Consider the following 126,667-nt stretch of genomic DNA (forward strand, 5'->3'; position numbering starts at 1 on the left):
ATGTGAGACAGGCAGAGCATGGCTTTTTACCTCTGAGCTATTTGGGATGCTTAAGAGCTGAATAAAAGCACCTCTCGCTCTCTCCAGGTAACTATGCTTACTCTGCCCTCTCTCAATCAGTGCTTCTTTAAGTTCTGAAACCAGTCCTAGCACTGGACTTTGCTCTAGAGTTGATCCTGATGGGTCTCTGGGAAATGTTAATCTCAGGAAGTCCTTTGTATAGTCACATTATGCCAATTCTTAAGCAATTTCATTGGTTGCCTATTCAATGGCATATTTGTTTAAAAATTCTAATACTAATTTTTAAAATTCTTTATGAACGATCACCACTTTGCCTGGCTAAAAGGTTCATGTGCCAGGATGCCCCCTTCATTCAATTAATCAGGCACTACTTGATATTCCAGATTTTAAGCTAATTAGATTGGGGATGTATGGTTGCATGACCTCTGTTATGGAACTTCCTTCCAAAGGAAGAGAAAGATTGAGTCGTTGAGTTCATTTAGAAAACTTTTAAAAGCACATCTTCTCTCTCAGGCATTTTTATGAATTACAACAGAAATTTCAGACATTGTTCAGGTTTTTGAATATTGTATGTCTTGAAGAGTAGTATGTTTTAATGTTATACCTATTCAGTGTATGTATGTTGTAAATTGTTTAGATCTGTAGATTTGCGGTATATGAGAAATTTTTAAAGAAATAAACTTTAGTAATTCCATCCTGTTTGCCAATTTCTAAGATAAACTGCTTCTACCCACCCCCCTCTCACTTTCCTTACATAATACTGATGAATTTTATACTGGAATGGGCATGGATCTTTGCTGAGAGGAACTTCCCATTTAGATCTTCAATTTTAAATCTTTAAATTCTAAATCAGTTCTGAGGGGTTAGACTTCCAATCTCATTTTCAATTTCTAAATTATTCCCCTTTTCTTTCCCACCATCCCAGCAGAAGACCATGACTGAAGCATGCCAGTCTCCCCGCAGGGTAATTTGGGGCTTCCTGGCTCTCAGCCTCTGTTTCACAATCACTGGAGTTATCATCGCTGCACTTTTAGGGGTCAAAGACAATAAAACAGAGGTAAATAGCTCAATCACCTATCACTACATCTCGGCAGCAGAACTGTTGAAATGAAAGCCGAGGCCTAGGGAACTTCATAGAGGTTGCTGCTGTTTCTGGAGATTTAAGAATCTTGTGCTGTTCTCCGTTTGTATTGCTTGCAAGATGTTGCTGCTAACATAGAAAGATGACATGCTTCACGCAGGCTTGGGCATTCAAATGCCATGCATGCAACTGTGTTTTACTGCTGGATTCTGTAGCACAGAGGTTTAAGAGCTATTTTGGTCACAGGGAACACTATTACCACTGGGAGGCCGAGACCTTGTACTGTACCATGAACACAGGGACGTAACGAAAAACCTCATGAGGATTGACAGCATGGATTACAGAGTCCTGTAATGACTCAGGTCTCCAATGTTCTGGTTCAGTTCTAGACCTGGCATTTGAGGGTAATAATTAAAGTCCAGAATGTGATTGCCTTGATTCTATGACCTTGTAAAGGTTATCCTACCCCCCCCCCCACACTTGTACTTAGACTGGAAACTCTAAGGAAAAGCTATCAGAATGATCTTTTTCAGTATTGTGGACACTGATCATACAGAGAGAAAAAATATTACTAGTACCTATATTAGTCCCATTCTATAGTCTATCTTCATCTGTTCAGCCTGTTTTGCAGATCGTTCAAATTACTTTTAAGAACCACCAGGGTTCCCAAACAAGTCAATCTGCATTTGCTGACAGGACCAGGAATACCGTCACCTACCACATCACCTCTCAAACGAACCGAAGCTTTGTGGTCCTATTTGACAGCACACACGTGAGTACAACCCCAGAGAAGCATCAGGAATGCTTCTTGTGTCTGATCTTTACTAGAAGTAGTTGTTGATTTTGTCTTGGGCAGGGTTTTGTAAGTTATAAGCCTGTGGAAGAGAATGCCTGCTTTCTGAGGAAGATGGAGCCTCGTGATCTAGAAAACATTCAGCTCATCTTGAATGTGTCAGAACACAGGGTAAGATTGATTTATTTAGTTCTCATTTTTCTATTCCACTTAAGAACTAAACGGATTCACATGAGTTAAAACAAACATAATAATTATGACAAACTAAAATCTTAAAATCAACAGAGAACTATCTTTTCTTTTCCAAAAAACAGTAAAGTCATCAGAATGTTAAGTCATAAGAAAGCAGAAGATATCATTGCTTACATCTGCACTGTAATGGAGTCCCCCCTGGTGTCACTCCCACCCCCAGCCCCCCACTCATTAAGGGATCATGTTATCAAAGTGCCCAGACTCAAGAATCACATGCACACCCCCTCTGACTTGAAGGCCATGAGATACAATTGGTCTTCTGTGAAGACTCTTTAATTGGAGCAGGACCTTGACCATTAGAACTAGTTATTTCCATATCAGTGCCTGGCATATGGGGCTCAGGAGATTCTCTATGCAAATCTCAGCACTGTCAGAATGCAGAAAGGTGCCCAAAGAATAACACTTCTTATGAGAATCCATCTTCCACTTCATTATTTGACTGGGAGATCTCTTAGACACAAGAGATGAAAACATCTCTGTGCCTTGGCGGATCAGCCATTCTTCCGAGAGGACGTACAATGCAAGACAAATACTGCCACTTGATATGGAGTAAAACTACCGCATTGTTCAGTAAAGAGTTTTTCAGGCCATACCTTGCTGGAGCTCAGTTTTAGGTGAAGTCACACAGAAAATGAGTTCCTTTGCTAAATGGTTTCTCTTGCAGGAGGAGCAAATGCTACTTCAAAATAATAAGACAAAATATTTCCGTGAGTTTTTGGGTATCCTGGGAGGAAGAAGGGTAAATCCGGAGATGGTGGGGAATGCAGTACAAAGCCTGTGCGACCAGCTTCCCATCTACTGGGTGAAGAGAGTCGATGGTAAGATGCAATAATAGCAGCAAGAATCACTGAATTCTCCTTCTTTTGAAATCCATTTCTTGTGTAGACTAGAGGTTCTGAACCCAGTCTCTGGGACACACCTAACCAGAAAGAATCTATTGCAATGATTTATATTCCATCAACTCCTAATTATGCCCAGAGCAGATAACAATGAGCAAACCAACTGAAGGGTCCTTTTATTAAGCTGTGTTAGGTGCCAACATGTGCCTAAAGCAGCTGAAAATGGAGTACTGTGGGATGCAGTGGAAAGTGCCATTTCAGAGGGTGTGTCAGGTGTTCCTGCACTAATCAGAGAGCGCAGCTACATTACTGCACACTAACTGGTTAACACAGGATTACTGCATGAGTCCTTACTGGGTTTCAACTGGGAGCCAATGATTTGAATTAATAATGCTGTGGATTGAGCATATTTATGAGCTGTCAATATTCACTTAGCAGCAGTATTTTGTACCAGCTGGTTAGAGAAATCCAACTGAACCAATACATGAAAATAAGGTCTTAACAGTCAAAGCTGCTGTAGCTTAAAGATCTAACTACTGAATTGACCTGAGAGTCCAAGGAAAGTCCTGAATCCTTTGATGGATTTTTCAACAAGAGATAAACCAGTATCTCTGCTAATAAACTCTGAGATATTCATCTATAATATTTTGGTTTATCTTTATTTAATTGTAAAGAGCAGGTCAGGCACCAGCTTTGCACTTCCCCTATACATGGAGAGGTCTGTTAAATAACCTCCAAAGTAGGTAGCAACATCAAATATCATCTGCGCCCAGATTCCAGTTCATGTAATCCCTTCCCAAACAAACTCACCTATTTATTTCTCTCCCTCCCAGAAAGCTAAGGGCGGGTAACAGAAGGCCGGTGGGGTTACAGAGGGAACCTAGGTACAATATTAAAGGTTAACAAATTATCATCAAGGAGAAGAGTACAGATTCCGTAGGCAGTGGATCTAAGTAGAAGGTGAGACTAACATGTTATCGTATACAGAGGGAAACCAGGAGGGACCAAGGGCATACATAGTTTAGAGGGAGGGGACTTAGATAACATAAGGAGCATAGCAAGGTACGGGCTGAGAGGCATAGAGAGGGGAAGTCAAGTAGTAGTGTAATCTTGTTCACATGTCTACTCATAGAGCTTGTGGACATCTTTGTCACTGTTCCTCTTAACCCATTTCTAGTCCGAAGCACTTAGCAGAAGAGGAAGGTCTTTACTGCCTTCTGGATTATCATCAGGGAGTCCAGGGATTTGATTTGCATGGGCAGATGATTCCATAGCTTAGGGATGAAGTGGCTGTCGGAGCATTTATGTGCAGTTTCTAGTTGAAGGACTCTTCGTGGGGGAATGCTGAGTCATCTAGAAGCTAAAAGTCTAGGAGAAAGCAGCAGCCCCTGAGGGACACCACAGCGAGGCTTCCATTTAAAGGACAAAAGGTCAATATTCAAAGTGAAACTTAACAGGCCAGTTACTTTGAGGTACCCCTACCCTCCCTGCACAAATCTTATTCTTCCACTAATAGACCCTCAACCTGAAGGGCCCTCTCTGAAGTTTTGATCCCCCATCAGAAGATCCCCTGGGCCACACCTTACAAAATGCCAGGCCACTAGTTGGGCAAGCAGAAGCAATCTCCAGTTGCTTCTGGCCTTGGTGGCACCAAGTTTAAAATATTGCCGGCGATCCCTAGCGGTAGAAGCTCACTAGGGCCTGGAATTTTGGAGGGAAGGCCTGGGGAGGGGGGGGGGGGCGGTATGTGATATCATGATGTAATTTTGCTCATTCCCTTTAATATGTGGCCTGATGTTCCCATGATGGTGAAATAACAGTTGTTTTCCAGCTCTAACATGGCTTGCATGAGATTTCCATAGTAATGAGATATTTTGCATGCTTTTTACATCTGCCTTATTGTAATCTAACATACCTAAGCATGCGCTAAGAGGTCAATAGCACAGGTTAAGAGCCGTAATGCAGCTCGATAGTCTCCCCTAAATGTACATAGCCCACCTGTTTACAAATTTGCCCTTGGTTGGAAGTAAAATGAAGACCTGAGGGATGCAACTCTCATCTCTTCTCTCTGGCAGGTCCTGGAAAACAGCGGCTGATTTACCTCTGCATCGACATTTGCTTCCCTAGCAATATCTGCATGTCTGTCTGCTTTTACTATCTGCCTGAATAAGGGTCGCCTTGCAAGAGCTGTGTCCATCTGATTCTACTGCCATCCCAGAAGAGGGATCGCACCCTCCTTTTACTCTCCGTGTATTTAATGTACAGATTCAAATTATTCCAAAAATCCATCCATTATACTATGGAAATCTGTTTCTCTTGGTTTGGCAGTCAGCAGAATCTGGGTTTTATGTCAGGCCCAGACTCCTGGCTCTGGCCAGCAGAAAAGTGAAGTCCTGCTCAGACAGATGGGACATTGGGACAAGTAATTGTAGAAAACAGGCCAGAGAATGGTTCTGGCAGCAGAGTAACACAGGTCTGTGTATGAGAATGTGAAAGAAGCGGGCAAAACCTCAAAGCAGGTAGAAGGCAAAGATAAGAAGAGCAATGCCTGATCCCCGCCATTATAGACAAAACACGGTTTTCGTTATGTGACAAAAATAAGGCCCATGCTGTAGGCACCTGGTGCTTTGCTCCTTCATTTGACAGTGGCTGCAAGTCCAGCTGTAATCTCTTGTTATCTGGCAGTAACTCTAGACAAATGAAAAGCACAATGTCCCTGTATTCTGGCAGCAGCCACCTCTGTACTGCAGAGAAATGGGAAACCTGTATTCTAGCTCCTGTGCTCAGATTGTAAATAAAACAAGCTTGTTTGCAAATCCAGCCAAAAGTTCCTTTTCCTCCTAAACAAGAAATATTCACAGAATATCCACCAGTTCTGTGTAGAGGTTATGAGATTTGGTTGACAGAATTAGATATAAAACTGTTCCTTAATGCTCAGTAGAACTTAAGACACAAAATCACCTTCTTTCCTTTGAATACGGTGCCATGCAGGAACATCCCAAGAAATGCCTAGATTTCCCTGAAGTTCTTATCCTAGGACACTGTCATTAAACGCAAGGCACACCACTGCTTTCTGATGCCCGCTGTATTCTCGCTTAATCTCCCCTGTCTCCACACACCAGAGGCGAGCCAGATTATCTGAAGAAGCTGAAAGCAAGAAACTAAAAAGAATCAGATTTAAACAGTGGAGACAACTCTGATATGTCAAATAGCAAGACACAGTCCTTTTGTCACAGGCAGAGATCATGTACAGGTCAGAATTGTACAATTATATCCATACTTACACGTGTATTACTGGACTTCAATATATTACAGCCAGCTTGATAGCAGGGTTTCATGCAGGTCGAGTGAGGTCCATGCTGGAAGTGTTAGGGCGTTAATATCTTCCAGACTTACCTGTGACAATGTACTGTGAGTCTCCAGAAAAGGCACAGTCCCACATCCAACCGCGGGATGTCTCCCCAGGATTACTGCTCTTGATACTCAGCTCCGTCATGAGAGAGAAATTTGAGGTCCTCCAAATTTTACATGTCTGATCTGCAGAGCATGTGGCTAAAAGCCTGCAAAAGAAAAGAAGATGGCTATTTTTTTATTCTGATATGTCACTGAACTGACAGCCCATCAAATAAACCTCTGAGCAATTAATACATGGGCTCTATTGCCTCATTGGGATGGCAAGAAAGACACGGGGACAAATTTGTCCTCATAGGAACTCAATTATCCCGTTCCCGCGAGTTTTGTTGCTCTCCCTGTCCCATTCCCAAAAGCTCTGCCTTAACCGCACAAGCCTTGAACACTTAGGATTTTCAAGGGTTTGAGGCTTAGGCATTGGTGGAATGAGGCATTATGACCAGGGCTGTGGAGTCGGTAGATAAATGTTCCGACTCCGACGCCTCAGTTTTTTGTACTTCAGACTCCGACTCCAGGTACCCAAAATTTCCTCCGACTCCGACTCCACAGCACTGGTTAATTTTCAGATCGTTAAAATGGAATGTCAAGTTGAGAGAAATGAGCATTTTCGACACCACCTTCTTTTTGCTTTTAATCAAGGTTCTAAGGCCGCAGAAGCTGCTCACAACATTTGTGCTGTGTATATAGTGGGTGCTATAACTGAAAGAATCGCTCGTGATTGGTATGCCAAGTTCAAAAATGGAGTCGGTAGATAAATGTTCCGACTCCGACTCCGCAGTTTTTTGTACTTCTGACTCCGACTCCAGGTACCCAAAATTTCCTCCGACTCCTCGACTCCACAGCCCTGATTATGACATCACAATCGGAGCTCTAGAATGTCAAAAAGGCAGTCAGAGAGGCCAAGCTCCAAGTAGAAGAGAATCTAGCACAGAACATTAAGAAAGGGGATAAATCCTTCTTTAGGTATATTAGTGACAGGAAAAGAAACAAAGATGGGATAGAACGCCTTAGACAATCGGATGGGAAATATGCAGAATCAGATTCCACTAAGGCAGAACTACTTAATGAATACTTCAGCTCAGTCTTCACCTGTGAGACGCCGGGAGCCAGTCCTCAGCTACGGACAAGGGAAAGCCAGAAAGACCCGTTTCAAGATTTCGAGTTTACGCCCAGTAGCGTCTACTGCGAACTTTCAAGACTCAAAGTGAACAAAGCCATGGGACCAGACAACCTACACCCCAGGGTGCTCAGAGAGTTGAGTGAAGTCCTGGCGAAACCATTATCCGAGCTCTTCAATCTTTCCCTACGCACGGGAAGAGTCCCCTCGGACTGGAAAGCAGCTAACGTTATTCTACTCCACAAAAAGGGCTGCAGGACAGAGACAGCAAATTACAGACCAGTGAGTCTCACATCCATAGTGAGCAAACTCATAGAAAGACTGATCAAACAGAAACTTGACACAATCCTGGACGAGGAAAATCTACGTGATCCCCACCAACACAGATTTACCAAGGGCAGGTCCTGCCAATCAAATCTGATTGGCTTCTTTGACTGGGTAACAAGTCAACTGGATGCCGGGAAGTCCCTAGACGTAGTGTATTTGGACTTCAGCAAGGCTTTTGATAGCGTCCCACACCGCAGGTTATTGAACAAGCTGAAATCGCTGGGATTAGGGGAAACACTAACTGCATGAGTTAAGGATTGGCTAAGCGGTAGACTTCAGAGGATGGTGGTAATCGGTACCCCCTCCAAAACATCAGATGTGACCAGTGGAGTGCCACAAGGCTCGGTCTTGGGCCCGATTCTATTCAACTTATTCATAGGTGATATGACCCAAGGGCTTAGAGGAAAAATATCATTGTTCGCCGACAACCCAAAACTGTGTAACATAGTAGGTAAAAGCACTTTGCCTGACAGTATGAAGCAGGACCTACTACTATTGGAACAATGGTCATCGACTTGGCAGCTAAGCTTCAATGCTAAAAAATGTAAAGTAATGCACCTGGGTAAAAGAAATCCGTGCAGAACTTACTCACTAAATGGTAAGACCTTAGCTAGGACCACGGCAGAACGCGATTTAGGAGTAATCATTAGTGATGACATGAAAACTGCCAATCAAGTGGAAAAGGCTTCCTCCAAGGCAAGGCAAATGATGGGTTGTATCCGTAGAGGTTTTGTCAGCAGGAGGCCAGAAGTCATAATGCCGTTGTACAGATCCATGGTGAGACCTCATTTGGAGTATTGTGTTCAATTCTGGAGTCCATATTACCGGAAAGATGTGCTGAGAATTGAGTCGGTTCAGCGAATGGCCACCAGGATGGTCTCGGGTCTCAAGGATCTCCCGTATGAAGACAGGCTAAATAAATTGCAGCTGTACTCACTTGAGGAACAAAGAGAGAGAGGAGACATGACTGAGACATTTAAATATATCACAGGTCGTATCGAGGTGGAAGATGATATTTTCCGTCTTATAGGCCCCTCGTCTACCAGAGGGCATCCGCTGAAAATCAGGAGAGGTAAATTTCATGGTGATTCCAGAAAGTATTTCTTCACCGAAAGAGTGGTCGATCACTGGAACGAACTCCCTCTGCAGGTGATCGAGGCCAACAGTGTATCAGATTTTAAGAGAAAATGGGATATTCACGTGGGATCTCTAAGGGTGTAAAGCCAGGGGAGTGGGTCATTAGAGTGGGCAGACTCGATGGGCTATGGCCCTTTTCTGCCGTCATTTTCTATGTTTCTAGGATTGTAAAGTGTTTGAGGCTTGTGCAGGTGAGGACGGAGCTTAGGCATTGGTGGAATGAGGCATTATGACATCACAATCTGAGCTCTAGAACAGTGTTCTTCAACCACCGGTCCATGGACCAGTGCCGGGCCACAGAAATTTCCTGCCGGTCCACAGGGCCAGCACGTTCATCAGGCCCAAAACAGTGTTCTTCAACTGCTGGCCTACAGTGTGATCGATGCGGTGTTATCTTCGAGCCAGTTCCCTCTTCCTAACTGATTCAGTGCACAAAGCCACGGGCAGTGGCTCCTACGGGCATCCTGCACCTGAACCGGAAGCCTTTTCTCTTACGTTGCAACGTCAGAGGGAAGGCTTCCAGATGAGACACAGGACATGCAAGGTGCAATTAGTACTATTATGGAGGCGGGGTCTGGGGTGGAGATTGGGTAGAGATGGGCGGGGTCTGGCCCACAACTTAGCCCAGTGTTCTTTAATCGCCGGTCCACGGACCGATGCCGGTCCACAGAATAATTCTTTTATTTCTGCCGGTCCATAGGTGTAAAAAGGTTGAAAAACACTGCTCTAGTATGTTGCTACTTAGGATTGTAAAGTGTTTGAGGCTTGAGCAGATGAGGACAGAGTTTGCAGGAATGGGGCAGAGACAAGAAAATGAGTTCCCACGGGGATGGGGAAAAAATTTGAGCCCATGTCATTCTCTAGCTCAGTCCATTTGCAACAGTGAAATCTTTTCTGCACAAGACTGAAGAGAACAATCTGGCTGTAGAAAAGCAGCTGCGTTTTCTCCCTGGAAGTAGAAATCCAAGTTTATTAAAAGTTTGATATTACTGCCCATCAAACTATCTAAGCAGTTTAAAATTAAATCTTAAAAACAAATAACAAATAAAACAAAATAACACTTTAGAGCAATTTGCTATTGTTTGTCTCTCTTTTGGTCACATAACATACCTGAATTATTTAAGCTCTATTCAATACAAATGCTAATCCAAAAATATGCTGAGACCAATAAAATGCCCGTCTGTTGTGCAGGGGTTTAATTGTGGAACTCCCTTGTCAGCCAATTACAAAAATGTTGTGAAAAGGGAAGTTTTAGAAAATGCCTTTTTCTAGACACTGATCCTTTATGATTGTTGCTTGTTGAAGAATTTTCCTATGATTCTTTGTAGAAATCTTTTTGGCTCTTTTTTTTATAGTTGATTTTCTAAGGATTATTTATGTTTGTCTGATCTTACTTGTTTTACAGAATTATGTATGTAAAATTATGTAAACCGTTTAAGTTTAAACGGCATAGAAATTTTTAAAATAAATAAGTATACATTTGTTTATTGTTCTTGTCAGTCGTTGCTATGTTTTTCCTTAAAAGATTACATGTACTCCCCATTTTTACTGTACATCGCCTAGAAACTATGATAGGCGATTAATCAAAATTTTAATAAACTTGAAACTTGTATTAATTCATATGCATATGACAAAAAAAAAAAAGACAAACCAATACAAAGTTACTTCAAAGGAGTAAAGGGAGCGAGCAAACAAAAAAAGTAATGGTAAAAAAGGAGATGCTTGTCCTGGGAGTGTGGCTTAGAGAGCTGTTTGACAATGGAAAACCAAATATTAAAACTAATCAGGGTGGGATACATGCAACTCCAAATGCCAATATTACCAGCACACGATTTCCGTACTGTGGTTCAGACATTGATCCTGAGTAGGGTGGATTATTGTAAGAGTTGTGAAAGGGAAGTTGAGGGCTTTGCAAATGCTTATCAACTCCGCTGCAAGATTAATCACAGGGGTTCCTAGGAGTCCCCATATAACTCCTGGGTTACCTATGCACCACAGAGTGCAGTTTAAGATTGTTGCAATTATACATCAGACACTGTATCCTGCTTCCCCAAAGATCTTACAAGATTATAAACCGAGAAGAGAGCTTAGGGATGTAAATGGGATGAAATTAACTTTGGAGGGTAGAATGTCGACTAGGCATGCTAGGATCAGAGCATTTGTGGTTGGTGTACAACTATGGAATGCCTTGCCTGGTATTTTGTGGTTTTGTTTGGGGAAGATGAATTTTAAGAAAATGCTGAAAACTCAATTATTTGCCAATGCCTTCTTATGCTAAGATATATTTTAGAACTTTTTCGACATCAATGTATGATTTAAAGCTTGTTTGTACTTCTGAGTTGATTGAATTTGTGCTCTATCCCTTTTATAACAGGGATGAATAATGATGTTATCTTCACATGTCTATGTTATATGTGATAATCAGAGGGAAACAAGATTTTATGTATGTGATATGGAAACTGCATAGTTGTATGCGGTATATAAATTTTTAAATAAATAAACACGAGGAAAGAAAGGGAGAACTCCATTTTTTACAACAGAAAAGAAGGGGCAAGGGAAAAAAAGGGAGTTCCTTCATACGCTGTCTTCAATAGAAAGTGAGCAAGAAGAAACATATAACTAGGAAAAACTCATAGAAAGGAGATGCTGTGCTAAATGCATCTGAAAACAACAAGGGTTCTCGTGAAACTTTAAATCTATCAAGAGAAGTTTCAATTCTAAGATGAATGGGAAGAGCATTCCAAAGTGAGGGGGTGGTCACTGAAAATATTGTTGTCTTGGGCATGGGACAACTAAAAGACTCTGTTGAGTGGAACGTAAGGAATTGGAAGCCGATCAAGAAATGCAGGAGATTTTAAATGTAAGGAAAATGATCTTAGATGCTTTCCTATAGCTAGCAGATAATGGTGTAACTTGATCATATTTCCTTTTGCCAGTAATTAGTTTTACTGATGTGTTTTGGATGATTTCTAAGAGACACAAATCCATTACAATAGTCCAGGATATAACTAATGAACGGATCAGAAAAAGAGATTATGTACTTTTTTAGCTCTTTTCCAGTAAATAGGTGAGACATTCTAGACTTCCATCCAGTCCTTCCTGCGCCTGTCTACTGTTTCATGCTTCTCCAAGATGACTCTTGGATGCCTGTCAACCCTTGTGGACTGGTAAGAATTTGTATATAGAAACATAGAAAAAAGCAGCAGAAAAGGGCTATAGCCCACCAAGTCTGCCCATTCCAAGTATCCCCTCCCCCCTGAATTTACTCCCTTAAAGATCCCACGTGAGTATCCCATTTTCTCTTAAAATCCGTCACGCTGCTGGCCTTTATCACCTGGAGTGGGAGTCTGTTCCAATGATCCACTACTCTTTCGGTGAAGAAGTACTTCCTGGAGTCGCCATGAAACTTCCCTCCCCTGATTTTCAGCGGATGCCCTCTGGTGGTCGAGGGTCCCATGAGCCAGAAGATATCATCTTCTGACTCGATGCGTCCCATGATGTACTTATATGTTTCAATCATATCTCCCCGTTCTCTTCTTTCCTCAAGTGAGTACAGCCGCAATTTTTTAAATCTTTCTTCATACGTGAGATCCTTGAGCCCCAAGACCATCCTGGTGGCCGTTCGCTGAACCGACTCGATCCTCAGCAATTTATTAGGGAGTAGTTTCTCAGCTCCTTTGAAGCCTGTGTTGGCAGTTAACGGAACTGTTTAATTACTTTTGAGCAGAACAATTTGTTTAAGCCTGTTGCCGCAGGTGCCTCTACTCCACATGTATTGGGTAGCTCTCACTGCTTGGGTATTAACTGTAGGTGGAGCTAGAGAACCCAGTGAAGTGGAGTGAAAAATCCGGAGTGGATTCCTTCTGCAGCAGAATGTGGCTATGGGGAAATAACCCATCTATCTAGAATGTCTGACCTATTGCACTGGAAAATGTGAGAGTACATGTATCTGAAAAGGGAAGACTGCTTGTTATCTAGCTGAGCACTTAACAGTCCCCTGATGTGGAACAGAGACGCTTACCCCACTCTTGTAACCTGGCTCTCACCCCACTTGCAAGGCCTCTCACTCTGATTTCTTGCACTATCACATCTCAAACATTCCTTATGTAATAACTGACTGCTGTCACTCATGCTTTTTCTCTTCTAGGCTCACCCTTTATACCATCAATGACCAGAGACATTTGTGGTGGTGGTGGTGGGGGGGTTGTCTTGGTTTACTCACGTGGAGTCTGGGCTGAATTTGCACTGAAGTGCATAGCGTTTGTGAGCTGGAATTTTGGTTTTGGGGATCAGTTGTGTGACTTCCTCTCCAATTCCTCCTGTCAAGTTCCAAACATAGCAATTCCCCTGGAAAACACAAAGACTGGTTTTTGGTGCTGTTTGCTGTTAAGGAAGCTCTGGATATGAAACCAGTGCTTAGCAGGACTGCAAAGGAAGGGGATTCAGCATGAAAAAACTGTGGGAGCTGCCCCCTCTGTGCACTGAACAAGGTTTCAAGAAGCTGTTTGGTGGGGGATGGGCTGGGGAGGGCTTCAGTGGCTGGGAGGGTGTAGATGGGCAGTTGGAACCCAAGCACAGTACCGGGTAGAGCTTTGGATTCTTGCCCAGAAAGAGCTAAGAAAAAAATTTTTTAAACATTTAAATTGAATCAGGTTGGGCAGACTGGATGGACCATTCGGGTCTTTATCTGCTGTCATCTACTATGTTACTATGTCATTTGCTCCTAAATATCTGCTGATTGTATCTCAGAGACAGTTCACCTGTAATGCTGCACAGTCTCTCAAGGGTCTAACTTTCTTGCTGAGTTTAAGAAACGTTGCTACACACCAAGCTATTCACTGCTGCCATGTAACTGGCATCAGGGTCAATGTGAACCGAATTCACAGACACTTCAGGTTCAGGAATCAGCTGTTCATTATGGTCCGTTTTCAGATCCCAGATGTGAATTGCTCCACTTTGATCCCCTACAATAAGCTCTGCCTGTGAAGGAAAAAAAGATTCATTAAATATTTAAACTGTGACAGTGTGAAAACAGCATAATACAGATTTTAAAAATTCTGTATCCTTTGTGCTCTTTGACCTATATTAGGGGAGTCAAATGATTACCTGCAACTAACAGAGCAGGGGAGAATTGTATTACATAAAGCTGGGAGCTTCCAACAAAGAGGTGCCAAAGTCTATAAAAAGACCCCTATGCCAAATCCAGCCCCCCCTCTCCTGGAGCCCCAGTGCCAGGGAAATTCTCACAGTCTCCAGACTTAGCCAGGATGGAGGAAAGGTCAGAAGAAAATCAACCCGAAGAATGTTCAGCAGAGAAACAAAAGGCCCCTGTATGAAATAAGGCAGCTCTCCCTCTGAACAAGCCTCTATTCTTGTCCCAGAGTTATCTGAGCCATGAGGCAAACTTCTGCCTCAATCTCAGCTCAAATCTTGCATTTCCAGCACAGTAGTTAAGAGAAATGGATTGGCATCTGTATCCCATGGGCATCTACCCAGAATGAAAAAAATCCCTGTTTTACCACTCTACTGAGGTATCAAACTGTATCACGGGCCAGGTCGCCTCACTCTCCCCCCAACCCCAGTCTGCAGTTCTGCTCTTTACAGTTTCCCTCCTCCCATTAGTATTTGTGCTTAGACTAGAACATACCAAGTGCTGATCTAGCCCCGCAACCCATGGCTCCTCTTACCTGGTTGGGGTGCAAGCAGACACAGTTAATGGGCGCGTTAACTTGGAAGATCCTCTGGCACTGAAGGTTCCGTGACCTAGCAAAATTTCAGGACATCATTAGTGCAGTCAGGACGGAGCATACTAAGAGGGAGAGGCAGGGAGTGCGGGTGGCTCACCTCAAGTCCCAAATCCTTGCCATGCAATCCTCTCCTCCGGTATACATCCAGCGCCCATCTTCATGGAATCCAACTGATGTGATGTTCTTGCTGACACCATCGTAGTTAATGACAGGATTGGGGTTATTGGAGTTCAGATCATACATGCGAATGTGCTGATAACCTTCAGGAGGTAAAGCATTTACATGATACAGATCAACTACAGAGATTTCACTTCCTGTGTCTCTGTCTAAAGGAACAAAACTTAGCAGACAGGATTGCAAACAGTAACTGTTTCTTAAAGACTGTGGAGAATATATGCAAAAAATAAGAGAACTTTATGAAAATACTAATAACACATGAAAAACAATCTGGAAAAAATCTTTCTGACAGTCAATGACTAATTAAGAAGGGCTTTGTGTCTCCAGGGATAGAGTTGTACAAAGTATATTAACAGTGTTGCAGTGAACGTAATTTACTTCTCCACCTTAACAATACTTTTCTTCTAGGAACTTGTCCAAATGTTTTTTTTAAACTCTGTTAAGCTGTTTTTACCACAATCTTTGGCAACAAATTCCAGAGTTTAATGACACATTGAGCAAAGAAATATTTTCTGTTTTAAATTTACTACTTAGGGGTCCTTTTATCAAGCTGCGGTAGGGGTTTAATGCATTGAGCAGGCGTTGTTTAGCCAACCGCAGAGGTTAGCGCGTGATGAAACGTCTGACACGCTAGCGCGGCTTGATAAAAGGACCCCTTAGTCACTTCATTGCAAACCCCTTAATACTGCATTACTCCTAATCCTAGTATTTTTGGAAAGAGTAAAGGCTCGTGAGTGCTGGGATATTACACGGATTGCACTAGAAAAGTGAATAATGGAGCCCCAAATCTGTACCGAGATCAATGCTTTTTAATATTTATATATTCGTATGATCTGAAAATGGGAATGAAATGACTAAGGCCCTCATTTACAAAGGTGCACTAAGCTTTTTAGCGTGGATTTAGTGCGGGCTAAAAAAATGCATGCACTAACCGCTAACGTGCCCATAGGATAACATGCACGCGTTAGCATTTAGCATGTGCTAAAAAGCTTAACGCACCTTTGTAAAAGAGGGGGCAAATTATTCAAAGTTGTTAAATCACAAGAGGACTTTGCAAGACTTGGCATCTAGATGGCAGATGAAATTTAGGGGGGGGGAACGGGGGAACTTATCAAGCTGCATTTGGGCAATAACCCCTGTTATTAGCCCCTTAATGTGAATTAAAGGGTTCTAATGCCTAATAGGTTACCCCATAGCCATGAGATGCAAAACATGTAAATGCGTGTAAAACAGCTCATTACTATACAAATTCCATAGGGTGCACATAACAAGTTGCTTTAGAATCAGTAAAATAAACCCTATGGTGCTAGCCCCCTGATCAAGGCCTCCACTACCCCGTGCAAATCCCTGCGTACAACCCCTTAACGTGCTCCCTCCCGGTGGTTTAGTGATCGATCTCTCATTGCTCCTGCCCTTCCAGCACAGTCATCTAAAATGGTTCCCCTAGTGGCAGTTTTAAGGTACTGCTGCTAGTGATCATGTTTCTGTATGAGAGACCCATTAAACCAGGGCTGCCCAAGTCCGGTCCTTGAGATCTACTGGCAGGCCAGGTTTTCAGGATATCCATAATGAATGTGCATGAGAGATATTTGCATACCAAGAAGGTAGTGCAGGCAAATCTTTCTCATGCACATTCATTGTGGATATCCTGAAAACCTGGCCTGCCAGTAGATCTTGAGGTTCGGACTTGGGCAGCCCTGCATTAAACCATCAGGGACTGAGGTAGGACCATGGGGGTAGTGGGAGCAGTGCCGCTGCCCCTAAATGATGTGATCCTTGAGGTCACCAGACTAAGGGGCTGTTTCACAATTAGCATGACTGATTTATCAGGGTAGTCAGCAACCTGTAGGAACTTGATGCCACAAGATAGCGATTCCCATGGTCAATCAAGATGCGTCAAACATTAAGTTACTGTATCTTGATAGTAAGGGAGGGGTGCGGTCCACCCCAGGCTCTTCCTCTGATGTCATTTCCTGGACCCGAGCCTAGGAAGTGATGTCAGAGGAAGAGTTGACGTGAGCAGCATGTTGGGGGTTGCTGCTCAAGTCAGAAATGTTAAAAAGGTGCGGGGGAGGGAAGGGGTGCCTCTCATCCTCACTATGCCACTGGCTATCCTTCTTAATGTGGACAACTGCAAAGTGTGCATATAGGGAAGGAGAAGCCGCCGGGTCCCACAGACATCACTAACCAGGAAACGATCGAGTTTGGGACAAGCAACGAGTCGAAGGAATTATTAGGAAAAGAACGGTCATCCCATCTACAGCTCAAAGAATGGAGAGGGATGGGATAAATGCAAACTGGCTCTTTACTTTGTGAAAAAGCACATTGGTAAATAATACATTCAATCAATGTGTAAAAAGCTCTTCATTTCACTGCTGGAGGAAGTAGCAAATACAGAAGAATTTGCGTATTGAGTCAGATCAAAGATCCATCAAACCAAGCGTCAGCCACAAAGCTTATTACAGTAGTTATTGCTGGGGCTTTGTTTTTAGGGGGAGGCTTTGGGATGTACTGCCCTATTGAAAAAGGAGGCCTTTTCTGTTTCTCTTGCACTTGGTTTTGATTGTGTACCACTGGATTTGCCATTTGGTAACAAGGCGGTATATTAACTTTAATAAACCTGTAAACCTACTGTATATTGGAGGAAATATTCATAGGCATTATTAAGCTGCATGCTATCTCTGTACAGTTTGGCATCCTGCCAGATAAATGTAACCTGGATTAGCTATTAAGAACATAAGAATTGCCGCTGCTCGATCAGACCAGTTAGTGCTCTAAATGAGTCCAGCCTCGCATGCGTAGTTTAGCAGGAACTTGTCTAACTTTGTCTTGAATCCCTGGAGGGTGTTTTCCCCTATAACAGACTCCGGAAGAGCGTTCCAGTTTTCTACCACTCTCTGGGTGAAGAACTTCCTTACGTTTGTACGGAATCAATTCCCTTTTAACTTTAGCGAGTGCCCTCTCGTTCTCCCTATCTTGGAGAGGATGAACAACCTGTCTTTATCTACTAAGTCTATTCCCTTCAGTATCTTGAATGTTTTGATCATGTCCCCTCTCAGCCTCCTCTTTTCAAGGGAGAAGAGGCCCAGTTTCTCCAATCTCTCACTGTACGGCAACTCCTCCAGCCCTTTAACCATTTTAGTCGCTCTTCTCTGGACCCTTTTGAGTAGTACCATGTCCTTCTTCATGTATGGCAACCAGTGCTGGATGCAGTACTCCAGGTGAGGGCGCACCATGGCCCGGTACAGCGGCATGATAACCTTCTCCGATCTGTTCGTGATCCCCTTTATCATTCCTAGCGTTCTGTTCGCCCTTTTCGCCGCTACCGCACATTGCGCAGACGGCTTCATCGACTTGTCAATCAGAACTCCCAAGTCTCTTTCCTGGGAGGTCTCTCCAAGTACCACCCCAGTCATCCTGTATTCGTGCATGAGATTTTTGTTCGACATGCATCACTTTCCACTTATCCACGTTGAACCTCATTTGCCATGTTGATGCCCATTTCTTGAGCTTGATTGTCACGTTGAAGATCTTTGCAATCCTCCTGTGTCTTCACTAATCTGAATAACTTCGTATCGTCCGCAAATTTAATCACCTCACTCGTTGTACCAATGTCCAGATCGTTTATAAAGATGTTGAAGAGCACGGGTCCAAGCAACGAGCTCTGCGGCACCCCACTGGTGAAGCTCTTCCAGTCCGAGTATTGTCCATTTACCCTCACTCTCTGTTTATTATGCTTCAGCCAATTTTTAATCCTCGATTCCATGGCTTGCAATTTTTCGAAGTAGTCGTTCATGTGGAATCTTGTCAAATGCCTTCTGAAAATTCAGATATACAATGTCGACCTGGTCGCCCTTGTCTATCTGCTTGTTTACTCCCTCAAAGAAGTGCAGCAAGTTTGTCAAATGCGATCTGCCTTTGCTGAAACCGTGCTGACTGGTCCTCATCAGCCCGTGTCCGTCAAGGTGATCAATGATGCGGTCCTTTATCAGCGCCTCTACCATCTTTCCCGGTACCGAGGTCAGACTCACCGGTCTGTAGTTTCCTGGTTCTCTCCTCGAACCTTTCTTGAAGATCAGCATAACATTCGCCACCTTCCAGTCTTCCGGAATCTTTCCTGATTTGATTGACAGATTGGCTATTAGTTGAAGCAGTCCAGCTATAGTCCCTTTCAGATCCTGGGCTTGATGGATCTTTGGTCTGACCCAGTTCTTTCTAATGATGATATAGGCTTTAATGTCAACACATTAATGCCTCCAGTGCAGAAAACACCTCTTGAAGCTTCAGGACACAAATCCTAGTTTTATAACTTCACAAACTCAGTTATGTCCAGTGAATCCTGTAATCACACAATATTAAGAAGTCAAATGCACTCACCTGCCGCAGCAATCATACTGCGATCTGGAGTAATCTCCAGGGCATTCACCTGCTGCAGTCAGTAGTTGAGGAAGAGCACTTCCCATGTGAGTTCAGGGTGATTTACTGCCTCTTGGTGCTGAGGGAACTCTAGTGAAAGGTCTCACCTACAAAGCTGCCTGCATTGAGGGGAACTTCAAAAGGATTTTTTTTTTAACCTGTAAGCTTTGTGTACGTACAAGGAGATGAATAATAATGCATATAGATTTGAAAATGTCATACATGTATATTATTTCTTAAGCTATACACTCTCTTACAAACACCTCTAGATAATAGAAGTAGCATTGAAGTTTTACAGACTATAATGCAGACAGCAGCGTCTCACTAATGCATCCCAAACCTGCCTTGCCACTCAGTCTCTGCAGATAGCTCTCACGAGGCAGGAAAATTTCTAAGAGGGGGACATGTGAGGGAAGCAGAGTTCCAGTCCCAGGGGAATCCAAAGGATGATAGAGGCATGTGCCACACAGATAAATATACTGGAATGGAAACTGGAAAGGATACAGAGTCTTGGTGCTGCACTGTACGAGTGCAAATTCCACTATGTGCTTGCCAAAATCGCACTGTATGGTCATATCCGGCTGTAGCCAAAATAACAGGGTCACTCCCAACCGTGCCCTGGGATGCATTCATGATTCAAATCTGCAAATAAGAAAAAGCACAGTAATATAGTAAATGATGGCAGAAAAAGGCCCTCCTGTCTGTCCACATTCAATCTGGTGGAAATCATTTCACTAAATGTAAGAGAGGGTAGCTCACCCTAGGGACAGTAATTATGAAAAATGTGCTGCTCCCACCTAAGTCCAACATAGCTGCTGCCACTAATCTTGAAACATTCTGGACTGCTATCTGGCTCTACTGGGATTGGAACCAGTGAAAAGACAGAAAACAGAATATGACTAAATGGTCAGTCTTCTCAACAGATAACGGCAAACAATGGAGTGAGTCATGGAACTGTACTGTGAATAATGCTTTCTAATATTTTATACATGATCTGAAAAAGAATGATGGGAAGCTTATTAAACTTGCAAGTGGATTGTGAGAAAGTGCAGAGCAGCACTTTAGAAATGATATAGCGACAGATAAAATTTAATGTTGACAAGTGAAAAGTGACACACCTAGAAAATATCCACATTTCAAGTTTTATATATATATATATATATATATATATATATATATATATATATATATATATATATACACACACGCTAAAAACTGTGCAGTTTTGTAAAAGGGGGTGGAGGGGGGTTAGTTAGGTAATAACTTATGGGTAAACATCTCTGAATAAGAAGGATTTAGTTTTCATTTCAATTTTTCAAGGGACGTCTGATTCCTAAGTGGAACAGGTAATGCGCTCCCGAGACAAGGTCCCTGAACAGAAAAAATACCACAGCAGATGTGTTTGTGTTTCAGTTCTTGGAAAGAAAGGTGACAAGTTGACTTTAGTTATTAGAACGAAGGGATCAAGAAGGTATGTAGAGTATGAGTAGACACGAGATAGGCTGGTTCACCGGAATTTAGGTGACTTATATGTAACCAATGCACTTCTTTCAGTAAAGGGGTAATAAATATAAGAACTGCCACACTGGGACAGACCGACGGTCCATGATGCCCAATACCTGGCAAGATGCCAAGGAGTAAAACATTTTATGCTGCTCATCCTAGGAATAAGCAGTGGATTTCCCCAAGACATCTCAATAATAGCCTATGGACTTCCCTTTTAGGAGATTATCCAAACCTTTTTTAATCTCTGTTAAGCTATCTGATTTCACTACATTCTCCGGCAACAAATTCTAGAGTTTAATTACATGCTGAGTGAAGGAATATTTTCTCCAGTTTGTTTTAAATCTACTACTTAGTAGCTTCATCGCATGCTCCCTAGTCCTAGTATTTTTGGGAAGAGTGAACATCTACCCTTTCCACTCCACTCAATATTTTATAGACCTCTATCATATCTCTCCTGAGCCATCTCTTCTCCAAGCTGAAGAGCCCTAGCCACTTTAGCCTCTCCTCATTGGGAAGTCATTCCATCGCTTTTATCATTTTTGTTACCCTTCTCTGTACCTTTTCTAATTCCGCTATATCTTTCTTGAAATACAATACAGCTGTACCATAGAGTGATACATTTTCATCTTTGTTTTCCATTACTTTCCTGAAAATTTCTAACATTTATTTGCTTTCTTAGCTGCAACTGCACACTTGAGTTGAGGGTTTCAATGTATCCTCAACAGACACCTAGATCCCTTTTCTGGTCAGTGACTCCTAACGTGGGACCCTGCATTACGTAGCTATAGTTTGGGTTCCTTTCTCACATGCATTACATTGCATTTGCTCATATTAAATGTCATCTGTCATTTTGATGCCTAGTCTCCTAAGGTCCTCTTCCAATTTTTCATAATCCTCTTGCGACTTAACAACTTTGTGGCATCAGCAAATTTAATTATCTCCTTAGTTATTACCATCTCTAGATCATTAATTAAAAGCAGCGGTTCCAGCACAGACCCCTGGGGAACCCCATTATTTACTCACAAAAAAGAACTGGAAAAAAATATATAGTAGAACCAAACAGGCAACACATAAATGGTTGATCAAGGAAGAAAAGCCTCAGAGCCCTTTGGGGAGACCCTCTTTCAAATTCAGAGGGTTAGATTAATTTACTGGCAAAAACCTCCTTTCCACCTGCTAAATGTAAAGTTCATTGACTGCAGCTGTAACCCAGCTGGTTTACATGAATTGATTCAGGTACTGAAGCATTTCCCCTGCCTGTCCTGCTGGGGGGGATTAAATGACTTGTCCAGGGACACAGAGAGCATTGTGGGTTTGAACCCCCCCCCATCCCAGGGGGCTGAGGCTGTAGCTCAGGGATCTCAAAGTCCCTCCTTGAAGGCCGCAATCCAGTCGGGTTTTCAGGATTTCCCCAATGAATATGCATTGAAAGCAGTGCAAGCACATAGATCTCATGCAGATTCATTGGGGAAATCCTGAAAACCCGACTGGATTGGGGCCCTCGAGGAGGGACTTTGAGACCCCTGCTGTAGCTCTAACCACTGGGCCACACTCTCCCCCATTGTCCCAGGTCCATTAGAGCAGTGGTGCCAACCCTGTCCTGGAGACCTAATGAATATGCATGGGGCAGATCTGCATTGCTATCTTCTTCATTACATGCAAATCTCTTTCATGCATATTCATGAGGGCTTGGCTGTTGGTCCTCCAGGACAGGGTTGGGCCCCATTGCATGAGAGATGGCGAGGCCAATCGTCACTGTTGTGGAGTGGCCCCGAGCCCCCCCCCAGGCTACTTCCACCCCCACCTACCGAGCGAAGAGAACCTCCGGCCGGCACAAGACGCCCCACTTCCGGTCCCCTGGCCGCAGAGAGCATTGACAGGAAGTGACGCCATACGGCAGCGTCGAGGGCGACGGCGAAGTGACGCCAGTCCCACCGCGTGAGGGGCGTCGAGGAGCGTGCTTACGCACTCGGGGGCGGGGTCGGCGCTTGGCGGCTGACGGGCAACGCAAGGTAGGAGAGCGCCGGCGCCGTCGCTTTCCCGCTCTGCAGCTGCGCTTCGTGTGGGCCGAGCGCGCGGTCAGTGGCCAGAAAGGGCGGGGGAGGGGCAGTTCCCGACCGCGCTTCAACTAGAGCTTTTTAAGCTCCTCCTACTCGGCTCTATAAACTGCTTCAGCGTAGAAATGGCCTCGACGACCGCTTATTTCGATAGCGCTTCACATTAAACAGAGAGCAAGACGAAAGATTTACCACACGATTTCTCCAATAGTGACTGGGAAGAAGTTTGCAATTAACCTTTTCCGTCATCAACGTCAGCAACTATTACATAAGAACATAAGACTAGCCTTACTGGGTCAGACCAATGGTCGATCAAGCCCAGTAGCCCGTTCTCACAGTGGCCAATCCAGGTCCCTAGTACCTGGCCAAAACCCAAGGAGTAGCAACATTCCAGCATTTCAAAGAGTATCAAGATTCCGGAACCCCAAATAGGAGCAACATTCCATGCAGAATCCCCAAAGAGTAGCAAGATTCCGGAACCCCAAATAGGAGCAACATTCCACACAGAATCCCCAAAGAGTAGCAAGATTCCGGAACCCCAAATAGGAGCAACATTCCATGCAGAATCCCCAAAGATTAGCAAGATTTCGGAATCCCTAGAGTAGCAACATTCCAGAATTTCAAAGAGTATCAAGATTCCAGAACCCCAAATAGGAGCAACATTCCATGCAGAATCCCCAAAGAGTAGCAAGATTCCGGAACCCCAAATAGGAGCAACATTCCATGCAGAATCCCCAAAGATTAGCAAGATTTCGGAATCCCTAGAGTAGCAACATTCCAGAATTTCAAAGAGTATCAAGATTCCAGAACCCCAAATAGGAGCAACATTCCATGCAGAATCCCCAAAGAGTAGCAAGATTCCGGAACCCCAAATAGGAGCAACATTCCATGCAGAATCCCCAAAGATTAGCAAGATTCCGGAATACCTAGAGTAGCAACATTCCAGAATTTCAAAGAGTAGCAAGATTCCGGAACCCCAAACGAGCAACATTCCATGCCGAATCCCCAAAGAGTAGCAAGATTCCGGAACCCCAAAATAGGAACAACATTCCATGCAGAATCCCCAAAGATTAGCAAGATTCCGGAATCCCCAGAGTAGCAATATTCCATGCTACCGATCCAGGGCAAGCAGTGGCTTCCCCCATGTCTTTTTCAATAACAGACTATGGACTTTTCCTCCAGGAACTTGTCCAAACCTTTCTTAAAACCAGCTACATTATCTGCTCTTACCATATCCTCTGGCAATGCGTTCCAGAGCTTAACTATTCTCTGAGTGAAAAAATATTTCCTCCTATTGGTTTTAAAAGTTATTTCCCTGTAACTTCATCGAGTGTCCCCTAGCCTTTGTAATTTTTGACGGAGTGAAAAATCGATCCACTGTCTCTTTTCCAAGCTGAAGAGCCCTAAACTTTTTAGTCTTTCCTCATACGAGAGTTCCATCCCCTTTTCATCTTGGTCGCTCTTCTTTGAACCTTTTCTAGTGCCACTATAGCTTTCTTGAGATAAGGAGACCAGAATTGAACACAATACTCCAGATGAACTTGCACCATGGAGCAATACAGGGGCATTATGACATTCTTCGATTTGTTAACCATCCCTTTTTTAATACCATGTTACCCCGAAAATAAGCCCTAGCATGATTTTCGGAGTAGGTCTTAATATAAGCCCTACCCCCGAAAATAAGCCCTAGTCGCCAGCAGCAGTGCTTCCCCCACTGCCCTCCCTGGTGCACCCTGCCGCCTCTTCCATCTCGCCCATCCGAACCCCGACTGCAAGACTGAAATACCTGGTAACAAGTGGCAGCGTCGGCAGCACAGGCTGCATCACGGCCTGCCCTTCTGACGCACGGCCGTTCCGTGCAGCGTTGCTGATGACATCATCAGTGAGGCGGCAGAGGAACGCCCCGGATGTGAGAAGGGCAGGCCGCAATGCAGCTTGTGCTGCCGACGCTGCCGTTTGTTTCCAGGTATTTCGGCTTGCGGTTGGGGTTCGGATGGGAGGGAGAGATGAAAGGGTCAGCGGGGGGGGGGGCGGAAGATGGGAGGGATAGAAAGATACTGCACAAGGGATGGGAGGGAGGGAAGTTCTGTTATAGATTAAATTATACTTTTACTGGTATATTATTATGACATGTTTGTACACCGCCTAGAAGTCTCAAGTAGGCGGTACAGTAAATTTTAAATAAATTTGAAACTGCACAAGGTGAGGTAGATAGGCCGCTGTCCAGGCCTACCTCGGTAATGAGACCTCGAACACTATATACTGGCTTCAATAAGTATATATTTATTTAGCCAATCAATAACAGCTTACAAGAATAGATCATATAGTATATAGTGTAACAGAAGGTGACCTCTAGGCCTAGAGGTCCTCTGATGTCTGTTCTGCTCTCTCCCTTCTAAAGGCCTGGTTTTTATACATTTCTTAGTGGCCAACACCACGTTGGTTTACATCACATGATACATCCTTATTGGTTATTTACTTATGCATTACTGCCTAACTACATTCATTTATTGGCTATTCTCACCTACGACATGTTATATGTCTTACTCTGTTTTCCTTAAAACCTACCTTTTCCCCGAAATGCCTGTTTCCCCACCATATTAGTATTTCCGAGCACAAGCCCCCCTCCCAACTTTAAACATCTCTGATACTTTCTATTAGATGATTTTTCTTATGAATTCTTTCTTCTGAGAATTCTGTCTTCTGACCACGGTCTGTTTATCTCTTTATGGTATCTGGCTGGATGGGCCTTGGTGTAAAACCACAGCTAGCCCACAACCTCAGGACCTGTTGCTTTTTCTCTAGTTTTAGTAGCTAATTGAACTCATAAAACAGCGTATTTCTCCATCTTTGCATGCTCTTCAGTTAATGGTGAAATATCTTTCCATAGTTAATCTATTGTTTCTATCATCTGCAGAGATAGATAAGGTAGATGTCAGTTGCAGGGGCCGAGAGCAGATTTTTCTGTAAAGAGAAAAGTGATCTTTGTCTTCTTTCCATCCCCCTTCACCTGTCCAATGCCAGGACTTATCTCGGGATGTATCCAAGCTTTATTCTCTCTCATCCCCTCTTCAAAGCCCCTCCAGGTGGCTTTGACCCCTGTTCATTCGGTGAGGAGTTAGTTTGTATCAGAAACTGTACATTATGGGCCGGGGCTATGTGCTAGGAATCACCCATGGAAAAGGAAAGAGACAAGTACCCACCCTTGCTATGCTATCGAGGACAGAGCAGTATAACATGTCGCAGTGTACTTATTGCTTATAATACTAGGCTAAGCAGTCAATGATTCAGATATTTGTGTAAAGCAGAAATCATGGGCATTTAAGCTTCAAATAAATGACTTATACCTGCCGGGCTGTGATAGAAACATCAGCATAAATTACTGATGTAGTGGGGATAGGTGGTGACTCGTGGGGCTGTTGGTGTTTCATAGGGAGGTACATTAAAAATCAGCCAAGTCAAGATTATCAAAAATGTTGTGTATGGGTCTGTGTTGGGGTCTCTATTTCAACATTTGGGATAGTTCGGGCAACCAGGTATCTGCAGGGGTTCATAATTTAACCTGATACATTTTAATATATTCTCTCTTTATGGCTTCATCCTGTTATGAGCATACTACATCCAAAAGGGATGGCGGGATAAATTAACAAGTTAGATTATTTCCATGCTTTTCCAAAACAGCTGGGATCGGTGTAGACTCGGCTGGGTCCAGACGCCAGGGGTGAAAGTCCAGGTAACCACATCAAATCTTACGTCATCATCCTTCAGCTGGGCTCATCACTTCTTCTTCACTGCAGTTCTCCTCAGCTTAGCAGCAAGAAAGGGAATGGAAAGAATCCAACTGGAGGGGAAAATAACTAGGGAGCTATTGTGGGAGTCAAAACAGGATGAAAATACATAAAGTCACCATCAAGAAAAACACATGAATCTTGCAATAGGGCTGTTAGAAATAATTATGAACGCATGAAAATATATATATGTACTAATACTGCATGAGTCCATAAAAGAGTTAAAGTGCAAATTAATAAGTCCATAATTAAAGCTGTAAAAGTTCAAGGTCATAAAGGTCATCCCGTCTTTGGTAGCAACAGTCAGGAAGTCTTCGCTGGTAAGTCTAGGCATTTATCCAGTTTCTTCTCCGGTAGCAAGATCCTTCCGTTGGGGCTCATCCGTCATCGGGGTTTCATACGGCCGAAAATCCTTCTTCCAGCGATGATATTTCAAATAGCATTAGTCCATAATTATGCAAATAAGTCCTTAATAGACATTAAAAGGATGTAAACACGGATTCCTCTGATAGGCAATTGTCTTTGTGAAGTGATCCATAATTAATAAGGCAAAAATATCTGTACTGTATATATCATTTAACTTGTTTCCAACAATACCTGAGCAATATTACTAACAGGATAAGTACAGCGTTAAAAGATGACATACAAAAGAAAACAAAAACTTATCTGCTTTAATTCAGATAGGCTAAGGTCTAATATATGTATTACTGAATTATATTTGTCAGCCTAAGGGAGTTATAGTTACAATGGCATATGATGTTCAAAGGACAGGAGTAATATGCTAAACATAAATATGAATTAGCAAAGAGTCAAACCCAAGCAAAAGGATGGCTAAGATATAGCCTTAAACATATTAACACATAGGTTATATTGAAACATACTAAAATAAAGAGGATAAACCCTAAAAATTACAATAAAATAGGATTTATGGGAAAAATGTCCTTCCCATGGGATTCTATCAAATCATGGGTTCAATTTTGTTTCTTTCACTAATATTCTGAATGTCAATCAGCAAAAAGACCTAAACTACAGTATTTTGAATTCCAATCAATAGGACTGGATATTATCCCAGGACAAGCAGGCATGATATTCTCACATGTGGGTGACGTCATCTACGGAGCCCCAGCGCGGACAGCTTTTCAAGCAAACTTGCTAGAAGTTTCAAGTTTGCACACTGCACCACGCATGTGCTAGCCTTCTTGCCACTAGAGGGCGCATCCCCACCTCGTGGTCCTCAGTTCTTTTTCATCCGCGGAGCCAGAAGCCCTGTGGAGAAATTGTGCTAAATTTGCCTTCTGTCGCCGCGGCTGTGTGGGGTTTTTCGCACGGTCGCTGCGTTTTTTCGTCTCTTTTTGCTTTGTTTCTTTCTTTTTCAAAAAAAAACAAAAAAAAAAAACTTCGTATTCGTTACTACCGGGGGCTCCCGGTAGCCGTGGCCGAGGAACCTCGCTTGTTCCCGGCTCGCTTGTGGGCCCATGTCCCGGCCCGTAACGGGCTTTAAAAAGTGCGGGCGCTGTGAAAGACTCCTTTCTATTACTGACCCGCACAGGTGCTGTTTGCGGTGTTTGGGGCCCCAACACCCGACGGCATCCTGCGATAAGTGTGCCACCTTTCAGAAGCGGGCACTTAAACGCCGAAAGGCCCGCATGGCGGAACTTTTCTCTGTGGAGTCCCCGCCGGGGAAGGCCTCGAGTTCGGCCTCGGCTTCGGCCCCGGCCTTGACCTCGGCCTCGACATCGGCCTCGGCCTCAGCTTCGGGACCGTCGGCGTCGCCTCGGGCCTCGGTGCCTTCGAAGCAGCTGCCCTCTTCCAAGGCCTCGGGTAAGTCTCCGCTTCCCTCCTCAGCTCCATCTAAGAAGCCATCCTCGGGCTCGTCGGCGGGTGGGTCCGCCTCAGTGAAGCCCAAGTTGCCATCGTCCGCTGCCCCGAGGGAATACTCGAGACCGAGGTCGCCCTCTGAGGAGCAGCGGCAGGTCTTGCCGCAGGGGATGTCAATCCCCGTGTTCCAGGAATTGCTCCGGGCGTTGATCGCCTCGGAGCTCACCGGGGCCATTGACCAGCTGCACCAGGCTTCGGCCTCGGCAGCTTCGGCCTCGGAGGCTTCGGCCCCGGTGGCCCCGCAGTTGGCGACCTCGGTCTCGGGTACCGGGGCCTTGGCTCCCGAGGCGCCCACGGCCTCGACCTCGGTGGTTCCCTCGGACCCGGCTTCGCGAGATCCGCCGGAGCGTAGTGTGCGGCCGAAGGACAAGGGGCGCCGAGTACGAAGACTTTCGTCCTCGTCCTCGGGGTCCTCGAGGGGTTCGTCTCCCTCGGGCAGGTCTCGAGCGAGGCGCAAGCCGAGGAAGGCTAAGAGGTCTCGGACCTCGCCTCGGCGGCGTGGTCGCTCGTCACCGGCCAGGGGCGGGGCCTTGCAAGTTCGGGATTTGCGGGTTGATAACCCCATTTTGTTCCGGTCTCCGGCCAGGGAGAGCTCTCGGGCTTCCTCGCCCGGGCCGAAGGGGCGGACCTCGGTGCCTCGGACCCCGGGGGGATCCCCGAGGGGTTCCTCCAGGCGCACCCGGTCTCCGACTCCGTCGAGGTCGCAGGACTGTGTCTCTTTGGGGTCGGGGTCGGGTAGGGAGCCCAGATACTCCAACCAGGCCTCTCCCTTCGGCTCTGCCGGGAAGTCTCGGTCTCCCTCTCCTCCTGCTAAACCCTCGTCCTTTACGAGGTTTGTGCAGGATATGGCTGCGGCTTTGGGTGTTGACTTGTCGGAAGGGTCCACTTACACCAAGGAGTTTTTGGAGGAGCAGGATCTCCCTGCCCCCCCCAGGGAGTCGCCGCGCCTTCCAATTAACAAGGTCCTCTGTCAGACCTTTCTGAGGAATCTTGAGGCTCCATTGACGGTCGCTGTGGTCCCCGCCAAAATGGAGTCTAAGTATCGCACCCTTCCCATCAAAGGGTTTGAGAAGGGCCAACTTTCCCACACTTCGCTTCTGGTGGAATCGGCGGTCAAAAAATCTCAGCCTTCCCGAGTCTCGGCGACGGTCCCGCCTAGTAGGGAGGGCCGGACCCTTGACAAATTTGGGCGCCGTCTCTATGCGAACTCTCTGATGGCGACCAGGGTCCTGAACTACGCCTTCTCGTACTCTTCCTTCCTCCGTACGATGGTGAAGGACCTCCCCTCCTTTCGGGAGGTGATGCCTGAGTCGCATAGGGACCGGTTCGCCACCTTTAGTTCCAACCTGACCCAGCTGCGCCTCTATTTATTCCACGCGGTTTATGATGCATTTGAACTCGCCTCGAGGGTCTCCGCCTGTGCAGTGGCCATGCGCCGGCTGGCGTGGCTCCGTACCCTCGAAATGGAGGCCAATTTGCAGGAACGCCTGGCTAATTTGCCTTGCGTTGGCGTGGAATTGTTTGATGACACTTTGGATGCGGCGACGGAGCGACTTTCCAAACAGGAACGCTCTTTGGCCTCTCTGGTGAAGCCGAAGCCTAAGGCGCCTGCTCAGCGCCCCTTCAGGCAGCCTCCGAGGAGATACCCTCAGAAGTCCACACCGGCCTTCTCCAGACCGCCCCCTCGAAGACAGCCCCAGCAGAGTAGAGGCGGCCCCTCTAAACCTGCCGCGCAGGGGGCCGCCAAGGCCGCGCCGTCCTTTTGACGGGATAGGCGGTTGGGGGCGGGCCCCCACCGCAATATCGAGCCACCCCCTCCCCATCGGGGGTCGGCTGACGGCCTTTGCCGGGGCCTGGTCGGTGATCACGTCGGACGCCTGGGTGCTCGGGATAATCTCAGACGGCTATTCGTTGAACTTCTCCTGTCCGCCTCCGGACTTGCCCCCCGGGGCTTGCCCTCCCAATCGGAACCAGCTGCCCCTTCTCCTGGAGGAGGCCAGGGCCTTGTTGAGCCTCAGGGCGGTCGAGGTGGTGCCTCGCGATCAGATGGGCCTGGGATTTTACTCCCGTTACTTTTTGGTCCCAAAAAAGACCGGGGACTTACGCCCCATTTTGGACCTCCGGAAGCTCAACAAGTTCCTGGTCCGAGAGAAGTTCCGTATGTTATCGCTCCCGGTTCTCTATCCTCTTTTGGAGGAGGGGGATTGGATGTGCTCCCTGGACTTGAAGGAAGCTTACACCCATGTTCCGGTGCATCCCGCTTGCCGCAGGTTTTTGCGGTTCCAGGTCGGGGATTTGCACCTGCAGTATCGGGTTCTTCCCTTCGGGCTGGCATCCTCCCCTCGGGTATTCACCAAGTGTATGGTGGTGGTGGCGGCGGCCCTGCGCTCGCGGGGTCTACAGGTCTTTCCCTATCTGGACGATTGGCTGATCAAAGCCCCGTCCAGGGAGGGGGTTATCTTAGCGACCCGACAGACTATCAGTCTTTTACAGGGCCTGGGGTTCGAAGTGAACTTCCCCAAATCTCAATTGCGTCCGGCGCAGTCTCTCCAGTTCATTGGAGCCGTGCTGGACACGGTTCGCCTTCGCGCTTTTCTCCCCCCGCCCCGGCGGGAGACTCTGCTTCGGTGGAGTCGGCATTGTCGAGGGCAGTCGCAGGTGTCGGCCCAGCACATGATGGTTTTGCTGGGTCACATGGCGTCGACGGTTCACGTCACGCCGTTCGCTCGCTTATACCTGAGAATCGCGCAATGGACTCTGTCGTCGCAGTGGCGCCAGGATCGCGATCCGGTGTCTTCCCGGATATCAGTAACTCCTTGTTTACGTCGATCGCTCCGTTGGTGGACCGACTCTTCCAATTTGTCAGGGGGTTTGCTGTTTCGCGTTCCTCCTCACACCAAGGTCTTGACGACGGACTCTTCCGAGTACGCGTGGGGAGCGCACCTGGACGGTCTGAGGACGCAGGCTCTGTGGTCGGCCGAGGACCGTCGGTGCCACATCAATGTGCTGGAGCTTCGCGCCATTTTTCTGGCGGCGCGAGCTTTTGTCCACCTGCTGCACGACCAGGTAGTACTCGTGCGGACGGACAATCAGGTAGCGATGTACTATGTCAACAAGCAGGGGGGTACGGGCTCTTGGCCTCTATGCCAGGAGGCTCTCCGTCTTTGGGACTGGGCAATTTCCCAGAATATCTTTCTGCGGGCGGTCTACATTCAGGGAGAGCAGAACCAGCTTGCAGACAAACTCAGTCGTCTTCTCCAGCCGCACGAATGGTCTCTGAACTCCCGAGTACTTCGCGAGGTTTTCGACCGCTGGGGAACTCCTCAAGTGGATCTGTTTGCCTCTCCGGAGACTCGCAAGTTACCCCTCTATTGCTCTCGGATCTACTCTCCGGATCGTCTCGAAGCGGATGCCTTCCTCCTCGAATGGGAGGGGAGGTTCCTTTATGCGTTTCCACCGTTCCCTCTGATTTTGAGAACGCTGGTTCATCTCAGATCGGCCGGAGCCTCCATGATCCTCATTGCACCTCGGTGGCCAAGGCAGCCCTGGTTCTCCCTACTTCTTCAACTCAGTACCAGGGAACCTCTACTTCTACCGGTGTTTCCCTCTCTGCTGTCTCAGAGTCGGGGTTCGCTGTTGCATCCCAATCTTCAGTCTTTACATCTGACTGCTTGGTTTCTCTCCCTCTGACTTCGGTTCCGGTGTCTCGGGCCGTGAGGGACGTTTTGGAGGCCTCGCGTAAGGTCTCGACTCGGCTTTGCTATACTCAGAAATGGACCAGGTTTTCTTCCTGGTGTTCTTTGAATAGTCTGCAACCAGATTCGGTGCCTGTGGCTTCGCTTCTGGAATATCTTTTGCATTTGTCTGAGTCTGGCCTGAAAACGACTTCCATTCGGGTGCATCTCAGTGCCATTGCAGCATTCCATCGGCATCTTGAGGGTCGTTCTCTCTCTCTTCATCCTCTGGTGACACGTTTCATGAAGGGGCTAGTGAATATCCATCCTCCTCTGAAACCTCCTCCGGTGGTGTGGGATCTTAATGTGGTCTTGGCTCAGCTTATGAAGCCTCCCTTTGAACCCATCGACAAGTCGCATCTTAAGTTTCTTACTTGGAAAGTAGTCTTTTTGATTGCACTCACATCTGCTCGTCGAATCAGTGAGTTACAGTCCTTGGTTGCGGATCCTCCTTTCACGGTCTTTCATCATGATAAGGTGGTTCTCCGCACCCATCCCAAATTTTTACCTAAAGTTGTGTCTGATTTCCACCTCAATCAGTCTATTGTCCTTCCGGTGTTTTTTCCGAAGCCCCATTCTCATCCTGGTGAGGCGGCGCTTCATACCCTTGATTGTAAGAGGGCGTTGGCCTTTTATCTCCAACGCTCCAAGTCTTATCGGAAGGTTCCTCAATTATTTTTGTCCTTTGATCCTAATCGTTTGGGACACCCGGTTTCGAAGCGCACCTTGTCCAACTGGTTAGCTGCTTGCATTTCTTTTTGCTACGCTCAGGCTGGTCTCCCGCTTGCGGGTCGCGTTACGGGTCATAAAGTCCGGGCGATGGCAGCTTCTGTGGCTTTCCTCCGATCTACACCTATGGAGGACATTTGTAAAGCTGCCACTTGGTCTTCGGTTCATACGTTCACCTCTCACTACTGTCTGGATACTTTGTCCAGAAGCGACGGCCGGTTTGGCCAGTCGGTGTTACGTAACCTGTTTTCATAATTTGCCATCCTCCCACCTGCCCTTTTTTGGTTGGCTTGGAGGTCACCCACATGTGAGAATATCATGCCTGCTTGTCCTGGGATAAAGCACAGTTACTTACCGTAACAGGTGTTATCCAGGGACAGCAGGCATATATTCTCACAACCCGCCCACCTCCCCGGGGATGGCTTTCTTTGCTATGTTATGGAACTGAGGACCACGAGGTGGGGATGCGCCCTCTAGTGGCAAGAAGGCTAGCACATGCGTGGTGCAGTGTGCAAACTTGAAACTTCTAGCAAGTTTGCTTGAAAAGCTGTCCGCGCTGGGGCTCCGTAGATGACGTCACCCACATGTGAGAATATATGCCTGCTGTCCCTGGATAACACCTGTTACGGTAAGTAACTGTGCTTTTCCTTCACCAACTTATTAGAAAAGTTCTTAAACAACAGTTAGAACCATTTTTTTTTTTTTTTTTTTTTTATAAAGCCAAACGCTAATTGCATTGTGTTAAACCAAAAAGTATTTCTGCGTGTATCAGAGAATATGTAAGAAAAAGAAGAAGTAACATTTCTTTTACAAGTTCCAAGAAAAGGCAGAGAGAGAAAGACTGCTAGAAGTTTGGTTTTTTTTTCCCGAAACTATTATGATAAGTAAAGGAACAATAGTTTCCCTTTTATATTGATGTTAACTGTGCAATGGGTTAACAGTACAGTACATGAAGAAAGCAGAAGTTACTTTCGCTTCGGTGTGTTAGCACGACATTAATTAATATTAGCATTTGGGATAGAAGCGGATCATAAGAACCCTATGCAATATGTTCATGTTATTGTAGAGACATGAATAATGAAAAAAACAAAAAGAAAATAGCAACTGATAATTTCAAGTTAAAGAAATAAAGCACTACATTTCCCAGTGTCCCTAAACATAGACACATCAACCAGGAAGTAGCTCGGTATGTTTGTGTAACGGAAAAAAAGAAGAAGAAGCATAACTCCTTTCTTAAACTTTGATCACAGACAAAGAATAAGGTTTGAAATGGTTGTGGTGAGTAATAAAAAAAAAATAAATCTTCTTTCATTATATTGGTAATTATAGTGAGCGCTCATAAATGGAAATCCACTCGTATTTCCATAAACACTGAAATTAACACAGGGCACAATACAACAGATAATGACTCATAGTAACATAAAAGATTGTAACGCTGAAAAATAGACAGACATTAATTGCTAGCAAGTATTAAAGGAGTGCTCCTCTTGTATAATTTATTTCATTTTATTTCTATTTAGAGTATTAACATTAGGTGTTCTCTTCGAGTGCACTGTAGTTTTTCCTAACTCTAGAAAACAAATGATCGTTAGTAATGGGAAAAAGTGAGGTGATGGGAAACGCCCATAATAAAAATCCCAGACCTAGAAAGACAAAGGGTGCGTTTATTTTTATATTGTCAGTTATACTTAATGCCTGTCAGTTATTTGGTTAGACATAAACACTTGTCACGAATCCTTCCTATTTACGTACACTATCTCTATATATCTATTGACTTTTGATATTTGTCTCTCATCCCTTCTTTCCAATACTGTTTTGTATTTATATATAAAAACAATAGTGATCCAAATCATTTCTGTAATTTCGTTCTTCTCTTTCTCAAAAACAATCCTTTATAATCCAGCAAACTTATATGAAATAAATAATTGTTTAATGAAAGCTTATGGTAACATTGAAACGCAGTTAAAATATATACTTCCTCTTTCAGTCTCATTCACTCTCATCCCCCTCACCCCCCCCAATTTTTTTTTTTTTTTTTTTGGTTCGTGACCACAAAAGAACAGGAAACAAAAACTCACGAGAGCAATGCTTTCGCTGTCTCACAAAGCGCCATATGTTACACAGGTCAGTACACAAGCGACAGCTAGCATAAACGGAAGAATAAAGGAAGCCTGTAGACAGCATGACAAGCTGAAAATATTACAGTAAAACACAGACTCAGAGCTGTGCCAAGGCTAGAAGACCCCTCTTGTTGGTAGCAAAGAAATAAACCCATAAAAACAGAACTAATAAGCCAAAACCCATACAAAATAGTGGCCACACATGATAATACTACATCATAAGGGGCTAGGTAACACAAAGCACAATGCAGAGAAGAGGTATATACTTTCAGCTCAACAACGGTAGGAAATATGGGGGCAAAAGGAGGAACAGGATTGTCTAAGCAACAGCGTAACAGCTTAACAGAAGATCAAGCGGGAACAGACAAGAGAAAGAGAAGCTAGGGCCAGGGGCACAAGACAAATAACTCTGGCTAGCACTGGCAGCCAGAGAAGTATAAGACAAGGGGATTCCTAAGGTCAGCAAGAGCAGGGGGCGAAATCAGACATAGCGGGCTCCGAGACAAAAACACTACTTAAGCACAGTTTCCTGGAAAGTGGGGGAAGGTGGGGAATGGGGTGCATTGCTGCGGAATAGTTTCATAGATATCATATAATGCCTGAGAGATAGTGGCCCACGGGACAGGGGAGTAACGACCAGTATGTGTTGTAAGAGTGCGATCTGCCTGCCATTGCACTTGGTGTGCAAAGGGAGGTAGAGAGACAGGGTAAGGGTTAGGAGTATATGCTGGGGAGAGAAAAGGGGCAGTTGCCAGTGGCAGAGAGTGATACAAACGGGAGGATTGAGACGCTAGCAGCAAAAGCGGAGAAGCAGGAGAAGAAGGGGGTGGGAGACTGCAGGAGCAGGCAACATGGGAGAAATAAACAATATATCCAACTACAAAGTGTACAAACTAATGAGTCTAAAAATAAAACTAATAAGAATACTTACAAAATGATGCAATGTGATCACAGAAGAGCAGGTACCTGTGTAGCAATAACTCAGGTGTGGCCAGAGACCACAGAAACAGCATAACCACCAGTCAAAGCTGGTTCAACAGTCACACCATAACAGTGATAGATTGATCTAGCAGAGGAAACATCAGGCGTGGCCCAAGACCACAAGAAATAAAGGAAAGAATTTAACCAGCAAACGAATCAGTGTCTGTACCCAAAAAGAAAAATTAAGGAGAGTAAAAAGAAGGCATATAACGGAAGTGTTAGTGGGTGACAACACATATATACATCAACTACGCCCTGAACTAGAGGCTGACTACACAACCCGCCAACCATTCTGACTCCTATCCTATGCTGACTCCTATCCTAACCTATGGACTGACTACCACCCACATATATACACATATCCTAATTCTTAAACAATTCCTAAACTATGGACTGACTACCACCCACCAGTCAAAAGCATATATACACATATCCTAATTCTTAAACAATTCCTAAACTATGGACTGACTACCACCCACCAGTCAAAAGCATATATACATATATACGTGTATATTCGGACTCATAAACTATCAATTATAAACCATAAATTTTGGACCATAGACTGACTATCCAACCTGCCAGTCTATACAGGACCCGTAGGACAGCTAGGGATGGTAGCCCGGTCCCAGGCGAATTGACATGAAATCCTGCACCTGGGTCCGGGATAGTCCAAAGCTGACGCCACAGGGCCTGTGTAACGACAAACAAACAGGATTAGTAAGAAAAGAGAAAGCAGTGTTTAAGGCACACCACATTCCATTGCTGGCTTTAAACTAGAAAAAGAAAGAAAAAACCGCATAAAAGGGGAAGTAAAATATCACAGCAAATCTGCAAGAAAATAAGGAAGTTTAGGCAGAGACACTGCATAAGTACAAGCAGGCAACCCAGAAACACACTTTTGGCCAAAAGTAATGGAGAGGCAATCTGACAAGCAGAGTATAGGCCTTCAATCCAGTGAGGTCTCTAAAAGGGGCATGTTCCCTTTATTTCAACGTCGGGGTTCACCACTGAGGTAGATAGGCCGCTGTCCAGGCCTACCTCGGTAATGAGACCTCGAACACTATATACTGGCTTCAATAAGTATATATTTATTTAGCCAATCAATAACAGCTTACAAGAATAGATCATATAGTATATAGTGTAACAGAAGGTGATACAGAAGGTGACCTCTAGGCCTAGAGGTCCTCTGATGTCTGTTCTGCTCTCTCCCTTCTAAAGGCCTGGTTTTTATACATTTCTTAGTGGCCAACACCACGTTGGTTTACATCACATGATACATCCTTATTGGTTATTTACTTATGCATTACTGCCTAACTACATTCATTTATTGGCTATTCTCACCTACATCATGTTATATGTCTTACTCTGTTTTCCTTAAAACCTACCTTTTCCCCGAAATGCCTGTTTCCCCACCATATTAGTATTTCCGAGCACAAGCCCCCCTCCCAACTTTAAACATCTCTGATACTTTCTATTAGATGATTTTTCTTATGAATTCTTTCTTCTGAGAATTCTGTCTTCTGACCACGGTCTGTTTATCTCTTTATGGTATCTGGCTGGGTGGGCCTTGGTGTAAAACCACAGCTAGCCCACAACCTCAGGACCTGTTGCTTTTTCTCTAGTTTTAGTAGCTAATTGAACTCATAAAACAGCGTATTTCTCCATCTTTGCATGCTCTTCAGTTAATGGTGAAATATCTTTCCATAGTTAATCTATTGTTTCTATCATCTGCAGAGATAGATAAGGTAGATGTCAGTTGCAGGGGCCGAGAGCAGATTTTTCTGTAAAGAGAAAAGTGATCTTTGTCTTCTTTCCATCCCCCTTCACCTGTCCAATGCCAGGACTTATCTCGGGATGTATCCAAGCTTTATTCTCTCTCAAAGGGGATGGGTGAGAGGGGAGGAAATATGCTGCACATGTGGGGAAGAGAAAGGAAATAGGAAGAATTGGGGTGGAGGAGAGGAAGGGAGAGATGATCATTGTACATGAAAAAAAATAAGTGCCTTTTTTGGGCCCAAAATGAATAAAAGAAGTGTCTTATTTTTGGGGAAACATGGTAATTCCTAGCATCTTCTCTACCACTGCACATTGGGCAGAAGGTTTCATCCTAGCATATGGTAACTATGATTTGGGTTATTCTTCCCAATGTGCATCACTTTGCATTTGTCCACATTAAATTTCATCTGCCATTTGGATGCTCGGTCTTTCTGCAGTTTTTCACAGTCCGCATGCGTTTTAACAATTTTAAACAGTTTTGTGTCATCTGCAAATTTAATCACTTCCTTTGTAGTTCCAATTTCCAGATCATTTATAAATAAGTTAAATATCTGTGGTCCCAGTACAGATCCCTGTGGCACACTGCTATTTATCCTCTATTGAGAAAAATAGCCATTTAACCCGTACCCTTTATTTTCTGTCCAATAACCAATTCTTAATCCACAATTGAACTTTGCCTTCTATCCCATGACTCTTTAATTTTCTCAGGAACTTTATCAAAAGCTTTCTGGAAATCTAGATACACTACATTAACCGGCTCGCCTTTATCCACATGTTTATTCACACCTTCAAAAAAGTCAAGCAAATTGGTGAGGAAAGACCTCCCTCAGCTGAACCCATGCTGACTCTGTCTCATTAGATTATGTTTGTCTACATGTTCCACAATTTTTTTTTTTTATAATTTTTTCCACTATTGAAAAGGCTTAGGTCCCAATTCCTGCCCCATACTTTCTGAGTCTCTGTCATTTGAAAGTCAGATGCATCTGAGGACATATCTTAAAGACCAGAAATCATCTTCCAAAACATGTCCACTTTAATATCAGCTTCACATTCCTTTTATATCTTTTACATGAATCAGTGTTGTCAGCATGTGAAGTAAACACAAACCATATATGGACACAGGTCACATGAAACTTTAAAGACATCAGCATTTTCCTCTATCTCTGGCTGGAGTCCAAAAGGTCAGAAAAAGCCTTGACCAGCAGAGCTTCTTAACTAAAGCTGTCTGTAAATACGGCTTAACAAAACAATTGAATTCACTTCACAACATCTCTGTTCAAACATACATGTCCTTGTAGTATTTTCAAAGAGGGAAAGACAAATAGAGTCTGGCTTTCTTACAGCTGGAAAACATGGCCTAAGGACATGATACGTATCCCTTCAACTATTTTCCCCGGCATTGAAGTCAGGCTTACCAAATCTCCCCTGGAGGAGATGCTGAAAAATTAAGACAACAAAACAAATGTGGATAATGATGATATACACTGGAGGACTTTTTGGAGTATATAGGGTTGGCTTTGTGACGATGTTTATGTACTCCAAAAAGTCCTCCAGTGTATTCCATCATTATCCATGCAAAATATCTGTGCCATTGGAAAAAAAACCCCATAGAGTCTATGAGAACAGTGCAGTTGCCAGTGCTTGTTGAACTGAGCAGTGATGGGTTGCATCACTTGCAAATGGAGATGAAGCTGAAGCTGGTTGAAAGTCTTGCTGAGCAGACATTTGGCTCTACCACACAGACTGCTGGTCATCTTGAGGAAAATTTGACATTGTCTATAGCTTTATAGAGGAGGTCTGCTTGTTTGGCCTTAAGACTGAAAAGTTCCTACATATTTAGGGGGAAATTCGAGGCTCATAATTGGAAAAAAAAAATTCAATTGGGTGATGGGCACCTATCTTCTTAGGCGCGATTCTAGAAAAGATAGTTGCCTATCGCATGGTGTCTTAACAATGCCTAACTCCAAAGTAAATGTGTTTAGGGGCAGTGAAGGACTTAGGCACTACTAGGTATGATTCTTTAAAGCAGGGGTGTCCAACCTGCAGTTGCAGTCCGAGGGCCACATGCGGCCCCGTGAAGTATTTTGTGCGGCCCTGGTCGAGGGTGATGCAGTGTTTTCCTCTGCTGCCCCCGGGTGTTTACCATCATGCCAGCTCCCTCCTCTGTCTTGCTGCAGCATTTGCGCGGCCCCAGAAACATTTTTTTCGGCCAATGCAGCCCAGGGAAGCCAAAAGATTGGACGGACACCCCTGCTGTAAAGGATTTAGGCCTTTAAAATTCTGTCCTGATTCTGTAATAGGTGTTTAAGTGTGATTGACATGAGATAAGCATCTGTCTTTTTAGACACTATTTACAGAATTTCCCCCCAAATGTTTTTGCAGACTTTGCCATCAGATGAAAAATTGTTTCAGCAACAGAGTGATTCCAACTTTGTGAAAGTGTTCTTTGTAATTGGACAGCATGACAATGATAACAAAGGTGAAGATAAAAAATGCAAGTGATGAGCTATACAGCACTACTTCTAATGCAAATGATAATGATAAAGCATTCTTTGCTTTACGGAAGTCAAGTGTTTGACAGAAATTCCCTTGATCAAAACCTGCAGACCCTGTCAAAAGACATCAGTAGTTTTCCAGTCTGGTCTGATTTGAAGGAACTTTTTTTTATCAGACTGAAGACTCCATTTCTGCCATTGAGCACCCTGGATTAATGACATGAGTGACTCATTTTCAAAAAGTAGTTTTTCTAAAAGCAAAGTGGATTGTAGAACAATAAAGTATTGGGATAAAAACATTAATAATTGCATTCATTGGAGTTGCGGTTCTTTTACTTTTTACTCAAAAAGTATTATCACTGGGTTTTACTAAGCAGCGTAAGAGCGTTTTACCGCAGGCCAGAAAATTAAATTCTCCGACGTTCATAAGAATTCAGCGAGCATCAGAGCATTTGCCTCACCGTCCCACGATAAATTGCTCTTACGCAGTTTAGTAAAAGGAGCCCTATACTAGGCAATATCTTTTCACTTTCATTTAAGTAATTTTTTAAATGTATTCTTCACTATACTTTTTACTTAAGTACTTTGACCAGGTAATTTGAGCAACACTGTGCATTGGGCTTCCCACTGAATTCAGAATGCGTTACAAGATTCTGCCATGTACTACCGTATTTTTCGCTCCATAAGACACACTTTTTCCCCACCCAAAAGTGGGTGGAAATGTTTGTGCGTCCTATGGAGCAAATATTGCATCACAGACTGATGTCACATATACTGTACTTTTTTTCGCCTTTTTAAATCCTGGTGGTCCAGCGGTATATCAGCAGGAGCGAGCTTTCCTACCCTAGCTGAGATTGTATTCATGTATCTTTCTGACTTCACATGCAATTTTCGGGGGGGGATCACGTGATGCACTCAGCCTAAACCAGGGGTGTCCAATGTCGGTCCTCGAGGGCCGCAATCCAGTCGGGTTTTCAGGATTTCCCCAATGAATCTGCATGAGATCTATTTGCATGCACTGCTTTCAATGCATATTCATTGGGGAAATCCTGAAAACCCGACTGGATTCCGGCCCTCGAGGACCGACATTGGACACCCCTGGCCTAAACGGACGTCTTCAGCTATCTCTCCCGATCCCAGAGCTGATTTATCGGCTTTTTCATGGCCCCTTTCAGCCCTACTGACCTGCATCCTCACTTGGCAGCCGGGGTAAAAGGCAGGCTATCTGCTGGTCCCGTTTTCAGTGGAGGCTCCGCAGTATGCCGACTAGAATATCGAAGGCAGCCAAAGATTGTGACGGCACAGTCCCCGGCTCCAGTACAACTCAGCCCAACCATCACCCTGCAAGCCGATTCCATCGAGGAGCTTAAAAAACATCTAACAGCTTTTCTGGACGACAAACTTACCCGACTGCATACCACAGTTGATGGGATAAAGGACACAGTCGAGCGGCAGGTGGTCCGTCTACAGCACGTGGAGGATCGAGTGTCAGCGCACGAAGATCGCACCGTGGCTTTGGAAGCTGGGGCTCATGCGCTTGAAGAGAAGTGCTGCCAGCTGGAGGAAAGGGCGGAAGATCTTGAGAACAGGAGTTGCCAGAACAACATCAGGCTTGTGGGTCTACCGGAGTCTGTCGCCGTGGTGGATCTGCTTCCCTTGGTTTCTGCCTGGCTGCCCAAAGAGCTGGGCATGGACACAGGAGGTGCCCCCTGCTGTTTGAGAGGGCCCATAGGCTGGGGATCCGCAGGGATGGAGCTCAAAGACCGTGACCAGTGATCGCCCGCCTTCTTAATTTCGCCAACAAGCAACTACTCCTGGCCAGCTATAAATCGAAGGGTACCATTTCCTATGAGGGGCAACGACTACTGCTGTTTCAGGACTACTCTCCACGAGTGTCGGAACAACGTCGAGCGATGGCCCCATATTGCACCCAGCTCCACCAGAGACAGATCCGTTTCGTCCTGCAATATCCAGCTAAGCTCCAGGTGCATCATAATAATAGGGTGCTCTATTTCTCCACCCCTGAGGAGATCCGCACCTTTCTGGAGGGCTTACCGGGATGAATGCCTAGCGACTGCAGCGTTGGAGGACCCAGGGGAGTCCTAGCATTTTTCCTGGTGACTTGAGCCGCTAGACTTGTGCTGTTTGGTGCTGGCTGGGACCACGGATCTGCACGGCATGGACTGGGGCTCTTTTCTTTCCCTCTTCTTTCTTTCCCCCCTGTCCTCTGTGTTCTTGCATTTCTTTCTCTTCTCCTTCAGGTTCCCTCTTTTTCTACTGCGAGGCAGCTCCCTACTATGGGGATTAGTGGTCTGCATAATGCCGTGCTCAGGGCCTTGCTCCTGATGGAGAACATATTGGTTGAGGGAGCGGACACAATGACTAGAGCTGCCCTGCTAGTTGCCTTGTTAATCTTCTTTATGGACTGTTTTCCTTCTTATCCCTGTCCCCTAGCATCTTCTTTCTATTCTTTGTTTTTTGTCTTATCGATTTCCTGAGCTTTTCTCTATCCTTGTGATCTATTTGTTCTGTTTTCTAAATTGACCCTGCCTCTCATAGCGGGGAGTCCAATAACAGTAGACCTAGGCTATATTCAACAGTCCCATTCACTATTTTCTATGCTCTTTTAAAAGTAGCCTCAGCCCCACCACTCCGCCGCTGTGTTAATTTGCCATTGCGGGAAGAATTATGTGAGAGCTCATCATTGGCTGCTTATACGCATTTTTTATCAAAATTTCTTTACTTTTGTATTATCTCAATAGTTTTAATAAATATTACTTTTACAGTGCCAGTGTACTTAGCTTTTTTTTGTTCAGCCAACGTCTGGGAGTCAAACCCGACACGACATGTTTCGCACTATAAAGTGCTGTATCAAGGGTCTCCCTGAAATAATGAGAAGAAAAGAGGCCGTTAGAGATCTTCACAACCCCCCCCCTCCCCACTTCATGCATTAATCTTATCACAACTCCCAACTTATTCAACACCCACCATAAACGCCCGTGTCATCCGACTCCTCAAATTTTCGAGTGAAAGATGGCCGCGGCGTCTCAGCCCCGAGTTTAAATATCCCTCCCTTCATAATATAGGAGTTGCCTCCCCCTGAATCCCATTGGCCCGACCTCATCCAATGAGTGAAGTCCACTCGATTTCTGCATTCAGCCCCCGTGGTTCCACAGTGTCTAGCATGAAGATGTGCCTCTGCTCGCTCTCATTAAGGGACTGTAGGAGCATTGTCATGTCCTGGAGCTGGGCCTGGCTGGGGGGTCTGGTCTCTGGTTTGTTTTTTCTTCTTTTTTTCTTGGGTACTGTGGTGGCTCTTTATGCTCAGTAGCTATGGTTAATTTGACAGTAACTACCCTTAATGTTGATGGTATACATTCTCCAATCAAGCGTAAGAAAATCCTTACTTGGCTACGGAAGCAGCGGGTTGACATAGCTTTCTTGCAAGAAACCCATTTGAACAGTGTTGAACATGAGAAGTTGCATAGGGAGTGGGTGGGAGATGTGTGCTATTCCTCTTTGGTAGACAGAGAGGGATAGCCATACTGGTGCACAAGCAGATTCCTCTCACCATCCATAAGACCATTCATGATAAGGAAGGTCGCTACATAGTAATCTTAGGGGAGCTCTGGGGATCTCAGCTCCTTTTCTGTAACATCTACGCCCCGAATGTGTATAGTCATAGTTTTTACTCTGGGCTGCTGGGTATTCTAGCGCAATATCCAACATATCAATTGATAATAGGGGGGGATTTCAATTTCTCAGCGGATCCGACAGTGGATTGCTCTCCTGCCAAGCCGCCTCCTTGGAACTCTTCCTGCCAGGGGGTTAATTTTTTGTGTGATCACCTGGCGGTGGTGGATGCGTGGAGAACTCTACACCCATTTGACCGGGAGTTTACGTTTTATTCCAACCCTCATTCTACATACTCCCGACTAGATTACTTTTTGGCGTCCTATACGTTCTTTATGCGGGTAGACAAAGTTACGGATCAGAGGGGGGACTGGACCTGGAGATTCCCCGCTGCTTTATATACTGATAAGGATTTCCAGGAATATTTGCGGTCCTGTTGGATGGAGTATAACACGTACAATAACACTTCCGATGTGGATCCAGCAGTGTTTTGGGATGCTTCTAAAGGGGTGTTGAGGGGTCGTATCATTCACCACCAAACGGAAACAACAGGGGGAAAAACTTCTGGCTCTCTTGGTGCAACTGAAGGCGCTGCGTAAACACCACCGGGTAGGACAGGCGGGGGAGGTTAGTCAACAACTTAAATCCCTTTGTCTTCAGATTAACAAGATCTTGGACCACCTTGCTCGCCAGGACATATTCTATCAGAAATTTCGTCTCTATCAGTGGGGTGGCAAAGCAGACATCTTCTTGCGAACTTGATGAGGCCTTTTCGGAAAAAAAATTATTAAGTTGGTGAAGAATACCCGGGGTGAATGCTTTACCAGGGAGGCTCAAATTCGAGACCAATTCATGGAGTTTCATAGTATTCTTTATGCACAGAGAGATTTAACGGAGGATGATAGGGATCGCTTCTTTCGGGACCTTAATCTCCCGCAGATCTCCGAGGCACAGGCGGAACAGTTGAAGGTCCTATCTCCTTGGAGGAAGTTTGCACGGGGATCAAGAAGTTGAAGCTCCTGAAGTCCCCGGGACCGGATGGGTTTGGACCGGAATACTAAAAACTTTTATCTGGTCTCATTGCGCAGCCCTTGGGGAATTACTTCAACTTCTTATCTACAACCGCCTCTGGCATTTGTGATAACCTAGCTCATATCACCTTGCTCCTGAAGCCGGGGAAGGATCCCACACAAGTGAGTTCATATCATCCAATATCGTTACTCAATCAAGATGTTAAGTTGTTGGCTTCTATTTTGGCGGCTTGGGTAAATTTGTTTCTACATCAGCTTATCCAGGGTGATCAGGTGGACTTTGTTCCCCAGTGATATACATCCATGAATCTTATTAAAACGATGACGGCGCTTCATGAGCATAGGGGCGGAGGGGGCACAGCGGCGATTGCCGGGCTTGACATGGAAAAGGCTTTTGATGGTATTTCATGGCAGTATCTTTTTTGGGTGCTCGGGGAGTTTGGTCTAGCTGGGAATTTTCTTACTTGGATACAGGGTCTTTATACTATACCTCGGGCACAATTGATCATTAATGGGGGCCTTTCGCCTTCTTTCCCGTTCTGCAGAGGGACGCGTCAGGGTTGTCCCCTCTCCCCCTTATTATTTGTTTTAGCTATTGAACCCTTGGCTATTAAGATTCGGACTAGCCCTGAGTTGCGCGGAATTTTTATAGGGCGGGCAGAATGTCATATCACCCTATTTGCGGATGATATCTTGCTCTTTATGGATCAGACCCCCATCCATTTACCGGTTGCATTACGTCTTGTGACCGAGTTTGGCACCATCTCGGGCCTCAAAGTGAATTGTGAGAAGTCTGAACTATTGCCATTGTCGGGACTCGGTTGGGAACCTTGGAATGGTGGGTTGCCGATTCCTCCAGTGCGTAAGCCTATGTGTTATCTTGGCATTTACCTGCATGCGGACCCCCAGGTCATGTATAAGTGCAATGTCTTGGCTGCTATAGACAAAATTCAGGCCCTCTGTGCTGCTTGGCGAGATCTCCCGCTATCCCTGTTGGGGAGGGCAGCGCTGATTAAAATTATCTTTCTACCCAAATTATTATACCCTATACAAACAGTTCCTTTTACAGCGCGATGTTTGGAAACTTCGCTCACTTTTCTCAGCTTTTTTTTTTTGTACAATATGTTATATTAAATTTTCAAGAATAAACACCCAACAGCAACGAAGTGTACAACAATAAACGGTGAATACAAAAATTCCCGTCCCCCCCCCACATAAATCACAAAATGCAATAGAAATATTCCAGTCCAGTGTGTCCAATAGCAGTGAGGATCAAACATTTAACAAATGGCTGCGAGCTCTGGGTGTGTTGAGGTAGGGGGCAGGTAGGCTACGCTCTTCCACCTAAAAAAAAATATATATTTTGGAGTCGACAGGGGTGACAGGCTGTCCTTGCTTATGGATGGCCCTGAAGTTTGTTACTGTTTCCTGTTTCTTAGTGTTGGTTGATGTACTCTTCATTTGACTACCATTATGTGCCTGCTTGTATATTGCATCATGTCTGTTTCTCTTGTTGACTCTTTAATAAACATGATTTCCAAAAAATAAAAAACCAAAAACATGCAATTTTCTTTAAATTAGTCCCCTTATTTTTTAACTTTCCATGCTCCTGCCCCATGCTGAGCCCCTCCCTCGCTGGACGGCTGCCTCAGGTCACGTGGCCAGCAGCACACAAGGCAGGAGCAAGCTTTTCATGCCCCAGCTTGGGTCTGCGCCGTTCCCCGAATGGCTGCCGTCAGTTCTCGTGAGTCATAGGGCAGGAACATGGAAAACTTGCTCCTGCCGATACACTGCTGGTCCACCAGGATTTAAAAAGTTACTGGGGGGATGGGGGATGGTAAAAAATTGTTAGGCGGCTGGGATGGATCTCTCCTGTCCTGGCCTACCACTAGACCACCTGTGAGGTGACAGGGGACAGGTCAGGGAGGGGGGACAGGGTGCAGAGCCTGGAAAGAGTGTGAGTTGGGTACAAAGCCTGGCAGGGAGTGAAGGGGGCTGGATTCAGAGACTGATAGGGATGGAGGCTGAGTGCAGAGCCTAGAAAAGTTGAAGAGTGCTTGAACCTTAAAGTCTCTCCTTGTTTGTTAATGACAGCGATCCCAGACCTGGGAAGGTAAAACTGAGCTCCTGCTGGAAACTCATAACCTCTGAAGAGGGGCAGGAGACATGACCAAGGAAGGAGGGTCTGGCGGGGAAAAACATTCTATCTAGGCAATGAAAAGATGGATGCAGAGGAGTCTAACTCCTGGAGAAAACTTTGGCCAGTAAGGTACAGGACCACTGATCTTGGATTGGACATTGATAGTAACCAGATGAGCCTTCAATCTTATTGGTCCCTATACAAAAACTGTAAATAGTATTATCCCAGGACAAGCAGGCAGCTATTCTTGACTGATGGGTGACGGCACCGACGGAGCCCCGGTACGGACAATTTTAGAGTGATTGCACTCTAAGAACTTTTTAGAAAGTTCTAGCTCGGCCGCACCGCGCACGCGCGAGTGCCTTCCCGCCCGACAGAGGCGCGCGGTCCCTCAGTTTCTTAGTTTCCGCGGAGCTAAGAAGACGCGTTTTCAACGGCTGTTGAAATTTTTTCCTAACTTGCCTTCCCGCTCGCGTAAACGTTTGGCTTAAATTGCCTTTTTTCTTTCTTTTATTTTGCTAAAAAAAAAAAAAAAAAAATCTTTCATTTTTTTCTTCAATTTTCGGTTTTCCCCGGTGGGGCCTTCTGCCACCATCGAAGCCTCGGCCTTCGATTTGGCGGAAGCCGTTTTTACTTTCATGCCCCCTCAACCGGGTTTTAAAAAGTGCCAGCGGTGTGCTAGGCCTATATCTCTCACGGACCCACACAACTGGTGTTTACAGTGTTTGGGTCCTGAGCATCAGGCCTCTTCTTGCACCCGCTGTGCTACTTTAAAAAAACGAACATTAAAAAATCGCTTAATTCAACAGCGATTGTTGTTCGGTGCCGAGATGTCCGACCCCGTTCCTTCGACTCCGGCTTCGGCACCGATTCAGTCGGCACCCTCGTCTTCGACGCCGCGTGATTCCACACCGGCATCCCAACAGTCAGGTAAGCCGGCTAAGAAGCCTTCCCCGCTGGAACGTCTTCCGGCCTCGAGTGCAGTGAGCCCAATCCTGCCGCCGGTTCGACGCCAGCGGAAGCGCTCCGCCCCTATAGAGGTGAGTCCCTCGACATCGGGCTCCTCATCTCCGGGGCGTCGAGCGGCACCGCAGGTACCGCAGAAGAAAAAAGCGGTGCCGGTGCCATCCCTCGATGACCGCATTACGGCCATCCTTCAGGTGCAGCTTAAGGAGCAATTAGAACGACTCCTTCCTGCTATCATGACACCGAACCTTCCGGTGCCAGTTCGCACCGAGCCATCGGTACCGGTTGTTGAACAACCCGTATCGGTACCGATTGTGGAACCCGTATTAACCGCTTCCACTGTTTCGGTACCGCTTCACCTAACCTCATCGGTATCGATGCCAGTCCTTGCACCGGAGCCGAGAGCTCACCATCAATCGGTGCAGACTTCGGCACCGGTGCGTCCGATAACTTCTCCGGACACGGTATCGATGAGGTCGGGTAAGTCGATGCGCAAAACCCGACACATGCAAACGTCGACACCTGAGTCTCGGGACCATTCTTCCCATGTAAGGGACCCTGATCTGTGGGGAGACTCAGAGGAACCCTTTCTTTCTGAAGGAGAATGTTCCTCAGAGGAGGAGGATTCGGCTGTCCCTGACCCATCCTCCAGACAGGCCACTTCCTCTTTCTCTAGTTTTTTGAAAGAGATGTGTGAGTCCTTGTCCATTCCTTTGGAGGCTGAATCCAAAAAGTCTAAAGCTTTTTTGGATGCCCTTGATTTTGATCAGCCTCCAAAGGAATTTTTGAAACTTCCCCTTCATGACATCTTGAGGGAAACTTTCTATAAGAATTTAGAGACTCCTTTAACTGTCCCAGGGGCCCCACGTAAACTGGATTCTCTATATAAGGTAATTCCCATTCCTGGGTTCGACAAACCTCAACTACCACATGAATCCTTATTTGTCGAATCCACCCTTAAAAAGACTTCAGGAGCCAGTGTATATGCATCTGTCCCTCCTGGCAGAGAAGGAAGGGCCATGGATAAATTTGGTAAGAGGCTCTACCAAAATGCTATGTTAGCTAATAGGGCTAGTAATTATGCTTTTCATTTTTCTTTTTATTTAAAGCATCTCCTTACCACCATGGCTTCTTTCGAGAAATATCTTCCTTCACGAAAGCATTCCGCTTTTCACACATGCTTGTCGTCTCTTCTCCAATTGCGTAAGTTTATGGTGAGATCCATATATGACACTTTTGAACTTACATCCAGAGCGACAGCAATGTCAGTAGCTATGCGTCGTTTGGCCTGGCTTCGGGTATCCGAGCTTGATGTTAACCATCAAGATCGGTTAGCCAATGCCCCATGTCTAGGGGATGAGCTCTTTGGGGATTCCATGGACTCAACTACACAAAAGCTCTCTGCTCATGAGACGCGCTGGGATACCCTGCTTAAGAATAAAAAGAAGCCTCCTCCGCCAAGACCATACAGGCAGCAATCGGCCTATCAACGCCGTTTCACAGCCCGTCCATTGCCTACCACTGCTCAACAACCTAGGCGTCAGAGGCAACAGCAACGTCAGCCTCCCAGACAACAGCAACAGCAACAAGCTGTAAAACAACCTCCTCAGCAGAAGTCACAGCCCTTTTGACTTCATTCTCCGCAGTATAGCCAGTATCCCTATTCCTGCTCTCCTGCCTCAACCAATAGGAGGTCGACTTTCTCTGTTCCTCAGCCGGTGGGAAGTGATCACTTCGGACCAATGGGTCCTCAACATCATCCGCCACGGCTACTCTCTCAACTTTCAGACTCTCCCACCTCAAAGCCTGCCAAAAGAGTCTGCTTTGAACAGTCCTCAATCAGCCCTCCTTATTCAGGAGGTCCAATCCCTCCTCCTTCTGAACGCTATAGAGGAAGTTCCTCTAGATCAAAAGGGGCAGGGATTCTACTCCCGTTACTTTCTAGTTCCCAAAAAGACAGGAGATCTCAGACCCATCCTGGATCTTCGCGATCTCAACATTCATCTTGTAAAAGAAAAATTCAAGATGCTTTCTTTAGCCATCCTTTATCCCCTTCTAAATCAATACGACTGGCTATGCTCCCTCGATCTCAAAGAGGCTTACACTCACATACCGATCAATGTAACCTCAAGACCATATCTCCGATTCATGATCAATCATTGTCATTACCAGTACAAGGTGCTGCCCTTCGGTCTTGCCTCATCTCCAAGGGTATTCACCAAATGTCTCATTGTGGTGGCGGCTTTTCTACGCTCTCACCACCTGCATGTATTTCCTTACCTGGACGATTGGTTGATCAAAGACACTTCTGCCCAAGCGGTCCTTCTGGCCACCAACCAAACCATCCAGTTTCTACAACTTCTGGGATTCGAGATCAATCTACCCAAATCCCATATCATTCCCACTCAGAGACTTCAATTCATTGGAGCGATCCTAGATACACTCCTCATGAGAGCTTTCCTGCCATCCAATCGTCTTCAGACCCTTCAGTCTCTATGTCACCAGGTACTTCCTCTGCCGTCCATCTCAGCAAGGCAAATGATGGTGCTCTTGGGACACATGGCATCCACAGTTCATGTCACACCTCATGCCCGTCTTCACCTGCGCACTCCTCAATGGACCCTTGCGACCCAGTGGTCCCAAGCGTCGGACCCTTGCTCACGACACATATCTGTGACATCATCTCTTCGTCAGTCTCTGCAATGGTGGTTGGTATCCTCAAATCTATCCAGAGGTCTTCTGTTCCATCAGCCTCCTCATCAACTAGTCATCACCACCGACGCCTCTCTTTATGCATGGGGAGCTCACTTGAACGAGTTCCAGACTCAGGGTCTTTGGTCAGCCCAGGAAAGGAAGCATCAAATCAATTTCCTGGAACTCAGAGCGATGTTTTACGCCCTCAAGGCCTTTCAACACCTTCTCTTTCCTCAGGTCCTTCTGTTGTGCACAGACAATCAGGTTGCGATGTACTACATCAACAAACAGGGTGGGACAGGCTCTCGCCTTTTATGCCAGGAAGCTCAGAAGATCTGGACTTGGGCCATAGATCATCATCTCTTCCTGAAAGCTATATACATTCAAGGGAAACAGAATTCCTTAGCGGACAAACTCAGCAGAATTCTCCAACCTCACGAGTGGACACTCGATCCCGTAACTCTGCACTCTATCTTCAATCAATGGGGCACTCCTCAGATAGACCTCTTTGCAGCTCCTCACAATCATCAGCTGCCCCTTTTCTGCTCCAGACTTTACTCTCCACACCGTCTAACAGCAGATGCTTTTCTCCTCGACTGGTCGAATCTGTTCCTGTACGCCTTCCCTCCTCTGCCTCTCATGTTGAGAACCTTGTTCAAGCTCAAGAGGGAACGAGCCACCATGATTCTGATTGCTCCGAGGTGGCCCAGGCAACATTGGTTCTCCCTTCTACTTCAACTCAGTTCCAGGGAACCTTTTCTTCTTCCTCTGTTTCCTTCTCTGCTTACGCAACAGCAGGGAACCCTTCTGCATCCCAACCTCCAGTCTCTACACCTGATGGCTTGGTATCTCTCGGGCTGAACTCGACTGATACTCTTTTGTCTCAGCCCGTTCGTTCCATTCTGGATGCCTCCAGGAAACCAGCCACTCTACAATGTTACCATCAAAAGTGGACAAGATTTTCTTCCTGGTGTCTTCTTCATCATCTTGATCCCACTTCCCTAGCAGTGGAGACGTTGTTGGATTATCTTCTTTCTTTGTCTGATTCTGGCCTGAAGTCCTCTTCCATCAGGGTCCACCTCAGTGCCATTGCAGCTTTTCATGAGCCAGTCCATGGAAAACTTCTTTCAGCTCATCCCCTGGTATCCAGGTTCATGCGTGGGCTTTTCAATGTAAAACCACCTCTTAAAGCCCCTCCGGTTATCTGGGATCTCAATGTGGTTCTTTCAGCTTTAATGAAGCCTCCATTTGAACCTTTAGCTACTTCTCCTTTCAAATTTCTCACTTGGAAGGTACTTTTCCTTATTGCTCTTACCTCTGCCAGGAGAGTCAGTGAGCTTCATGCACTGGTTGCAGATCCACCTTTTACGGTCTTTCATCATGACAAGGTGGTTTTGCGTACACATCCAAAGTTTCTCCCCAAGGTTGTCTCGGAATTTCATCTCAACCAATCCATTGTTCTACCGGTTTTCTTTCCCAAACCTCATTCCCATTCTGGGGAACAAGCTCTGCATACTTTGGATTGTAAAAGGGCTCTTGCTTACTATCTGGAGCGTACGAAACCCCACAGATCAGTTCCCCAACTTTTTCTGTCCTTTGATCCGAACAAATTGGGACGTCCTGTTTCTAAACGCACGTTGTCTAATTGGCTAGCAGCGTGCATTTCTTTCTGTTATGCTCAGTCCGGACTGACACTGGAAGGTTCTGTCACGGCCCATAGAGTCAGAGCAATGGCAGCATCTGTAGCTTTCCTCCGTTCCACTCCTATTGAGGAAATCTGCAAAGCTGCTACTTGGTCCTCAGTTCACACTTTTACATCTCATTATTGTCTGGATGCATTCTCCAGAAGGGATGGTCACTTCGGCCAATCTGTATTACAAAATTTGTTTTCTTAATGGCCAACCTTCCCTCCATCCCTCTTTTTGTTAGCTTAGAGGTCACCCATCAGTCAAGAATAGCTGCCTGCTTGTCCTGGGATAAAGCACAGTTACTTACCGTAACAGGTGTTATCCAGGGACAGCAGGCAGATATTCTTGCGTCCCACCCACCTCCCCGGGTTGGCTTCTTAGCTGGCTTATACTAACTGAGGGACCGCGCGCCTCTGTCGGGCGGGAAGGCACTCGCACGTGCGCGGTGCGGCCGAGCTAGAACTTTCTAAAAAGTTCTTAGAGTGCAATCACTCTAAAATTGTCCGTACCGGGGCTCCGTCGGTGCCGTCACCCATCAGTCAAGAATATCTGCCTGCTGTCCCTGGATAACACCTGTTACGGTAAGTAACTGTGCTTTTTGGAATAAATTACAGTTGAACAAGTTGAATCAGTAAAAAGTTGAAGTTTACCTGTTCTTTTGGAGTGTGAATTATTTGACCACCAGGGTGGGATACCCTCCAGCCTACACCCAGCTCATCAGACTTACCGGTAACACTTTTTGTAAATCTTGATTTGAGTGCCTGACCCAAAGAGCTTAGCCAGCATCTAAGACTGTGTGGGTGAGACCAGAGTTACATATACTTCTAGCTCATCACAAAGACTTGGCCAAATAGTTGTCTGTCTCTGCAAGGATTTCTAGTTTGTATTTTTAAAATTTGCATTAAAATTGTTATTTAGGAGTACGAAACTTGAAAGCAAAGCGCTTCTAAAAGTAAAGGAGATGAGAATGTGACCCTAGTCCATAAAGTGAAGGAAAAGAGAACCAACTAAAAGTAACTTCTGGGGCTTACGAGGTTCACAACAGAGTGGAATTCAAAGAAAAAAAAAACAACCCCTGAAAAGAAATCGTCTGAGAGCAGATAATCAAACCCCTTTCCCAATCCTAATTTCCAACATCAATAGTGTTGTTCCCTAGAGTCTGAGTGGAAAGCAACTGCTTCTTAAAATCTATATAAATAAACAACATATTTTGTGCAAGAAATTAAGATTGCCACCAGAGAGCCTAGTCTGTAGCTTCTGCATGTATTATCAAATAAACTCCCCAAACTGGAGGGGGAGGAGCCCAGCACACACCCTTCCTGGCCTGGGAATATGAAAGAGATATTTGTCATTGTGTTATCTGGAAACTACAAAGCCATGGAATATAGAGGGAGATATACTAAGATGGAAATGGCTGGAGAACAGAAAGCAGAGAGTGGGCATAAATGGGAAGTTCTCAGACTGGGAGAAATTGACTAGCGGTGTGCCCCAGGGCTCAGTACTTGGGCCCATCTTATTTAATATTTTCATCAATGACCTAGAAGGAACATCCAGTGAGATCATCAAGTTTGCAGATGATACAAAGCTATGCCGGGCAATCAGATCGCAGAAGGATAGCGAGGAACTCCAGAGTGACTTGTGTCAGTTAGAGAAATGGCAGATGAAGTTTAATGTGGAAAAGTGCAAAGTAATGCATTTAGGCAGAAAGAACAAGGAACATGAGAATAGAATGTCAGGTGCAACTCTGGGTAAGAGCGAACAAGAAAAGGCCTGGGTGTACTGATAGATAGGACCCTGAAACCGTCGGCACAATGTGTGGCGGCGGCAAAGAAAGCAAATAGAATGTTAGGCATGATAAAGAAAGGAATTAAGAGTAGGTCGGAGAAAGTTATAGGACAATGGTCAGACCACACTTGGAATACTGTGTCCAACATTGGTCTTCCAACCTAAAGAAGGATATAAAACTGCTGGAGAGGGTGCAGAGATGAACAACGAAGCTAATAAAAAGTATGGAGAACTTGGAATACGAGGAATGACTTAAGAGACTGGGATTGTTTTCCCTTGAAAAAAGGAGACTGCAAGGGGATATGATCGAGATTTTCAAAATACTGAAAGGAATTGACAAAATAGAGCAGGAAAAAAAATTATTTACAATGTCCAATGTGACACGGACAAGAGGACATAGACTGAAGCTAAGGGGGGACAAGTTCAGGACAAATATCAGGAAGTTCTTCACGCAACGAGTGGTGGACACCTGGAATGCTCTCCCAGAGGAGGTTATTGCGGAATCCACCGTTCTAGGATTTAAAAGCAAACATCTCCTTACGAGAGGCATAGAGGGATATGGGTGACTAAAATTATGCCAGGTATACACCTGGCTGGCTCTCCGCGTGTGTGGATCGCCGGACTTGATGGACCAAAGGTCTGATCCAGAGATGGCAGTTCTTATGTAGGTTCAACAGCATTTGCCCAATATGTGTTGGCGGCCAAAAAAGCAAACATGATGCTAGGAATTATTTTAAAAGGGATGGTTAACAATACTGAGAATGTTATATTGCCTCTGTTTCGCTCCATGATGTGACCTCACCTGGAGTATTGCGTTCAGTTCTGGTCTCCTTATCTCAAGAAAGATATAAACCGTGCTAGCGGTTTAACGTGCGTAATAGTGCACGTTAAACCGCGGGACGTGCCAGCCACTACCGCCTCCTCTTGAGCAGGCGGTAGTTTTTGGCCTTGGGGTTAGTGTGTGATGAAAAGTCGCGTGCGTAGTAAAAGGAGCCCATAGTGGGGCTAGAAAAGGTTCAAAGAAGAGCGACCAAGATGGTAAAGGGGATGGAACTCCTTTCGTAGGAGGAAAGACTAAAAAGTTTAGGGCTCTTCAGCTTGGAAAAGAGACAGTGGATCGATTTTTCACTTCGTCAAAAATGACAAAGACGAGGGGACACTCGATGAAGTTACAGGGAAATACTTTTAAAACCAACAGGAGGAAATATTTTTCACTCAGAGAATAGTTAAGTTCTGGAACGCGTTGCCAGAGGATGTGGTAAGAGCAGTTAACGTAGCTGGTTAAAAAAAAAAAAAAAAGGTTTAGACAATTTCCTGGTGAAAAGTTCATAGTCTGTTATTGAGAAAGACATGGGGGAAGCCACTACTTGCCCTGGCCCGATACTAGTGACCTGGATTGGCATCCTCGATCCGTCCTCCTTTTTCTGGAGCCGTATGGGAACCCAGCAACGGGCTATGTCTTAGGAAGTGCATGTGGGAGGTAGGGGCAAGAGAAAAGAAGGAGGGGCCAGCTGAGCAATCTCCTGTAGACAGCGAGCCTTGACTTAGTGCAAAGCAATGTGCTCTGCTCTGCTCCAGGGCACTGCACCACACCTTGCTGGGCTGGCTCGACATGCAGTTGACTGACTATGTGACCCATCCTTCTCCCAGCTCAGGTAAAGCAGTTTGTGAAGGGGGTCGGGTGAGTGGGGGGGGCTCAGCTGGACTACAAGAGCTTGCAGTGTCCCAGACTGAGAGCTTGGCCCCATGTGTTGAGTGAACAGGAATTGGCGGGGGGCACTGAGAAGTTCATTTCTTTTTAGCTGATTCGTCTTTGTGTGTATATTCAGCTGACATTTCCTGGTTTGCTGGGGTTACTGGATATGACAGCTAACTTTTAGCATCTGCACACGATACTCTTCTGACCGACACCAGGGTCTGATGCATTTAGATCCTCTACCCACTTTCCAGATAGCTGACTACGCTTTTGTAAAATAACACTGTCTTCATCACAGTCAAATGCAGTCATATTTTAGGCAGTTCTTAATCTCTTCCTTAATGTCTTTCCCCATCTATGTTCTTTTGCATGATAAATTGTAGTTCTACCCCAAGTTTGTCATGGTTAATGTCTGTCGTTTATCTGTTTCAAGATGCCTATTTTTATATTGTTAATCGCTTAGAAATTTTTTATAAGCATTTTAATCAAATTTTAAATAAAACTTGAAACTTGTGAAGGTTAAGTACAGCAGTTAAGGACATCAACGCCTCGATGTGGGCTTGGGAGGTACAGAACTGATGTTTTAGGCCTGGCTCTCTCCCAGGGATGATGTGCATTTCTGTCTGTGTTATAGGCATGTCATTTGCAAGACGTCGGAAGCCGAAAGTGCTCTATCTCCTAGTGCTCTTCATCGTAGTGCTGGCAATTTTCAAATATGCGTTCCGAGCCAGGTAGGCCATCCACTAACAGCAACATTCAATTGGTGGGGATGGCTTGTTACACTGACAGATGCAAATCCAGGAACAGAACCTGGTAGAAGCTACGTTAAAGCTCTGCACAGCCCCCCCTCCCAGTGACAATACTGACACCATCCAGATTTATAGTTCAGTTTGCTTGTCTAGCTTTCAAAATTAAAAATCCCAGTACAGCTGAGGGTTCACTGCAGCAGTACGAAGCTAATCTTGTAGATCTCCACGTTTTCATTCTTATTTTTAATATACAGTGATACCTTGGAATCTGAACTTAATTCGTTCCAGAACCCCTTTTGAGTTCCAAAGTGTTCGAGTTCCAAGACAATTTTTCCCATTGAAAATAATAGAAACTGGATTAATCCATTCCTGGGTCCCGCAAACTCAAATTTTAACAGGAAATACTCTGGATTTTAAGGTAAAATATTAACAAATATTCCAAAGCAGCATTCAGATTCTGGGGCACAAACACACACGTACAATGTGCAGGGCGTTCGGATTCCAAGACAAAATTTACTACAAAAAAAGTTTGGATTCCAAGTCGTTCGAGTTCTGGGGCGTTCGGATTCCGAGGTACCGCTGTATTACTAATTAGTGCTTTAAGATTTATAAAAAGTTCCTCCTGTTTATCTGCTGCCTGTGTTGCAAATAAATGTTGAACGTGGCTGTACTGCTTGTCATCAGAAGTCCAGGCAGGCATTAATAGATACAGAGAGGGGAGGATAAGAGACAGAGGGTGGAAGGGGGCTGGTGAAAGAGTAAGACAGAAAGAGCAATGGGAGAGAGTGAGAGCAAGAATTGAAAAAACTGCTAACTAGGCAAGAGGTAAAAAACAGAAGATGGCAAATGACGGCGTGGGTAAGAGATTGAGATGGGTTGGAGGGAATAATAGTATAGTGAAAAAGTGAGCTGGGAAAAAGTCAAGTGACTTATGGTCTCCATCACAAACGAAGTAACTGGGGGGATGGAGGTGAAGGGAGAAGTATGGCTGGAGAGAGTAAAGTGGCGTGGTTCCTTCAGGGCCGCAAAGGATGCAAGGCTTTGCTTGCTGGCATGATAAAAATGGGCAGAGTAGGAGAAACATTTGGAGGTGTGCCACACAGTGTGTTTCACGCTTGTGTGACTGAGATGTGGTATTCTGGTTACACTGGGGTCCTAAAGCTTGTTCTGATTTTTGGAGTGCAGCCTTTCCTTAGTGTAGGAATGGAGTTAGCAAAGTGGGCTATTGTTAAGATGGATTATCCAGGACAAGCAGGCAGCATATTCTCTACATGTGGGTGATGTCATCCACGGAGCCCCGTCACGGACAGCTTTTCAAGCAAATTTGATTGAAGATCTCAAAGTTTGCTAGTGCTGCACCACGCATGTGTGTGCCTTCCCGCTCCACTAGAGGGTACGTCTCCTCCTCGTGGTCTTCAGGTCTTAGTTTTCCGCGGAGCCAGAAAGCCCTGTCTCTCTTCTCTGCGTTCTGAGTGCCTTTCTTGCACCGCGGCTTCTTATTTTCACTTCGGGAGTCGCTGTGTGTTGTTTTGTTTCTCCATTCATGTATTTTTTTGTTGTTGTTGTTTTTCGTTTTTCGACTTTGGTGACCGGGGTTTCCCGGTTTGCCTTGGCCGCCTGGCCTCGAGTGGCCATGGCCTTTCTTTTGCTTTATGTCCCGGCCTCTTACCGGGTTTAAGAAGTGCACGCAGTGCGGCCGGGTAATTTCCATCACAGACCTGCACCGCTGGTGTATCTTGTGTCTGGGTGCTGACCACCCTACGGACTCTTGCCCTCATTGCGCTACCCTTCAGCCTTAGGCTCTCCAGCAGCGTCAGGCCAGGATCGTGGAGCTCTTCGCCATGGAGGCTGACCTTGCTTTCACCCCGGTCTCGGCCTTGACCTCGGCCTCGGTCTCGACGTCAGCCTCGAAGACCTCGGTCCCAGGCAAGTCTCCCTCGACCTCGAAGGCCTCGGGGGCCCCGACCTCGAAGTCCTCGGCTTCGGGTAAGTCTCCTCTTCCTCCTTCAGGTTCAGTTCAGTTGCAGAAGAAGCCACCCTCGGAGTCTCTGGCCCTCCAGGCAGTGAGTGTAGTCCCGCCGGTCTCGACGAGACCACCTTCTATGACCTCTAAGTGTGCCTCCACCATCTTGGAATACTCTTCCTCGAGGTCGCCCTCAGTGGAGTGCATGGCTGTACCTGTCAGTTCCAACTTGGTCTTGGTGCCCCTGTTTGAGGATATGCTGAAGGCGATCATCTCCTCGCAGCTCTCCTTGGCGTTGGCTCAGCTTGCCCCGGCCTCAACCTCACTCATTGCGGACCAGCCTGAGGGTCGCCCCGAGGTTTCTCGAGGCAAGGTGCGTCGATCTCGGCGCTTGTTCTCGACTGATTCCTCTCCTCTTCCTTCGAGGCATGCTTCTCCCGCTGCCCGGCCTCGGTCGCGGCATCGGTCGAGGCATCTGTCTCCCTTGTCCCGTAGGCCTGCAAAGAAGCTCAGGGACTCTTCCCCGAGGCGGGGTAGATCACTGGGCCCTCACACTTCAGGGTCCCTCAAGCCCTCGGGCCCGAGTTTGTCCGACCCGAGCCTGCGGCGGTCTCCCGTGCAGCCTTGGGTTTCGCACCATGAGGCCCTGGTGTTGGGGGGTTTTGCCTCTTTTTCCCCGACGCTTGTCTTCGTCCCGGGGCGGCTCCCTCGGGCCTCGGGGCCCTGGACCCCTGGGTCCTCTCCTCCGGGGACCTCTAAACGCAAGCTGTCGTCGACTCCCTCCCGTTCTTTTAGCGGGGCGTCCTCAACGTCTGTGCTTGTCAACACTGCTGTGCCGGCGCAGTACTCCAGGGAGGCTTCCCCCTCCTTTTCTGCTGCCTTACAGTCTCGCTCAGCCTCCCCCCTTGAGGGACAGTCTGAGAGCCGGCCTTCTTCCTTCACCAGATTTGTGCAGGACATGGAGAAGGCCTTGCATTTGGACCTCCAGTCTGACTCCCAGTATACCAAGGAATATCTGGAGGAGATGGAGCTTCCCCATCCTCCTAAGGAGTCCTTGCGGCTCCCCCTGAATCCGGTGTTGCAACAGACTTTTTTCAGGAACTTGGAGACTCCTTATGCTATCCCGGCCATTCCATCTAAAATGGAGTCTCGGTACCGGACGGTTCCCTGTAAGGGGTTTGAGAAGGCTCAGCTTTCCCACCAGTCTTTGGTGGTGGAGTCTTCCCTTAAGAAGTCTCACCCTTCCAAGGTCTACGCGGTTGTCCCGCCGGGCCGGGAAGGCCAGACTGTGGATAAGTTTGGCAGACGCCAGTACCAAAATTCCATGATGGCTAACAGGGTCCTGAATTACAACTTTACTTTCACATCCTATCTGAAACAGTGCATTAAGTCTCTGCCGTCTTTTCAGGATGATCTGCCGGTCCATCGCCATGCCGAGTTTCGCCGACTTGTGGATACTCTTTCGCAGATTTGGCTTTATACGTTTCAGGCCTCCTATGATACCTTTGAACTTTCTTCCAGGGTCTCTGCCTTTGCGGTGGCCATGCATCGCCTGGCGTGGCTCTGCATTGTAGATATGGACCCGAACCTGCAGGACCGGTTGGTGAATCTTCCATGCTTGGGTAATGAGCTGTTCGATGATTCCATCGAGGCCGCCACCAAACGCCTCTCTGAACATGAGCGCTCCTTTGCCTCTCTAGTCCGGGCCAAGGCGAAGCTCACTCCGCCCAAGTCTTATAAGTTGCCTCCCCGGCACTATCTGCAGAAATCAATGCCAGCATTTTCTAGACCTCCCCCTCGGCGCCAACAGCAGCAAAAGGGCCCTCCTAAGCTTCAGACCTCTGCAGCAGCAAACTGGCGCCTTCCTTTAGACTGTCTCAGCGGGAGGGGGCTGGCCTCCTTCGCCCTAGTCTCCTCTCCTCTTCCTCTCAGGGGCCGTCTCCACGCCTTTTCTCACCGCTGGGCGCTGATCACTGCAGACACTTGGGTCCTCTCCGTCGTCAGGGAGGGGTATTCCCTGAACTTCCGGACCTTCCCTCCGGACAGGCCCCCAGGAGAGTCTCTTTCCAACTGGACACAGCTCCCCCTGCTTCTTCAGGAGGCTCAGGCCCTTCTTTGCCTTCGGACGGTGGAGGAGGTCCCCTTTTGTCAGCGGGGCTCCAGGTTTTACTCCTGGTACTTTCTGGTTCCCAAAAAGACCGGAGACCTCCGCCCTATCCTGGATCTCCGGAAGTTGAACAAGTTCCTGGTAAGAGAGAGGTTCCGTATGCTCTCTCTTCCCACTTTGTATCCTTTGATGGACGAGGGGGACTGGTTGTGTTCCCTCGACCTAAAGGAGGCCTACACTCATGTTCCGATCTACCCGACCTCCCGATGGTTCCTTCGGTTTCAGGTGGGAGACCTTCATCTGCAATATCGGGTCCTCCCATTCGGGCTCGCTTTGTCCCCATGAGTCTTCACGAAATGCCTCGTGGTAGTGGCGGTGGCCTTGCGGTCGCAAGGACTTCAGGTTTTCCCGTACCTCGACGACTGGCTTATCAAAGCCCTGTCGAGGGAGGGGGTTATTTCGGCGACCCGTCAGACTATTATTTTCCTTCAGTGTCTGGGTTTCGAGATCAACTTCCCAAAGTCCCAGTTGTGCCCCTCTCAGTCCCTGCAGTTTATTGGGGCCGTGCTGGACACGGTTTGCCTCCGTTCGTTTCCGCCTCAGCCTCGGCAGGCCGCCCTCATTCGGCTAAGTCGGCTGGTCACCTTGAGGGCTTCGGTCTCGGCCAAGCAAATGATGATCCTCTTGGGGCACATGGCCTCCACCGTTCATGTGACGCCCTTCGCCAGGCTGCAACTTCGCGTCCCTCAGTGGACTCTCGCGTCTCAGTGGAGACAGGATCGAGATCCCGCTTCTCAGCACATTGCGGTGACTCCTTCCTTGAAACGCTCGCTCCGTTGGTGGACCAGCTCTTCCAATCTTTCCAGGGGTTTGCTCTTTCTCGTGCCCCCGCCTCAAAAGGTTCAGACGATGGACTCCTCTGCGTACACCTGGGGGGGCGCACCTCGACGGTCTTCGGACTCAGGGTCTTTGGTTGGGTGTGGACTGTCACTGCCACATCAATCTTCTGGAGCTCCGGGCCATTTACCATGCCGTGGTGGCTTTTCGTCATTTGCTTCAGGATCGGGTGGTCCTGGTGCGTACGGACAACCAGGTGGCGATGTATTACATGAACAAACAAGGGGGGTACAGGTTCCCTGTCTCTCTGCAGGGAAGCTCTTCGGCTTTGGAAGTGGGCATTACGCCACAACATATTCCTTCGGGCGGTTTACATCCAGGGCGAACTGAACTGCCTGGCGGACAGGTTGAGTCGTCTTCTTCAGCCACATGAATGGTCGCTCCATTCCTCGACTCTGCGTCAGTTGTTTGCTCATTGGGGAATTCCGCAGATAGATCTATTCGCTTCGCCCCTCAATCACAAGTTGCCTCGCTTCTGCTCGAGGATTTACTCCCAGGATCATCTCGAGGCAGATGCTTTCCTTCTGAATTAGACGGGCAGGTTCCTCTATGCATTCCCTCCCTTTCCTCTGATTTTGAGAACTCTTGTGCACCTCAAGTCAGTACGCGCCACCATGATCTCGATAGCTCCTCGGTGGCCCTGGCAGCCGTGGTTCTCCCTGCTCCTCCAACTCAGTGTCAGTGAGCCTCTACTTCTGCCTGTTTTTCCTTCTCTGCTGTCTCATAGTCGGGGTTCGCTGCTGCATCCCAACCTGCAGTCTCTGTACTTGACGGCTTGGTTCCTTTCTACCTGACTCCTCCCTTTGAGTTTTCTCAGTTGGTTCGGGATGTCCTGGAAGCTTCTCAGAAGACTTCTGCTAGGCTGTGTTATTCCCAGAAGTGGACTAGATTTGCCGCATGGTGTGCTTCCCACCACGTAGAGCCTCTGTCTGCCTCCTTGTCCTCGGTGCTGGATTATTTGCTTCATTTGTCTCGGTCTGGTCTCAAGACAAATTCTATTCGAGTCCATTTCAGTCGATTGCTGCCTTTCATCGGCAGCTTGATGGGAAATCGCTCGCAGTCCACCCGCTGGTTTCTCGCTTCATGCGGGGCCTCTTGAATGTCCATCCTCCTCTCAAGCCCCTCCCCCTGTGGTTTGGGATCTGAATGTGGTTCTCGCTCAGCTTATGAAGCCTCCTTTTGAACCCATTGATAAGGCTCCTCTGAAGTTCCTTAATCAGTCTATTGTCCTTCTGGTGTTTTTTCCTAAACCCCACTCTCATCCGGGTGAGGTGGCGCTTCATACCCTAGACCGGGGGTCGGCAACCCGTAGCTCCAGAGCCGCATGCGGCTCTTTTCCACCTTTGCCGCGGCTCCGGCCACGGTACTCCCACGTGGATGAAAACAGCCGGCGATGCAGGCATGCAGCCCACAAGTCCGGCGTCGCAGCGGGAAACAGCCATGCCGAGCAGTGAGCCCAGCACGCACACAGACGAAAGCCCTGCCCGCCGATTGGTCCGACGGCCCCGCCGTGCCGCCGGACCAATCAGCAAGCAAGGCCCCCATCCGTGCACGCGCTGAGCCCACCGCCCAGCATGGCCACCTCCCGCCGCGACGCCGGACCCGCAAGCTGCATGCCCGCATCGCCAGAATTTAGGTAGGCTGTCTTCATCCCCGTGGGAGTCTCTCTCGTGCGCTATGGCTCTAAGTCAGGGGTGCCAGGTGCAGGTAGAAGGGAGAGGGCCAGATGCAGGACTCGTGGGTGAGGGAGGAGAAGAGAGAGAGAAAGAGAGAGGGGAGGGAAACAAAAGGAAATATTTCATACTGGGCTGGGCCGGAGTGGAGGGAGGGTGGAAAGATTCTAGCTACAGGGTGCAGTAACAAAGGAAAAGGGGGGGAAAGCTGAAAATGGAGATAGTGACACAAAGAAGAGAAAGGGTAAGCAGGACCTACTGAATAAGGATAGAGATACAGAGGGGACATGAAGAGGAGGTGAAATAGAGACATAGAAGTAATGCTGAAAAAGTGGGGGGGGGATAAAGACATTGAAAGGGCAAATGGTGAACATGGGGTAAAGACAAGGACAGAGACAAATGAAGATTCTGAAAAAGTGGTGAGATAGGGATATAGTGAGATGGACACAAAGAAGGGTGATGCTGGAAAATAGGTGGAATGGTAATTCTGACAAACACAGAAGGGAAATGCTGGATCAAGGAGAGATGGGGCTCAGGCTGGATGGAATGAGGAGAAATGCCTTGTTGGCCTGGAACTTCCTCTCCTACGTCAGAATTGATGTCAGGGAGCGGAATGCTGGTCAGCGCGACGCTTCTGCAGGGAAAGCTTGGGACGGCGGTGGCAGCAAACCGAGTGGCTTGGGGGAGGGCACGGAGAAAGAAAGAAAGGGGGCAGACAGAGACAGAAGGAAGGGGGAACAGGGAGACAGAAAGAAAAAGTTGGGGGAGAGAATGAGGTCTGGAGGAGAGGAAACATACAGGAGGCTGAAAGAAAGGAAGAAAGATTGGATGCACAGTCAGAAGAAGAAAGTGCAACCAGAGACTCATGAAATCACCAAACAGCAAAGGTAGGAAAAATGATTTTATTTTCAATTTAGTGATCCTGTATATAGCATTAAGATAAGAAACAATATATGCAGTGTTAGATTTGTTTTATAATGGTTTTGCGGCTCCAAGTTTTTTTTCTTTTCGAAAACGGGTCCAAGTGGCTCTTTATGTCTTAAAGGTTGCAGACCCCTGCCCTAGTCTGTAAGAGGGCGTTGGCTTTTTATCTACAACGGACCCAGTCTTACCGGAAGGTTGTTCAACTTTTCTTGTCCTTTGATCCTAATCGGTTGGGGCGTCCTGTCTCCAAGCACACCTTGTCAAACTGGTTGGCTGCTTGTATTTCCTTCTGCTACGCTCAGGCTGGTCTCTCGCTGCACGATCAGGTCACGGGGCATTAAGTCTGAGCGGTGGCGGTGTCTGTCGCTTTCCTCAGGTCCACGCCTATTGAAGAGATCTGCAAGGCCGCCACTTGGTCTTCGGTTCATACCTTCACCTCTCACTACTGTCTGGATGTTTTTTCCAGACGCGACAGCCAATTTGGCCAGTCGGTTTTGCATAATCTGTTCTCCTAAATTGCCAACTTTTCCTCCGTCCCCTTTGGTTAGCTTGGAGGTCACCCATATGTAGAGAATATGCTGACTGCTTGTCCTGGGATAAAGCACAGTTACTTACCGTAACAGGTGCTATCCAGGGACAGCAAGCAGATATTCTCGCAACCCACCCACCTCCCCGGGTTGGCTTCTTTGCTAGCTATCTGAACTGAAGACCACGAGGAGGAGACGCGCTCTCTAGTGGAGCGGGAAGGCATATGCATGCGTGTTGCAACACTAGCAAACTTTGAGATCTTCAATCAAGTTTGCTTGAAAAGCTGTCCGCGACGGGGCTCCGTGGATGACATCACCCACATGTAGAGAATATCTGCTTGCTGTCCCTGGATAACACCTGTTATGGTAAGTAACTGTGCTCTATTTTGCACAGGTCCCATTTTATGCAATGAGGCCTAGTTACTACGAGTAATAACCGGGGTTAACAGTAAAGAAGCCCATCTTAATGGTAGCCCGCATTGATAACCCCACCCCACAAGCGGATTCAACGCAAGATCTGGCATATAATAGAGGTAGTGCATGCACATTTATAGCGTGCATAAAATATTTCATCTGGTTAGGCGTATCCCTACGTTTAACCTACAACCTACATCTTAAATTAAAGAAAAAAGAAATGTCTCTAGAAATGGAAATCTCTTCTGAGCCAAATATAGGAAAATCAAGCCATTGTGATGAGGCTGGCCCTTAGGTATTGGTGGAATGAGGCATTATGACATCAGAAGTGAGTCAAGTATAGGACAATGGAACCACTGTGACATCACTGATGGGGTTGGCTCTTATTGGTGGAATGAGGCATTATGACATCACAGTATTACTGGATCTCTTCAAACTAAAAGGGGGGATGTTATCAGTGTGGGCTATCGTTAAGATGCATTATTGTGCCAAAACGTGTGCAATTTTACCACAGGTCCCGATGTATTCAATGTAACCTAGTTACTAATAACTGGGGTTAATAGAAATGAACATGTCTTTTCATGGTAGCTTTAATCATTGCTGCATAAGTTCTGGGAGTTGTTGCTGTTTTAATATGGCAAGTGTGCTGTATAGGGTTTTTTTTTTTTTTGGGGGGGGAGGTTCATTTAAACAGTGTTCTTCCCAGGACATTGAAGGAGTACAGCACAGTCTAGATATATAAAAAAAATTCTCTTAAATTAGCCAGATGTTCAGTAAAATCAGTCAGGTGGCATTCAAAAAGTAAGTGATAGGTTTATATCAGTGGATTGCCCTCCAAATGTCTTTTTTGTGTTTGTGGCTGATTTCCATGTTCAATTCTGTTAGTTTAAGGGCAGAATATATATTCTTATGAATGCACAATATGACATTTCAACAGGCTGAAGGTTTAGCAAGGGCAGTGGCTCCCCATTAGCAGAATCCTTCACCTCAGTCAGACACAGAGAACATGGGATTACAATTTAGAAATGAACATCCAGACAAGAAGTGAAAATAAAATCGGCACCCCACCTCTTCCCCCCAAAAAAAGAAAAAGAATGGGCAGCGAGAAGCAGAAATGCATCTCTTCCCAAAAGGTTGATAACTTTTTAATAGAAATCTTTTGGGTACTTTATATTTTCCAGTGATGTTGGTTCCTATATCTTTTTCACTTGTTTATGTTTCTTTCAAAACTTGCTTTATCGTCAACTTGGCCAAAACCAAATTGAGGCAATAGAATTCTGTCAATCTTCCTCTCAATCCTCCTTTCCATTTTTTCTCCTTCACTGCCCATCCTTTTCTCTTCACCTTCAATCCTCCCTTTTCCACATTCCCTCCCTTCCACGCTTATTAGCTCTTTCTTCCCCTAGAAACAGAGAAAGACCATATGACCTATCTAGTTTGTTTAACCAGGCCATCATCTATCCCCTCCTCTCTCTTATATACTTGTTGAATTCAGATACATTTTATGTCTCCACCTCCACCAGGAGGCCGTTCCACACCACCCTTTCCATGAAAAAAAAAAAAAAGGCACCCAATTTAAATCAATAACCCCAGGAATATTCTATCTACTCACAATCATGAATTTCCTACTAATCCTACCGATCTACCTAATAAGCGGTAACATCAAAGACGTTCAGTCTCTCTACCCACAATTACAACCCATCCACTACCCAGCTCTATCCTTCCCCCACATCATCAACCTGCAAGAAGACACTATAAATCATATTAATGTAATCGCAAATAAAAACAGACACCACCACACCCTTAAAAAAAGAAAAGGGAAATAAAAACCATCAAAACCACTAGCTCAACCGTAACTGCCGCAACCACCTCCATCCCATGTGCATATCTTAATACCAGATCCGTTAGAAATAAGGCATTCCTCATAAATGACTGGATCACCAGCAAACAAATAGCCTGCCTCTTTCTAACTGAAACTTGGTTACTATCAGAAGATGACCCTATTATATCTGATCTTCTACCAGACAATTTCAAAATTCTTACGTCAAACCGCATAGGCAAAAAAGGAGGAGGATTAGCCATAATCCTTAAAAAAGGATTCGAGTTCAAACTTCTGGATTCTAAAATGACCGACAACCTAGAAATCCTAGCCTGTAAAATCAATAATACCCAGCTAGAAGAATCCTTAGAATCCTTATCCAGCATACTATTCTACATCCCGCCTAAAAGCTGGCCCAAAGCCAAAGAAGACTTCTGCGAATTTGTCCTGCACAATACTATTAGCCCCAACTACAACATCATCACAGGGGACATAAATTTACACCTAGACGAAGAGAACATAGTGTGACAGGGATCCGGCTAGGCCAGGGGTCTGCAACCTTTAAGACATAAAGAGCCACTTGGACCCGTTTTCGAAAAGAAAAAAAAACTTGGAGCCGCAAAACCATTATAAAACAAATCTAACACTGCATATATTGTTTCTTATCTTAATGCTATATACAGGATCACTAAATTGAAAATAAAATCATTTTTCCTACCTTTGCTATTTGGTGATTTCATGAGTCTCTGGTTGCACTTTCTTCTTCTGACTGTGCATCCAATCTTTCTTCCTTTCTTTCAGCCTCCTGTATGTTTCCTCTCCTCCAGACCTCATTCTCTCCCCCAACTTTTTCTTTCTGTCTCCCTGTTCCCCCTTCTTTCTGTCTCCGTGCCCTCCCCCAAGCCACTCGGTTTGCTGCCACCGCAATCGGGGAACAGCCCCCAAGCCACCGCCGTCCCAAGCTTTCCCTGCAGAAGTGTTGCGCTGACCAGCATTCCGCTCCCTGACGTCAATTCTGACGTAGGAGAGGAAGTTCCGGGCCAACAAGGCATTTCTCCTCATTCCATCCAGCCTGAGCCCCATCTCTCCTTGATCCAGCATTTCCCTTCTGTGTCTGTCAGAATTACCATTCCACCTATTTTCCAGCATCACCCTTCTTTGTGTCCATCTCACCTATATCCCTATCTCACCACTTTTTCAGAATCTTCATTTGTCTCTGTCCTTGTCTTTACCCCATGTTCACCATTTGCCCTTTCAATGTCTTTATCTCCCCCCCCCACTTTTTCAGCATTACTTCTATGTCTCTATTTCACCTCCTCTTCATGTCCCCTCTGTATCTCTATCCTTATTCAGTAGGTCCTGCTTACCCTTTCTCTTCTTTGTGTCACTATCTCCATTTTCAGCTTTCCCCCCTTTTCCTTTGTTACTGCACCCTGTAGCTAGAATCTTTCCACCCTCCCTCCACTCCGGCCCAGCCCAGTATGAAATATTTCCTTTTGTTTCCCTCCCCTCTCTCTTTCTCTCTCTCTTCTCCTCCCTCACCCACGAGTCCTGCATCTGGCCCTCTCCCTTCTACCTGCACCTGGCAACACCCCCCTGCTCCGCGGCTCTCTTCAGCAACTCGTCAGCAGCGGTGATCAAGACAAGCTGCCGACATCGAGGCCTTCCCTCTACGAGTCCCGCCTTTGTGGAAAAAGGAAGTTGAAAGAAGCGGGACTCGCAGAGGGTAGGCCCCGACGTCAGAAGCTGCTGCTGAGTTGCCGAAGAGAGCCGCGGAGCAGGGGATGTGGCCGGAAGCAGGTAGAAGGGAGAGGGAGATAGGAAGGCTGTAGATCTCCGGAGCATGACACCGACCCCGGCCAGGATGATTTCTTTTTCAGGCACCTTACAAGTCCAGCGTCGCGGCGGGAAATAGCCATGCTGAGTGAGCTCAGCACGTACACAGATGAAAGCCTTGCTTGCTGATTGGTCCGGCGGCACGGCGGGACGGGGCCGCCGGACCAATCAGCAAGCAAGGCTTTCATCTGTGTATGTGCTGAGCTCACTGCTCAGCGTGGCTATTTCCCGCCGCGACGCCGGACTTGTAACTGCATGCCTGCGTGACACACTACCGGAGCCGCAGCAAAGGTGGAAAAGAGCCGCATGCGGCTCTGGAGCCGCAGGTTGCCGACCCCCGGGCTAGGCCTAATAAAGCCAAGGGAAAAGCTCCTGTAAGTATCACTAAAGTTTCAGTAACTAAGTGGAAGAAACATCCTGGGTATAGTGGAAATCCTGTGCACAATGTCAAGAGTGAGCCTGCCCCTTTAAAAGTTCACAGAGCTCAGGCAGGAACTAGAAGGACAGGGCTCTTTAAGAATTTAGCGGACTCTGCTGTTAGGGGGCGTGGTTGCTGGCCGAGTCTCCCTTTTTCTGAGCTTCCCTTGTCAGAAGGAGAGGAGAGGCAGCTGGGACTGGAAGCTGAGGAAAAGCTGAGAAGGAAGTCAGCTGGAGCAGCTATCTTATGGCCAGCATAGAAAGGTTCTCACCAAGATTGGGAAATGGAAAACCCTGAAGCACAGTCTGAGGTTTGTGATATGGACTGGCTGGAGAACAATGTTATGCTTCAGGGGGAAGAGCACCCCATGGAATGGGAGTAAGTTTGGGAAAGCCAGAATTTTCTTTTCCTTTGTGATGGGTTTTTTACCTTTTTGGAGTTTTGTGTTTTGAAAGTATTTTTGTACACTGTTTGAACCTGTGCTGGGAGCTACAGAATTTACCTTGATCTTATATGATTGGAAAGAGTGGCAACACCTGTAGGAGAACCGGCCTCTCTGCTCCTACTAAGGGGAATTGCTGTTCAAGGTTACCACAAACATAATTAGTGCCAATACTGTTAAATGCCTTATATCCTAAACTATTACCAGAGGCATGAACTGTTCTGTCTTACCTTGAAGGTGGCATATAGGATGAACTGTATTTTGTGTTCTTATTGTTTTGAACTTATCTCTGAAAGCACAGCCGGTGCTGGGATTAGAACTTGCGTGTATGAGAAAAGAAGCAGCAGAGAAAACTGGAATGTTTGGTTTTTTATTGATGCCAAATTTTGACCTTTTTGTTTGGAACTTACATTGATGTTCAATAAAAGTGTGATATTTAGACGAACCAGGCCATTTTGGTGTGCAATTTATGGGAGACACCAGGCAAGCTGTGTTCCACCACCTTTATGCTTGCGCCAAGACTAGGATTCTGCGGAGCTACTAGGCCTCGCCAGGATCCCGGTCCCACAATAGACACAATAGAACTTAAAAACTTCCTAACTCTACTCAACTATAACATCCCCGCACCCACACAAACTCACGAAAAAGGCCATCATTTAGATCTGGTTACTATGTCCACAAAAGAAAACCTTGACCCAATTATCTCTCTGACTGAAGGCACCTGGCACCACGACATCTGGTCCGACCACTTCACCTACTATTTTAAGCTGATCTGATCACACCGAAAATCTAAAACAATAATAAAAAAAGAACATCAAACAAGAGGTTATATTAATCCAGAAGAATACGGGTCAGAATACGAACCGCATACAGTAATAGAGGAAGGAATAGATTTCTGGGAACACTGGACACAACCAGCACATCCATCCTAGATAAAATCGCCCCCTTACATAAAAGCAAAAGCAATGCAAACAAACACAACAAATGGTTCGACGCCGAACTACTAAAAACGAAACAAACAGCTAGGTGACTAGAAAAAATTTGGAATAAAACAGGAGAACTGATTGACCGCAACAATTGGAGAGCCTACATAAAAACCTACAAACAACTGATAAAAGACAAACGCAAAGCGTTCTACTCCACCAATTAATATATCCTGCAAAGGCTCACAAGGAACCAATACAAAAGAACTATTCAACATAGTCACAAACCTATTTGACACCACCCGCCACACCACACCTGTGCACAATACGAAGTTACCCACTGCAAAAGACCTAGCTCTATATTTTGATTCCAAAATTAAAAACCTAAAAAATAACTGTATAAGCAATAACGATGTAACAATCATCCCTAGCAACTACCAAATAGTCAACTCATATGACAATGAAATACCTACAGACATGATCTGGAGTTCCTTTCTAGACCCAGAATGGAATACCTACACCAAACTATACAACAAATACTCTAAATCTCACTGCATCCTAGACACGTGCCCTCCAGAGATTATGAAAGCGGCACCTCCAGAATTCAAAATATCACTATTACGTTACCTAGCCCACAACCTAAAAAATGGGACGTTCCCCACTAACAACGGCCACATAATAATAACCCCCATCCCAAAAAATAGAAAAGAATCCTCAGCGCCTATAACCAACTACAGACCTATAGCATCTATCCCATTCATTGTAAAAATCATGGAAGGATTAGTTCACACCCAACCGATGGACTACCTTAATCAATTCTCTCTCCTGCATGATACTCAATCCGGCTTTAGACCCCAGTTCAGTACGGAGACAGTAATCGCTGCCATCTTAGACTATCTGCGCCTATTATTTAGCAAGGGCCTCAACGCCCTGATCATGCAATTCGACATAAGCTCCGCATTCGACCTGGTAGACCATGAGAAAATGATGCAATGCTTAGACGCCATTGGTATCAGAGCTGAGGTACTGAACTGGTTTTGCGGCTTCCTCACATCCCGCTCTTACCAAGTACGCTTTAACAACGACCTCTCCAACACCTGGAGCAACTCATCCGGAGTGCCACAAGGATCACCGCTTTCCCCACTGCTTTTCAATATCTACATGTCCTCATTAGGTGTGAAACTAACCCAACCAGGAATAAAACTATTCAGCTACGCAGACGACTTTACGATCATCATCCCATTCACCAACTCCATCTCAGAAACCATTCCCAAAGCATCCACTGCCATAAATGAGATGGAACAATGGATGACAGATTTCAAGCTCAAACTCAACCCAGAAAAAAACAAAATTCTTCGTTGCCTCTCCTCACGCGCTTGACAATAAAACCCCATTAAGCATCAATAAACTCAACTACCCTATCCAGCCCACCATGAAGATATTAGGTGTCACTCTAGACCAATATCTAACAATGAAGGAACAAGTGGACTCCCTATTCAGAAAGGGTTTTCTTACTCTCTGGAAACTCAGAACCATTAAATCATACTTCGATACGTCAACATTCAGAACCCTAGTACAATCCCTCATACTGAGTCAACTTGACTACTGCAACATCGCCTACCTAGCAATCTCACAAAAGAATATGAGGCGTCTCCAAATAATGCAAAATGCTGCGGTCAGACTTATCTTCGGGCTGAAGAAATTCGACCATGTGACACCCTACTACCGGCAGCTGCACTGGCTACCAACGGAAGCCCGAGTATGGTTTAAATTTGCCTGCCTCTGCTTCAAAGTACTATACGGCCTTACCCCCAAGTACATAACCGACCTTTTCTCCTTTTCTAATAACAAGCACAAGAGAAACACACACTCAAAATTCATTTCCCCTCCAGTTAGAGGCTGCAAAATGAAAAAACACCATGAACACCTTCTCTCTCACCAAGCAGCCCTATGGGGCAAAGACCTAGACCAACTACTCTCACCCACTACTTATGGGGAATTTAGGAAACGCCTAAAAACATACCTGTTCCAGAAATACCTAAACAATTGACTCATTCTCCCCCCCCCTCCTTCACCCCCCTGAATTTACAGCACTGTGATATATATATTCTGTTATCTTCATCTTATCGTAATTTTACGTTGCTATTTATTCCAAACAGGTCCTGTCGGACATTACCTACAAAAATGTACGTCTTATATTTTTGCTCAGCAAATTGTATTTCTATACTACTACCTTCTTAAGGTCACTGCTCTCTTTATTTCCTCTGAATATTTGCATATTGTATTTCGCTGAATGTCCAGCACTCTTGATTGTAAACCGCCTAGAAGTCGCAAGATTGTGGCGGCATAGAAGAATAAAGTTATTATTATTATTATTAAAATGTATTTTCTGAGGTTACTTCTCAGTCTATCTTCATACTATGCCCCCACATTCCAGATTTTTCCTTTCAATCGAAAGAGACTTGCCTCATGCACATTTATGCCATGTAAGAATTCAAACATCTCTATCATATCTTTCCTCTCCTGTCTTTCCTACAAAGTAAACATATTGAGATCTTTAAATCTGTCCCAGTAGGCCTTATGACGAAGACCATCAACCAGTTTATTAGCCTTCCTCTGGACCGACTCCATCCTTATTATATCTTTTTGAAGGTGAGGCCTCCAGAATTGTCCACAATATTCTAAATGAGGTCTCACCAAAGTCTTATACAGGGGCATCAATACCTCCTTTTTCCTACTGGCCATACCTCTCCCTATGCAACCTAGCATCCTTCTAGCTTTCGCCGTCACCTTTTCAACCTGTTTGGCCACCTTAAGATCATCTCATACTAGCAATTATTAGGAAAGGAATGGTAAATAAGACAGGACCAGATTATCAAACCTTATTATGCCTTTAACAATGGTTGCTAAACCGGTTCCAGTCAGTTTAGTGTGCCAGTATTTTATCGGCCAGTTATTAGAACGGTTTACTGTGATCTTTTCTGAGCTTCCTAGCAGACTCCGACTCTACCATGCAAATGTAGTACAATGAGGATATTACTATGGTAGTAAAATGGGCTTATTAATATTTAAATGACCACTCAAACCTCGTTGAACTATATTTGCGGGCAGAATTTTCGGACAGGGTCTGAGCTGTTGTAGCCTTACTTTCCAGTTAGTACCTGACTTCTGATTGGCTCAGGCACTGACAAGAAAGTAAGGCTTGACAGTTCAGACCCTGCCTCCCCCCCAAATTAAAAAAAAGGTCCTCCTTTTCTCCCATCGATCCTCCCCCAGGCTGTCCAATGTGATGCCCCCCGTTTGGCAGGAGGGATGCCCATTCCTTCCTGCCACTGGCATTCCTCGCCCCCTCCAACAACCCCCTGACAGCCTCTGCACCTTTAAATTGAAGGATAGCAGGAAGGATGCCCACCCCTTCCTTCTGCCACCACCACCACCACCGGGGTCATCCACCCCTCCAACAACCTGCTGCCCCCACCCAGTACCTTTGAATTGGAAGACAGCTGAGAGGATGACCATTCCCTCCATCCACCGGCATCCTCCGCCCACCCACAACTCCCGAACAGCCCCCTTGAGAATGAAGGATGGCTGGAGGGATGCTCACTCCCTCTGGCCAGCAGGCCTTCCTCTTCAAAATGGTGGACCTTCACCTTCCCGGTGCATCCTGGGTTGCACTGGGAGGGGCCTAAGGCCCTGAAAGGCTCAGGTGCCTAAGGTCCCTTTCCTGGGTGGGGCTTTAGGCTCCTGAGCCAGTCAGGGCCTTAGGCCCCTCCAAGTGTGTCTGCTGCAGTCCGCTCAAGAGGAAACAGGAAGTTGCATCATTGGGGGTGGACCTCAGCAGAATAAAAGTAGTGAGGAGGCCGCAGGTAGTACTTCAGAATCACTGCAGTGGTCAGTTTGTCAGCAGGATGGAGAAGGCTACGTCAGATTAGTGCCAAAAGAAGGGGATGTAATGCCAGACCTCAGGGCCCCCCCCCCCCCGAGCTGTGGGGCCCAGGGCAGTTGCCCTGTTTGCTCTCTAATGCCAGTCCTGCTTTCCAAACACTCTTTATCCCTTCAGACCTGTTCCCTTCCTCCATCCAGAGGTTATTTCTCTTTGTAGCTCTTCCCTTTTTTTGTACCTTTTCTCACTCTTTCCGTCCAGCCTTCTCCCTCCTTCCTAATTAACGTCCATCTTTCTTATGTGCTTTCTCTTTCCCCTTCTCATGCTGGCCTGTCCTTCCTTTGTTCTTTCCTTCAGTTAACCATCCTTCACCACCTCCCATACTGAAAAGGTCACGGGTTACTCGATCCTCCTCCCCACTGTGCCTCCCTAAAGGCTGGCAGCAGGAGATGCGTTTTATTGGCTATCCTCTTGCCACAAAGACGGTTTGGTGAAAATAACTGCAAGATTTAACCCCATGGGAGCAGAAGATCTGCCCAATTAAACGCTGTTTCTCTTGCAAGCTGGAGGTGTGTGGAGGGGGATTGCAGCAGATGCAAGCAGTGGTGTAGTGTGGAAAATGGCCCAACACCCCTTGCCACATAATGCCTGGGTCAGTCCTTGTGTTTGCCCCTTCCTTCACAGTGCTGGCTCTATGGTGTGGGGTGAAGTCCTTTTCTGTGACTGAGCCATACAAGCTGGAACCTCTGTTGTACTCCATTCAATGTTCTGTGTTTACAGCCTTCTGACCTTGCACAAGACACTTATAAGGATTTTAACCTTTTCTGATCTGATTATTTTGTAAGTTTTCATCAACAGATGCAGGTTAAAGAACTAGTTGATGATGGGTTTTGGGGAAAGAGCAGTGCGAACAACGGAAACCCAGAAACCAGGCCACTGCCTCCACAGGCCATTAGGGTGTCCAAAGCAGAGTCTCAGAACAACGCAGCGGGCAGCAAGATGGTAGAAGTCAAGGATTTCAGCAGCATTCAGATGAGGCTTGTGCATCTGGACCTGAAGGGGGCAGCTCCTAAGATCTCCTACCTGGAAGAGGTGAGTGGACAGGACAGAGAAGCTGCAGCACAGCCAGAGCAGGAAGAAGCGTGTAGGTATACACAACTGCTTGGCTTGGTACTTCACATTGTAGCCGAGTCATTTTTCATACCTTCCACTGCCTCTGCATGGCTAGAGAATGACACAGAGACAAAATTTGTCCCTGCTCTGTTCCCATCTGCACAAGCCTCGAACACTTATAATTTTGTATTTAAATCTTTGTATTAAAGTATAAAAAGGAACAATATTCTGTACAACTGCTGTTTATAAATCACAACTAGAAAAATAACAGCAACTGAAATACCCCCCCTTAGTGCCCTCTACCCTTCCAACTCCAACAATATCTGAGTTCTGCTGCACCAAAGAACCCTAAACCCTAATCCACCCTGTTAAAATGTCCAGGGGGACAAAATACAACCCATTCTATATACTCTAGCAGGAGAGAAATATGTCCTATATGATCCTGTTATGATTTTTTCATCTGTGGTTGAATAATAAGTCATCAACAATCTCAGGATTCAGTCTAGCTCTCCTGCCTTCCGCAGTCCTTCCCGCAGTAGCAGGAATGCACAGGATCCCCTGTGCAAGTTTTCCCAGTTTTGGCCCAACACTTTTGCTTGTTTTTCCAAAAGAATCAAAACATCGTCATCTACATCACTCAAACATAAATAACTGTGCATCAAAGGAGGCATTGTTCCATAAAAATTGCTCAGAAAAGCTTTTCCACAGATGTGACGCTTTCTGGGAATGCGGATTGTGGAGGATCCTGAGTTGTTCATGTTGATGGACTCAAGCTTTCCTTTTCGATCTGGTTTTGGTACATACTTAAAGATTTGGTTGCCTTTGTTTTTACATTGTCTAGGAAGATAATTGAGATTGTCTTCCAGGCTTGGGTGTAGAAGAGAACCAACACTGTAGTGGATGAACAGGAAAATAATTATCAATTAAATGTTGGAAATGTTCCTTGGTGCCAGCAACAATGGATGAATCTGTTGCAGTAACAGTAAGATGCTTGAGCAACTGGGCAGAGGATGGAAGGACGTTGCAGATGGTAGGAGTCTGAGCAGCAGACAAGACTCTTGTTGCCACATCAAAGGCAGACAAGACACAAATGATATCATTTAACAGTGCGTCATTGAAATCCAAAAGCATCTTCTGCAGTTTTTTTATTCATTGAATTCAGTTGCCAGTTGTCTAAGACATGTTTAAGTTTGTACATATTGATACTAGCATTTTATAGATGCTGTTCCATCTAGTTGGAACAGCCTGTTTAAGGCTCTGTCCCCTTCTCTCCCCCATGGTTACCGGCGGGTCCCCATGCCATTCTCTTCATGTGCTAGAATAGTAGAGGAGGCACCAGCTTAACCAATAATGTCAAAAATATGTACCAATCAAAACAGTGCATAGACCACATTTCCATATATAACTTTTTTGTTCAGCATGTGACCTCTCACTTCAATATGTGTTACAGTTTTTTGCTACGGAGGAGTTCACACAGAGACCGTTCTTCAGTTATTGACTTTTTTACTTGCACAGGCTAAGTTTTTGGTTGCGGTTTTATTTGATACCTTATCAACCTGGGACCCCTGATGAAGGCGTGTTAACCGAAACACGGACCGTTTCGGGTCCTTTGGTTTGTCTTAAGGTGGTAATACTAACCGCATTCATAGTTTTGCTATAATAAATTTAGCCTGCATCCTTGTACGCGTGTCTGTAGTTTTTCATTGTTTTACCTTGTGTTTTGCTCACTGCAGACTTTGTTGGTTTTACCTTTTGTTGTTTGTTTTGCACAGTTTTAATAATAATAATAATAATAATAATAATAGTTTATTTTGATATACCGTCAAACCATCAGTTCTTGGCGGTTTACACAATAGTAATTACATCAAGTAATTAAAATACAGATCCAAATAACAATGTCTGATAAAATAACACAATTCAATAAAAGATACTGACTAACAAAGTACAACCCTAACTTATTCAAAGTAAAATATGCACAATACAGATTATTTATACTAAAATAGATAAGCTTATCAATTAAATATTGCATTGTTTAAATAGATAAGTTTTAAGATCTTTCCGAAATTGGGCTGGAGAAATCAGAGCCTTCAAACATGAATTCGTTACTCCTGCTTGAAACGCCAGAGTCCTATCGAAGAATTTCTTCAAGCGACACGTTTTCGCTGAAGGAAAATAAAACCAACCGGATCTATGTATATTTTTTTTATATGTAAAAAATCTAAAAGGAGCAACAAGATAAGATGGAGCTAACCCAAATAAAACTTTATAACAAATGCATCCAAATTTAAACAACACTCTAGCCTCGAATGGCAACTGGTGAAGTTTTTGATAATATGAGCTGATGTGATCATGTTTTTTTAAATTAAAGATCAAATGAATTGCTGTGTTTTGAATTAATCTTAATCGACTAGTTGTTTTTTTACGAGCACCCAAATAAATAACATTGCAATAGTCTAATATTGAAAGAATTGACGATTGAACTAGAATTTTAAATGATATAAAATGAAAATATTTTCTAATGGTACACAACTTCCAAAGACTAATAAAACATCTTTTGACCAATAAATCTGTATGAGCCTTAAATGATAAAGTACGATCTAATGTAACTCCTAATATTTTTAAAGTAGGGACTATTGGATAGGTTTGACCGTTTACCGTAAGCGTTTCAGTAAGCTTTTCATTAGGACTAGCAAGAAAAAACTTTGATTTACCTGGGTTAAATTTAAATTTGAAACTAGAAGTCCAGAATTCCACTTGTGTAAGAATAAAAGAAATCTGATTTAAAATTTCTGGTGTAATCGCAGTTAAAGGGATCAATATTGAAATATAATCTGCGTAAATGAAAAATTTTACTTGTAAACTATATAGAAAATGGCCCAATGGTGCTAAATAAATATTGAATAGAGTTGGAGGAAGGGTTAATCCCTGAGAAATCAAGTAGAAAACTGTCCTAGGGTAAACAAAGATCATGAAGGTGTAATTTCTAAGGAAGCAGGATATTTCTGTTTCAAGCCAGAGAGGTGCCTTTGTTGTCCATGGTACATACGGCACACCCAGTAGCAGTAATCTTGGTTGTCACTTCTTGCAGCTTTTCCCTCTCCTTGCCAAACTTGGTGCCAGCGGACTGCTGGTAGAGTATGAAGACATGTTCCCTTACAAAGAGGAGCTTGAGATCCTTCGTTCACCCTACGCATACAGGTGAGAATGGAGCCAATGTGGCAGAATCAGATGCCATCATCTATCATTTATTAAGATTTCCTAGACTGCCACTTCATAAATGATTGCAGCAGTTAAATAAAACCAGAAAGGAACACCAAAAAATGATACGGTAGACCTACGCTAGAACAACATATGTCCCCCAAACAAACAAAAATTATACAAACATTGTAACTGCATCCCTTCAAACCCCTCCAAAGTCTGGCACCCCAAACACCATGTCAGAAAATGAGCTTTCAATCACTTAATAAAACTAGGCAACGATTGAACATCCCCTAGATCACTAGGGGAGCTATTGAAAAAACAGTAGCCTGGGTAACAGCCCTATGAGCATCAGACAGCGTTGGAAGTACCAAACATTTAGTATGTAGGTTTTAGTCAGATAATAACTATTTTAAATAAATAAGGAACAGTATTCACACATATAACACGCGCGTTATACACGATTTTACAAACCGTGCATAACCATGTGCGTTATATGCATGAGCACGTTGTACAAATTTTTTTTTACATAGTTCCCCCCCCGACGTCCGATTCATCCCCCTGCCCCACCCCGAAGGACCGCTCACACCCCCCCCCGACGTCAGATTCATCCCCCAGCCCCCCCCCCCCCCGCACGGAGAAGCTGCCTTCCGTTGGTTCCCGATGCCAGTGAGCCCTGCTCTGACATCAGAGAAAGGGTGGGACCGCCGGCAGAGGAAGCAGCGCAGGGCTCAGAGAAGGGGCGGGACCGCCGGCAGAGGAAGCAGCAGGGCTCACTGGCATCGGGAACCAACGGTAAGCAGCTTCTCCGTGCGGGGGGGGGGGCGCTGGGGGATGAATCGGACGTCGGGGGGGTGGCGAAAGGAGAGTCAGGACGAGAGGAGACTTGGGGCAGGGCGGCGAAAGGAGAGTCGGGACGAGAGGAGACTCGGGGCAGAGGGCAGGGCGGCGAAAGGAGAGTCGGGACGGCAGAAGGAGATTTAAATTCATGGAGCAGCATGCGCGGTATATAATAATTTCTTTACATAAATTTAGGTTTCCCGCGCGCTATACCCGTGTGCGCGTTTTACACGGGTGTGCGGTATATGTGTGAAAATACGGTAATTTTGTTTCAAGTACAATTGCTCCTTTCAGTATTGTCCACTGCTTTCCTCCTTCCTGATGTTCCCATCCAGACAACAATTCCTTGACTCGTTCTTGCTGGTATAATCTTAATATTTATAATCAGATGAAGGTTTCATTTTTTGAAAAATATATTTTCATATTATAGAATTAATCAAATAATTTTCTAAGAACATAAGAACTGCCATCTCCGGATCAGACCTACGGTCCATTGAGTCCGGTGATCCGCACACACGGAGGCCCAGCCAGGTGTACACCTGGCGTAATTTTAGTCACCCATATCCCTCTATGCCTCTCTTAAAGAGATGTGCATCTAATTTGCTTTTGAATCCTAGAATGGTGGATTCCGCAATAACCTCCTCTGGGAGAGCATTCCAGGTGTCCACCACTCGTTGCGTGAAGCAGAACTTCCTAATATTTGTCCTGGACTTGTCCCCCCTTAGCTTCAGTCCATGTTCTCTTGTCCGTGTCACGTTGGACATTGTAAATAATTTTTTTCCCTGCTCTATTTTGTCGATGCCTTTCAGTATTTTGAAAGTCTCAATCATATCCCCTCGCAGTCTCCTCTTCTCAAGGGAGAACAGTCCCAGTTTCTTAAGTCGTTCCTCATATTCCAAGTTCTCCATACCATTTATTAGCTTTGTTGCTCATCTCTGCACCCTCTCCAGCAGTTTTATATCCTTCTTTGGTTATACTATTAGAAATATATAGATAAATAATTATGAAATTATTGCAAGGTGAACTAACTCCTGAGAGAGGTGGTGGAGAGGAAAACAGTGATGGAGTTAAAAAAAGCCTGGGATGAACACTCATGGATCTAGAATCAGAAAATAATAGTAAATATTGAAGGCCAGTACTGGGCAGACTTGCATGGTCTGTGTCTGTATATGGCTGTTTGGGGGAGGATGAGCTGGGGAGGGCTTCAATGGCTGGGAGGGTGTAGATGGGCTGGAGTGAGCTTTGATGGAGACATCAGTAGTTGGAACCTAAGAACAGTACTTGGAAGAGCTTTGGGTTCTTGCCCAGAAATAGCTAAGGAGAAGAAGAAAAAAAAAAAAACCAATAAATTTTTAAGATTGAATCAGGTTGGGCAGACTAGATGGACCATTCGGGTCTTTATCTGCCGTCATCTACTATGTTACTATAGCATTGACTGAGAGACTCGCTGGTCTTTTTAGAAACTGGTGTTAAATTGACCATCCCCCACAATCCTCAGGTGTTTTCACTAATGTTTTTAATATTTATTTTAAAGCTTTCATAGATTGCAAATCCAAGTTTCTAAGCAGCTTACAAAGTAGTACACTTCTCCCTCCGTATTTGCTGTGATAGGGGATTAACAGAACCGCAGATACAGAAAAACTGCGAATAACTTTTTCACATGTTATTCGCTGTTTTCTGTTAAAAACCATCGTGAATAGAGTGAAACCGCGAATAACGTGCCGGGAATCAGCGATTTTCTCTGTAAACGCTTGGAATCAATGATTTCTTTATACAAGCTAAAAACTGCGATTTGAAATACTAGAATTAACATAAAAGAGAAACCAAGGTAGAATAGAAAAACACAGCAAAAAGATCACGAGAGAGCCAAGGCTATTGTCCTGGTACCTTCTCCACCGCTGTCTCATCCCTCCGTTCAACTACTATGTCTCTTGGCTTGGCTTTCTTGTTGATGGCATGGTTTCTGCAATTCTAATTACTCTGTCTCCCTTTCATAGTGAGGCAGACATTGAGAAGATCCAGCAGTTGGCAGAGATCAATAACCTAGAAGTGGTTCCTTTAGTTCAGACGTTTGGGCACATGGAGGTAAAAATCATATGACTCGCTTGGCCTTTTTCTCCTTGTACGTAAAGGCTTTCTTGCAGCTTTGCCAAGTCGGTGCTTCATCATAGTTACATCTTCTGATGGCATGGACCTTAGATGGGGCTCTAGCACTGGATAAGTTAAAGAAGGGCTTTGGCCTCTTGCCCTCGGTAGTGGCAAATATTTTTAGGTTTCACAGGAAAAACCTGAAAAGGGTCCTGCACTATTGAATTCTCAAGGAGAACAAGAAAACTCTTTTTTAAAATGATGTAAAGGCAGAATCAATTTAAACAATGACATTGTAGATGTGAAAGAGATTTATCATGCCTGTGTTTGAAGAGATCAGGTAAACACCGTGTGTAATTTCAATCGAATCATATTGTAATAGTCTGAGTGTGAGGCTGTATCATTTTCTCGTATCTACTTTTCCTTCTACTAGTTTGTCTTGAAGCATGAAAAGTTCAAGCACTTAAGAGAGGTTGAGAAGTACCCAAATAGCCTGAACCCCCATGCTGCAGAAACGCTCCCATTGGTGAAGGCTATGTTGTCCCAGGTCATTGACAAGCACAAGAAGTCCGTCTGGCTGCACATTGGAGCAGACGAGGTGAGCTGATGCCACTTCATTTCCCTGAAACTGGCTTCCTAAATTCTGTGTCTGAGGCATCATCTAGGGATGGGTCTTGTTTTAGTTCAAGGGTGCTTTTACCTTGTTGTAAAGCATGCTGCACCTGTTCTATGCTGGTGGAAGCATCAGGGTCTGAGGCAGGGAGCAGGAGATGAATATTCTCTGGTTTTGTCTCTTTCTTGACACAGGTGTTCCACTTAGGAGAAGGACAAGATTCTAAAACCTGGTTAAATAGCAACAAAGGGAATTTAGGGAGAATGTTTCTCGGTCACATCAAGGAGGTTGTGGGTTTTGTGAAGAGCCAGTATCCAGCAGTGCAGACTTTGATGTGGGATGACATGCTCCGGAAGCTGGAAGTGGAAGCCATCAAAGGTACCTGATAAATCCCTTTGAACTCAAAAGTGGGGGTGTCTCTCTCCATTGCCAGCATTATACAAATGTCTATATTTTTGATTTTTTAAATTTTTATATACAATTTTGATCTCGGCAGTGACTCCATTTCACATGAGAACCCAGTCTCATGATTGGCTGAAATCTTCATCAGTCTTATAACTACCCTCCCCCCCACTTTTACTAAGTCGTGCTAGAGGTTTCTACCACGGCTCTGATATTCATAGAATTCCTGTGCGCACTGGAGCAGTGTCGGATTATTTAGCGCTCCGGGCTGCATTCTTATCACCATTACTATAATTTTCATTAAAGAATTTCTTTGACTTATCTTTAATTGCAGCCTCTCTGTTGGCCTAAGCCAACACAGGCCATGTTTCGCCAATGCCGTGTCAGGGTTTGTCCTCAGTTTCTGTCTGCTCTCGCTTAAACATTCTTCTTGAAAGTACCAGGGCAAAAGAAGGGGATGCATGTCCGTTATTCTCAGTGTATGTGATTTTTCTGTAACAGAATCTGGACTCGCAAAGCTGACGTCCCCGGTCATCTGGAATTATACTCCTAAATTCACTGTGAAGTATATAAGTGAGTAAAAACCAAAAACTGTGGAAATGATGATCTTGAAAAAAATTTATTTGAACAAGGTGCAGAAAATAAAATATCCAATTACTCAAACACACACAGTACAGTATAATATCGTTATAACAGACTTCAAGGGCCCTGGAAAAACGGTCCGTTATATCCAGAGTCTGTTATAACCAGAGTTGCATTTTTTAAAAACTTTATTTAGGGCAACTTGAAACAATGTAAATCGATGAAAAACAGTCACTGCACAAGTATATCAGCAACATCAATAACAAAACTCAGCAAAACATTGGTATGGCATGAAATGATTGCAAAACCAGAACACTTAAAGATGTTCTAAAGCACTGTGTCGTACTGTACTGGAAAGAAAAATATTCTGTCTTTTTTTTCTGGGCTGCATTTTGATACTTTATCACCGGCACACCATGCGCCTTGTAGGCGGAGCCTGCATGTCCATTATAGCTGAATAAAACTACAGCTGAAAGCGGCTCTGGGGACCAAAATAATTGTCCATTATATCTGAAAGTCCATTATATGCGAGTCCACTATATCCTATGATTTTCTGTATGTTTATAATGGTGCTCGGCCAGGACCAGCAGACCTCGTCCGCTATAGGTGAGGTTCTGTTATAAGCGAGTCCGTTATAATGAGATTATACTGTATATAAATTTTGGCATAGACCCGACACGGGCTGTTTTTCGGTTCTTCTTCCGGGGTCCGATACTGCTGAAAACCACAGACTTAGGAATTGCAAAAAAAAACAAACAAAAAAACAAACCTCAAGAAAATACTGTGCAAACAAGTGAGTGCCTGATGCCTCTGGAGTTATGGTGTCTTGGAAGGCCCCAGAATCTGCTTTATTCATTTATTTTCTTACTAGATTTCTAAACGAAGACAAAGGTAAATGACAAAAAACAGCTCCCTAAACAGGGTACAGGTTTGTGCATCTGTCTCTGACCACAAATACCTGTGGTCAGAAACACCGAGCTGTGTCCAAGACTTGCAATCATTTTTAGAAGCTCTGTATTCCTACGGGTAGTTATTGGAGTTTCCCCCTTTGGGTTTTGGCCAGGTACTAGTGACCTGGATTGGCCACCGTGAGAACAGGCTAGTAGGCTTGATGGGCTATTGGTCTGACCCAGGAAGGCTTTTCTTAGGTTCTTATGCGGCCTTGAAAATTCACATGATTTCCTGTTTTTTGTAATATTGTTGAGACTGTTGGATGATTATTTTCATGGTTTTCTTTAGTACATCCCATAGCAAGATAGAATGAAAACTTACCCCCTCTTTTACGAACGCATAGGGTGGGTTTTAGCACCAGCAGTGGCAGTAAATGCTCCCACACTCAAAGGAGCAGTTACCACCGCTGCCGGCGCTAAAACCCACGCCATGAGTTTCTAAAAGAGGGGATTAATAATAAGAAGTGTGTATTTGTGAGTAATCTATTGTCGACTTTGGCATTAGACTGCAGCTGGAACTGTACGTTGAGGAGGTTGATATGTAAGGTATAGATGTTTCTTGTGAAAATAGATTTGTTTAGGTTTCTCTTACTGCATCAGACCTAAGCATATGATAACGATGACATTTAATCATTGTAGACACCACTTAGCTACACAGTAACATAGTAGATGACGGCAGATAAAGACCCGAATGATCCATCCAGTCTGCCCAACCTGATTCAATTTAAATTTTTTCTTCTTAGCTATTTCTGGGCAAGAATCCAAAGCTTTACCCTGTACTGTGCTTGGGTTCCTACTGCCGAAATCTCCGTTAAAACCTACTCCAGCCCATCTACACCCTCCCAGCCATTGAAGCCCTCCCCAGCCCATCCTCCACCAAATGGCCATATACAGACACAGACCGTGCAAGTCTGCCCAGTACTGGCCTTAGTTCAATTTTTAATATCATTTTCTCATTCTAGATCCTCTGGATTCTGGAATAAGGTGCCTGCCAGTTAGCAGCTGACTATATCTTGTGATTTAGCATGCAGGTCAGGGATCTTTACAGGAATTTTCAGGATTTAGACCTTAAATGTTGGCAATATTACTGCAGAGTATCTTTTCATGTTGGTTAGAAAGTACCGTCGATTTGTTAACTCTAGGATGCTGTGTGCTAAGTGAGCACTTGTGCTGCCTTTTGTTTCCTCCAGAAAATCTAATTTCAAAGTATGAACAAAGTGGATTTAAAACTGTCTGGTTTGCGAGTGCCTTTAAGGGTGCCACAGGAGTGGCGCAGATCTGGACTCCCCTGAATCACCACCTGAAGAACCACCTGTGCTGGCTACAGGTGATCAAGGCCATGCCGGAATTCCCAGGCATCCGCTTCCAAGGCATAGCGCTCACTGGCTGGCAAAGGTAAGAGGTGGCAGAGGAGCATTTGAAAGGCCGATGGGAAGAGGTCTAAGAGGTACTGGGACCGAGGATATGAGCTGAATCCCTGGGTCTACATTGGAGATGACATGCACGGAGTGGGTTTAGAAATGTCAAAAGAGCCTGAGAAGTGAGAGACAGCAGGCAGTGGAGAGATGTTCAAGCAAGGACTGATTGCAGGTCTTGTAGGCATCTTCTGAATTGGATTGGAGGCCAGATGTGCCCTTGATACGTGATCATTTTCTAGCGATCGAGTCTAACCAGTTATCTGAATTTAGCATTTATCTAATCCCATGTTTCCTGTCTCATGGACAGACCTAAAGGGCACTATGAGCAGTACAGACCCTGAGAGCACATTTTGTCTCCAGTGTGGCCCTCTTGCTGACATGGCTGTTTCCAGGGGTGAAGAGGACCTGCAGGAGCTTTTTAAGGATCTTAAAATTCTGCTCTTCTGTTTTCCTTTGGCTTGTCCTGCTCGCCTTGGCATGTGATGAAGGAAAGCCAGTTTTCTGCCACTCCCTCTCCTATTTGCCTCTGAACTGGTTAGGGCCTGGTGCAAATCTCATAACCTGTTTTGCTGGACTGACACACCTATTTGCTCACTGTGAGGCAAACTCTTTATTTAATGTCTCTTTCAAAGATTAGTGTGCTTAGTGGTAAAGATACATATAATATAGCCAAAGAGCTTGCGCTCCTGGGTAAATACAATGATATTGTGTATGGGCTAGTGTTTGACTAACTGTATGCGCACACATGTCCTGTCCTGGGGTCGGAGTGACCTTTCTCTGTTGCTTTAGGTATGATCATTACTCTGTCCTGTGTGAGCTGCTCCCTGTAGGGATTCCCTCACTGGCCATCTCTCTGCAGACCCTGGTGAATGGTAAGCGCTCCGCTCTTTCACTCAGCTGCCACCTTTTCTGGTTTTCCATGTTTGATTAGAGAACATTTAGTAGCAGATATAGATGCTGAGGGGAATAAGTAGACTGATAAACAGTCCCTGTGCCATCTTCCCTGCTGCCGATCTTTGGAACATGCCCCCTTGCCCTGCCAGCTGAACCCTAGAAAGTGCCCAGCACCTTCTAGCTCTGTAACATGTCTGATCTTCTGCTTTAGGTGGCTACAATGAGGCAGCTAGAAAGAACATCCTGGAGACACTGGGCTTCAACAATATCGATACAGAAGGAGACTCCTGGTATGCGTTTCATGATTCATGGCCTGAGGAGGGAAGGGGCTTGCTAAGGTGTCTACAGGAGGAGCTAAGGCCCATTCCTTGTGGGGCAAAGCTCAGTGGTGCTGGCATTGATACTTCAGCTTCCATATTTATCATTCACAGGCAGACTTCAAAGGTGATGTCAGGGATCTGTTTACTCTATCATGAGAAACTTCAGAGTGAGAGAAAGTGCTAGATGAGAGCTGGAACAGAGCGAGAGTGCAGACTATTACCTGTTAGCAGCCCTACTTGACTGGCAGACAGTTCCATTCATCTCCTTTATTTTGGTTTATCATAATGGAAGAGGGCACTTTATGATTTGCCTCAGTTTTGGGTACATAATTTCTACATTGGGAGGATCCCCGTTCTCTCGGTATTCTCTCCCCCATAACTTTCTCCTCTCTTGGTCTTATTACTCATCTGTGTAAACCCACACTTGAGGCTTGTTTAATTACAGGTTCTCAGGCCATTCTCTGCCCTAGAAGGCTTTCAGTCTGTCTATACCCTCTCCAGGATCACAAGGAGCAACCCTGAGTTCCTGGAGAGGAAGAGCGGCCTAAGAGCCAGGAAACCCGGGTTCAATTCCCACTGTAGCTCCTTGTGACTCCAGATACAAAATAAGTATCTGGAGTGTGTGTCTGGTGTGTGTGTTCCACAAAAACTCTACTACAATGGAGGAACTGGGGGTAAAAAGGAACATATAATTCTAACACACCACCAGTTATGCTGTATTATCTTGCCAGAAATTTCACTCTGCCATATACACTTCTCCCTCCCTATTTGCAGGGGTTAGGGGTAGAGCTGGCACGTGAATAGGGAAAATTCGCGAATAACTTTTGGGCCGGCTCTGACCTACCCCTGGCCCTTACCTGGTGGTCGAGCAGTGACACGGGGCAGGAGCGATCTTCCTACACTCCTGCCCCATACAGAGCCATGCTGTGAGCTCCTGTGGTCTCACGCGATTACAACAGGAACTCCCATTGTAGTCTCGTGAGATCACAGTTACTCACATCAAGGCTCTGCACAGGGCAGGAGTGTAGGAAGAACGCTCCTGCTCCACGTCACCGCTAGACCAACAGGTAAAGTCCATGCTCCTGGGGCGGCTGCTCGCCTCTTCCGCCTCCAATCGCCTCCTCCTCCTCCAGTCGCCCGCTTCCGATCATCTCCTCCGATCTCCCCCCTCCTCCTCCGATCGCAAAGTCCCAGGGTCTGTTTTTTTCGATGTGGACTGCCAATGAGCGATTCTCAGGGGGGGGGGGGGGTCTGGGGAAAAAAATCACGAATAGTCGAAACTGCGAATAGGGAGTGGGAAGTGTACCACAAAGGCCTCAGAAGCCACTGGGTGTGTCAACACCAGGACTATGGGTGAGAGTTGAAACTTGATGTAAGCTCTCCCCATGCTTCGATCATCAGCCAGAAAAACCCTTATTCTACTGCTGCGATTGTGCTATACATAAATAAATGAATAACTTTAAATAGACTGAACTTATCTTTATATTGTTGTAGTAAATGCTGTCCATAACTGTTGCCACAGTCCCGTGTACTGAAGCGCTAGAGCTGAAGATGGAGCCTGGTGAAAGCCGCAGCTTATTGCCACTGTGTTGTAAAAGCCGACAATGGCCAACGTTTCACGATAAGAGTATCGTCTCATCAAGGCTCTAAAAAACAAAGTATATAATCAGCTCAGTACTGTCACTGCTTACACCGAACTCAAATTCAAAAACATACCTGGATGAGCAGGAAAAATGCCTGTCCTGCCTTCAATTGTAAGCGTTGCGTTTATAAAAAACAGCTGACAGCCTCTAAGTGCACTGTGATTGGCTGAAGCTGTAATGTTACTGAATAGCCATTGGAGACAAACCTTTGGAACTCCCACTGCGAAAAGAACAGTAAAGTAATTCGGACAGAACAACTTTGAACCAGATTGAACAGTGTTCTTGGAAAAGAGTCAGTAAAAATAAATCCAATCAATAGCTGTGTTTAGATCTGCAGGTTGTACTGTGTGTAGTTTGTATATCCATAATTGTTCCCTCCTCAGAAGCAGAAGCTTCTTATTTCCTCCTCGTATATTCTGCAGGATACGATCAATGAAACATCTAAGATCACTGAACTGGTGCGAATAGTGCATGCAGTGTTTCACCATAGGTGCTTCCATTATGCATCTGTTGATTGCACTGCGGTGTTCGTTTACTCTAAGTCGAAACTTCCTGGAAGTTTGTCCAATGGACAACATTCTACACGGGCAGATGAAACAGTATACCACAAAATCAATATCACAATTAGTTTTGTGTCTTAACGTGTATGTTCTATTGGAGAGAGTAAAATCACATGTTTTGCATCTCCCACAAGGACTATGCCCTCCCTCTTCGATTTGTTGTACACTCATATTATGTAAAATAGGGCATAATACCTCTTTGAGATTACGTTCTCTTCTATAAGCTATCTGTAGCCGAGTATCCTGAAAAGTTGGCAATAGAGATCATGCGCCAATGCTTCCTTACAATCTTGGATACAATGTCAGTATGTGTCCCATATTTCAAAGTACAAGTGGCCACTGCTTCTGAGTCTACAGTATATTTACCTGATTCTGCTGAAGCAGATAATCTCTATTGGCTTATAAGGCCCGTTTGTATGCTTTGTGTACCAGGGGTCTCGGATATCCCCGCAGAAGCAATTTCTGTATCAAGTCCACAGACTTGCCCTTATGCTCTTCTATAGTTGAACAAATTCTCCAAAATCTCAAAAATTGTGAAGTTGGCAGACTTCTTTTAAAATGGGATAGGTGTGAGCTTGAGAAGTGCAAAACTGTGTTGCGATCTGTCCACTTACTGTGAACTGTAGTCTCCAATTGATTTCCCACCCGTGTAATGCTGACATGTAAAAAAGATATCTCCATAGGATCACATACCATTTCTACCTCGACTTTATGATGTCTTGAGTTAAACCAAACCACAAACTCATCGAAAGACGTTCTTGACCCAGTCCAGATAAAGAATATGTCGTCTATGTATTGAGTCCATACTTGAATAGAGGTGTAGAATGGAGATGATGAAAAACACTGCTCTTTAAAATGAGTCATGAAGAGGTTAGCAATTGATGGTGCCATGGTGGCCCCCTTGGCAACACCCAAGGTCTGTTGGTAATACTGACCCTCAAATTGAAAAAAATTTTTTGGCAAGGCCAATTCAGCTAATTCTAGCAAAAAAAGAGGTGGGTATACGATGATCCTCCCCATCCAAATAATGGTCTAGATTCACGAAGAATTCTCGAAGCCCCGGTATGCAGATGGGGGTGATCGCTCGATAGCAATCCCAGTGCATGCGCAGACCATCTGTAGATGGTCTGTGCATGCACTAGACCTCAGGGCTGGCATAGATTTAAAAAACAAAAAATAGGCGATAGTTTTATTGGAGCCCGTGGTTTTAACCCACTTAAACCTGCGGGTTAAAACCACGGGCTTGTAGTGCGGGGAATGGAGGCAGACGCGTTCGGGGCAGGCAGGTAGTGTGTTCGGAGCTGCAGGATAGGGGCTGACAGAGCAGAGAGAAGGGCAGCTGGAAAGGGCTTCAGCGACTGGTCCTCAGCAGTCACTTTTTTTTGATTGGCCAGCCCAGTCGGTGTTGCAGGGTTTTGTTTAGTGAATCGCGTCCCTGCCTACTTTGCATGCCATTGCCCTCATTTGCATGCACGGATCAGAGGATGGTCGGCAGAGAGGTAAGTGAATCGGGCCGAGGTCGCTAAGGGGTCGCAAACCAATCGGTACACGATTGGTTTGCTTTGTGAATCCAGCCCAATGTGCTATAATCTCTAGAGCCTCCTGCTGGGGAATAATAGTATACAAAGACTTGACGTCCATAGTTACCAACAGGATTTCTTGATGATTTGTGAAACTAATATGTGAGATCCTCTGTAAAAAGTCTGTAGAGTCGTGTATATATGAAGAGGCTTTACTGACCATGGGTCTTAGAAAAAAGTCCACAAAATTAGAAAGTGGCTCCAGCAATGAACCTCTGCCCGAAACTTTGGCCTCCCAGGAGGGTCTTGCATAGTTTTATGAATTTTTGGAAGAGTGTATAGGGCCAGACAATAGGGGCTTTGAACATTTAAATATTTAAACTCCTGTCTGGTCAAAAAACCAGCCTCCAAACCGGATTTAGTGATTCTCTCTATTTCTTGTAATGCTGGAGTTCTGAGGCCTTTGTGGTAGATGGCAGAGTGAAATTTCTGGCAAGATAATACAGCATCACTGGTGGTGTGTTAGAATTGTATGTATGTTCCAGCATAACTCTGAAACGCATGGAGAGATTTCAACCAAACTTGGTATACATATCACTTACTATCTTGGAAAAACTACTGTGGGGGTGGGAAGGGGGTCACACACACAGATACATCAGATTTTATATATATAGATGGAGCTGCTTTGACCAATTGTGTGAAGCTTCGGGAATGATGTCCCACAGTCATTTAACTGCTACTACTATTTATTATTTCTATAGCGCTGAAAGGCGTATACAGCGCTGCATAGTCTAACACACAATAGAGAATCCCTGCTCAGAAGAGCTTACAATCTAATTTAGACAGGACATTTCAGGGTCGGGGAGATTATAGCTGAAAGCAGTTTCAAAAAGGTGGGCCTTTAGCTTGGATTTGAACACTGTCGGGGACGAAGCACAACTTATGGGGTAAGCACACCGATGGTCAGATGTGAGTTGGGGCTCTTGTTCAGTTTGCATGGTCAGAAGACACCGATTACCAGGTGTGGGGAGGTGGTTCCATGTTGATTCTACTGACTCTGATTTCTGACATGATTTTATTCTCTCTAGTGAAGGAAATGGTGCATTTGCAGGATCTGAGATCTACCGGAAGATTGAACAAATCCATCGTCTGCTAAAATCCAAAGTTACGGAGGTGTTGTACAGTGAGGGGTAAGAAATAGCCATCTCTATCACAGCAGGACGGATGCTGGGAACCCTAAAATCACAAGGCCCTGGAGGAAAAACTAGGCTCCTCCCCCAGTTTGTCCTAAAGGTGGATTTGCTTACAATTTCATTGGAAAAGAATGAAGCGATTTTCAGCAGTGAAGGTAGCTTCGCAATGTCATCATTGTGCATTGCAGACCTGAGACATTTCTTCTATGTCTGGAGCCTGAGATACTTTTGAGTATTTCAGTTTATTACTGACCCACAGAAGCCAGTAAGCACCCAGTCTGACTCCTTCCCAGTATCTACAAAGTGTCATAAGAACATAAGAATAGCCTTACAGGGTCAGACCAATGGTCCATCAAACCCAGTTCCCCCATGTTATTACTACTGTTACAGTTTCTGTTGGTTCTACTTATTACACCTTTTCTTTTTCACAATATAGTCAACTTCAAATGCTGAACATTTTACAAAATCAACAGCCCCCCCCTCCCGCTTATTTTTCACACCCCTTGCTCATATGCTAGTCCAGCCTCAGGTGCAAGTCTCCTGGCAGCATCAGTAGGCTAAACACATGGCCTTCAGCAGCCCCACAAGCTTTCCCTCTGCTTTAACTTCCTGTCCCCACAGAGGCATGAGGCTGCAGCAGAGGGAAAGCTTCCAGGCTGCCAAAGGCAGCGTGTTTAGCCCACTTTTGCTGCGAGCAGCCCAAAGCAGCGTGTTTAGAGATGTCAGACCTGGGGGAAGGAAAGGAGAGGAAAGAGATGCCAAACAACCAGGGGAGGGGGGGGGCAGGGGGAGAGAGATGGAAGGAAAAGAGAGATGCTAGATCATGGGATGGGTAGGAAAGGAGACAGCAATTCCAAACTATAAGGGGAGGGAACAGAAAAAGATAGATGCCAGATCATGAGTTTATTAAGTTTATTAAAGTTTCAAGTTTTATTAAAATTTTGTTGTCGCAAAATCATTAATTCAAAACGATTTACAATTAAAAACAGGGTCTTAATTATTAACTACAATAGACACACACGAACATGACGTACTGATACATAAGGGAAGTAGGGAGAACTACAATAAGCCTAGTAAAGGACACATGAAAGGAAAGTACAAAAGGAGGGTAAAAAAATTTTAAAGTACTGCTAAAAATTGAAAAGAAAATTAAGAACCTTTTTTTTTATAAAAATTCAATTTCTCAGAGCCTAAGACAGAGGACAAGTGAGTTTATGCAGAGAATGGGATCAAAAGAGACTCTGTTGATTAAGTCTTAAAAGCATCCTTGTACAACCAGCATTTTAACAGAGAGATGGAAGGGGGAGGCAGACAGTTTCTGGAGGGGCATAGAAAGAGGGCAGGTGCCATATGGAAGTGGGAAGACACTGGATGGAAGAAGCAGAGAAAGAGGGTAGTCAGTGGATGAAAGTAAGAGTGTGAAGAAAAGATGAGGAAAGCAGAAACCAGAGATAACAAAGGTAGAAAAAAGAAAATTTTCTTTTTCTTGTTTTTTGTTGCGTTAGGATAAAGTAATATTGTGTTGATAAACATTTATAAATAGAAAATGGAAATAAGGTGATCTTTTTATTGGACTAATTTTAATACATTTTTGACTAACTTTTGTATGAACAAAAGAGCTGCCATATTGGGACAGACTAAAGGTCTATCAAGCCCAGTATCCTGTTTTCAACAATGGCCAACCCAGGTCCCAAGCACCTAGCCAGGTCTCAAGTAGTAAAACAGATTTTATGTTGCTTATCCTAGGAATAAACAGTGGATTTCCCCAAGCCATCTTAATAATGTCCTATCTTTTTTAAACCCTGCCAAGCTAACTGATTTCACCACATTCTCTGGCAACAGATTCCAGAGTTTAATAACACATTGAGTAAAGAAATATGTCACTAGTTATTTCCATCTCTAGATCATTGATAAATATGTTAAAAAGCAGCGGTCTCAGCACAGATCCCTGGGGAACCCCACTACTTACCCTTCTCCATTGAGAATATTGACCATTTAAACCCACTCTCTGTTTTTTGTCTTTCAACCAGTTCTCAGTCATAATAGAACAATTACTAACAGTAGCATTTTTCAATTCTATCAGCATTCTGGAATGAATACCGTCTGGTCCAGGATAGGATGCTATAACAGCAGTATACTATACTGACCTGAGGAAGGAGGCTTTTGCCTCTGAAAGCTAATTGAAAAATGTTTTAGTCCAGTAAATGTATTAGCCCAATAAATGGTATTATCTTATTTTCCATTTTTTGTTTTATTTCTATGTGTTAATTTGTAAAATTACATTACATTAGTGATATCTATTCCGCCATTATCTTGCGGTTCAAGGCGGATTACATAAGGAGTTATCTGGACATTTCCCATGGTATTATGCAGTGGAGCAGGTTGCTATGGGGATTGAGATGATTCTTGCTGTGTTAGTTTGTCTTTAAGGATTTCTTGAATAGCAGGGTTTTTATTTCTTTTCTGAAGGTTTTGTAGTCTGGGGTCGTGATCAGTAAAATTGGAGAATTGGTGGACAGGAGGCCATCGTACATTTTTTTTCATTTGACGTTTCTGATTGGAGGGTGTGTGAATGGAGTGTGGGTTCTCCTATGTCTGGTTGTGGTTGTTTGGTTAGTGGGTTGTTCAAGTAGGCTGGACAGTCTCCGTTTATGGTCTTAAATAGTAGACAATAGAATTTAAATAGTATTCTTGCTTGTATTGGGAGCCAGTGTGAATCGAGGTAAGCCTCTGTGATGTGGTCATGTTTCCTCAGTGAGTAGATAAGTCTCAGAGCTGTGTTTTATACTGTTTGTAGTTGTTTTATCATGGTTGCGGGGCAGGGGAGATAGAGGATGTTGCAGTAGTCAAGGAGACCTAGGACTAGGGACTGGACCAAGAGCTGGAATTGTTTCTGTCGAAGAATTTTCGAACTTGCCTTAGGTTTCTCATGACTGCGAATGATTTTTGTATTATTTTGTTGATTTGTGGCTGCCTATCAGCATTTCCAGAAGTTTTAGAGTGGGTTGAATGAGGTATATGATTGAGTTTATTACTAGGTTTGTTATGGTTGGGGTTTTGTTATTTTCGAGGAGGATGAATTTTGTTTTGTCAGGATTCAGTTTCAGTTTGTGTTCTTTCATCCATGTTGCTACGGTTTCTTGTGTTCTGTGTAGTGTGTCTGTCATGGAGGGCGCTGGTTGATCAAAAGGAAGGAGAATGGTGATGTCGTCTGCATAGCTATAGGAAGTTAGGCCTAATTTGTCTAGGCAGGTGCCAAGGGATGCAATGTAGAGGTTAAAGAGTGTGGGAGATAAAGGTGATCCTTGGGGTACAATGCAAGGATTGGACCATGGTTCTGATTTTTCTTTGTTTGACTTTACTCTGTAAGTCCTGGATTGTAGGAATCCTTGAAACCATGTGTGTACCTTACCTGTGATTCCTATTGAATCTAGTATTTGTAGTAGGATGTCGTGGTCTACCAGGTCAAAAGCTACGGTGAGATCTAGTTGTATAATCAGCATTTTTCTGCCTGTGCTGAGGTGTTGTCTAGCTGTGTCCAGGAGGGATCCCAGTAGTGTCTCTGTGCTGTAATTGGTTTGAATCCAGACTGGGTAGTGTGGAGTAAGTTGTGGTTTTCTAGGTAGTTGGTGAGGAGTTTAGCTACGAGGCCTTCCATTAGCTTGCCATATAGTGGAATTGAGGCTATGTTGAGTCTGTAGTTGGATGGTTGATCTGTTGCTCCTTTTGGGTTTTTTAAGATCGGGGTGACGATGATTTCGGAGAGGTCTTGTGAGAAAAGGCCATCTGTGAGCATGGTATGTATCCATTGCATGAGGAGAGTGCGGAATTTTAGGTTGGAGGTTTTTAATAGGTATGGAGGGCAGTGGTTGAGGTCGCAAGCTGTGTGGCTGTATTTTTTATAGTGTGTAAATATATAGCCAACCGTTACTCAACAATGTGGTAGATTTTTAACACCCACTAAACCAAAGAACAGCATAATAATATTTTTTATATAATATTTTTCTTATATATATATTTTTTGTTTTTATAAGTCTTCAAAACTTGCCATCCACCAGACAAACTATTCTTAGGCTTGCTTCTCTTCATCAGACTTAAATGCTATTTTTCTTATAAAGTGCTCTGTGCAATTCATATTTGTAATTCATCTTGTGAAAACATCTTCCAAAACTTTGTAATAATCCAAATATCTATAAATTATGTTAAAACTTTGTACTTAACTTCATCAGTAATTTAATATGCTTTCAGCAAGAATCAAATGTCAGGCGGGACCTGTCAGCTCGACATGTTTCACCAAGAGGTTTTCTCAAGAGCGAGTCCCCTAAAAATAGAAAAAGGTTGTAAATATCGCAATAATTTTTTTAAAAAGTTCTTATCTAATGAGTTACCCCTTTTAATTTGTTCCGCTGCATCCCGACTGAATAACTTTTAGTCAAAAGATGGCTGCGGCGTTTACAAGATGAATTACACATATGAATTGCACAGAGCACTTTATAAGAAAAATAGTATTTAAGTCTGATGAAGAGATACAAGCCAAAAAACAAGCCTAAGAATAGTTTGGCTGGTGGATGGCAAGTTCTGAAGACTTATATATTTAAAAAATATATATATATATAAGAAAAATATTATATAAAAAATATTATTATGCTGTTCTTTGGTTTAGTGTATATTTTTTATAGATTTTTTTTCAAATTTGCATTTCAAATATATCTATATTTTACACAATATTAGGGGACATGCATCACTGTTTTTGTGATGTTGCATTGTATGCAGAGTCTAACTTCTTGGCTGTTCAGTTTAACTTCCATCTACATATTTTTATTTTTAATTTGTGATTACTTATTCCATGCTGGACTGTGTTCTGTGTGTATGAAAGACATGGTTTTCTACAGTGGCATAGTTAGGAAGGGGCATGGGGGCAGACTGCCCTAGGCGCTGTCTTCACAGGGGTGCTGGTGCATCTCCTCCCCCGCATACTCCCCCTCGTGCTAGCCTTAGTTCCCGATCGTAGGACCAGGACATGATGTCAGAAGGGAGCCAAGGCTGGCATGAGCAGCAGGTGGAAGATGCTGCTTGCCCTGGCAAACATTTCTAGAGGGTGGCAGGGACACATGGCACAGTGGGGAAGAGTAGGGGGCACATGTTGCGGCGATGCCGAACGCCACCACCCCAGGTGCTACTCTCCTTCCCTACGATACTGGTTTTCTATAAAGCATTGACTGTGCAGAATTGGTCTCTACTAATTTGACTTGTTTAGTTCTATAATTGGTGTGTTGATGCTCTAGTGCTCACTGCAGTGTTTATAGTGTTGCACTTTTCTAGGTACACCCTTGTTGTGTTAAACATGGATTTTACTAAAAATCATTTTTTTCATATAGAGGAGGGTTGTTTAAAAAACTGATCGACCCCGGGTGTCATATATGCTAGGTACACCATTAGGTCCAGGACAGATCTTACAGGTACAAGTGATAAAGCAGTGGCGGCTCTGGGATATAGTGAGGGGCATGTTCTAGGAAAAGGTAGCTCAGGGGGATATTTTGGAGAAGCGAGTTTGTTTTTCTTTTAGGGGGCCCATTTTATCAGCTGTGACTTGGGAAAGCGGGAGATCTTGCAGTGGGAGTGTTTTGGGTGGGGGCTATCCATGAATCAGTGACCTGATGCATTTCTTTCCTCTGTTTCTGCCAGTATTATCAGTGGATGGTTTACGCGTTATCACAGGAAACATCGCTTTGCAAATCCTCGCAATATGGAAAGATTTGGCAGCAAATTGTTAAAGTAGGTGATGCCTCATACCTCTCTCTCTGAAGGGTGTCTTGGGGGGGATGCTAATCTCTTCCTCCAGCTGATAACCAAAGTTTGCCTTTCAGCACTATAGGAATGATAAGTAGCAGTGGTGGAGCCTTCTCTGACGGAGAGGCCCTGGCAGTAGATTGTGTTCCTGGTTCACTCCCAGGGCTGACGGTGTTTGTTGGTCTCCTCAGGGCAAATGAAGAGTGGGAGAAGCTGATCCAGGATCTGCGAACTGATATGGCCGCTGTGTATTTTGCAGACACGGTGGAGGAATGGATGGAAGAGAACATAAATCCAGACATGGACCAGCTGCGGGAGCTGGTGAAAGATTACCAGGAAATTGTGAAACTTAATGCCAGGCCCAAAGCCAGGTCTCAGAACTGAGTGGCAAGCCATCCCTCGAGCATTTGAAGTTTTATGGGAATTGGATTCAGGGAAAGAAATGCTAGCCTTTATTCTGCTGGAGATAATAAAGCAGGCAGGGATAGGAAATGTTGTGACGTACGAATGATGGAGCCCAGGTGCTTTTCCTCCGCCCCACTCTGTCTTTTTGGGGCATCTCTGCCTGACTGCAGCAGGAGATGGATTGCATCTTTGTTTCCTCCTGGGCTGGCTTCTTCAGAGACTTGCCCTGATGAACTTCCTGTTCACGTTTGCTTATGGAATTGCTCCTGTTCACAGCTTCTTGGAGAAAGTTCTAATGACTGGACAGAAAAGCTGCCTTTCTGCTTTTACATGAGCCCACGACTCCTGTGTTGGCATGAAGGGAGAAATTTTTGCCCTCTGTCTTAGGGCAAGAATTGATAATTAAAAAAACAAAAAAAAAAACCCTTAATTTTTGCACAAATCAAGTTTTATTTAAAATTTGATAAATCGCTTAGTCACACTTCAATGTGATGAACAATGATAAAAAAAAAATTTACAACAATAAAGGGGATCAAATGAGAAAAGAGAGAGAACAGGGTTGTTGCATCTTGGGTGCCAGGTTTGGGGGAGGAGACACCCCTACCCTGGGAGCCCCTTTGTCCAGTCTCTTGGGCTGATGGTGCCAAATGCCCCAACACAGCTGCCTTCTGCCTACCCTGGTGATATTCTCTTCTCATATATGACAGTCAAGTTAGCAGAGGCTTGAGCGATATGGGGTAATGCAACACTCCTGGGTGCTGGATATGTGTTGCTTGCGGTTATTCATTTGCTCAAATTCATGTACTGATTTTTCTGAAATAAAAAATATTTTCTTAAAATAGACTGATTTATCTTCACACAGAGGGAGAACATAAGAATAGCCCAGACTGTGTTAGACCAGTGGTTCATCTAGCCCAGTATCCTGTTTCCACAGTGGCCAATGCAGGCCACAACTATCTGGCAGAAACCCAAATAGCAGCAACATTCCAGAATCTCAAAAGCATAATCAAGATTCTGGAATCCCAAAGAGTAGCAACAATCCAGAATCTCAAAAGCATAATTAAGATTCCAGAATCCCAAAGAGTAGCAACAATCCGGAATCTCAAAAGCATAATTAAGATTCCAGAATCCCAAAGAGTAGCAACAATCCGGAATCTCAAAAGCATAATTAAGATTCCAGAATCCCAAAGAGTAGCAACAATCCGGAATCTCAAAAGCATAATTAAGATTCTGGAACCCCAAAGAGTAGCAACAATCCAGAATCTCAAAAGCGTAACCAAGACTCCAGAACCCCAATAGCAGCAACATTACAGAATCTCAAAAGCATAATTAAGATTCCAGAACCCCAAAGGGTAGCAACAATCCAGAATCTCAAAAGCGTAACCAAGATTTCGGAACCCCAAATAGCAGCAACATTCCAGAATCTCAAAAGCATAATTAAGATTCCAGAACTCCAAAGGGTAGCAACATCCAGAATCTCAAAAGCATAATTAAGCTTCCGGAACCCCAAAGGGTAGCAACAATCCAGAATCTCAAAAGCATAACCAAGATTCCGGAACCCCAAAGAGTAGCAACAATCCGGAATCTCAAAAGTGTAACCAAGATTCCAGAACCCCTAAGCGTAGCAACATTCCAGAATCTCAAAGAGTAAGCAAGATTCCAGAAACCCAAATAGCAGCAACATTCCAGAATCTCAAAAGCATAATCAAGATTCTGGAATCCCAAAGAGTAGCAACAATCCAGAATCTCAAAAGCATAATTAAGATTCCAGAATCCCAAAGAGTAGCAACAATCCGGAATCTCAAAGAGTAAGCAAAATTCCGGAACCCCAAAGAGTAGCAACATTCCAGAATCTCAAAGAGCAAGCAAGATTCTGGAACCCCAAAGGGTAGCACCATTCCAGAATCTCAAAAGCATAATCAAGATTCTAGAACCCCAAAGAGTAGCAACATTCCAGAATCTCAAAGAATAAGCAAGATTTTGGAACTCCTATGCGTAGCAACATTCCAGAATCTCAAAGAGTAAGCAAAATTCCGGAACCCCAAAGAGTAGCAACATTCCAGAATCTCAAAGAGCAAGCAAGATTCTGGAACCCCAAAGGGTAGCACCATTCCAGAATCTCAAAAGCATAATCAAGATTCTAGAACCCCAAAGAGTAGCAACATTCCAGAATCTCAAAGAATAAGCAAGATTTTGGAACTCCTATGCGTAGCAACATTCCAGAATCTCAAAGAGTAAGCAAGATTCCAGAATCTCAAAAGCATAATCAAAATTCTGGAATCCCAAAGAGTAGCAACAATCCAGAATCTCAAAGAGCAAGCAAAATTCTGGAACCCCAAGGGGTAGCAACATTCCAGAATCTCAAAAGCATAATCAAGATTCTGGAATCCCAAAGAGTAGCAACATTCCAGAATCTGAAAGAATAAGCAAGATTTTGGAACCCCAAAGAGTAGCAACAATCCAGAATCTCAAAAGCGTAACCAAGATTCCGGAACTCCTATGCGTAGCAACATTCCAGAATCTCAAAGAGTAAGCAAGATTCCAGAATCTCAAAAGCATAATCAAGATTCTGGAACCCCAAAGAGTAGCAACATTCCAGAATTTCAAAGAGTAAGCTAGATTCCGGAACCCCAAAGGGGAGCAATAATCCAGAATCTCAAAGAGTAAGCAAGATTCCGGAACCCCAAAGGGTAGCAACATTCCAGAATCTCAAAAGTGTAATCAAGATTCCGGAATCCCAAAGAGTATCAACATTCCATGCTACCAATCCCAGGGAAGCATTGAGTTCCCCCATGTTTGTCTCAATAGCAGACTATAGACTTTGCCTCCAGGAACTTGTTCAAACCTTTCTTAAACCGCTATTAGTACATCTAGCAATGAGTTCCAGAGTGTAACTATCCTTTGAGTAAAAAAATAATTTCTCTTATTTTGTTTTAAAGAATTTCCATGTAATTTCATTGATTGTGCTGCGGTTATTGTACTTTATGACATCATCGTCAAGATAGAGGAATTGATGCAGGAAAGTGGTGTGTTAGAATGCTGTGCAAAGGTTTGGCACACAGTGTTCTTAATGCATGTGCAAAAAAAAACATTTTTTTAAAAAAAATCCTGCATTTGAAAGGTTTGCACGGTCAGAAAACTCAGTGCCCACTGTAGCAGTAAAATGTAGCCGTTTGTAAATAAGTCTTCCTGTCAGTGCTGATGAAGAGATACAAGCCAAAAAACAAGCCTAAGAATAGTTTGGCTGGTGGATGGCAAGTTCTGAAGACTTATATATTTAAAAAAAATATATATATATAAGAAAAATATTATATAAAAAATATTATTATGCTGTTCTTTGGTTTAGTGTATATTTTTTATAGATTTTTTTTCAAATTTGCATTTCAAATATATCTATATTTTACACAATATTAGGGGACATGCATCACTGTTTTTGTGATGTTGCATTGTATGCAGAGTCTAACTTCTTGGCTGTTCAGTTTAACTTCCATCTACATATTTTTATTTTTAATTTGTGATTACTTATTCCATACTGGACTGTGTTCTGTGTGTATGAAAGACATGGTTTTCTACAGTGGCATAGTTAGGAAGGGGCATGGGGGCAGACTGCCCTAGGCGCTGTCTTCACAGGGGTGCTGGTGCATCTCCTCCCCCGCATACTCCCCCTCGTGCTAGCCTTAGTTCCCGATCGTAGGACCAGGACATGATGTCAGAAGGGAGCCAAGGCTGGCATGAGCAGCAGGTGGAAGATGCTGCTTGCCCTGGCAAACATTTCTAGAGGGTGGCAGGGACACATGGCACAGTGGGGAAGAGTAGGGGGCACATGTTGCGGCGATGCCGAACGCCACCACCCCAGGTGCTACTCTCCTTCCCTACGATACTGGTTTTCTATAAAGCATTGACTGTGCAGAATTGGTCTCTACTAATTTGACTTGTTTAGTTCTATAATTGGTGTGTTGATGCTCTAGTGCTCACTGCAGTGTTTATAGTGTTGCACTTTTCTAGGTACACCCTTGTTGTGTTAAACATGGATTTTACTAAAAATCATTTTTTTCATATAGAGGAGGGTTGTTTAAAAAACTGATCGACCCCGGGTGTCATATATGCTAGGTACACCATTAGGTCCAGGACAGATCTTACAGGTACAAGTGATAAAGCAGTGGCGGCTCTGGGATATAGTGAGGGGCATGTTCTAGGAAAAGGTAGCTCAGGGGGATATTTTGGAGAAGCGAGTTTGTTTTTCTTTTAGGGGGCCCATTTTATCAGCTGTGACTTGGGAAAGCGGGAGATCTTGCAGTGGGAGTGTTTTGGGTGGGGGCTATCCATGAATCAGTGACCTGATGCATTTCTTTCCTCTGTTTCTGCCAGTATTATCAGTGGATGGTTTACGCGTTATCACAGGAAACATCGCTTTGCAAATCCTCGCAATATGGAAAGATTTGGCAGCAAATTGTTAAAGTAGGTGATGCCTCATACCTCTCTCTCTGAAGGGTGTCTTGGGGGGGATGCTAATCTCTTCCTCCAGCTGATAACCAAAGTTTGCCTTTCAGCACTATAGGAATGATAAGTAGCAGTGGTGGAGCCTTCTCTGACGGAGAGGCCCTGGCAGTAGATTGTGTTCCTGGTTCACTCCCAGGGCTGACGGTGTTTGTTGGTCTCCTCAGGGCAAATGAAGAGTGGGAGAAGCTGATCCAGGATCTGCGAACTGATATGGCCGCTGTGTATTTTGCAGACACGGTGGAGGAATGGATGGAAGAGAACATAAATCCAGACATGGACCAGCTGCGGGAGCTGGTGAAAGATTACCAGGAAATTGTGAAACTTAATGCCAGGCCCAAAGCCAGGTCTCAGAACTGAGTGGCAAGCCATCCCTCGAGCATTTGAAGTTTTATGGGAATTGGATTCAGGGAAAGAAATGCTAGCCTTTATTCTGCTGGAGATAATAAAGCAGGCAGGGATAGGAAATGTTGTGACGTACGAATGATGGAGCCCAGGTGCTTTTCCTCCGCCCCACTCTGTCTTTTTGGGGCATCTCTGCCTGACTGCAGCAGGAGATGGATTACATCTTTGTTTCCTCCTGGGCTGGCTTCTTCAGAGACCTGCCCTGATGAACTTCCTGTTCACGTTTGCTTATGGAATTGCTCCTGTTCACAGCTTCTTGGAGAAAGTTCTAATGACTGGACAGAAAAGCTGCCTTTCTGCTTTTACATGAGCCCACGACTCCTGTGTTGGCATGAAGGGAGAAATTTTTGCCCTCTGTCTTAGGGCAAGAATTGATAATTAAAAAAACAAAAAAAAAAAACCCTTAATTTTTGCACAAATCAAGTTTTATTTAAAATTTGATAAATCGCTTAGTCACACTTCAATGTGATGAACAATGATAAAAAAAAAATTTACAACAATAAAGGGGATCAAATGAGAAAAGAGAGAGAACAGGGTTGTTGCATCTTGGGTGCCAGGTTTGGGGGAGGAGACACCCCTACCCTGGGAGCCCCTTTGTCCAGTCTCTTGGGCTGATGGTGCCAAATGCCCCAACACAGCTGCCTTCTGCCTACCCTGGTGATATTCTCTTCTCATATATGACAGTCAAGTTAGCAGAGGCTTGAGCGATATGGGGTAATGCAACACTCCTGGGTGCTGGATATGTGTTGCTTGCGGTTATTCATTTGCTCAAATTCATGTACTGATTTTTCTGAAATAAAAATATTTTCTTAAAATAGACTGATTTATCTTCACACAGAGGGAGAACATAAGAATAGCCCAGACTGTGTTAGACCAGTGGTTCATCTAGCCCAGTATCCTGTTTCCACAGTGGCCAATGCAGGCCACAACTATCTGGCAGAAACCCAAATAGCAGCAACATTCCAGAATCTCAAAAGCATAATCAAGATTCTGGAATCCCAAAGAGTAGCAACAATCCAGAATCTCAAAAGCATAATTAAGATTCCAGAATCCCAAAGAGTAGCAACAATCCGGAATCTCAAAAGCATAATTAAGATTCCAGAATCCCAAAGAGTAGCAACAATCCGGAATCTCAAAAGCATAATTAAGATTCTGGAACCCCAAAGAGTAGCAACAATCCAGAATCTCAAAAGCGTAACCAAGACTCCAGAACCCCAATAGCAGCAACATTACAGAATCTCAAAAGCATAATTAAGATTCCAGAACCCCAAAGGGTAGCAACAATCCAGAATCTCAAAAGCGTAACCAAGATTTCGGAACCCCAAATAGCAGCAACATTCCAGAATCTCAAAAGCATAATTAAGATTCCAGAACTCCAAAGGGTAGCAACATCCAGAATCTCAAAAGCATAATTAAGATTATCCCAGGACAAGCAGGCAGCATATTCTTAACACATGGGTGACGTCACCGACGGAGCCCTCGGTACGGACCTTTTTAACTAGAAGTTTCTAGTTGGCCGCACCGCACGTGCGCGAGTGCCTTCCCGCCCGACGGAGGAGTGCGTGGTCCCCAGTTTCTTCGTTTCCGCGGAGCGAAGAAGACGCGTGTGTTTTTTCAACGGCCGTTGAAACCACTTTTTGCCTTCCCGCTCGCGCTTTTTTTCCTTATTTTTCTTTCTTTACCTTCGGGTTTATTTTACTTTGATTTGCCAAAAAAAAAAAACAAAAAAAAAACTTTGCTTTTTTCCCCTTTTTTCGTTTTTGCCCCGGCGGGGCCTGTTGCCATTATACAGGCCTCGGGCTTCGATTTTGCGGAGGCTATCTTCCCCTTCATGCCCCCGCAGGTCGGTTTTAAGAAGTGCCAGCGGTGTGCACGCCCGATCTCCATCACTGACCCACACAATTGGTGCTTGCAGTGTCTGGGTCCGGAGCATCGGGCGGACTCCTGCACCCGCTGTGCCACTCTTCAAAAGAGAACCCTTAAAAACCGAAGAATTCAACAAACTCTTCTCTTCGGCACCGAGTCGGCGATGGACTCCTCAACTTCAACGGCGGTACCTCAAAAATCGGCACCGTCGACCTCGACACCGACCGACCCCACATCGGCGTCGCTGGCGCCAGGTAAGCCGGCTAAGAAACCTTCCTCTTCCCTCGAGCGCCCTCCAGCTACGGTGGCGACACCGTCCCTACCGGCATCGCACCGGTCCCGCAAACGCTCCGCCCCGATCTCGGTGAGTGCCTCGTCATCGGCCTCCTCATCGCCGGGGCGTGGAGCGGCATCCAAGGAACCGAAGAAAAAGAAAGCGGTTCCGATGCCACCCCTAGATGACCGTATCTCGGCCATCTTAAAAGCTCAACTCCAGGAACAGTTACAGCAACAACTTGAACACCTGTTGCCCACTATCCTGGCACCGCTCCTTCCGGTACCAGACCGGCCCGAGCCCCGTACCGAGCCCCCGGTGTCCACCCCTTCGGTACCTGTAAACACCTCCATGCCGATCCTTTCGGCCGAACAACTCCATGTCGATCCGGTGGTTCATTCCCATGCCACATTGGATCCTCCTCGGCACCAGGCGGTACGGCATTCTTCCCGGGACCGGGATCGACGCCGGTCGTCCTCTCCTGGTACCGTTTCGGTGCGCTCTGGAAAGTCTTTGTCCAAAACTCGCCATACCGCGCCCTCCACCCCGGTGTCTCGACATGCACCAGAGGTCAGGGACCCTGACTTATGGGAGGAAACTCCTCTCGGTACCGAGGAGGATCCCTCCTCATCTGATGAGGAACCATCGGCACCCGATGCCACCTCTAAACCAGAGCAGTCCTCATTTTCTAAATTTCTGAGAGAAATGTCTGCTGCCCTGTCCCTTCCCCTAGAATCTGACTCAAAAAAGTCTCAAGCCTTTCTAGAGGCTTTAGACTTTGAGCAACCTCCTAAGGAGTTCCTCAAGCTTCCCGTGCATGACATCCTGCGAGAAACGTTTTACAAAAACTTGGAAAATCCCCTCACGGTACCGGGAGCCCCCCGTAAACTGGACAACCTTTACCGTGTCATCCCTATTCCTGGATTCGACAAATCTCAATTGCCCCATGAGTCCCTTCTGGTTGAATCCACCTTAAAAAAGACTCAGGGCTCCAGTGTCTATGCCTCTACCCCTCCTGGCAGAGAAGGTAAGACCATGGACAAGTTTGGCAAGAGGCTTTACCAGAATGCCATGCTTGCCAACAGGGCAAACAACTATTCCTTCCATTTTTCTTTCTATCTGAAACATTTGGTCCAACAACTGTCTGCCCTCCAGAAGTACCTACCTGAGCGCAAGGTCCCGCTATTCCAACAACACATCTCTGGCCTTCTCCAATTGCGCAAGTATATGGTCCGCTCGATATACGACTCCTTCGAGCTCACCTCTCGGGCCTCTGCCATGGCCGTAGCCATGCGTCGCTTAGCCTGGCTCAGAGTCTCCGACCTGGACATCAACCACCAGGATCGTCTGGCCAACGCCCCCTGTCTCGGGGATGAACTTTTTGGAGAGTCGCTGGATTCCACCACCCAGAAACTCTCTGCCCATGAGACCAGGTGGGACACCCTGATCAAGCCGAAAAAGAAGGCTCCGCCTGCCCGACCTTATCGACCTCAATCATCTTATCAGCGGAGGTTCTCAGCCAGGCCACTCAATCCGCCTCCCCAACAACCTCGGCGACCCCGTCAACAGCAGCACCATGCCCAGGCTCGATCTCAGGCCACTCAACCCTCTAAGCCTCCTCAGCCTGCTAAACAATCTCAGCCCTTTTGACTCTTCTCTCCAGGGCATAGCCAGTCATCCACCCTCGCTACCTCTTCCACAGCCTATCGGGGGTCGTCTCACCATTTTCTCCAGCCGTTGGGAAGTCATCACGTCGGACCAGTGGGTCCTCAACATCATCCGCCACGGCTACTCTCTCAACTTCCAGACTCTTCCATCGGACAACCCTCCCGTAGAGTCTGCTTCACACTCATCCCAAACCCCCCTCCTCCTGAGGGAGGTTCAATCCCTCCTCCTTCTCAATGCCATCGAAGAAGTACCTCAAGATCAAAGGAGTCAGGGATTCTACTCCCGCTACTTCCTGGTACCCAAAAAGACGGGAGACCTCCGTCCCATTCTCGATCTCAGGGACCTCAACAAATGTCTGGTCAAGGAGAAGTTCAGAATGCTCTCCCTTGCCACGCTCTACCCTCTTCTTTCTCATCACGACTGGCTATGTTCCCTGGACCTCAAAGAGGCCTACACTCACATCTCCATCAATCAGAGTTCTCGCCGCTACCTGCGGTTCCAGGTACTGCACCACCACTATCAGTACAAGGTGCTACCGTTCGGCCTCGCTTCCTCACCCAGGGTCTTCACCAAGTGCCTTATAGTAGTAGCGGCCTTCCTCAGGTCTCACAACCTCCAGGTGTTCCCCTACTTGGACGATTGGTTGGTGAAAGCACCTTCATCTCAACTCGTGCTACAAGCTACTCATCACACCATCTCTCTCCTCCACCTCCTGGGGTTCGAGATCAACTACCCCAAGTCGCATCTGCTTCCCACCCAGCGACTTCAATTCATTGGAGCAGTTCTGGACACCACGCTAATGAGGGCCTTTCTCCCCTCTGATCGCCAGCGGACCCTGCTCCATCTCTGCCGTCAGGTGCTCATGCATCCCTCCATTCCTGCCCGACAGATGATGGTCCTCCTGGGTCACATGGCCTCGACGGTGCATGTCCTTCCTCTGGCACGTCTCCACCTTCGTACGCCTCAGTGGACTCTCGCCAACCAATGGTCACAGACTACGGATCTTCTTTCTCATCCCATCTCTGTGACATCATCTCTTCAGCAATCTCTCCAATGGTGGTTGAACTCCTCAAATCTTTCCAGGGGTCTGCTTTTTCATCTGCCCCCCCACTCTATGATCATCACCACAGATGCGTCCCCCTATGCGTGGGGAGCTCACCTAGGAGATCTACGCACCCAGGGACTTTGGACCCCACAGGAGCGTCGTCATCACATCAATTTCCTGGAACTCAGAGCCATGTTCTACGCCCTCAAGGCTTTCCAACATCTCCTCTGTCCTCAAGTCCTCCTCCTGTGCACAGACAATCAAGTCGCCATGTACTACATAAACAAGCAAGGCGGCACCGGATCTCGCCCCCTTTGTTTGGAGGCTCTGCGCATCTGGACCTGGGCCACGGACCGCAATCTCTTTCTCAGGGCGGTCTATATCCAGGGCGAACAGAACTCTGTGGCCGACAATCTCAGCCGCATCCTTCAACCTCACGAGTGGACGTTGGACCCTCCGACTCTGCTCTCCATCTTTGCTCGATGGGGCACTCCGCAGGTGGACCTCTTTGCAGCACCTCACAATCATCAGCTGCCCCAATTCTGTTCCAGACTCTTCTCTCCTCACCGTCTGGCTCCGGATGCATTCCTGCTCGATTGGAGGGATCGGTTCCTGTATGCCTTCCCTCCACTTCCTCTGATGTTGCGGACCTTGTCCAAACTCCGCAAGGACAACGCCACCATGATTCTTATCGCACCTCGGTGGCCTCGCCAACACTGGTTCTCACTCCTGCTCCAACTCAGCTCCAGGGAACCCATTCTCCTTCCTGTGTTTCCTACTCTACTTACGCAGCAGCATCAGTCTCTACTGCATCCCAATCTGTCTTCGCTCCACCTGACAGCTTGGTTTCTCTCGGGCTGACCTCTCCAGGGAACCTATCTCAGCCGGTCCGCCTCATCTTGGACGCCTCCAGGAAGCCGGCCACCCTCCAATGTTACCATCAGAAATGGACCAGATTCTCCTCGTGGTGTCTCCGGCATCATCAGGAACCCACCTCCTTAGCGGTGGAAACTGTATTGGAATATTTGCTCTCGCTGTCCAATGCTGGCCTCAAAACTACCTCCATCAGAGTCCACCTCAGTGCCATCACTGCGTTTCATGAGCCCATTCTCGGAAAACCCCTCACGGCTCATCCTCTGGTTTCCAGATTTATGAGAGGGCTCTTCAATATCAAACCACCCCTCAAGCCTCCTCCAGTCGTCTGGGACCTGAATGTGGTACTCTCAGCTCTCATGAAACCTCCATTCGAGCCTCTTGCCACAACTTCGCTTAGGCTCCTTACCTGGAAGGTGCTTTTCCTGATTGCCATCACCTCTGCCAGGAGGGTTAGCGAACTGCATGCACTGGTTGCCGACCCACCGTTCACTGTTTTTCACCATGACAAGGTTGTTCTGCGTACCCACCCTAAATTCCTTCCCAAGGTGGTCTCAGCTTTTCACCTCAACCAGTCCATTGTGCTGCCCGTCTTCTTCCCTAAGCCTCACTCGCATCCTGGGGAACAGGCGTTGCACACGCTGGATTGTAAGCGTGCCCTTGCTTACTATCTTGATCGTACCAGAGCTCACCGAACATTCCCTCAGCTATTTTTGTCTTTCGATCCCAACCGTTTGGGTCGTCCTGTCTCCAAACGGACACTTTCAAATTGGCTTGCTGCCTGTATTGCATTCTGCTATGCTCGGGCCGGTCTCTCACTGGAAGGAACTGTCACGGCCCACAGAGTCCGAGCTATGGCTGCTTCTGTAGCTTTCCTCCGTTCCACGCCCATCGAGGAAATCTGCAAGGCGGCCACTTGGTCCTCAGTTCACACGTTCACTACTCACTACTGTCTGGATGCGTTCTCCAGACGGGATGGACACTTCGGCCAATTTGTGTTACAAAATTTATTTTCATAATGGCCAACCATCCCACCTCCCTCTTTGTTAGCTTGGAGGTCACCCATGTGTTAAGAATATGCTGCCTGCTTGTCCTGGGATAAAGCACAGTTACTTACCGTAACAGGTGTTATCCAGGGACAGCAGGCAGATATTCTTACGTCCCACCCACCTCCCCGGGTTGGCTTCTTAGCTGGCTTATCCTAACTGGGGACCACGCACTCCTCCGTCGGGCGGGAAGGCACTCGCGCACGCGCGGTGCGGCCAACTAGAAACTTCTAGTTAAAAAGGTCCGTACCGAGGGCTCCGTCGGTGACGTCACCCATGTGTTAAGAATATCTGCCTGCTGTCCCTGGATAACACCTGTTACGGTAAGTAACTGTGCTTTCCGGAACCCCAAAGAGTAGCAACAATCCAGAATCTCAAAAGCATAACCAAGATTCTGGAACCCCAAAGAGTAGCAACAATCCGGAATCTCAAAAGTGTAACCAAGATTCCAGAACCCCTAAGCGTAGCAAGATTCCAGAATCTCAAAGAGTAAGCAAGATTCCAGAAACCCAAATAGCAGCAACATTCCAGAATCTCAAAAGCATAATCAAGATTCTGGAATCCCAAAGAGTAGCAACAATCCAGAATCTCAAAAGCATAATTAAGATTCCAGAATCCCAAAGAGTAGCAACAATCCAGAATCTCAAAGAGTAAGCAAAATTCCGGAACCCCAAAGAGTAGCAACATTCCAGAATCTCAAAGAGCAAGCAAGATTCTGGAACCCCAAAGGGTAGCAACATTCCAGAATCTCAAAAGCATAATCAAGATTCTAGAACCCCAAAGAGTAGCAACATTCCAGAATCTCAAAGAATAAGCAAGATTTTGGAACTCCTATGCGTAGCAACATTCCAGAATCTCAAAGAGTAAGCAAGATTCCAGAATCTCAAAAGCATAATCAAGATTCTGGAATCCCAAAGAGTAGCAACAATCCAGAATCTCAAAGAGCAAGCAAAATTCTGGAACCCCAAGGGGTAGCAACATTCCAGAATCTCAAAAGCATAATCAAGATTCTGGAATCCCAAAGAGTAGCAACATTCCAGAATCTGAAAGAATAAGCAAGATTTTGGAACCCCAAAGAGTAGCAACAATCCAGAATCTCAAAAGCGTAACCAAGATTCCGGAACTCCTATGCGTAGCAACATTCCAGAATCTCAAAGAGTAAGCAAGATTCCAGAATCTCAAAAGCATAATCAAGATTCTGGAACCCCAAAGAGTAGCAACATTCCAGAATTTCAAAGAGTAAGCTAGATTCCGGAACCCCAAAGGGGAGCAATAATCCAGAATCTCAAAGAGTAAGCAAGATTCCGGAACCCCAAAGGGTAGCAACATTCCAGAATCTCAAAAGTGTAATCAAGATTCCGGAATCCCAAAGAGTATCAACATTCCATGCTACCAATCCCAGGGAAGCATTGAGTTCCCCCATGTTTGTCTCAATAGCAGACTATAGACTTTGCCTCCAGGAACTTGTTCAAACCTTTCTTAAACCGCTATTAGTACATCTAGCAATGAGTTCCAGAGTGTAACTATCCTTTGAGTAAAAAAATAATTTCTCTTATTTTGTTTTAAAGAATTTCCATGTAATTTCATTGATTGTGCTGCGGTTATTGTACTTTATGACATCATCGTCAAGATAGAGGAATTGATGCAGGAAAGTGGTGTGTTAGAATGCTGTGCAAAGGTTTGGCACACAGTGTTCTTAATGCATGTGCAAAAAAAAACATTTTTTTTAAAAAAAATCCTGCATTTGAAAGGTTTGCACGGTCAGAAAACTCAGTGCCCACTGTAGCAGTAAAATGTAGCCGTTTGTAAATAAGTCTTCCTGTCAGTGCTGAACAGGAATTGACTCACCGCTGACAAGAAGGAAGATTTAAACTAAACTAAACCTTAAGCTTAAAGACGGCATCTTCTCTATAAAATAGAACTCGACACGGTTTACAATAAACTTGAAAAGAAAAAAATACAAGAAAATTCGAGTCAAATGAAAGATAGGCAAGAGTTTACAGTTTTCAGAAAATCGCACAAGGCTGGACCATTTCCTGTTAATTTCCTCTGCCCCCCCCCAAACCTACAGCTCACTGAAGCAGTCTCTCTCTCTCCCCTTCTCTGCTCGCACATCTACTTTTATCTTAACGCTTTTTATTTACATTGACAGTAATTTAAACCGTGATTTCTTTGCTGAGCATTTTTACTCTGATTCTCACTTGCTAATCTGGAAAATCAAGCATAGACCACTGTGCAAATGGGTAGAGTAGATCACTGCCTTGGCCTCTGAGTTGGACCCTTAATCTGGGCGAATCTACGATCGAGTCACTAATCCAGCACTGGAAGGGCCTGTGGCTGTCAGCTGGAAAATTAAACTGCGAGCTGTAGAGATGAAGGCTAGCCGCTGGGCAGAGAAATAAAACCAAAAAAGTTCAGGTGATAGATACCTAATACTTGTAATCTGAACTGGCCACTCTTGGTCCAGTTTGGCAACTCTTATGTTCTTCATTGAGTGTCAATAGGTTGTCAGTTCATGCTGTTTTGTGTGTAGCCACCAGAGGGCACTATGACCTGTCAACGTGTACAATGCAGCTGAATTATCAGAAGATAGGGGGGGGGGGAGTCGTCTAATAAATTTTCACTGGTTTGTAGCTAGTTAGAATTAAATTATATATTAAATACCATTTTGCCTGCATAAACTACAGTGCAGTTCACTGTTTTCATTCTGTGGTCTGGAAATAATTCTGGCCCTATGGCTTCCTGGAAAGGGGGGAGTCGACTTTATTTGAGACTAAGGTCAGTCTTTTATCTCCAAAATTAATTAAATGAGTGGAGGCATAGCCTAATGGGTAAGAGCAGTGGGGGAGGGTAGTGCTGTCTGATTTGCCAATTTGATTCAGTGAGTCCTGACATATCTCCGGGTCTCCTAAAACAGCAGCAGTGGTAGCTGTGGCTAGCGTGCAGAGGCGGCACGGTGAACAGGCTGCTCCTGGCCTGTCCCACTGGGGCCTTCCCTTTGCTGCATCACTGATGACATCACTGATGATAAGGCAGAAGGAAGCCCCGGCGGGGCAGGCCAGAAGCAGCCTGTTCGCTGCCTCTGCCTGCTGGCAACCGCTGCTGCTGCTTTGGGAGGCTCGAAGGTATATCAGATCTTACAGTGGGGGTGGGGAATTGGTAGGTGCTGCATAGGGGATAGGAGGGAGGAAAGCTGCTGCACACGGGGGGAGAGAGGAAGAATTGGACATGGGGTGGAGAAGAGGAAGGAAGAGATACAACAGAGTTAGAAAGGGGTGAGAGGGAGAAATCCTGCATATGATGGGGAGAGGGAGACATGCATGGAGAAGAAAGAAAGAGAAATGTTAGACTTAGGGTGGAGGGCAAGGAGAGATGGTGCATGGGAAGAGAGAAAGAAATGTTGCCCGTGATAATGGAGGGGAGGAAGGGAGAGTTGCTGCACAGAGAGGAATAGAGAGGTTTGACCCAGGACACTAGGAAGGGAGAGAGATGGTAGATAATGGGAAAGAAACAGAAATGTTGGATATGACAATGGAAGAGAAGGTACAGAGAGCCCGGAGAAAGAAGAAAAGGTCAAATGGGCAGGAGACCCTGGCAAGCGAGTTAACAGAAGACAAACAGAAACCAGAACCTGGGACCAACAGGATTTGAATAATAAAATGACCAGACAACAAAAGGAAGAAAAAAATTTTTATTTTCTATTTTGTGATTACAATATGCCAGAGCTGGTGTTAGACAGCGAGCGTGAGCTGGGATCTAACAGAGAGAGGAAAAGTGTTTTGTTTACACCACAGCACCCAGGCTTGGGGTTGGAGAGGGCAAAGGGGGGTGGGGTGGGTGAAGAGGCTACAAAATAAACCCACCAGGCCGTTTGAAAAAAATTCCCAATTGGATGGGAAAAGTGAATCGAATCGAAAAATCAGTTCATTAGGCCAAATTGAATTGAATTGAATCAAAATGTTATTCTCTTAATCGGGCAGCACTACTGGAAAGCCAGGGGAGCCCAGTTCAAACCCCACAGCAGCTCCTTGTGATCCTAATCTAATCTAATCTACAATTTGTGAGTCGCTCTATGCCTAAATAGATTCAAAGCGATGTACAATTCAAGTGTTAGGCAAAATCTCAAAGTCCCTCTTTGAGGGCCACAATCCAGTCGGGTTTTCAGGATTTCCTCAATGAATATGCATTGAAAGCAGTGCATATACATAGATCTCATGCATATTCATTAGGGAAATCCTGAAAACTTGACTGGATTGCGGCCCTCAAGGAGGGACTTTGAGACCCTTGACTGGAGGAGGAGAGGAAAGGGAGATGAGTCTTCTACAGGGAGGAATTGAGTTGGATGAGAATGGAATCTTTGAACAAGCTACTGATTGTCAATGGAGTATATTATCACAAAGAGAAGTCTTTAGTTTCTTTCGAAATCTGAGATAACAGGGTTCAATTTGGATGGTTATCGGGAGGCTGTTTCAGGTCTTTGCTCTCATCTAGGTGATAATTATGTTGACTAGGCAGTTGTACTTAATTCCTTTAGGAGTCAGGAGGATCAGAAGTTTCTTGATATTTCTGGTTGAATTGGACCAAGAGTTGATGAAAAGGTTTATGAGAGGTTCAGCTGAGCTTGAATATAAGATGCGATGTATTATGCATGATATGTTGAATTTAATGCGTAGGAGAAGGTTGAGTCCAAAATGACCCTGAGTATTTTGGAGGTTGTGTTGATATCTTCCTGAGGGCAAAATGATGGCTGTTGGGACTGTTTGTAGGGAATTGTGAAACCATAGTACTTTGGTTTGTGCCGTGTTTAGTTTGAGCTTTCTGAGTATGGTCTAAGTTCGTATCTTGCCTATGCTGTTGGTAGTTCTCTGAGAGGTGTCATTGGAGTCGAGTTCAACTGGGATGAGAAGGAGTATGTTGTCTGCATATGATAATAGGCTCTCATTGTTATTGAAGGTAATATTGCCTAGGGAACTTATGAATAGATTGTAGAGTATAGGGGAGAGGGGGGATCCTTGGGGAACACCACAGAATGCCTGCAAGCTACATGAAAATTCCTCATTTTTTCGGACAAGGTAGTTCCTGTTCTGTAGGAAGTCTTTGAACCAGTTGTATACTGCGCCCACTCTGCCTATTTCATTGAGTGTGGTGAGGAGTAGTTGGTGGTTGGTAGAGTCAAATGCTGCTGAAATGTCGAATTGAAGAAGAATGGCTTGATAACCTTTCTTTACTGTTTGTTTGACTTTGGTAGTTAAGATTAGTAGAAGCAGTTCTGTGCTGTGTTGTGTTGTGGGCAAAATCTGAACTGCGTGTGGTGAAGGCAGGAGTGCTTTTCAATATAGATTGACAGTTGTTTGCTTACATGTGTTTCCAAAGGTTTGGTGAGTATTGGGATACCAGCTATAGGACTGTAGTTCGTAGGATTTGTTAGATCAGCGTTTGAGGCCTTGGGAATAGGGCTGAGTGTCATCCGACCCAGTTGGGTAGCAAATTGTTCAGAAAGTGAGTGATCCAAGTGATGATGTGATTTGGGGCATTGGCAAATATCCTGTTTGGACAAATGGAAGATTAGATTAGATTTCTCAAGGATGCTGCTGTGGGAGGAGTTTATCTGTGTCGGAATATTCTAGTGGCATAAATATGCTCCAGATTTGGTCAGGAGCACAGGGGTCGAGCGAGCCGGAACTGTTGTGTTGGAAACATTCTCAACTTCTTGTATGGTCTTTCTTAGTGAGGAAGTGGTCAGCGAGGGTCTGGGCATTAGGCCGAGAGATCTTTTTGGACAGACCTAGGTCTGGGGGAATAGTCATGGTGCGTAGTAAGTGAAATCGTTTTTTATATTTAAGTTATCATTTTCAATTTCCTGAGCGTAGTGGACTTTTTTTGCCTCAGCAATATTATATTTGTTGATCGCAGCCCTCTGTGCAGTTTTGTGTTCAGGTATATTACTTTTTTCCCATTTTCTCTCAAGTTTGTTTTTCTGCTTTCAAGGTATCTGTGAAGACTTTGCAGTTCTTGTGTTGCGATAGCGTAGAGGGGCTTGTGTGTTCAATTGCATCGTTCTAGGTAGTCAGCATTGTGAAGGCATTATTTGAAGTTTTGTTTAGCATCACATCAAGCAGCTCTATGGGGTAAAGACCTAGAACAACTCCTATTGCCCACCACTTACGAGGTATTCAGGAAACGCCTCAAAACTCACCTAATCCTGAAATACCTAGAAACGTAGAAACATAGAAAATGACGGCAGAAAAGGGCTGAAGCCCATCAAGTCTGCCCACCCTACTGACCCTTCCTCTTAAGTCTATACCTAGTGACTATTTCTTCAGATTGACCCTCTTAGGGATCCCTTGTAGGCATCCCATTTATTCTTAAAGTCCAACACGATGCAGGTCTTGATCAGCCCATCATGTCTGCTGACCTAGACAGTTGACCCGCTCCTCTCTTTCCCCTCTTTAACGGTTTTCCTGCCCTTTCCCCCTATTGTTCCCACTTCCCTTAAGTTATCTCAACTTGTACTTCACTAATCTTTTGTAAACCGCATAGAACTTAACGGTACTGCGGTATATAAACTGTTATTATTATTATTATTACAGACATTTTATTCCAGAATGGCATAAGGTTAATCTTGCCTCTTGATTGAGTTTTTGTGGTGAGACTTTTGATGGGTGCCTTACCCATATGTAGGAGGAGGTTGGAGGAGAGTAGATAGTGGTCTAACCAGGGGACAGGGGACCAGTTAGTGTCTGAGATAAGATTTGGGGGGGGGGAAGGTTGGATGCAATTATATCTGGTGTGTGCCCTTTTTTCATGTGTGGGACCTGAGGGTTTTAGATCCAAGTGGCTGTCATTGAGGAAAGCTTTTAATCTGCAGGCATTGACGTTATCCTGTAGTTCTAGAAGTATGTTTACATTGTCTATAATGACTAGTTGTGTAAATTGACAGGGTAGGTTTGAAATAATTTCTTGTAACTTGGTGCCATTGGCTGAGTGTGGCCCAGGAGGGCAGTAGACTGGTGAGGAGTCAGTTAATGGGCAGGTCACGTAACCCTCGGTTACCAATTCAGATTGTGAACATACCTGCTACACCTGGATAAACACTGCTTTGATAGCTTTGTGGCTCACCAGTGGTATATTACAAGTAAAATATGAATAGACTGTCAGCTGAATTTCACTGTCTATAACAGAGTGGGGAGGGAGGGACAAGGGATCTGGAAGCAGCGGCTCAGAGACGCTGCCGCTCACTGCACAAGATGCAAGTTTGTTCAGTGGGGAAGAGATCTTCAGCTGGGGGGGGGGGACTTGGGGATCCCCATCAGCAGAGTACAAATTTTGGTTGGGCCTGAGCCCCAAGTGGGTGGCTATGCCATAGGCTGAGAGTTTGCAACAGAAATGATAAGAGACGTGAAGAGCTGAACATGTCTACCCTAGTTGAGAGAAGAGATGCGGTGATATAATTCAGACATTTACAAAACATGAGAAGTATTAATCAGCAAAGGCCTCTTTTTCGTAGACAGGGGAGTGGTGTGGCACAGAGGTTAGAACCACAGCCTCAGTACCCTCAAACCCACGCTGCTCCTTGTGACCCTGGGCAAGTCACTTAATCCCCCCATTGCTCCAGGTACATTACATAGATTGTGAGCTCGGGGGAAAATGCTCGAGTACCTGAATGTAAAACCACCTAGGCTATAAGTGGTATATAATTTATTAATTTTTTAAAATAGAACTATAAAGGTGAAACTGCAACTGTGAGGGGTTAAACTTAAAAGTAGAGCGTGGAGCGGCCTAGTGGTTGGGACTTCAGACTCAAATCCCTGAGGTTGCAGGTTCAAACCCAGCGCTGCTCCTTGTGACCCTCCATTGCCCCAAGTCCATTAATCAGATTGTGAGCCCACAAGGACCAAGAGGGAGAAATACCTGAACGTAAACCACTTAGGCTATAAGTGGTGTATAAATAATAAAAAAAAATGACTTGGGGACAAAGTTTGACCCTGTCCCTGCAGGCTCCACCCCATCCCCTGAGATTCTTCTCATTTGCACAAGCCTCGAACACTTATAACTTTATATTTAAATCTTTTTATTAAAGTATAAAAAGGGACAACTGTTTTACAAATCACAAATCGAGCCTTCCATTTCTATCTGGTTTTGGTACAACCTTCCCAAAGATTCAATTGCCTATGCATTTACATCATCTCCAAAGGTGATTGGATTGTCTTTCACAGCACACAACCAAAGAGGAATTGTCCCAATCAGAATGGTGCGCACCAAACAAAAGTGTCCTTCAACTCATCTGATAGATCCAAATGCCTTTATTCATCCAAAGCCTCATAAATTCATCCAATGACCCAATGACCCGACATGCACATGTTTCGGCCTGCCTCAGGAGTCTCTGCCTGAGTTTGTTGCTTCCTGGTTCTCTGTGGTTGGAGTCTGCTGCGTGGCTCTGGCTTGCTGTTCACTCTGAGGTTGGCACACCTGCTCCAGACCCAGCAAGCCAGAGCCACGCAGCAAAAAGAAAGCAGCAGACTCCAGCCACAGAGAACCAGGAAGCAACAGTCCACCTCATGGCAACAAACTCAGGCAGAGACTCCTGAGGCAGGCCGATTAGGCCGAAACATGTGCATGTCGGCTCATTGGATGAATTTATGAGGCTTTGGATGAATAAAGGCATTTGGATCTATCAGATGCGTTGAAGGACACTTTTGTTTGGGGTGCACCATTCTGATTGGGACAATTCCACTTTGGTTCTGTGCTTTTGAGTTTGTGGTTTTGTTTCCTCTGTTTCATTTTGTGGATTGTCTTTCGGACATGGTGTAGAAGAGAACCAAAACTGTGTAGTGGATGAACAAGAAAATAAGTGTCTATTAAATGTTGGAAATGCTCCTCGATGCCAGCAACTGTGGATGAATCTGTCGCAGTAACAGTGAGATGCTTGAGCAGCTGGGCACTTAATGGAAGGACGTTGCAGATGGCAGACAAGACACAAATGATGTCATTTAACAGGAGTTCATTGAAATCCAACAGCAGCTTCTGCAGTTTTAAAATCATTGACTTAATTTGCCAATTGTCTAAGATGTGTTATGTCTTTACATATTGTCTCCTAGTCTCAAATTTTAAAAGAATGATAAGGGGACAAAGTTTGTCCCTGTCCCCCACCTTGTGGGTAACCACAGGTACCCGTGTCATTCTCTATTTAACAAGAGGTCTTTATTGAAAACAAGGATTACAAAATGTCATAAAGCCAGTGTACTTCAAAACATTTCAGCAATACAATAAGACTCAAACACTTGGTCCCCATGAGGTACCTCCCAAAATTTTAATGAGTCAGAAAGTAAGAACCTCCCCCCCCCCCGTGGTGTAATAAGGGTAAGCGGCACCCCTTCCCCACCCTCTCTCCTGCCGCGCGCTCCCATCCCTTTCCCTGTACCTTTTTAGCACGCCCACGTCGGTGTCACTAACTAGGTGCAGGTCCTGGAAGTGATCTCAGAGAGCACTGATGCCGAGGCAGGCAGCAACCTCTTGCCGGGGAAGTCAAAAAGGCTCGTGGCAAGGAGAGGACCACACAACCATTACTATGTCACTGCCTCCCCCCTACCCAAAGGAAAAAAAGAGAGAGAAACCATCCCAGGTCCTAAACAAGGTGTGTTCAAAAAGTTCCAGGACTGATTTTATAAAAATGAATTAAACAATCTTACAACTTATTCCATTGGGTCCTCTTCCAAGTTACTCCCCTTCCCTACGTATACACTTTTCCCAACATCATTTCCACTTCTGGAAATAGTCTTTAAACACATCTTCAGGAATCACCAAAAGTTGCTGCGTGTCGAATCACTTTCCTTGCAACGTGGATTTAAATTTAGGAAACAAGAAGAAGTCAGCAGGGGCCATGTCAGGAGAGTAAAGTGGCTGGGGAAGAGCTGTTATCACATTTTTTGCCGTTGTTCTTCTAGTCGTTGGTCATCAACCATGGAACAAACTTTGCCGCAACGCAAGACATCCCCAACATTTCTGTTAGAATGTTGTGACATGAACCAATGGAGATGTTTCATTCCTTTGCCAATTTTCTGACAGTGAATCGCGGATTAGCGCACACAATAACCCTCACTTGATCAACATGAGCATCATCAGTTGACCTTGATGGTCTTCCACTGATTCACGACCACTTTTGAAGCATGAATATCATTCAAACCACATTCCACGACACATGACATGTTCCCCATAACCCACTTTCAACGTTTCAAAAGTTTCTGTAGCAGTCTTACCCAATTTAAAACAGAACTTCACGCTGTAGCACTGCTCATTGAGGTTGCACCTATCTTTTTGATTCATTTTCTATTGTCCAGTCCAAACGTACACGAAGCTCCCACGGTCTTTTTAACTTTCCATTAGTAAAGGATTGTCGCGATAAAAAATACCATCAGCGTCTCTTCTCTTACCAGGTGGCTCTATGGGACAGGGATTTGAAACCTCTGTTATTAAGTTCGGTGTCATTTTGCCACCTCAGGAAGCCAATGAAGACATATTTGTTTATCAATTTCTGACTTATTTGGTATGTTTTCTTTTCTAACCTTTTGTTAACCACATAGAATTTACCGGTTATGCTGTATAGAAATTGTTTATTATGTTATGTTATGAAAAATAGCCGATCACGAAAACACTTTTACAAATACTGCTGTAGCTCAGAGATGAAAACACATATCAACAAACAGAAAAAAGGAGGTTACTCATGAGGTTTCAAGCTACTCAACGCCACCTAGTGAATCTCAAAAGAACTTCCCATTGGCATGCAATTCAAACAGTCCTGGAACTTTTTGAACAGACCTCGTATATATAAAATAGCCCTCTCACTCAAGAAAACAATTAACAGCGGAACCTGGATATGCCCGTTCCCTAAATAATACTTTTATTCTTATATACTGCCATACCGAAAAAGTTCTAGGTGGTTCACAACAAGGTGAGCTAATACATGGGATACAGATAAAATACAAATTAGAATAATGGACTTAAAAACAGATAAAGACAGAAAGCATTTACAATATAATGCAGAAAATACCGGCATGGCAGGGAAAGAAGTAATACATACAACAGATAAAATACATCAAGTTGAATATAAGGAACTTGATTGAAAAAATGAAGCAGAATGCATTAAGATACCAGCCTATCAAAGAGTTGAGTCTTAAACAATTTTCTAAACTCAAGATAGGAAGAGACCTCGAACATCATTTTTCCAAGCCATACATTCAATTTAGCGGCTTGAAATGAGAGGGTTCTCTCAAGGAACTTCTTATAACGACAGGATTTTATGGAGGGATATGAAAACAAGTATACTCTACTTGTGGTCTTATTGGCACCCATTAACCTGGACCCCACCACCCTTTTACTTCTAACAAAACACACAAACTCTACTTATGGTGAAAATTAGCCACAGCCCTATTTATTGGAAATTACACATTAAATATATAAACAGCATATTAACATCATAACAAAAATTTCCGAGCTGCCTTAAACAAAGTTATGGCCCCTGACCCTGCCATGCAAGCAAGGATCTGAGAGGTGGCATGTCCCCCATATGCCCCATTCTACAGGGTCACCTGACCCATCAGACACGACTCCCAGCCGGCCCACCGCTCATCCCCTGATGAGCTCAGCAATCAGTAACTCGGGATACCGCACCGAGTTACTACTACCCAGCCCTCCTATCTGTGACCCAATGGGCAGGCGGGTGGGAAAAGCCACCTCGGAGGACCAGGTACACCCTGAGTCCTCCCAAGCCCCAGCTTTTACACACCCCTCCTGACACCCTCCACGGCCACGGCTCTCCAATGGCAGGTCTTCCCGATGGGAAAGACCCGCCAGTCTGCCTCCTGACTTCCCTATCCAGCCCCGCACCTACGACGGGCTACCACGCGGGCCTTCCAGCTCCGTGTTAGGTTCGCCCGTTGAGAAGGGCTCTCAGGCTACCTATTCTCAAAGAGCCCCAGATTTTCTTCCAGTGTCCAACAGATTTACATCTTATAGCAGTTGGTCATTCCATTCTGACTTCACCCAATTTTTCTATGCCTTCATCCTCTCCTGCTGTGCTAGAGAGACCAAGTTCCTGGAAACTGTAGGCGATTGCTTCCTGGAACAACTTGTCAAAGAAAACACGAGAGGAAATGCAATTCTGGACTTAATTCTGGAGGACCGGCACAAGATGTAGAAGTCGAAGGGACGCTGGGTAACAGTGATCACAATATGATCTGCTTCAACCTGGAAACAGGGGCAAAAAATTGGTCCAGAACGACGGCCATGGTGCTAAACTTCCGAAAAGGGAATTACGAAGGGATGAGACGCATGGTGGGGAAGAAAATTAAGAAGAGGATAAACACTGCAAAGACGCTAGAACAAGCTTGGTCTCTTTTTAAGGATACGGTCACTGAGTCACAAAATCTATATATACGGCGTATCAACAAGGGATCAAAGAAGAAAAAGAATAAAGAACCAGCGTGGCTCACTGTAGAGGTTAAGGAAGTGATCAGAGACAAAAAAAAACCTCGTTGAAGGAATGGAAAAGATCAAAAACGTACGAAAACTGGAATAAGCACAAAAAACATCAACGCAGGTGGCATAAGGCGGTAAAAGGGGCCAAAAGAGCCTATGAGGAAAAAAAAAAGGAGGCGAAGAACTTCAAGCTGTTCTTTCGATATATTAAAGGGTAACGACCCGCGAAGGAAGCGGTGGGACCGTTGAATGACTAAGGAATAAAGGGAGCGCTAAAGGAGGACAAAGCAATTGCCGACAGCCTGAACACGTTCTTTGCGTCTGTATTTACCGAAGAGGATATTCACTGCATACCGGAACCCATCAGGCTATATGCTGGAAGTGAAAACGGGAAACTGACAGGGTTAACGGTCAGTATAGAAGAGGTATGCAAGCAGATTGATAGGCTCAAGAGAGATAAATCCCCAGGACCAGATGGCATCCATCCGAGGGTCATCAATGAACTGAAAGGGACCATAGCTGAACTGCTTCAACTGATAGCAAATCTGTCGATCAAAACGGGAAAGATTCCGGAGGACTGGAAGGTGGCGAATGTTACGGCGATCTTCAAAAAAGGTTCGAGGGGAGACCCGGGAAACTACAGACCGGTGAGTCTGACCTCAGTACTGGGAAAGATGGTAGAGGCACTGATAAAGGACTGCATCATTGATCACCTTGACGGACACGGTTTGATGAGGACCAGCCAGCATGGTTTCAGCAAAGGCAGATCTTGTTTGACAAACTTGCTGCACTTCTTCGAGGGAGTGAACAGGCAGATAGACAAGGTCGACCCGGTCAACATTGTATATCTGGACTTTCAGAAGGCGTTCGACAAGGTTCCGCCTGAATGACTACTTTGGGAAATTGCGAGCCATGGAATCGAGGGTGACATATTCACGTGGATTAAAAACTGACTGGAGCATAGGAAACAGAGAGTGGGGGTAAATGGACACTACTCGGACTGGAAGAGCGTCACCAGTGGGGTGCCACAGGGCTCGGTGCTTGAACCTGTGCTCTTCAACATCTTCATAAATGATCTGGACATAGGTAAGACGAGCGAGGTGATTAAATTTGCAGATGATACGAAGTTATTCATAGTGAAGACACAGGGGAATTGCGAAGATCTGCAACGTGACATAATCAGGCTTGAAGAATGGGCATCGACATGGCAGATGAGATTCAACATCGACAAGTGTAAAGTGATGCATGTTGGTAACAAAATTCTCATGCATGAATACAGGATGTCCGGGGCAGTACTTGGAGAGACCTCCCAGGAAAGGGACTTAGGAGTTCTGATCGACAAGTCGATGAAGCCGTCCACACAATGTGCGGCGGTGGCAAAAAGGGCGAACAGAATGCTAGGAATGATAAAGAAGGGGATCACGAACAGATCGGAGAAGGTTATCATGCTGCTGTATTGGGCCATGGTGCGCCCTCACCTGGAGTACTGCGTACAGCACTGGTCGCCGTACATGAAGAAGGACACGGTACTACTCGTTAGAGTCTAGAGAAGAGCGAATAAGATGGTTAAGGAGTTGGAGGAGCTGCCGTACAGCGAAAGATTAGAGAAACTGGGCCTCTTCTCCCTCGAACAAAGGAAATTGAGAGGGGCATGATCATAACATTCAAGGTACTGAAGGGATAGACTTAGTAGATAAAGACAGGTTGTTCACCCTCTCCAAGGTAGAGAGAACGAGAGGGCACTCTTTAAAGTTAAAAGGGGACAGATTCCGTATAAACGTAAGGAAGTTCTTCTTCATCCAGAGAGTGGTAGAAAACTGGAACGCTCTTCCGGAGGCTGTTATAGGAGAAAACACCCTCCAGGGATTCAAGATAAAGTTGGACAAGTTCCTGCTAAACCGGAACGTATGCAGGTAGGGCTGGTCTCAAGGCACTGGTTTTTGACCTAGGGGCCGCCGCGTGAGCGGACTGCTGAGCATAATGGACCACTGGTCTGACCCAGCAGCGGCAATTCTTATATTCTTATGACTACTGCAACATGTTATTTGACTGTCTCTCATCAAAGAATATACACCATCTCTTACATGTACAAAACGCAGCAATCGGACTTCTTAAGAACCTTCACGCCCACGATCCTGTCTCATCAGCCCACTGGCTACTCATAGCCAAATGCTGCATCTTTAAGGCCTTGACACTACTGCTCAAATCACTCCACAGCAATTAAGCTTCCTCCATACATGCCAAACAGACCACTCCAACTACAGAACACCAGACAACAATCCTACTCCCACTTCTTACCAAACTACTGGAATCAACTGCCCCCACAGGTCAGATTCCTCGAGTACTCCTCAATTTTAGGAACTATTCACCTGAACTTTTGCCTATTGCCGTATGAGTAATAAAAATGAAAGAAATGTATATTGGAACTAGATCCTCTGTACTGTATATGTTGAGTTAGGATGCACACATTGTATTGTAACCCGTTTTGACTGTATATTATGTATGTTAACCTGTAACCCATTCTGAGCTCGTTGGGGAGAACTAACTAACTAATTTAATTAAATTAATTAATTAATTAAAAAAGAGGCAGTTAGAGCTAACAGAACAACATTCAAGGAATGGAAAAAGATCCAAATGAAGAAAATAAGAAGCAAGACCCTACCAAATAACAATGACGTCGTACAGCCTGACAACGCTTGTGGCCTAGAAACTCTTTGATCACTTCAAACCAGTAACCTATGACGACTTAAAAACCATAGTAGATTCTCTAAACCCCACAACATCTATCCTAGACCCTTGCCCCTCTTTCACCTTTCTTTCTGTCAATGAAGTCTTCCTAGAAGCCATCCTACCCTTAATAAATGAGTCCTTACTATTGGGTGTGATTCCACGGAGTTGGAAATGGTAGTCAGATCACTTCTAAAGAAACCTACCTTAGATCTGAACAAACCAAGTAACTTCAGACGTGTCTCAAATCTCCCGTTCATGTCTAAAATCATGAAAAAGGCAGTACTTATACAACTACAGGACTTCATAGAAAAAAACGACTCTCTCTCTACCTACTGATCAGGTTTTAGGAAATATCAGTGCACAGAACAGACACAGGGGAAGCCACTGCTTGCCCTGTATCGGTGGCATGGAATATTGCTACACCTTGGGTTTTGGCCAGGTGCTGGTGACCTGGATTGGCCACCATGGGAACGGGCTACTGGGCTTGATGGACCATTGGTCTGACCCAGTGAGACTATTTTTATGTTCTTATGTACTGGAAATTTCTTGATAAAGAGGATGATGTATTACTGATTCTTTTGGACTTAAGTTCTGCGTTTGACACCATAGACCAGGGGTCCCCAAAGTCCCTCCTTGAGGGCTGAATCCAGTCGAATTTTCAGGATTTCCCCAATGAATATGCATTGAAAGCAGTGCATGCACATAGATCTCATGCATATTCATTGGGGATCCCTGCCATAGACCATTCCCTTCTCTTGTCCAGGCTGAAGCACATTTGAATCCGTGATGTTGCACTAAGGAGGTTCTCCTCCTTCCTAAATGAAAGATCTCCGAGAATACCACTAGGCCAGGCCACATCTCAACCAAAACCACTTAACTATGGAGTGCCACAGGGTGCCTTACTATCTCTGCTACTTTTCAACACATATGTCAGAGCAGTAATTGACAAAGCAAAATAACACCACATCCAAATCCATTCATTCGCCAATGATATCTAACTCTACCTTCCCCTGAGTTCAAATCAAACTGAGCAAAATCAAGAAACTACAGTGCTGTTTATCTGAAGGAAAGGATTGGATGACCATAAACAAACTACAGCTAAATGCATCAAAAACAGAGCTGGGTTCACAAAGAAAACTGCACATACCCCTGTCCCCGCCTTTCTTGGGGAAATAATACCCTCTCAGCCAAAGATAGTGTCCGCAGCCTGGGAGTATTACTGGACTCAAATCTATCACTCACAGACCACGTCAACCTCCTTTTACTACCTCCGCCAGCTGAAGAGCATCCGTACATACTTCTCTGAACGTGAATTTGCCCAGTTACTATATGCTTTCGTGCTGTCTCGTATCGACTACTGTAATGCCTTACTAGTAGGCCTATCTGCCAAAAACCTATCTCGCCTCCAATACATCCAAAACGTTGCAGTCTTGATCATCCATGACCATGTCACCCCAGCTCTAGCATCTGTTCATTGGCTGCCTATCAAGAAACGCTGTGTCTTCAAAGCCCTAGTCCTGGCATTCATAAGAACATAAGAACATAAGCAATGCCTCTGCTGGGTCAGACCTAAGGTCCATCGTGCCCAGTAGTCCGCTCACGCGGCGGCCCAACAGGTCCAGGACCTGTGTAGTAATCCTCTAACTATACCCCTCTATCCCTTTTTCCAG

General features: G+C 45.2%; 3 protein-coding genes across 7 annotated transcripts; 2 read left to right on the top strand and 1 right to left on the bottom strand.

The window, feature by feature from the left end:
* The first annotated feature begins 951 nt into the window (after positions 1-951).
* On the top strand, positions 952-5,196 carry BRICD5 (BRICHOS domain containing 5). The gene is made up of 5 exons (XM_033963443.1): positions 952-1,078; positions 1,722-1,874; positions 1,959-2,066; positions 2,812-2,965; positions 5,062-5,196. Exons 1-5 carry the CDS (start codon positions 956-958, stop codon positions 5,154-5,156), a joined length of 633 nt encoding a protein of 210 aa, XP_033819334.1. The 5' UTR covers positions 952-955; the 3' UTR covers positions 5,157-5,196.
* Positions 1,869-22,774, bottom strand: MLST8 (MTOR associated protein, LST8 homolog). Its single transcript, XM_033963442.1, has 9 exons — positions 22,633-22,774; positions 19,823-19,960; positions 19,280-19,331; positions 14,823-14,985; positions 14,666-14,741; positions 13,806-13,958; positions 13,201-13,325; positions 6,383-6,546; positions 1,869-6,133 (listed from the first exon to the last, which is right to left on the bottom strand). Exons 2-9 carry the CDS (start codon positions 19,949-19,951, stop codon positions 6,015-6,017), a joined length of 981 nt encoding a protein of 326 aa, XP_033819333.1. The 5' UTR covers positions 19,952-19,960; positions 22,633-22,774; the 3' UTR covers positions 1,869-6,014.
* A 25-nt stretch (positions 22,775-22,799) lies between these two features.
* On the top strand, positions 22,800-103,840 carry LOC117369221 (hexosaminidase D-like). 5 transcript variants are annotated; one of them, XM_033963436.1, is made up of 16 exons: positions 34,265-34,288; positions 40,270-40,366; positions 56,650-56,746; positions 75,436-75,682; positions 78,792-78,901; positions 81,739-81,826; positions 82,263-82,427; positions 82,637-82,820; positions 83,346-83,417; positions 85,567-85,771; positions 86,584-86,666; positions 86,900-86,978; positions 91,820-91,921; positions 97,610-97,699; positions 102,488-102,577; positions 102,784-103,840. In XM_033963436.1, exons 1-16 carry the CDS (start codon positions 34,280-34,282, stop codon positions 102,974-102,976), a joined length of 1,911 nt encoding a protein of 636 aa, XP_033819327.1. In that variant the 5' UTR covers positions 34,265-34,279; the 3' UTR covers positions 102,977-103,840. The 5 variants fall into 5 exon arrangements, with proteins under 5 accessions (XP_033819330.1, XP_033819327.1, XP_033819329.1 ...); XM_033963439.1 differs by lacking the exons at positions 34,265-34,288; positions 40,270-40,366 and adding an exon at positions 22,800-22,836; XM_033963438.1 differs by lacking the exons at positions 102,488-102,577; positions 102,784-103,840 and adding an exon at positions 97,906-98,534.
* The last annotated feature ends 22,827 nt before the right edge of the window (positions 103,841-126,667 follow it).

The sequence above is a fragment of the Geotrypetes seraphini genome, chromosome 11 (genome assembly GCF_902459505.1).
Source record: "Geotrypetes seraphini chromosome 11, aGeoSer1.1, whole genome shotgun sequence".
In the NCBI taxonomy this organism is placed as follows: Eukaryota; Metazoa; Chordata; class Amphibia; order Gymnophiona; family Dermophiidae; genus Geotrypetes; species Geotrypetes seraphini.

Bases quoted from the DNA above. Each gene is read 5' to 3' on its own strand.
- BRICD5 (XM_033963443.1), top strand. From the start codon at position 956: ATGACTGAAGCATGCCAGTCTCCCCGCAGGGTAATTTGGGGCTTCCTG. The intron at 2,067-2,811 runs GTAAGATTGATT...TTTCTCTTGCAG, and splicing joins TGAATGTGTCAGAACACAGG to GAGGAGCAAATGCTACTTCA. The intron at 2,966-5,061 runs GTAAGATGCAAT...TCTCTCTGGCAG, and splicing joins CTGGGTGAAGAGAGTCGATG to GTCCTGGAAAACAGCGGCTG.
- MLST8 (XM_033963442.1), bottom strand. From the start codon at position 19,951: ATGAATGCATCCCAGGGCACGGTTGGGAGTGACCCTGTTATTTTGGCT. The intron at 14,986-19,279 runs GTGAGTGCATTT...TACCTCCTGAAG, and splicing joins CAGTATGATTGCTGCGGCAG to GTTATCAGCACATTCGCATG. The intron at 14,742-14,822 runs GTGAGCCACCCG...AAATTTTGCTAG, and splicing joins GCAAGGATTTGGGACTTGAG to GTCACGGAACCTTCAGTGCC.
- LOC117369221 (XM_033963436.1), top strand. The intron at 86,667-86,899 runs GTAAGCGCTCCG...CTTCTGCTTTAG, and splicing joins TCTGCAGACCCTGGTGAATG to GTGGCTACAATGAGGCAGCT. The intron at 97,700-102,487 runs GTAGGTGATGCC...TGTTTCTGCCAG, and splicing joins TTTGGCAGCAAATTGTTAAA to TATTATCAGTGGATGGTTTA.